The sequence below is a fragment of the Cibotium barometz genome, chromosome 52 (genome assembly GCF_041138505.1).
Source record: "Cibotium barometz isolate CiBa-2024 chromosome 52, ASM4113850v1, whole genome shotgun sequence".
Lineage (NCBI taxonomy): Eukaryota > Viridiplantae > Streptophyta > Polypodiopsida > Cyatheales > Cibotiaceae > Cibotium > Cibotium barometz.
Window position 1 is genome coordinate 11,976,887 of NC_141097.1, and position 144,179 is coordinate 12,121,065.

General features: G+C 44.0%; 3 protein-coding genes across 3 annotated transcripts; 1 reads left to right on the top strand and 2 right to left on the bottom strand.

Annotated features, from left to right (window-relative positions):
* Nucleotides 1-1,542: 1,542 nt before the first annotated feature.
* On the bottom strand, nt 1,543-69,488 carry LOC147608812 (uncharacterized). The gene is made up of 9 exons (XM_086788303.1): nt 67,238-69,488; nt 67,034-67,156; nt 65,450-65,498; nt 65,130-65,344; nt 64,966-65,034; nt 57,324-57,430; nt 5,990-6,083; nt 5,814-5,883; nt 1,543-3,042 (listed from the first exon to the last, which is right to left on the bottom strand). The coding sequence occupies exons 1-9, from the start codon at nt 68,330-68,332 to the stop codon at nt 2,012-2,014; spliced, it is 2,853 nt and encodes a 950-aa protein (XP_086644429.1). The 5' UTR covers nt 68,333-69,488; the 3' UTR covers nt 1,543-2,011.
* Nucleotides 48,927-49,990, bottom strand: LOC147608813 (uncharacterized). The gene is made up of 2 exons (XM_086788208.1): nt 49,890-49,990; nt 48,927-49,808 (listed from the first exon to the last, which is right to left on the bottom strand). The coding sequence occupies exon 2, from the start codon at nt 49,797-49,799 to the stop codon at nt 48,927-48,929; it is 873 nt and encodes a 290-aa protein (XP_086644334.1). The 5' UTR covers nt 49,800-49,808; nt 49,890-49,990.
* Nucleotides 69,489-86,069: 16,581 nt separating the features above from the next.
* On the top strand, nt 86,070-119,079 carry LOC147608814 (uncharacterized). Its single transcript, XM_086788569.1, has 3 exons — nt 86,070-86,262; nt 118,505-118,595; nt 118,738-119,079. Exons 1-3 carry the CDS (start codon nt 86,123-86,125, stop codon nt 118,834-118,836), a joined length of 330 nt encoding a protein of 109 aa, XP_086644695.1. The 5' UTR covers nt 86,070-86,122; the 3' UTR covers nt 118,837-119,079.
* The last annotated feature ends 25,100 nt before the right edge of the window (nt 119,080-144,179 follow it).

Genomic DNA, 144,179 nt, shown 5'->3' on the forward strand with positions numbered 1-144,179 from the left:
GCCGTGGTATCATATTTCATGTTGTTGTTTGATGATTTACATATGTTTGGTTTCACTGAGCCGAGAGGACAATGATCCTACAACAACACGAAAGCTCAAAGAGAACAAACACGCTATACATGGTGCTTTGGCATGTTTAAGAGTGGAGCATTAATGCTAGTTTAGTACTCGTCCTAAAAGCCTCCTAGATTTTTCTAGTGTATCTCATGAAGCTTTCTTATTGAGGCATCATACATAATAGAGAGCCAAGGGTTTATTTGTAATAGATAAGGGTCTAAAAAAATAATATTTATTGTCAAATTGAACATTTTCATGCCCCTCAAATGACTATATAAAATGATCAAGGTATCACTCATGAGCACACATCATTTTGTTCATTTATTGATTTTTTATTCAATAGAAATAAATTTTCCTTCACTTAAAGGTGACCTTACTAATTTCTTGCAAGGAACATAAGTAAAGAAAGCCTAAATGTGCTACTACTGTACATGAATCCTTTGTAAAGAAAGCCTCATGAGATATAAAAACCAACGTGTTATGACCTTTTTCCAAACCCCTTAAAAGGACACTCACTCACTTTTATATCAGCTCCAAACTAGTATTAAAGGTAGGCTTTGGATTGTTGTAACTGGTTTCTTTTTGTGGTTCTGTGAAATTAAACCTTCTCCTATGGTGGATCTAGCTATGCAATATAAGAAACATTTTCTTTTGCAAGAGAGAAACCTTTACCCTACCTTTGATGTGTTGAAACCCCACTCTCTCTCTCTCTCTCTCTCTCTCTCTCTCTCTCTCTCTCGTGTGGTCATATCTTGCTTCAGATTTTTTACTTTAGGAGTTGCTATTACTAAATCACTAAATCAATCCTTCTCTTCTAGGTGAGCTCAAATGGTGCATGGTGAATCCAGCTATGCAGTATAAGAAGCATTTTCTTTGGACCTTACCACTCCCTTGATCTTGATGTGTTGAACCTCCTCACTCCGTCCCCCTGTGCCTGTTTTTGTGTGTGGGGGTTTTCAAAATCGGTCCTCTTATAGGTGAGCCCACGTGATGGATCTATGTACACAATATAAGAAACTTTTTAATTTGTGCCCCATATGTTGCCCCCCCCTCCTCTCTTCCATCTATGTTGGGTGTGAACATCAATGTTTACTTGGGAGTTGGTATTATTGAGTCACTAAAAAATAAGATGCATGGTGATTGTCCAGCAATTTTAGTGAAAGGTTTTTCCACAAGACTAGGTGTTCTTTTCATGCTATTAAAACATGGGCTAGTACAATGGTCTTCTATGCTGTTTATATGGGACTTGCACCTCTATTTTAGGTAGCTTGGTTTCAATTTGGCCTTTTAAAAAATCCCTACCCAAGCACACTAAAACCTTTTGTGTAATTTTGTATTTTGAGTCGACAAGTTTCTGTAAATAAAACCTGAGTACATATTCTATGCACATCTCACAATAGCGCAACATAAAACCTTCAAAACCTTTATTATGAACATCTCTCTCTCTCTCTCCCTCTCTCTCTCTCTCACACACACACACACATGTTTATGCTCTTAATAAATTTTCTTTTAACCTGCTGTTTTCTTCTTTTCCCATAACCTTGGGAAAATATAGTTATGGTCCGATTCAGGCACTGTCTCAATGGGAAGGATAATACAATGTCTGCACTTGCCAAACTTCAATGCATCTCGGAATACCCTTTACATGAAGCTCTTGACGGGGGAAACAAAACTTCCCTACACTCAGGGAACCATGGAGAGTTGCACAAAGTACTTCCGGAGTGGTCTCCCTTTCTCCACAAGGGCCCTCCTCCCATTCTGAGGTTAGTAGAATATACTTCTTACAACAAACCTACATGGACGGTGGTCTAGCATATGAGCTGCACAACCTGCCACAGCCTTGCAACCCTGCTTGGCTTGTGATTTCAACAGACTTTTACTGTGTGGTACAAAAAGATTTTGAAGGGATCTCACCACAAGGTACTAGGCTTGTGAAAGTATAACCACTAAGATTTCAAGAAGACTTCCAACTGAAGGAAAGGCTGTTAAATCCCGTGTTGCCAAGACTACTCAGTATATCATTACTTCCAAAATCATGAAGAAAACTTTGGCTTGGATCTTGAATAGCAAGGCTTTGTTCCTCGGCGATCACAGATGAGCTGTGCATGGTTCCATTAGCTATCAAATTCTGTGTGTTATTCACTGATAGACTTGAGCCCAAACTCATCATGTTGTTTCCATTACCAGACACGAAGTTTTGATTCATCAAGCCATCACTAAAGCTGCTGCTTACCCCTCCTAGATTGCCACTATCACTATCACTTACAGCACTGCCAATCCCTGCACCTTCACCACCTACTAAAGCTTCACTTTCATTACCAGAACTTCCCAAGCCATTTGCGTTACGTACCAAGTTTCCTGCCCCAGAAACCATACCTCCATTCAAGCCTGCATTCATTTTGATGTTTGCCCCCCCTGCAAGTACTTGTTGCTGGGCACCACTTCTCAACTGAGATGGCATCATTAATTCTTGAAATTGATGTGCGTTACCTTGTGAAGGTTGGCCAGAGGACTGCTGTAACAAGTTCACAGTAGAGCTCAAAGAGTTTTGCTGAGCTGAATGAGAGAGTGTGCTGGCAGGTGATGGTTGGCCACCACCTGTCATTAATGGATGGCAGTTTTGCAAAGAACTGAAATAAGCACGTTGTGAAGAAGTTAAAGAGTTCGAAGCCAGGCCACTGGGAGAGGTATTAACATCAGCAGCCATTGAGCTAGAACCATTATTTTGAAGTGTATTCTGTAAAGAGGTTAGTGAGTTCTGATGAAGAAGTGTTGGAAAGGAGCCTAAATTGTTTGTATTGTGTGCCACACTGTTTATAGACCCAGTTAAGCTGCTGTTGTTTGCACTTGTTATTGTAGGGCCTGCTTGACCCATATTTTGCTCTGAAGGAAGAGCCTGAGGACCCACCTGCTCCTGCTGCCGCAATGCCTCACCAGAAACCCCCCCAAAGCTTGCAGTTCGGCGAGGAAAGTTTAGTAGACTAGCTGCAAGTGTCAAAATGTAAAGATAAAAGCATTAGTCTACTGAAAATCAATAAAATGAAAAAAAACACAGGACATTATTACAGGCAGAACCTCATGTAAGGCAACATGATACTGGTCAGCTAACACCAAACCAATTTGCGTGTTAAATTGAAGTATAAACCCAACTGCATCTTAATCAAATTATACAAATCCATTGTTGTTATTTAAAGGCTTTTGGCTCCTCTACTTCCATGGAGAACACTAGGTCCTAAGCAGGACCAAAAAACGAGCAACCCATCTTACGTTTAATCAAAGGTCATTCCTGCATTAGAAGAGACGAAAGAGCACCAGCAAAGAAACATATGATCATGCACAAACAAAATAATGGAATACCTCTTTGACTACACGTGTAACCTAGCTCTCCGTCAGCCTGCTAAAATATTCTTTTCTCCCCCACTTATAGTCAGTCCCTTATTTCATTCTTACCTATTTTCTTCACTATGGCCTCTTCTTCTCAGGATGGAAGTGCTGAGCCAAAGGCACAAAACAATCAGCAGCAACCCATTCAGAAGGCCCAATCACAAGCTCAGCTTCAAGCTTAGATCTCCTTCTCTGGCAGATTTGCTGACCTATATGGCACAAGCCTTCAATACTCTGCAACAGCAAGGCAGCAAATGTTCTCTAGTACCAAACTTTTAGGTAAGTCATCCTCTCATTTGACCTCAAATTGTTTCAAGCAAGAAGAACGATCACCAGCATGGGCTCTCAAATCCTTGAAATATCTCTGCTGGGGACAAAGCTTTCAACTGGCTTTCATCTGAGGATTCAGATGTAAGTGTTTTATAAGAATTGCTTGTTGAATTTTATAGTGTGTTTCCCACTTATTTGCTTTGTGGATTACATCCTTAATTGTTCACAAGCTAGAGCCCACAGCCCATTCTTGGGGTACAATCATTTTCTAGGATCCTTACCGAGTTCAGTGTGAAGAGAGAGGTTGTTGCATGTCCTGTGTTCGAGGGATTCCTTGGGACATAAATAGGTAGCCTAGAGGGCTTAACCAATGTTTGAGGTGGCCAAAGTGAAGAGGATTGGCATATAGGGGTGCCCAAAACCACTAAATGGCGGATTAAGGTGAAAGGCCCAAAGGGGCTTAAGCCTCAAGCGTGCCAAATGGCAAACATTGGGCAAGGGGGGATCAAGCTCAATATGTAATTACAGCTTCATTACTGTGTCATGTGCATCCCGCACTTGGATGCCACGTGGACATATCTGTACAAGCAAGTGCACGACCTGGAGTGGAAACTGGTCCCTTGGGACCCAGTCCGGGACGAGTCAGCGACGGTGCCACTCTTAAGCGTCCAAGGTCAGGTGTATAGTTCTTGGTCAAGTGTGCAAGTCCCACACATGAAGCAGTACCAGCCCGTACTGTGAGTCACCCTCAAGAATGATGACATGTCAGTGGATATCTTGCAAGGTTTTCAACAACCATCTAGGCACAGATTTGGCTCCTTGTATGGCTGTTTGCTCTTCCCTAACAACATCTTCAACCTCTTCCATAGAAGAGGGCTGATTTGTTGGTTGTTCCATATGTCAACATCTTGTTCAACGAGTGGCATGTTTTGAATATTTTTGAATAAGGGCTGGCTGAAATGAATCCCCACTAATGGCTATGGGTAAAAGCCCACCAAACATGTCTTGAGCCTGTACAAGCTGAGCATGGGCTGAACTGAATTTTCAGCAAATACCACCTCTCTGCTAACAAAAATCCGGCATGTCATTGGATTAATGGGGTAGTTGGGAACCAATCACATGAGAACCCTTGTACGCCTCTTGTTCAACCTGGAACACAGCTTACACTCACTCCACACAGGTCAATCCACCCTTCAAGGATTATCATTAACCAAAGAATTGTATTCCACCACATATCTAACAATACGAGCAAATACACCACAAGGAGGGGCCGCCTTAAATGGGGTGGTTGGGAACCAATCACATGTACTGTGTCGCTCTCTCCTCTCCCAGCTTTTCTCAATAAGGTTAATTGCACCAAAGCACAAAACGAAGCACAAATTAATCAAACGTCTTTCACTAATTCGCGCTTTTTCATTCGTAAGAATGAGGGAAGGCAAGACGCCAAGAAAAAGACGAAACCAAGGGAATGGAAATGAAGAATACAATTATGCAAAAGCAGCCTTCTAAGCACTAGTAATAGTAGCCGCGACGCTAACGGAAATGGGGAAAACACCACTAAAGGCCAAGAAAGCACCACGGTATTGAACGCTTGTAACACTAATCAAACAATTAATGCCTTTGGGCAACCCCATAAGCCTTTCTCTACACATCGACAACCTCATGCATTGGTTAAGCCCTCTAGACTCCCTATTTGCGCATCCGTCCCCAATGAAATCCCATCAATACAGGTAGGTAAACTTAGCAAGATAAGGATCAAAAAATTTGCAAGGGGCATATTGGACAGTGAATATCCTCTAAGCCTTCTCAATTATCACAAGGAATTAACTCATTGGGTACCGAGGTAAAAGCCTTAAAGTCTGGCAGTCCCATGCCTAGACCCTACTTGATACTTAATGAGAAGGGAACAGCAGTCTCAGAATCTGTTTGCCATGCCAGCACACGTCACCCAAGGTTTATCTTATTAAAGGGGCTAAAAGGTTGAGCATTCAGAGAAAATATCAAGCGAAGACACTCAGACTAGACATAGCACGCACATTGCATGGAAACATTCAACTTCACATAGTTGAAGAAAGAACGCATTTGAAGAAAGGGAAACTTACATATAGGCCCAATTCTGTTTTCTCTGCTGAAATCTATTAAGTCCTTCATACTATTTACAACCTCTGAGATCTGTTCATGCAAAAGGCGTCTTTCAGGCATGATTCCCACTGTTGAAATAAAACAATCTCTTTCAGTGCAGCCCATAGGAAAGGCAATCAGAATCCTATACACCTACCTGAAGACAGCGAACATATCTCTTTGTATAGCCAAGATCATTCACTGTCGGTGCCTCCAAGGTTCGAGTAAGCTGTCTGGCTGCTCCCACAAACCTAAACCAAAAAGAAAAGAGCGACACATTTACTACTATATTTCCTGAATCATGCCTTAACTTTTTGATAGCAAGCATCCACCCATTCTAACCACTCTTTGTATTCACATACAATGTTTTGTTTTTGTGATATGGATGACAAGATTGTTCAGTTTCCACCTATAATTAGAGAGAGATCATCAACTCAGTTCCTATGATGCCAGCCTATTCGTCATGTATCCTGTATCAAGAGGGATGCATTGACATTACATGAGCTGCTCAAGAGACTATATCCAGCACATAAGCCATGAATCAGAGAATACGATTGAGACAGCACCGGGCTGTTACATGCACATGTGGAAGCTTGAGTGGTAAGGTGTGCAGCAAGTCTTTCAGGCACTTTACTTTTCCTTTTGCTTTGCTTTTTGAAGAAAAGGGTATGATATAGAGATTGCATCAACACATTATTGGGTCCAATAACCCGCTGTCGGTCCCCCCACCTTTCGGTGTATTTGCTTTATTGCTGAAGTTGAGATGAATACAACGTAAAGGTCACCTTCTTTTTTGCTAAACTGAGTGCCGGGCTTAATTCCAGGCTAAACAGGAGGTGGGACTGCACACCCGAGCAGACTCTATGCACCAGCAGGCTGCCTTCTCAGCAAAAAAAGACCGGAAGATAGAAAGTGCAAGGCTGGAGAGCAAGAGACTGAGCAGGCTTATCCCCTGCTCCTTTGCACGTGGGACTGCACACCTAAGCAGATTTTATGCACCTGCAGGCTGCCTTCTAAGCGATGAAGAACCGGAAGATAGAAATGCAAGGCTGGACAGCAAGAAACTGAGCAGGCTGCCCTTACCTCCACGTTGCTTTTCCTGCTGTTTACCCTTACTCTCCTACCCGACCCAGAACCGGAAGATAGAAATGCAAGGCTAGACAGCAAGAAACTGAGCAGGCGCCGCTTTGCTTTCCCTATCCTTACTTCATCACACAGGGAGTTCATCCCTCGTCATGCTTTCTTCTCTTTGTGCCGCAGTTTGTGCCATGTGGGTTGTGTTTTCTCGGCATCGCTAAGCCACAAATGGTCCTTTCCCCTAAGGAGGACTCCATGACAGCTGCTAAGCCACACCTGGTCCTTTCCCCTCAGGACTCCATGACAGCCGCTCCATCATCCCCAACTGATGCAGCCCCTGGTGCTTATTATCTGATGTGGACTTTCAGCTCTTCACCTCCTCCGTCATTGAGTTGGAGGCCTATGTGGGTTAGGGTTAGCAGTGAGCACAGGTACAAGCCTAAGCTATGGTAGACTACTATTGCAGAGTTTGACCAGGGTCGAGGACTTCAGAGAAGTGGTGCCCGGCCATGCAGAGCAGCAGTATGTCATGAAGCAGACAACAGCAGTGGCAATCTTGGACAAGTATTGGCAGGCCACAAATGCGAGTGGTGATGATGGCGCACAGGTGGCAGGCTACTGCAGCAGATCGATGGCGGGCTGTAGATGCTGCACAGAGGGCAGCTTAGGCCAATGCAAAGGCAAGGCGGTCGGGGCAACAGGTACAGAGCAGAGCAAGGACAGTTAATAGACCCAGGAGCTAGAAGGCAATGAGCGGCTTTGATGCCAACGGCTGCTATTCAGGCAGCAGCACAGGCGGATATGGGCCAACAGAGTCGTGTGGAGACGGGACAGACAGCGGAGAAGGCAAACCAAGTACTAGCACCGCCAGTGGGACGGAGCGCTGCAGGCGAGAAGGGCTCGGCTACACCGATGATACCAAGCCGAAGCACAGCCAGTCTCAGGCGTGGGTCACAACCTGAGCCTGTCTAGAAGAGTGCATCCACTACCATCCGGGCTGCAGCAAACTATGCTTGGATAATCTAGTGTGGGACTGATGGTTTATTGCGGATCATACGGGAGAACATCATGACCTGGGGCCTCTCAACTTGTTGCCAATCCTCATCAGATAAATCAGGCCCCAAAAAGGCAGCTCCATACATCAAGGCTGGTGTGACAAGGGTGTCAAAAAGCCAACCCTTTGTCTTGGGCTCCTGGAAATGTGTCTAGAAGCATTGCCACTCAAGTAAGCTCAAGGCTGCATATCCCATGTCACTTTGGCATGTGCAGCAGGAAGCATGGTGAAGTGTGGACCATTGAAAGCGATGCCAAGGTAGACACAGAATGAGAATCTCCATAGGATCCCCTCTCTATCTAGATGTGAAGGGGCGAAAGTATTGAAGACCAATACCTTGGTTTTAACAATAAGGTCCCGCTGAGTACAAAAATCCTGTAAGGCATCCAAATCCCCTCCACTGAATCTGAAAGGAGGACGATATCATATGCATAAAGTAGTAGGGAGATCAAGATGCCTGCCAGTGTGGGACCAGCCCCGCCTAATCTGTCAATGAAGCTCGACAATCTTATCAATGCAGAGGCCAAAGAGTGGATAATAGCCGGCAGCCTTGTTTCACCCCAATAGTGCTGGAAATCTCTTGCGATGTGCCTCTTGGGGCTCTCACTCGTCTGACGACAAACTCATAGAGGGCGATGGTGCTCCAAACCATGTCAAATGGGACTCCTATCTCCTATAGACACTGTAGGAGTGCGGGCTCAAGGTATAGTATCAAAAGATTTGCAGAAATCCACGAAGCAACAGTAGATCCTCTGATGTCGGGTAAGCATTTCATTCCTCATTCCCGATCATGAGCGCGATTGAGCTCCCCCCGGCCTGCTGCTCTCCTACACCCCACTCCCCCCCCCTCTTCTGCTCTTCGGGCCTGCCGCCCTTCCCTGCCCGCCTCCCCTCTCCCCTTCGCGTTTCCTGAGCCTCCCGCCCGTCTTCCCTCTCCTTCGCCTCCCTTGCCTGCCCCGCCTGCTCCTCCCTCTCCTTTCAGCACAGCCAGTTTTTTCTTCGGGGTTTTACTCTCATTTCAGCAAGTTTTGGCCTATTCTGGTCTTCACCCTCACCATGGCAGACGCTCCGTCATCCCCGACCGAGGCTGCCATTGCTTGCATTTCCTTTTCCGAAGAGAATCTTCAGGTTCTCGCCATGATTGTTGCCACATTAGAGGCCTCCACCCTGGCTTGCAAAATTGTTGGTAGCCGCCCTACGCACGGACAGCTCAGAGATCTATTATAGGCAAGCCTCATTGGTGAGCCTGCAAAGATCACAGATATTCACCCTCTAGGGCATGGATACTACCAAGTGGAGTTCAACTTGCCAATGGCGTCAGACCGAGTCATGCAGCTGAGCCCCCTTGCATTGCGTAACCGTTTTGAGCATTTATCTCAGCACCTTCCCATTGGCGACCGGCCCCACCAATTTGGCGGCTGATCCCTCATCTAGAACCCCCCCCCCGGGCGGCCCTCAGTGCCCTGTGAGGCTAGGAGACCTCTCCAAGCCCCCGGCGAGCCCCTCCCAACAGCCTACCTCTCCGATGGATCTCTCACAACGGCATCCCTCTCCAACCTCTCCGCCTCCTCCCCCTCCTCCTCCATCCTCAACACCGACTCTGCCCCATCCTCCTCATCCAAGCCTTCCCCGCCCCCCACCCCCCCCCCCCAAAATCTGCCTCTCCAGAGCACTCTTGTCGGCCCCCTAGCAGCCCCTAACCCAGAGCAGAGGCAACCGGCGAGTTTCGTCCACCACTTGATTCACCGTTTCTCTGAGCTGGTTGAGATGACCATTGCCGCCTCCCCGGTGACAGCCTCCCACCAGAATCCCCAAAAGGTGTCCCCCAGGATCTTGGGGCAGCCTATGGATTATAGTTTCTGTTGGGGTAAAGGCATAATGCCCACCCTTATAGTGTGTACAAGCCCATAAGTTATAGTACATAGTACACTTAGTACTTTTAATGTACTAAGTGCACACTGTGTACTAGTGCAATATACATGTGTGATAGGGGAGTCACACACTCAATGCTATTGAGTTGACTTATCCCCACAACTCTCTCTCTCTCTCTCTCTCTCTCTCTCTCTCTCTCTCTCTCCCTTGTTTCTCTGTGTATGTCTCCCACACATGAACTCTAACCCTAACTCCCATTCAACTGGTATCACAGCCATAGCCAGTCGCACTTATTGAAGGCGTTGCTATTCATCTCTGCGGTGATACACACACACAGGTTTTCGGGTTTTCTATGCTCGAATAGGGTTTCCTGCATTGATGGCTTTTACGGGCAGCCAGTCTTTGCATTTGGGAATCCAGCAACAGCAGCTGCCCTCAGATCTCCCATTGGTGCGGTGAGCGTGGAGGAGGCCTGCGCGAAGTGATGAAGTGGCATTGAGGCGTTGGTCCAAAAAGCCTAGCGCTACTAGACTCTTGGCAGGCGAGCGAAGAAGTCAGGTGTGGTGCGTGTACCAGCGAAGCCCAGGCTGCCTAGCGCAGGTAGCCAACAGCCAGGCGAAGGCACACAACGCGTGTAGCGCAAGCCACTGAAGGAGGCGGCGAAGGCTGCAACGCCTACGTGGTGGTGGTCCGCGTAAGTAGGCGAAGGCGACACGCCTACGTGGTGATGGTCAGGCCCAGCCACAAGGCGTCAACAGGCGGGCGGCGCTCAGCTCCACGTCACCTCCTGCTTGGTGTCGAACTCAATGAATCCGCCAATACCCTGCGCATTTAGCTCCGGGTCGTCTGTGAACTCCACAGACTCCATTGAGACTGTCGTCCAGGCCGCTGAACCACTCCAGAAACTCCTCGCAGTCGCAATTGGGAGGCAAGTTCCATAGCTTGAGCTCCTGACGCAGCATTTTGGTCGGCTCCTCAGCTATTGCCTACCTGCACAACAGCAACATCAACAAGAAGCCCCCCCCTTTCTGCAACAGCATCAACACAAAGAAATTCAGCCTGCAGATCAGAGAAATCCAAAAAATTAAGAGGTATTTGCCTTCAATTTTGGGAATTTCTTATCAATTCAATCAATTGAGCAGGTACAGGTGACGAATTGCTCAATTTTTGAGCAAAATTGGCAGAATTGGGTGACATTGGTCACAATCAGGATCAATTTGCAAGAAATTGGATGTCAAAATTTGGGGCTTTTGATGTAATTGTGCAATTAAGCATTCATACATGCTGTATGATGTGAGAAATCGCACATTCGGGCAAAATTGCAGCAAATTGCAGTGCAAATCAAGGGGCTTTTGTGCCGATTAAGTTGATTTGCATGCAGGCACACACAGTTGATGCTTTGGGCAATGTGTTGATGCCTGACAAGCACTCAATGTGTCTGTAAATCAAGGGGCTTTCATGTATTGGATGTATATGTGGCCAGGGGGAAGCATCGCAAAGACTCTGGATGCCTTCATGTGCGTCAATGTACCATGTATGATCAGCAATTGATCTTAAATCAAGGGGCTTTTCAAGATTTTATGCTTGTTGAGCTTGGCAAAGCAGCAGGCAAGACTTTTATGCCTTGAATCCTCAGAAATCAGCTTGTAGTCAAGGGGCTTTTGCCCAATTTCTGTTCGGAACTGTTGTATGCAGTGTTCGAGACTGTAAAAGTCTGATTTTCACTCATTTGGACAGCCAGGAGAGCATTTATTGCTACTGTACCTGCTGGTACAGATTTGGCACAGCTTTGTGCAAGTTTTGGCTGTACACTGATTTGAGTGAGGAAAAGGTTCAATTTCAGCTGTTGTACTTGCCGGTACAGGTTTGGTACATCACAGGTGAGCACTTGGTACTGTTGTACAGTACTTTGGAAGGGGAACAGAGCACATTTAAGGTGCTGTCCTAAATCTGCAGCAACCAGATTTTGGTGATTTCATCACATACAGTGGGAGAAAAGTTGCATTCTTGCTTCCGCAGTGGGAGATAAAGTTTGGGAGAACAACTGTGAGCACTTTGTGTGCTTTTGGTGCAGTGTTTGCACATTTTGCAGGGAGTCAAGCATTGACAGGTTGCATATTGCTATGGCAACCACAGGTGAGAGCTCTTCATTGCTTCACATCAAGAAGCTTGAAGGCTCACATAACTATGATATTTGGCAAACCCAGTGCTATAATGTGTTGCTCCAAAAGAAGCAGCACAAGCCTATCAAAGAAAGGGGTGTAATGCCCGCTTCTCTTACTGCTGAAGAGTGGGAAGATATGGATGAGCTGGCAAGATCTACTATCATGTTGTCTGTGTCAGACTCTTTACTTTTCAGCATTCGTGAAGAGAAGACAACTTGGGGAATGTGGCAGAGATTGCAAGACTTGTATGCCCAGCAAAGTGCCTCAAGCAAAGTGTATTGGTTGAAGAAACTCATAGGTCTTCAGATGAAGGAAGGGGCGTCTATGACAAACCATCTAAATGAGTTTAATGGTATTGTCAGCCAAGTTATTAATCAAAAGTTGGCAATGGACGATGAGTTCAAAGCCACTTTTCTCTTATGCACTTTGCCAGAGAGTTGGGACACATTCAGGACAGCCACTAGCAATTCAAATGCTATGTTGTCATATGCAGATGTTGAGGGTGCTCTTCTTCAAGAAGAGATGAACAGGAAAAACAACTCTGTTGGAAAGTCCAATGCAATGAATGCACGTGGGAGATCCAAGCAAAGGGGAAAAAGCCAAGAACGGGAAGGAGCAAGTCTCGCTCCAAAAAGGACTTGGAATGCCATTATTGTGGCAAGAAGGGACACATCAAAAAACAATGCTACAAATGGAAAAATGATCAAAAGGAAAAGGGAAAAGGCAAAGACAAAGACAAAGATGAAGCCAAAGATGTAAAGCCAAAGGGCAAAAGTGGAGTCAAGATTGAAGAAATCAATGTGTCACATGCAAGTGACAATGAGGCTGAGGTCCTATTCACGTCTTCACTTGATGCCCATTCACTTCTTACAGGAGATGGTCATGGTATGCACTCATGGATCATTGATTCAGGTGCCTCCTTTCATGTCACAGGTTGCAGAGACTTGTTTGTCAGGTATACTGCTGGCAATGAAGGAGTAGTTTATTTGGGTGATAACCATGCATGCAAGATTCTTGGCAGAGGTGATGTGAGGCTTGTGTTTTCACATGGCTCACAGCTTATGCTCCATGATGTCAGGCATGTGCCTAAGATCAAGAAGAACCTGCTTTCTACTAGACAGCTTGATGATGCTGATTATGTTACCACATTTGGTGGTGGAAAGTGGAAGATTAGTAAGGGCTCACTGGTTGTTGCCAAAGGCGAGCTTCAAAGAGCCATAGTTGGGGGACCCATCGACATTCTATTCCTCCAAGTGCATATCACCTTTCTGAGGGACACACCCGCTGATGCGGGAAGATTCTTCTAGGCAAGAGTCACACTTTTTGGTCTCCATCCTTTGGTCCCTCAGGGACGCAGGGAGGTGTGTGTTTCTGTCAATGAGCAACTTTTGTCCGCAATGACAGGCTCAGGTTTCATAGTCCCACGACATGCACAGTGGATTACCATATTGATTGGAGAGGAAAGAGTTGGCTTCCATGCTCCGAACACCACTACAGGTAGAGCCCTCTTTTGGAGCACAGTCCGGCAGGCCCTCCCCCAAGTTGACTTTTGGTGCTTGGACAGTGACTTCAACATGATAGAGGCGGCAGAGGACAAACTTGGAGGTGGCACGGCCACAGTGTCAGGAGCAGAGTATCCTGCCTGGGAGGAGATGATTCTGGTACTCGAGGGTCAAGACCCTTGGCATCTTCCAGAGTTTGGGCGTAGCCCTAGGAGCCTTAGCTTCTCGAGATTGGATAGAAGGAGCACCGGCTCCAACCTCTCTATACTAGATAGGTTTTATGTTGATGAGTGGGCTTGCAGCCGTGGAGGCATGATCGGCATCTTGGCAGGCACTACTTTTTTCAGATCATGCCCCAATTATTTTGTCCTTAGAGGACCCCTAGAGGCATGACAGGCATGCGAGTTCTAGGATTCCGGACAGCCTCATTCAGGACCCCGAGATATGCAGCAGGATAGATCAGATATGGGTACTCGACTTTATCTCAGGCTGTGCTGCATACACATTGGATGTGGGCCTAGGGGAGATCAGCAATTTCTTGCAGGACGCAGCCCAAAGCCGTTTGGAGGGATTTCTAGGACCAGGAGAGGAGTCTAGCCTCTTTACAGCGGCTTCTGAAGAGATCCCCCGATAGCCAGTGGATCGAGAATCAGATTGCTGCCACCCGCACAAAGATTAGATCCATTGAGGAGAGGAGGGTGATGTACAGGTATCATGCCAAAGCTTCATTCTGGACTCAGGCCAGTGACAAAGTCGCACGGGATTTCTTTGAGATAGCCGGCCCCCACAAGAGGAGAGACGGCATTCGCAAGTTGCATGGCCAGGATGGAGTTATTGTTTCATATCCCCCCATGTGCGAGCCATCGCCACGGACTTTTTCCGATCTCTTCTCACTGGTGCCCCATTATCTCCACGGGTGGTAGGACACGCGGGAGAGGGTCTAACGGCACACAAGGGAGGTGGTTCCCCCTTCTCTTCGGTCCTTCTTAGTGACACCATTCACTGCTGATTGAGGAGTTGGCGGAGGCATTGACAGCACTTCCCAAGGGCACATGCCAAGGGGCAGACGGACTTCCAGTCTCTTTCTTTCTTCGTCATTGGGACCTAATGGAAGGTGGCCTTCGAGCTACCTTCAATGAGATTATGATCATAGGTGCCATGCCACAGAGGCTCTCAGAGGGCTTGATTCACTTGATTCCCAAGGAGGGTGGTGATAGATTGGAGATACATCATACGGCAGTGGAGACCCATCACTCTTCTAGGGACCACCTATAAGATCTTGGCCAAGGCGGCAGTGGAGACCCATCACTCTTCTAGGGACCACCTACAATATCTTGGCCAAGGCCATCAACAGGAGACTTCAACCTTTTATCCCATTCTTGATCCATGACACTCAGACTGGCTTTGTTCAGGATTGGAGCATTCTAGACGACATCTTTACCTTCTAGGAGGCGACAGCCTCGGCGAGGATGCGACAACAAGACCTCATCGTGCTACTCCTGGATTTTGAGAAAGCCTATGATAGGGTGGATTGGAGGTTTTTAGAGGGCACGGTGAGCCAGATGGGATTCCCCGTGGAGTGGATTCGTGGGGTTTCAAGACTTTACTCAGCCTCGCATAGCCAGGTCCTCATTCAGGGAGCCCACGACAACAGATTTCCCCTTTCCCGCTCGGTTCGACAGGACTATCCTTTGGCACATTACCTCATCCTATTCATGGCCGAGGCCATGAGCAGTTTTCTCTCTACCCAGGAGACCGGGCTCCAGGGATTGCATCTCCCCCTCCGCACACACAAGGAGCTGCTTGATTCAAAGTTTGCAGATGACACAACAGCCTTCCTTATTTACAGGAGATGTGGGGAATCTCCAGAGATTTGCAGAGACGATCGAGGTTTTTTGCTGCACACCAGGAGCACGGGTCCACTCGCACAAGTCGTGTGGTTTTTGGGTAGGCTCCGCACCCGCCCCGACTTGGCGCCCAGTAAGGCTTTCAGTGGATCCCACAGGGCACTCCAGTTCACTATCTCGGATGCCAGGTTGGCATTGATAACTCTCCGGAGCGGCAGCTCGCCCCTCTTCTTCTGAGTATTCGGAAGAAGCTTTTATACTGGAGTTCTACAAGACTCTCCCTTGTAGGTAGAGTGGTGGTGGCGAATCAGGTTCTTCTTGCCACCATGTGGTATACCACTTCGTGCTGGGCCTTCTCTTGAGCATGTATTGGTCAGATTCAGAGATTGATTCGGAACTTCTTATGGGCCAGCAATGACGGGAGGCCAAGGTGGCATGGAGAGTGATTATTCAGCCACGTCGCAGAGGGGGGCTAAGCCTCATTGACCCTGCTATTCAGAGCCGAGCCCTTTTGGGCAAACTAATCGTTAGAGGAGTCCTACCTGGTGGTGAGTGAGCCTTGGAATGACTTCCTCTTGGCCCGGATTTCAGCCCGCACCCCAAGCCTAAGGAGCCCTTGACTGCCGCAGAGCCTCAGATGGATCTTCACAGAGATGCTCGCCCGTGCCTTTAGTCCAGGACAAATTTGCAGCCAGCCTACCTCGAGCTTGGGATCACCTTAGGCCAACTCTCAAGCAGATAGCTCCGACAGCCTCCGAGGAGCAGCTTTGGCAGCCACTGATCTGGAACCTCCTAAATCATTTACGCAGTGGCCACATGTTGGGGGCCCGACCGCACGTTTCATGGGGTGCATTGAGCATAGGACCAGCCAGGTCCCTTGGAGATTGGATTGCACACAGGCAGTTACCCCCGGAGGTGCAGGAGAGAGGCCTGACAGGAGTCCGGGGCAGAGACCGGCTCAGTATCGACATCGGCTGACTCGGCTATCCCTCAGGAGTGGTTGACTCCGATCCCAAACCCGACTCCCCCAGTCTGGTTAGGTGTGTTCACGAGACATGATATTCTCGTGGCTGTCCACGGTGCAGACGAGGATAGTAGCCTGCTCACCTTCTCTATTGGAGCACATGGCAGACTAGAGCGATCCAAACTCAGTCGCATGGGTCGAGGGACGGGAACGGGGAAGGGGAAGGGTTTGGGGAACGCCTCGAGGCAAGGAACAGGCACAGGGGGGTGGGACGGGGACGGGACATGTCTGTGGGCATTCACCTCTTCCTACCAAGACCAACCTGAACCCTTGCCCCCAACACGGACTACTGGTGCTCGCGAGGAAGTGGCCATTGAAGGCTGATGGCAACTTAGATGGAGCTTTGGCACGCTCAAGGAACGGGGACAGGGGGGTGGGACAGGCACAGGACATGTCTGTGGGCATTCACCTCTTCCTACCAAGACCAACCTGAACCCTTGCCCCCAGCACGGACTACTGGTGCTCGCGAGGAAGTGGCCATTGAAGGCTGATGGCAGCTTAGATGGAGCTTTGGAATGCTCAAGCCTCAAGAACTTGTGCAATGTGCACTGTGCACAATCCAGAGGAGAGATGGAAGAGAAAAACTGTGCACAACAAAGATGGAGGAGAGCAAAGATCACTCAGCAAACTTCGCACAAAAGCCTTTAGATAGGCTTTTTTTTAAACATTAAAACTTAAAAACCTAAAACCGAAGAGGCAAAGCCTTCCAAAAATTTCTTCACGTCCCCAAACACCCCCCCGTCCCACAAATTTAAGACGTCCCTTGATAGGGGACGGCCGTTCCCTTGTGAGGGACGGCACATGGGACGTCCCCCCTACAGAGGGACGCATCCCCGTGTGAAAGGGAGGCCGAGACGGCGTTCCCCCGTCCCTATGGCCCGGGACGAGCGTCCCCTATTACTATGTCTAGGCTTCCCTTAGAGGATTTCAGTGGCTGCACCTTGCAGAGGGTGAGGGTGATTGGTTTGCAGGCACAGGAGTGGCACATAGACCCATCACCAGCCAAGGTGGCCAAGGTGAGATTCTAGCGACTGAGGATATGTAAGTGTCGACCTCCACGCGTCTACCTTGGGACCCGGGCGAGTGGACTTGGCATGACGCCGCTGATCGGGAAGAGTCTCTAGATGCCCCCTTCTTTGCATACACAGCGCGGCTAGGCCGCAGGATCCAAATGCCTGAGCTTGATGGCACCCCGACGATAGCAGCTCATTGGCAATCACAGGGACTCTGACAACGCTTTGAGACAGTTTTCGGCCTAGAAAGATCACCCTCTTTCTTTGGCTGATGGCACACAGGAGCTTGGCGATCGGCACTTGGCTGGCAATAGGAGGTCAGCCAGCAACTTGCCCGCAGAGCGGTCACTCTCAGGAGTCCCAGCCACACTGTCTTTGGGAATGCCCAAAGGCTCAGCAGATTTGGCGGCGGATTGTCCGCATCTTCACTATGGACAGGGCCACAACCCAGATCATTACATGGGACACTATCGCTTGGGCCATGGAGGCTAAGGTGGTCAGGGCTTATGAGGAGGATGGGGGAGGGTAGCCCTTCAACTCTCTCACCACCGTGTTGTGGCAGTACCAGTCACAGCTCCGCCTACATTCCACTGGCGACCAGGCTCTTGCTAGAGGTGGGAGATATCAGGAGTGTTTGGCTTGACATCATTCATACCCTCCCCAGTCAGTGGAGTAAGTTACAAGGAGGTTATAACCGCATGTGGAAGCGGCGGGAGGCTTTCACAAATCAAGTTGGAGACCCCACTTGGCATTACAAGCCAGCTGTGTAGTCGTTCTCTCTCTCTCTCACTCTCACAATGAGATAGCCTCCTCCTCATAGAGCGGCCAGCGGAGGAGAAGTGTTTTCTTCCCCTTATGATCATTTGATTCCCGCCCTTACATGAGGCGAGTTTGTATTTAGCCCTACGGGGTTGTATCTGTTAGCAGTCATCTCCTATCTGTACACTATACCACAGCCTCTGTTGTGTGTGTGCCTGCCCGTTTTTAGTGTTTCCCCATTTTTTTCTCTCCATGTATTTTCCCTTTTTTTCCCTGAGGTGTGAAGGGCAGTCGGCTATCTTCTGATGCTAGCCAACTGCTGTTGTGCTACCCTACCTATCCAGGTGTCCTAGCCAACTTCAGGCACCTGGCCGACTAGCTTATTTGCTGGTCGTGGGCTGCCCCTTGGCTGGTCGTGAGCATGGGCTGCTGTCGGCCTGTTTTAGGCTGGCCAACCAACAGCCTGGGGCCATATAAAATGGCCCCTTGCCCCCCACACTTCTCACTTGTGATTCCAAGATTTTCTTTGGTGTATATAGCAGAGTTACACAGCTTCTCTCTCTCTGTCTTTCATCTGCATTTTTCTCTCTACAGCAGTTGTCTTCATTTCCGTTGTGCGTTGTGCATTCTGACATGGTATCAGAGCCCCAGGTGGCTTGAAGCTTGGAGACAGTGGGACGTCGAGGGTTCGCTGATTTGAGGTGCTGATTGGAGATTGTTTGGGCTGTACGGGACTTGGAGATCGGGTAGAAGGCAGCCATCACCGTTGGACAGCCACCTTGCATATTATTTGTAGCCTCTTCTTCTTCTTTTTTCCCACCCACCCTCCCTTCACAAGACCTTGTGAACCCTTGAGATGGCAAACTTGCTTGAGATGGCTGAGAAGCACATGAAAATCCCAACACTCCCCATGTTCCCGGTGGACTGATAGTTGGACGAAAACAACTACGGCATATGGAAGGTAATGATGGAGTCCGTTTTGGAGTCTCATGCCTTGGCTGATTACATTGTTGTTGGGGTTCCACGCCCGAAGTTGGAAGGCAGGGAGTTAACCTCTATATAGAAGGAACGGGAGGCTCAGGCACAGTTATGGGATCGTGTCAATGCCCGCGTCCGTTCTTTCATCTTCCTAAATTACACACCGCAAGTGATCAATCACATAAAGTATATGATGCTAGCCAGAGGGATTTGGCAGCATTTGGCCTCTTTGTACAACAGGGTATCACCCATGAAGAGGATCTCCTTGGAAGCTCAGATGCGGGTGATGAATCCTGCAAAGTCGTCAACGATGCAGGAGCACATCAACAAGTTGCAGGCTCTTCAACAAAAGGTTCTCCAAGTAGGGAAAGAGATATCTTCAGAGGATATGGCCATCATGTTGTTGTCCCATTTGCCCTCTCAGTACTCAACATTTTACTCCTCTTTGATCACCAGTGGCAAGCTCGACACCATCACGTGGGAGGAGCTTGTGCCAATGGTATTGGACCAGGAAGAGCGATTTACGAACCCTTCACAGGGTGGAGATTCTGAGGCCTCGACTGGCCAGCGGTCAAAAGGCCATAACAACAACAACAAGGGCAAAGGGAAGTCTTCATCAGAGAAGTCTTCTGAGAAGAAGCTCGATTCAGACCGTGAGAAACTGAAGGCCGAGCGTACCTGTAACGATTGTGGCGAGAAAGGCCACTATTGGAGGAAGTGTCCCAAGCAGAATAACGGAAAGAGTGTTGATTCTTCAGCTTCCACTGCAAAGACTCTAGCCTTTGTGCACTTGGAGATTTTGGACACAGATGCTTCATCTTCTTCGAGCGAGGAGGCAATTGGCTTCACCGCCAAGGATACTCGGGAGTGGATTCTTGATAGTGGTGCTTCCAAGCCCATGACTCCTTCCCATGATTTCTTACAGGATTTTAAACGGCAGTCAGGTCACATTTTCATTGGCGACAATTCCACCATACCGATTCACAGTGAGGGCCGGATGGAGATCATTCCCGATGGCAGAGGGTGGAAGCATTCCTCTCGTGTTCTTTACGTCCCTACAGTTAGTTTTCATCTATTGTCACTGCATGAGGTTTGCAAGACTGGCTTCCGGGTGGAGTTTGAGGCGCATTCAATTGCTCTACGGGAGTCGGGACAGAGAGATAGGCCAGGTTGTTTGGAAAGACGAAGTGGAGAACGGTATATACAAACTCTCAGCACTCTCCTCTCTTCCAGGCTCTCAAATTGGTGACTTGTGGCACTTTGGGTTTGACCACTTGAATGTGGATGCGCTGTGGCGAGCTTTCCAAGACCAAATGGTGGTTGGCTTGCCAGATGTTGGCAACAGGCAAGGACGCTGTAGTTCTTGCATTCGTGGTAAGCAGCACAAGGAATCTTTTCCGAAGCAGGCTTCCAGGCGGGCTTCGAAACCTTTGGAGTTGGTACACACTGACTTGTGTGGACCTATGCAGATGCCATCCTTGGGAGGCTCTTTGTATTTTATGCTACTTGTTGATGATTGTAGCAGACTCACTTGGGTTTATTTTCTTTCCCAGAAGGACCAAGCTTTTGCTCAGTTCAAGGAGTGGCATGTGATGGTGGAGAAAGAGTCTAGCTTGCAAATCAAGCAGGAGCTGGCCAATACAGGTTCACCTTCAGAGCATGGAGCAGTTAAGCGTAAGAATAGGACTGTGGTGGAGATGGCGAGGACGATGTTGGAGCATCGTGATATGCGTCGTCCACTTTGGGGAGAGGCTGTGACTACGGCTGTCTATATCCTTGACCGTTCTCCAATGACTTCAGTACCGAACATGACTCCCTTTGAGGCGTATTTTGGCAAGAAACCAAATCTCCCATTTCCGTGTGTTTGGGAGTGATGCATATGTTCACATTCCAAAGAAGTAGAGGAGGAATCTTGACTCAAAGTCCCAAAAGCTTGTTTTTGTGGGATATAACTCTCTTTCCAAAGGATACAGGTTGTATGATCTGGAGCGGAACGAGGTTGTGTCACAGCAGAGATGAGATTTTTGATGAGCATGTTCCAACCTCCACTGTTGATAAGCCACCACTTCTTGGAGACCCAGACAAGTTTGATGAGGATTCCCAGTCGATTGTTCCAGCTGGACAACCTCAGTCAGTTGAGGAGGTTCAGCCCGCGGCTAGAGATGAGCCCCCGCAGCAGTAGGAAGCTCCGCGTTCTATTCATCCCTAGTTTCTACTCATACTTGGTGTCCCTTTTGGATCCTTTTCATGGCCCTTGATTGTGGGCTGGCCACCCCTTTTTTGTATATTTTTCTAGGATTTTTCCCATGTCGGGTGCCTTTTTCCCAATCGGCCAGCATCACCATGTCCAGTCCAGGTGCTCTTGTCCAGTCAACCAGCCCCTCTTACCTATAAATAGGTGGGCTGGCCTCTCACTTTTCTCATAGTCTAGTCTTTCCTTTTGCTCCCTCACTTATGAGACTCATCCTGTCTCTGTTTTGGACTGTATCATTTCAGTATATTCAACATAATTGCTCCATCTCTCTCTCTCTCTCTCTCTCTCTCTCTCTCTCTCTCTCTCTCTCTCTCTCTCTCTAGATTATATGCATCTATTCTTGAGCAGGAGTTGAGTAGATGGGCAGAGAGAGAGGGCATACGTGCATCAGGGCACGCAGGGTTCAGGAGAGGTTTCTCCACTCTTGACCATATCTTGACACTCAAAGCTATTATTGAGGAGGGCAGATTATATGGCAGGAGGATTTATTGTTGCTTTGTGGATTTCCGCAAAGCTTTTGACACAGTACCGAGAGCCAGACTGATGCGCAGACTACAGGAGATGGGAGTGCCCACAGAGCTGATTTGGGGAATCATGGCTTTATACAGGACAGTTGTGGGGCAAGTACGTACTACCCAGGGTATATCTGAGATGGTTCACTCCACTATTGGGGTGAAACAGGGCTGCCCCCTTTCCCCCACCTTATTTGGGATGTATGCGGATGAGGTTTCGGACTATGCAGAGCGGGAGGGTGACAGAGGAGCACAGCTAGCAGAGACATGGATTCCGCTGTTATTGTATGCTGATGATATGGTGCTGATCTCAGATTCTCCAGAGGGGATGCAGCGTCATTTAGATGCATTGCACATGTTTGCAGAGGACAGTGGATTGTCTGTTAACCTTGGTAAAACCAAGGTGATGGTGTTTAACACCACAGCACAGTGGGTTAGGAGGTCAATGCCCACCTTTACATATGGTCAGGAGACAGTGGAGTATACAGATGCATATACTTACCTTGGTGTGGTTTTTAGTGGCCCACTATTTTCCTTGAGGAGAGCAGCGGAGACCAGATTGACCAGAGCTTATGCAGCATTGGGGAGATTAGAGAGGATGTGTTCACAGGTTCAGTTTCAGGAACCTCGAACAAAGCTCTGGCTCTTTGACACTTTGGTCACTTCAGCCATGCTGTATGGAGTGGAGATATGGGGACCCTCAATGGATCACCACAGCCGAGCTGGTAGCACTGATGGATGGAGACGTACGGAGAGAGGTCCTTGGTTTCTATGATTTCCCGAATGATTAGGGCCAAGGCCTCTGTACCACATGATATTATCCGTGCAGAGATGGCTGCCCCCCCATTGGTAGTAGAGGCACTCACTCGATCAGTCTCCTTTATACATAGCACTTGGGCTCTCCCTAGAGACAGATATGCTCGCTTAGCCCTGGAGTCTTCACGACAGTTGGCATCACAGGGAGACGGATCATGTTGGTATGCACAGATGACAGCTTGGTTCCAACTGCATGGCTTTAGTATGGACAGGCTACCTCCAGTTCAGTACTCCCTGGATGCACCCTCCCTCTCTCTCACACGGGCATAGATTACCAGACTTATCAGGCAGGACTTGACTCAGCTGGACACTAGGAGGACATGGATACAGCCGACACACGAGCTTGGTACGAAGATGGCTTTCTATAGAGATCATCTTCTCCAGCTCACGGAGGATGGGTTTGTGATTAGACCCAACTACATAGATACTCATCTTTCTCATGGGGTATGGTGTGCTATTGGTCAGATGCGCACATCCTCACACCAGCTAGAGATTGAGACTGGCAGATTCAGAGGAGTACCAGCTGAGGCCAGGATTTGTCAGCTGTGCCAGATGGAGCCAGAGACAGAGTTACATTACATATGTCACTGTCCAGTATATTATGAGATACGAGGCCGTTTTCACTGCCTGTTCAGAGAGGGCTTTGGACCACTTTCTAGAGTCATGAGATACCAGGATCAGAGATGCCTCGGATTGTACTTGCTGGAGCTGCGTAGACATAGAGAGGGTCTCCTGAGAGGGAGGGGATCAGAGAGGGAGAGACACCTACAGAGGCAGATTACAGACTTCTTTCGACCAGAGATTGAGCAGTCAGGTCAGCAGGCATTGCAGCTAGCCCCAGAGTACAGCCGCACCAGAGGTACACTGATTGATCGGGCTATAGAGCTGGGGCAGTCCAGGCGCCCCAAGATGAGAGGCCCATCTCGACACCGACGGAGACTACAACAGAGGATCAGGACCATACTAGCACGGCGTGGGAGACGTCCAGTCAGAGTACTCACCACGGAGGACATTGAGGATATCCGCCATCGACCGATGAGAGACATCTTTGGATAGTGATGTGTATGATGCTTACCTTTGTTGCTGGAGTTTTCCTCCCAGATGTTATCCATTAGGAGCTCCTAGTACCGTACTTTTCCTCATAGTTGTTTCAGTTTCAGTTAGTTGTTTAGTTGTTTTTAGCTTTCCTTACACAGACATTGTATCAAATCCACCAATTGTTGTAACCTTTTTGGTCTCATAGGTCATTTTGGCCTTTTGAAGACGTTACTATATCATTTCATTTCATTTTTTCATCTCTCTCTCTCTCTCTCTCTCTCTCTCTCTCTCTCTCTCTCTCAACACACTCTAGTGCTTGTTTGCTTCCACTCTGTGCACTCGTTCATGGTATCATCGCTCCCGGTTCAGCGATTCTCTCTGCTGTGCCCTATCTACAGCCCCTTCACCTCTGCATTTTTCTCAGATTTGCAGCCCTCTGGATGCTGCGTTTTCTGGACAGTTGCTGCTGATTGCTTTACCTTCACTTTGGCTTCATCGCTTACAGCCTGAAGGTATTTTTTTATCAGTGTTTTTCTCTACTTGGAGTCTGGAACCAGTCGGCCTGTATTTTCAGGACTGCAGCCCCTCTTTGGCTGTGTTTTCCTCTCCAGTGGACATTCCCTTTTGCAGAGGGGGTCTTGTGGTGGTCCTGGCCTTGGTGGCAACCTTGGTACCTGTGGTGGACACTTCTTCCGAGATTGTGCATATTTCTGAGATGGCTGCCCCGACTACACTTCATATGTTCTCTAAGTCTGCAAAGTTGGATGGTTCCAACTACACTTTGTGGAAGGTGAAGGTGAAATCAGCCTTGCGTGGCATTTATCTCTGGGATTGGCTTGTTACACTTGCCAATGCCACCCCTCTCACCCTTGCTTCTAGCGGTGTGACTTAGGCACAGATTGATATTAGGCAGGTGAATGATCGTCATGTTTTCTCCTTTCTAATGTTGAATTGTCAAGATTCTATTCTCTCTAATGTGCGTACAACAGATGTTGCACATGAAGTTTGGAAGGCATTTGCAAATCTCTACGAGATTAAGTCTCTAGGTCGGATTTTGGCGTTGGAAAAGCAGCTTATGAACTTGTCAGTTTCTGCCTTTCCATCTTTATTTGCTTTCATCTCGAAGATGAAAGATCTCCGGGACGAGCTTGCTGTTTGTGGCAAGGATATCTCTACAGAGGATATGGCTATTCGGCTTCTCTCCAAGCTTCCAGAGAGATTTGATGCTTATTTTCAGTCTCTTGTTTCTTCTCCTCGTCCTATTCCAGTTACTTGGGAGGAAGTTCTCCCCTCCATTATGCAGATTGAGTCTCGCTTTGAGGAGCAGACTGGCACCTCTAGTGGTTCTAATGGAGCTTTGGCTGCACGAGATAAAGGGAAGAATCGACGGAAGAAAGGGAAAGGGGGTTCTGACGAGAACTCCAAGGATAACGACAAGGATAAAGACAAAGACAAAAGCAGATCTTCTAAAAACAAGGACATTGAGTGCCATTATTGTGGCAAGAAGGGTCATAAATCGCCCCAATGTCACAAGAAGAAGTGGGATGAAGAAGCAAAGAACTCTTCCTCTACAGCGGTGTCTTAGACCAAGAAGGATGATGGTATTCTTCTATTAGCAAGTACTCGTCGTGTACTTGCTCTTGTGACTTCTCAATCGCGGTCGTGGATTGTGGATAACAGTGCTATTGCTCGCATGACACCCCATCGAGATAGGTTCGAGGACTTCACTGCCAGGTCAGGCGAGATCAATTTGGGTGATTCTTCTTCCGTGCCAGTGCATGGACATGGCACCATCCCCATCTTCCCCTCTTCCGAGGACAAGAGGTACTTCTCTGACGTTTTGTACATTTCAGATTTGGCATTTAACCTTTTGTCAGTGAGTGCTCTTACAGCTCACGGTACGGAGGTGATCTTCTCTCATTATGAGATTACCATTCGTGATAAGAAGACTGGTAGCATCTTGGCTTAGGGAGTCCAAGATAGTGGTCTGTACAAGTTGACCGCTTTGCTTTCTTCTGGTTCTTCTTCTACTCTTTGACATGCTCGGTTTGGCCATTTGAGCTTCTACAGCGAGCTTCGAAGGATGGGTTGGTTGAGGGTTTAACGACCATCAAGGCTCCATCTTATGTTTGTTCCTCTTGTTTACAAGGGAAGCAACACCGAGCCGCCTTTCCGAAGGAGGCGACACATAGATCTTCGACATCACTTGCTCTTGTTCATGTAGACTTATGCAGTCCTATGAGTACCGCGTCTTTGAGTAACGCGTTGTACATGCTCGTGATGGTGGATGACTTCTCCAGATATACTTGGTCTTCTTTCTGAAGTCCAAGGATGAGGCTTTTCAGCACTTTTGTGATTGGAAAGAAGAGTTGAGGTGGAAAAAGAGACCAATTCCTCGGTCGAGGCTCTCAAGACCAACAGAAAGGGTGAGTTTACATCCCAGGAGTTTCAGCAATATTGCAAGGCTCATGGCATTTGGAGACAGCTTACTACAGCATATACTCCATCACAAAATGGAGTTGCAAAGAGGAAGAATAGGACCATTATGGAGCTGGCCCATGCTATGCTTGAGCATTCTTCATTACCTCGACGTTTCTGGGCTAAGGCGGCTTCTACTGCTATCTACATTCAGAACAGGTCTCCTACTGCTGCTCTTTGAAGGGAGCTAAAGAAGCTCAGCTGAAACAGTAAGGGTTTCATGTGGGAGACACACACAGAGAAGAAGGGAGAGAGAGAGAGAGAGAGAGACATGTGGGGATAAGTCAACTCACAAAGTATGAGTGTGTGACTCCCCTATCACACATGTATATTTGCTCTAGTACACATAGTGCACTTAGTACATTAAAAGTACTAAGTGTACTATGTACTATAAAACTTATAGACTTGTACACACTATAAGGGTGGGCATAATGCCTTTACCCCAACAACCTCCCACTTAAAGACAAAGTGCCCTCAAATGAAGGAAAAGAAAAAATCAGCATGTACATGATAATATACAAGGCCATATCAAGGCTGAAACTGGCCTCATCCAATGCCCATCAAGTGTCTGCAATGAGCAAACCGCTCTGGAGGCAAACTCTTTGTCAACAGATCAGCTGGGTTGTCATCCGTATGAATCTTGACAAGCTGAATCAGCTTGTTCTCTATCACCTCTCTGATGAAGTGATACTTCACATCCACATGCTTCGTCTTTGCATGAAAGACAGGGTTCTTTGCCAACTGGATGGCACTCTGACTGTCACAATGCAACAATGGAATATCCCCTGTATAACCCAAATCAACTACTAAACGAGATAGCCATAATGCCTCCTTGCAAGCCTCTGTGGCTGCAATATAATCGGCCTCTGTAGTAGATAAGGCAGTGCACTTCTGCATCCTCGATATCCATGACACAGCACCTCCTGTGAATGTAAACGCATAACCGGTAGTAGACTTCCGGTTATCTGGATGACCGGCATAATCCGAATCCGTGTAACCATGCACTAATGCATCCTGTTTGCCAAAGCAGATGCACATATCCTGTGTGCCCTTCACGTATCTCATGACACCTTTCACTGCTTCCCAATGCTTCTTGCCAGGGTTGGCCATGTATCTAGTAACCACTCCCACTGCAAATGCAATGTCCGGCCTGGTAGCAACCATGGCATACATGAGACTGCCACAAGCTGAAGCATACGGAATCTTGGCCATATCAGCCCAGTCACTATCCGACTGTGGGCTGTCCATAGCACTGAGTTTCACATGGCAAAGTAGTACTAGTCTTCTTCCCCCTTTCCATATTGAACCTCTGCAAAACTTTGACAATGTATTCCTTCTGAGACAAATACAACACATGCTGATTTCTGTCCCGAAGTATCCGCATACCCAAAATGTGATTTGCATCACCCAAATCCTTCATATCAAAGGTCTGATGCAGCCTCTTCTTCAAGGCATCCATCTCTTTACGAGATTTCCCGGCAATCAACATATCATCAACATACAAGCTGAGGATCAATACACTGCCATCCAAAGCTTTTTTGGTGTATAAGCAATAATCTATGTCACTCCTCCTCAAATCCTGGGATTTCATGAATGTATCAAATTTATGATACCATTCCCTTGGTGCCTGTTTGAGCCCATAAAGACTCTTTTTCACCTTGCATACAAGCTTCTCCTTTCCGTTTACTGCATAACCCTCTGGCTGTTGCATATATATCTCCTCAAGGAGATCACCGTGAAGAAAAGCAGTCTTCACATCCATCTGAATCAAATCCAAATCATGATGAGCAACCAAAGCTAATACAGCTCTAACTGTGGTCATTTTGACCACTGGAGAGAAGATCTCATCAAAGTCCACACCATATTCCTGCTTGAAGCCCTTAGCCACTAACCTGGCTTTGTATCTTGGCTTTGCATCAGGTGCAACTTTGAGCCTGTAAACCCACTTGCATGGCAAAACCTTCTTGCCTGTAGGCAAATGCACCAACTTCCATGTTCCATTTTTGTGCAGAGAATCCATCTCTGACTTCATAGCACGCTCCCAAAGAGCCTTGTCTGCCCTCTGTAAAGCCTCCTTATAACAAGAGGGCTCCCCACAGTTAGTGAGCATCAAGTAGTCAACCCCTGGAACAAACCTGTCAGGGGGTCTGGAGAGTCTTGTGGACCTCCGTACCCAATGATCATCATTTGCAGGTTGCTGTCCAGCCTGCATATCACCTATTGGTGGCTCCTGTTCCATGCCATAAGGTTGAAAGATCATGCCCGGTATCTCCTCTAACTATGGGATATCCATAGGGATATCTTCTGCCATCTCTGGCTGTCCATTTGGACCATTTTCAGCACCATTTAAGGGCTGGTTTTGTTGCTGTAATGGCTGATTTACAGCCCTTGGTTGTTGTCCATGATGTCCATCATCATCAAAGATGACTCTGCCAGGCTCCTGTTGCCTTGCAGGCTCCTTATACATGCATGTTTCATAAAAAATGACATCATTGCTGCGTATAATCTTTATATTCATTGTATCCCAAAGTCTATACCCCATTTCACCTGTCACCATATCCTAGGAATATGCATTTGTGAGACTTAGGATCAAGTTTGGTGCGTATTTCCCTATGTATGTGCACGTATGCAACGCAACCAAACACTCTCGAGTGCTTGTAGGACGGAGGCTTCCCTGTCCATACTTCCTCTGGCACTTTCCCACCAAACCTCGTGTTAGGTGACCTGTTTATAAGATGAACGACGGTCATAACAGCTTCAGCCCAAAAACCATGAGGTAACGCAGCATGTGACAACATAGAACGGACCTTCTCCTGAATGGTCCTGTTCATCCTCTCTGCTGTCCCGTTTTGTGGAGGATCATAAGGAGCAGTGAGCTCCCTCTTGATGCCTTTAGCATCACAAAAGTCCTGAAACTGTTTGGACATATACTCTCCACCATTGTCGGACCGCAAAGCCTTCAGTGTTTTGCCAGTTTGATTCTCAACATAAGCAACAAACTTCTCAAACACTGAGAATGTATCACTCTTCAAACGAAGAGGATAAACCCACACCTTGCGTGTGGCATCATCAATAAAAGACACAAAATATTTTGCCCCTCCCAAAGAAAGCTGAGGCATCTCACATACATCTGTATGCACAAGCTCTAACTGAGCATCTTTCTGTCCAAGAGCTTTCTTGTGGGGGCACTGGAGTGCCTGCCAAATATACAATGCTCACAAAACTGAAAACTTGAGAACTTTAGAGAAGGCAAGTAACTAAAACAAGACAATTGCTCCATTCCTTTGACACTCATGTGTCCCAACCGGCTATGCCACATAGAGATTTCCGGCAGCCCGGTTGCATTTACATTAGCATGGTGACAAACACCAGCGTGCATGAAGTAAAGAGTGTCCACCTTAGTGCCTCTGGCAACAACCAGTGAGCCCTTACTAATCTTCCACTTTCCACCACCAAATGTGGTAACATAATCAGCATCATCAAGCTGTCCAGTAGAAAGGAGGTTCTTCTTGATCTCCGGCACATGCCTGACATTATGGAGCATAAGCTGTGAGCCATCTGAAAACACAAGCCTCACATCACCTCTGCCAAGAATCTGGCATGCATGGTTGTCACCCAAATAAACTACTCCTTCATTGCCCCAGCAGTATACCTGACAAACAAGTCTCTGCAACCTGTGACATGAAAGGAGGCACCTGAATCAATGATCCATGAGTGCATACCATAACCATCTCCTGCATGGAGTGAATGGGCATCAAGTGAAGACATGAATAGGACTTCATCCTCACTGTCACCTGCATGTGACACATTGACTTCTTCAATCTTGACTCCACTTTTGCCCTTTGGCTTTGCATTTCTTGCTTCATCTTTGTCTTTGTCTTTTCCTTTGCCCTTTTCCTTTTGAACATTCTTCCATTTGTAGCATTGCTTTTTGAAATGTCCCTTCTTGCCACAATAATGGCATTCCAAGTCCTTTTTGGAGCGGGACTTGCTCCTTCCCCGTTCTTGGCTTTTACCCCTTTGCTGGGATCTCCCACGTGCATTCATTGCATTCGACTTTCCAACAGAGTTGTTCTTCCTGTTCATCTCCTCTTGAAGGAGAGCACCCTCCACATCTGCATATGACAGCATAGCATTTGAATTGCTAGTGGCTGTCCTGAATGTGTCCCAATTCTCTGGCAAAGTGCATAAGAGAAAGGTGGCTTTGAACTCATCGTCCATTGCCAACTTTTGATTGATGACCTCGCTGACAACACCATTAAACTCATTTAGATGGGCTGTCATAGACGCCCCTTCCTTCATTTGAAGACCTACGTGTTTCTTCAACCAATACACTTTGCTTGAGGCACTTTGCTGGGCATACAAGTCCTGCAATCTTTGCCACATTCCCCAAGCTGTCTTCTCTTCACGTATGCTGAAAAGTAAAGAGTCTGACACAGACAACATGATGGTGGATCTTGCCAGCTCATCCATATCTTCCCATTCTTCAGCAGTAAGAGAAGCGGGCATTACACCCCTTTCTTTGATGGGCTTGTGCTGCTTCTTCTGAAGCAACACATTATAGCACTGGGTTTGCCAAATGTCATAATTATGTGAGCCTTCAAGCTTTTTGATGTGAAGCAATGAAGAGCTCTCACCTGTGGTTGCCATAGCAATATGCAACATTTGACACAGTCAATGCCTGACTCCCTACAAGATGTGCAAACACTGCACCAAAAAAAAAACACAAAGTGCTCACAGTTGTTCTCCCAAAGTCTATCTCCCACTGCGGAAGCACGAATGCAACTCTCCTCCCACTGAATGTGATAAAATCACCAAAATCTGGTTGCTGTAGATTTATGACAGCACCTTAGATGTGCTCTGTTCCCCTTCCAAAATATTGTACAACAGTACTAAGTGCTCACCAATGATGTACCAAATCTGTACCGACAAGTACAGTGATGGGAGAAACAGAAATTAGGGTTAGGTCATGTGGGAGACATACACAGAGAGAACAACAAGGGACAGAGAGAGACAGAGAGTTGTGGGGATAAGTCAACTCATCATGTGAGTGTGTGACTCCCCTATCACACATGTATATTGCACTAGTACACATAGTGCACTTAGTACATTAAAAGTACTAAGTGTACTATGTACTATAACTTATGGGCTTGTACACACTATAAGGGTGGGCATAACGCCTTTACCCCAACAACCTCCCACTTAAAGGCAAAGTGCCCTTAAGTAAAGGAAAAGAAAAAATCAGCATGTACATGATAATATACAAGGCCATATCAAGGCTGAAACTGGCCTCATCCAATGCCCATCAAGTGTCTGCAATGAGCAAACCGCTCCGGAGGCAAACTCTTTGTCAACAGATCAGCCGGGTTGTCATCCGTATGAATCTTAACAAGCTGAATTTGCTTGTTCTCTATCACCTCTCTGATGAAGTGATACTTCACATCCACATGCTTCGTCTTTGCATGAAAGACAGGGTTCTTTGCCAACTGGATGGCACTCTGACTGTCACAATGCAACAATGGAATATCCCCTGTATAGCCCAAATCAACCACTAACCGAGATAGCCATAATGCCTCCTTGCAAGCCTCTGTGGCTGCAATATACTCGGCCTCTGTAGTAGATAAGGCTGTGCACTTCTGCATCCTGGATATCCATGACACAGCACCTCCTGTGAATGTAAATACATAACCGGTAGTAGACTTCCGGTTATCTGGATGACCGGCATAATCCGAATCCGTGTAACCATGCACTAATGCATCCTGTTTGCCAAAGCAAATGCACATATCCTGTGTGCCCTTCAGGTATCTCATGACACCTTTCACTGCTTCCCAATGCTTCTTGCCAGGGTTGGCCATGTATCTAGAAACCACTCCCACTGCAAATGCAATGTCCGGCCTAGTAGCAACCATGGCATACATGAGACTGCCACAAGCTGAAGCATACGGAATCTTGGCCATATCAGCCCTGTCACTATCCGACTGTGGGCTGTCCATAGCACTGAGTTTCACATATGGAGGCAAAGGAGTACTAGTCTTCTTCCCCCCGTCCATATTGAACCTCTGCAAAACTTTGCCAATGTATTCCTTCTGAGACAAATACAACACATGCTGATTTCTGTCCCGAAGCATCCGCATACCCAAAATGTGATTTGCATCACCCAAATCCTTCATATCAAAGGTTTCATGCAGCCTCTGCTTCAAGGTATCCATCTCCTTACGAGATTTCCCGGCAATCAACATATCATCAACATACAAGATGAGGATCAATAGACTGCCATCCAAAGCTTTCTTGGTGTACAAGCAGTGATCTATGTCACTTCTCCTGAATTTCTGTGATTTCATGAATGTATCAAATTTATGATACCATTCTCTTGGTGCCTGTTTGAGCCCATAAAGACTCTTTTTCAGCTTGCATACAAGCTTCTCCTTTCCACTCACTGCATAACCCTCTGGCTGCTGCATATATATCTCCTCATGGAGATCACCGTGAAGAAAAGCAGTCTTCACATCCATCTGAATCAAGTCCAGATCATCATGCGCAACCAAAGCCAACACAGCTCTAAGTGTGGTCATTTTGACCACTGGAGAGAAGATCTCCTCAAAGTCCACACCATATTCTTGCTTGAAGCCCTTAGCCACTAACCGGGCTTTGTATCTTGGCTTTGCATCTGGTGCAACTTTGAGCCTGTAAACCCATTTGCATGGCAAAACCTTCTTGCCTGCAGGCAAAGGCACCAACTTCCAAGTTCCATTTTTATGCAGAGAATCCATCTCTGACTTCATGGCACGCTCCCATAGAGCTTTGTCTGCCCTCTGTAAAGCCTCCTTGTAACATGAGGGCTCCCCACAGTCAGTGAGCATCAAGTAGTCAACCCCTGGAACAAACCTGTCAGGGGCTCTGGAGGGTCTTGTGGACCTCCGTACCCAATGACCATCATTTGCAAGTTGCTGTCCAGCCTGCATATCACCCATTGGTGGCTCCTGTTCCATGCCATAAGGCTGAAAAATCATGCCCGGTATCTCCTCCAACTGTGGTATATCCATAGGGATATCTTCTGCCATCTCTGGCTGTCCATTTGGACATTTTTCAGCACCATTTAAGGGCTGGTTTTCCTGCTGTAATGGCTGATTTACAGCCCTTTGTTGTTGTCCATGATGTCCATCATCATCAAAGATGACTCTGCCAGGCTCCTGTTGCCTTGCAGGCTCCTTATACATGCATGTTTCATCAAAAATGACATCATTGCTGCGTATGATCTTTCTATTCATGGGATCCCAAAGTCTATACCCCATTTCACACCTGTCACCATATCCTAGTAATATGCATTTGTGAGACTTAGGATCAAGTTTGGTGCGCATTTCCCTGCGTATGTGCACGTACGCAACGCAACCAAACACTCTCAAGTGCTTGTATGACGGAGGCTTCCCTGTCCATACTTCTTCTGGCACTTTCCCACCAAGCCTCGTGTTAGGTGACCTATTTATAAGGTGAACGGCTGTCATAACAGCTTCAGCCCAAAAACCATGAGGTAATGCAGCATGTGACAACATAGAACGGACCTTCTCCTGAATGGTCCTGTTCATCCTCTCTGCTGTCCCGTTTTGTGGAGGATCATAAGGAGTAGAGAGCTCCCTCTTGATGCCTTTAGCATCACAAAAGTCCTGAAACTGTTTGGACATATACTCTCCACCATTGTCGGAACGCAAAGCCTTCAGTGTTTTGCCAGTTTGATTCTCAACAAGAGCAACAAACTTCTGAAACACTGAGAATGTATCACTCTTCAAACGAAGAGGATAAACCCACACCTTGCGTGTGGCATCATCAATAAAAGACACAAAATATTTTGCCCCTCCCAAAGAAAGCTGAGGCATCTCACATACATCAGTATGCACAAGCTCTAACTGAGCATCTTTCTGTCCAAGAGCTTTCTTGTGGGGGCACTATAGTTGCCTACCATATATACAATGCTCACAAAACTGAAAACTTGAAAACTTTAGAGAAGGCAAGTAACCCAAACGAGACAATTGCTCCATTCCCTTGACACTCATGTGTCCCAACCGGCTATGCCACATAGAAATTTCAGGCAGCTCGGTTGCATTTACATTAGCATGGTGACAAACACCTGCATGCATGAAGTAAAGAGTGTCCACCTTAGAGCCTCTGGCAACAACCAGTGAGCCCTTACTAATTTTCCACTTTCCACTACCAAATGTGGTAACATAATCAGCATCATCAAGCTGTCCAGTAGAAAGCAAATTCTTCTTGATCTCAGGCACATGCCTGACATCATGGAGCATAAGCTGTGAGCCATCTGAAAACACAAGCCTCACATCACCTCTGCCAAGTATCTTGCATGCATGGTTATCACCCAAATAAACCACTCCTTCATTGCCAGCAGTATACCTGACAAACAAGTCTCTGCAACCTGTGACATGAAAGGAGGCACCTGAATCAATGATCCATGAGTGCATACCACCTGTAAGAAGTGAATGGGCATCAAGTAAGAAGTAAATAGGACCTCATCCTCGCTACCACCTGCATGTGACACATTGATTTCTTCAATCTTGACTCCACTTTTGCCCTTTGGCTTTACATCTTTGGCTTCATCCTTCTCTTTGTCTTTGCCTTTTCCCTTTTCCTTTTAATGTGTCCCTTCTTGCCACAATAATGGCATTCCAAATCCTTTTTGGAGCGAGACTTGCTCCTTCCCCTTTCTTGGCTTTTCCCCCTTTGCTGGGATCTCCCACGTGCATTCATTGCATTGGACTTTCCAACAGAGTTGTTTTTCATGTTCATCTCTTCTTGAAGAAGAGCACCCTCAACATCTGCATATGACAGCATAGCATTCGAATTGCTCGTGGCTGTCCTGAATGTGTCCCAACTCTCTGGCAAAGTGCATAACAAAAAAGTGGCTTTGAACTCATCGTCCATTGCCAACTTTTGATTGATGACCTGGCTGACAATACCATTAAACTCATTTAGATGGGCTGTCATAGAAGCCCCTTCCTTCATCTGAAGACCTATGAGTTTCTTCAACCAATACACTTTGCTTGAGGCACTTTGTTGGGCATACAAGTCCTGCAATCTCTGCCACATTCCCCAAGCTGTCTTCTCTTCACGAATGCTGAAAAGTAATGAGTCTGACACAGACAACATGATAGTAGATCTTGCCAGCTCATCCATATCTTCCCACTCTTCAGCAGTAAGAGAAGCGGGCATTACACCCCTTTCTTTGATAGGCTTGTGCTGCTTTTTCTGAAGCAACACATTGTAGCACTTGGTTTGCCAAATATCATAGTTATGGGAGCCTTCAAGCTTCTTGATGTGAAGCAATGAAGAGCTCTCACCTGTGGTTGCCATAGCAAAATGCAACCTTTAATGCCTGACTCCCTACAAATGTGCAAACACTGCACCCAAGATGTGCAAACACTGCACCCAAAGCACACAAAGTGCTCACAAATGTTCTCCCAAGCTTTATCTCCCACTGCGGAAGCAAGAATGCAACTTTTCTCCCACTTTATGTGATGAAAACACCAAAATCTGGTTGCTGCAGATTTTGGACAGCACCTTAAATGTGCTCTTTTGCCCTTCCAAAGTACTGTACAGCAGTACCAAGTGCTCACCAATGATGTACCAAACCTGTACCGACAATTTCAGCAGTTGAAATTGAACCTTTTGGTCACTCAAAACAGTGTACAGCCATGCCAAAACATGCACAAAGTTGTGCCAAATCTGTACCAGCAGGTACAATAGCAATAAATGCTCTCCTGGCTGTCCAAATGAGTAAAAATCAGACTTTTACAGTCCCGAACACTGCATAAAACAGTCCCGAACAGAAATTGGGCAAAAGCCCCTTGACTGCAAGCTGATTTCTGAGGATTCAAGGCATAAATGTCTTGCCTGCTGCTTTGCCAAGCTTAACAAGCATAAAATCTTGAAAAGCCCCTTGATTTAAGATCAATTGCTGATCATACATGGTACATTGATGCACATGAAGGCATCCAGAGTGTTCACGATGCTTCCCCCTGGCCACATATACATCAAATACATAAAAGCCCCTTGATTTACAAGCACATTGAGTGCTTGTAAGGCATCAGCACATTATCCACAGCATCAAATGCGATTGCCTGCATGCAAATCAACCAAATCGGCACAAAAGCCCCTTGATTTGCACTGCAATTTGCTGCAATTTTGCCCAAATGTGCAATTTTTCACATCATACAGCATGTATGAGTGCTTAATTGCACAATTACATCAAAAGCCCCAAATTTCGACATCCAATTTCCTGCAAATTGATCCTGATTTGACCAATTTCCTGCAAATTTATCCTGATTGTGACCAATGTCACCCAATTTTGCCAATTTTGCTCAAAATTGAGCAATTCGACACCTGTATTTGCTCAATTGTTGATTGTACTTGCTCAATTGCAAATTCCCAAAAAAAATTTGAGGAAAATACCTTGTAATTTTTTGATTTTTTCTCTGATTTGCAGGCGGGTTTTTGTTGTTGCAGGAAAAGAGGGGTTGATGCTTATGCAATTGCTGCTGCAATTGTGATGTTGATTGCAGGTGCTCTGATTCTGTTGCTGCTGCAAAAGGGTGAGCTTCTTGAGGCAGCTTCACAATACGGCGCTCTCCACTGCTCTTCGCCCACCTCTCGACCAGTTGAATGCGATAGTTGAAATCGCCTTCGCCTAGCGCCAGTTCGTCTAGGTGGCCAGCTTTTTTGCACGCCTCACCACGCCTCACCGCTACTTGCTTGCAGTCGACGGCTCGGGTGGCGCACCAGGAAGGGGGCGAACCTTCAACAAAAGCCCCTTGACGCACTCTTCACAGCCACGCGTCAGTGCTTGCAGCCTTACACTTTTTCGCTCCGTCGGATCCAACGCTCATACGCGTTTTCGCCAGCCGAATCGCCTAGCTGCCGCCGACTCACTTGTTGACGTCGCCTTGCCTCTATTCGGCTGTTGTATTACGCCTTTGCTCACGCCAGCGCCAGTGATTACGATTAGCGACCCTGATGCAAGCTGCTGTTGACTGCGCTTCGCTCGCGTGTGCCTGCTTCGCTTAGTAGCGTTTGAACGCTTTATGTGGCCAGGCACCTTGGTGCAAGCCTACGTGAGTTGCAGACAGTTGTGTGGGAGAGAGAAGAGCTACGCTTTCTGGTGATGGGTTGGCCCCCAATTGCTTGTCCAGCACAGGAATAGAGAGGCACTTTGGCAGGACTCAGGAGCTTACCTCTTAGCTCTGATACCAGTTGCTGGGAGAAACAGAAATTACGGTTAGGTCATGTGGGAGACATACACAGAGAGAACAACAAGGGAGAGAGAGAGAGAGAGTTGTGGGGATAAGTCAACTCATCATGTGAGTGTGTGACTCCCCTATCACACATGTATATTGCACTAGTACACATAGTGCACTTAGTACATTAAAAGTACTAAGTGTACTATGTACTATAACTTATGGGCTTGTACACACTATAAGGGTGGGCATAACGCCTTTACCCCAACATACAGCAGCTGAAAATGAGCCTTTCCCTCACTCAAATCAATGTACAGCCATGCCAAAACTTGTACAAAGTTGTACCAAATCTGTACCAGCAAGTACAATAGCAATAAATGCTCTCCTGGCTGTCCAAATGAGTGAAAATCAGACCTTGACAGTCCCCACCACTGCATACAACAGTCCCGGACAGAAATTGGGCAAAAGCCCCTTGACTGCAAGTGGATTTCTGAGGGTTCAAGGCATAAAAGTCTTCCCTGCTGCTTTGCCAAGCTCAACAAGCACAAAATCTTGAAAAGCCCCTTGATTCAAGATCAATTTCTGATCATGAATGGTACATTAATGCACATGAAAGGCATCCAGAGTCTTCACAATGCTTCCCCCTGGCCACATATACATCCAATACATAAAAGCCCCTTGATTTAATGGCACATTGAGTGCTTGACAGGCATCAACACATTGCCCAAAGTATCAAATGCCAGTGCCTGCATGCAAATCAACCCAATTGGCACAAAAGCCCTTTGATTTGCACTCCAATTCCCTGCAATTTAGCCCCGAATGTGAGATTGCTCACATCATACAGCATGTATGAATGCCCAATGGCACAATTACATCAAAACACCCAATTTCTTGCCAATTGACCCGGAATGTGACCAATGTCACCCAATGTTGCCAATTGTGCTCAAATCTGAGCCATTAGGACCTGTACTTGCTCAATTGATGATAATGGACATGCAAATCCCAAAAAATTGAAGCAAATACCTCGTACAAATTTAGTAGGCGGGATTTGCTGACGGGCTGATGCAAGCTGCACTCCAGAGTCTAGGTGCTGCTAGTTGTTGACATGGCGGGAGCAGGGTTGAAGGGCAGCAAACGGCGGGCTCCTCAGGCGAGCTGCAGAAAGACTGTGCAGATGGAGGGCTCCTCAGGCGGGAGTATGGTTGAAGGGCAGCCACTGTGCAGACGGCAGTTCCTCAGGCGGGAGCTCCTCACGCGTGCAGCAGAAGACTGAGCGGACTAGGTCAGCAACAAGGGTTCGGGCACAAAGCGGGGATGGCACGCATGCCGACGACGAGCGAAGTTGGAGTCAGACCGACAGGCGACGGGCAAGCGTGGAGTGGTGTGCCATGGTTCGAAGCAGGAGCAGCGCCCGGAGCTGTTGCGCCTTTCTCATTCGGAACCCAGTTGGGTACCCAGCTGTTGCTGATGGGGTGGGTGGAGAGCAAGCGATGGGTGGATTTCTTTGATCCGGGCAGCCAGGCCGTGGACTGGGCGACGCCCTGGTCACGCACTGCTGAGAATTTCAGTAAATCCACAAACCACCGCTGTGTAATCCCCAATTACATGCTCCAAACTGAAAAGCTCCAATTTTTATGCACTGCAATTACTTCAATGTGCGGTCAATTGCCCAATTTTCACAAAAGCCCCAAATTTCTGCACCTAGAAGAGGCTTAATTTGCTGATTTTGAACTTAATTTGAAAAACCCCCAAATTCCAACCAAAGTAGCATGTTCAATTTTTGGCAATTCTACATCAAATTGAGAAGTCTACATATGGTGCTTCCTGCAATTTTCCATGCAAAGGGGGAATTTTGCCAAATCCCCAAAATTCTCTGAACCTGCACCAGAATGTCTGCAACAAATTTATTATTATTATTATTATTTTGGAATAAAAATACCTACAAATGACCCGCTTGAGATGACCAGAAGGAGGGATTGCTGGTTGCAGGGTTACTGTTGCAGCAGGAGGAGGGACTGTTGGTGTGGAGGTGGCGAAACCATGAAGTTGCGGGAGGGCAGAACATGGCGGAAGATGTTTGGAGGCGACGGCGGGGGCTTGTGGAGGCTCAGTTGTGGGTGGCAGGATCCATAGGGCGGAGCTAGCGGCGACGTTGGGCTTGACGGAAACGCGTCGGCTACGTGGACGTGGACGGAGCTCGGATGACGACGGGAACGCAAGACCCCAAAAATTGATTTTTTGGGCGGGTGCCACATAAGCCACAAAGGTGGCTTAGCCCCGCCAGTCGTCGCCTTCTGTGGTGACAGCACCACCTGGCGGTTGGGCGGAGGCGGAGCCCTGCGTACTAGCGTCGCCGCTCCAGGAGGTGGAAAGGGGCAAAAGGTTGGCTAGAGGCGAAGGAACATAGAGCCGGAGAGTGGGGCGATAGATGGAACTGCGGTGACAGAAGGACGACGAAACTGCAGTGGCAGAACGATCGACTGACGGAACTCTGCAGTGATGGAAACCTGGAGGTCGAAGGAAGCTGTGCGCCGGAAACTGAACCTCTAGAGGGTTGCAGCCGAGCTCTGATACCAATTATTGGGGGACTCATAAACTCACACACACAGCAATGCTTCTTGCAGATTAGGGTTAGATGCAGGGAGAAGAAGCTCACATAGAGAGAGAGAGAGAGAAAGAGAGAGAGAGAGAGAGAGAGGTGATCGCAAAATGCAAGTCAACCCTTGCATGTGAGTCACATCCATATAATATAGAAGTACAAAAGCTATATGGATAGAGCGTCCTTTCACACTTGATATCCAAGGGGAAAAACCACATAGGAAAAAGTGCCCTTGGTTAAGCTCTGTTCACACGTAGCACTACCATAAGTGAGCATCTATGCCTATAGAGCCTTGTCCACAGAAGTGGGATGAGAAGGACCATGCATGGTAAGAGCATAGTTAACAAACATGTGGCCCTCATGAATTTGTTTCCTTGAAACTCTGGAAGATCATCTGAGAGAACCACGCGGAGGAGCAGAAGGAAGCTCACGTAACCCAGAATCACGAACTGTCTGAAAATACCATCCACGCACAGATTTGCTCGAACTTACTGGAGGAGCAGAGTCATCATCATCTAACTAAGAATCAGCTGGAGATGTAACAGAACCAAAGGGAGGAGGAGGAGGAGGAGGAGGAGGCGAGAAAGGAGGCGGAGGAAGTAGAAGCTTACCACCCCCCTCTGAAGATGTAGGAGTCTCGTCGAACACCACATCACGGCTCACAACAACTTTGCCGGCTTGCTGATCATATAGACGATATGCCTTGGACACAGTGCTATATCTGAGAAAAGTCACGTGCTGAGACTTTGAGTCCAACTTGGAGCGATTCTCCTTAGGCACATGTACATACCCCGAACAACCAAATATCCGAAAATGAACAACAGAGGGCTTCTCACCATGGAAAGCCTCATATGGAGTTTTATCTGGAAGAGTGTTGGGGTAAAGGCATTATGCCCACCCTTATAGTGTGTACAAGCCCATAAGTTTTATACTACATAGTACACTTAGTACTTTTAATGTACTAAGTGTACTATGTGTACTAGAGCAAATATACATGTGTGATAGGGGAGTCACACACTCATACTTTGTGAGTTGACTTATCCCCACACGTCTCTCTCTCTCTCTCTCTCCCTTCTTCTCTGTGTGTGTCTCCCACATGAAACCCTAACTGTTTCAGCTGAGCTTCTTTAGCTCCCTTCAACTGGTATCAGAGCTTGGAGTAGTCAGGCATATACTGGCCATTCTTCACCTCTCTAGCCAAGCCGAGGGGGTCGAAGAACTTGCCACTGGGGTAGCCTTGGAGGCCAGTCACATATGTATATATATATACCTAGATGAATCCAAGAACATGCCCATATTCACCTTTTACGAATGTGCATGTTATATACTCACGGTAGTCAACCCACAAGACTATATGACCATCAACTCCATTATGTTTAGTATAGACTAGATACTACGACATCCCCACTACCATCATCAGTGCCCAATAGTGGGTGTAGAACTCTGTATCAAGATATGCTCTCACACACGCACTCCAGAGTCCACACACACACACATAAGAGCATATATTCACACAAAGCCCTTCGTACTAATTTTTGTCAAACCTTCGGAGATGCAGGGCAGACTCGGCCATAATGAAGCCTAGCACTAAGGAAAGTAGCAAATAGAAAGAATTAGTACAGCAAACAAGCAGTTGATAGGGCAAATGCACCGCTAAAGATAGAAAGAATAAGCACAATATCAACTCGCCGCAACTCGCACAAAAACTTCACAATGTGAAATCTGCATGTCCGCTAATACCGCTGAATTATATACTAGATGAATCCAAGAACATGCCCATATTCACCTTTTAGGAACGTGCATATTATATACTCATGGTAGTCAACCCACAAGACTATGCATGTTATATACTCATCGTAGTCAACCCACAAGACTATATAACCATCAACTCCATTATGCACAGTATGGACTAGATACTACGACATCCCCACTAGCGTCATCAGTGCCCAATAGTGGGTGTAGAACTCTGTATCAAGATATGCTCTCACACACGCACTCCACACACACACACACATCAGAGCATATATTCACTCATATGTATACACATTGTGTGTAATTGGACAATTTGGTGCTGGTCTATACTTAATTCAAGTTGCAGCCAAAATTTTGCACAGGACATTTGGTTGCCTGGCAGTGCACATTGGTGCTTGGTTTGCCTGCAGGTGTATTTTGTGGACATGGCTCAAAATGCTACAGATGGATTTGGTGTGCTCACCCAAGAGGACAAGTTGGATGGATCAAACTACTCCCTTTGGAGTTTCATGATCCGTAATTTGCTAGTAGCCAAAGGGCCTTGGAGCATCGTGTGTGGTGACGGCACACGCCCACTTACCATACAACCAGCAATGCCTCAAAGAGGAGGTGCTCAAAGAGCTCCTGAGGTAGAACCTGCTCCCACACAAGAGCAGAAGAGATGGGACTCTAGGGATGTACAGGCCATGTCGTTGATAGCACTTTCAATGAAAAGGTCTATTATTCCACACATTCGGTCTTGCAAGACATCGAAGCTTGCATGGGACACATTGGAAGCAATGTATCAGGTACGCAACGAGGCAGGGTTGTCTACTTGAAGAGGCAACTAGATCTGCTTTCTATGGATGAGGGTGACTCCATGTCAGATCATCTCACCAAAGTGAAAGATTTGCAGGAACAATTGCTCAACATTGACAAGGTTATCCCAGACAGACAGCTGGTCACCAATACTCTTCATTCTTTACCACCTTCCTACTGGGGCTTTCACACCTCTCAACCTCTCTATGAGAGGAGGTGGTAATCCCGTCACTTTTGAAGAGCTGGTGGGTTTACTCTTACAGGAAGAGTAAACAAGAGAAAATCTATCTAGCAACCGTGGTGGAGACAAGGCATTTACAGCCAAGGATAAGGGTAAAGCAAAGAGCTTTAAGCATGGGGGACAATAGTCTAGTAAGGCTGGTCATGGACAGCTCTCTTCTGGTGGTGAAAAGTCTGACAAAGGGGATGCAAACAAGCCTAAAAAGAAGGGCAAATGTCACAAGCCTGGCCACTACATCAATGAACGTAAAAAGCGGATTGCAAAAGAGAAAAAGAAAGATGCAGGCAATACAGTAGCAGACTCTTTTGATGACAAAAAAGAGCAATCGAGTAATGTAATTCAGGAAGAGTACATTTTTTAGTCACATGCACTAGTGAGACACCAAGTGCTTCAGACAATGATATGTCTTGCATTACATCTGACAAACAAGATATATCATGGTATTTTGATAGTGGTGCTTCGAGCCGCATCACTTCATGCAAAGCTGTATTTCAACACTTGGTTTATGCTTCAAACGGCCGCATTGTATCATGTGCAGATCATACCACATATCCAGTAAAGGGAATTGGCAATGTCATACTTGTTGCAGCCAATGGTGTCAATATATGTATGACAAATGTGTTGTATGTTCCAGGGATAAAGAAAAATCTGCTCTCCGTCTCAGCCATAAACGACCAAGGTTTAAAGGTTGAATTTGAAGATGGGAAGTGTTTGGTAAAAGACCCATCATCAAAGGGTTATGAAATAGTCACTTCTAGAACACGATACAAAGGCTTGTATAAGCTGGACAGCTTTGACAAGCGTACTTATGATGCAAATACAGTGACTGCCCACACTCCTCCTATGCATGATGCAGAGCTATGGCATGCTCGTTTTGGGCATGTAAATTTTTGGAGTTTGATGCTTTTGCAAAAGCATCATATGGTTGATAATATGCCGCCTCTTGAGTCTCCAACAAGACATGTATGTGAGGGGTGTATTTTGGGAAAGATGCATCAAAAACCATTCCCCAAGAATGGAGCTGTTAGAGCTGAAAGTAAATTATAGCTCATACACAATGATGTATGTGGTCCAATGCGGACACCATCCATAGGGGGGCATCTTTATTTCGTCACATTCATTGATGACTACTCCAGGTTTGCTTGGGTTTACCCCTTGAAAGCGAAAGCATAGGTGTTTACATGTTTCCGACACTTTGTAGCAATGGCTGAAAATATGTATGGATGTAAAGTCCAAACACTCCGCTCAGATAGAGGTGGAGAATACATGTCAAATGCATTCAAGGATTATATGCTTCAAAAGGGCATCAAACACCAATGTATTGTGCCTTATACACCACAGCAAAATGGTGTAGCTGAGAGGAAAAACAGATCTCTCATGGAGATAGCAACATGCATGGTGAAAGCACAAAAGTTGCCTCACAATTTTTGGATGGAAGCTATAATGTATGCAACTCACGTGTTGAACAGTGTCCAACAAAAGCTTTGAAAACCATAACACCATTTGAGGCTTGGTATAGCCGAAAGCCAAAAGTGGATTATATGTGTACATTTGGGTGTTTGGCATATGCACGTGCGAGAACAACTCCGAAGAAAGCTAGATGATAAAGCAACGAAATGCACTTTTGTGGGCTACAGCAATGAGAGCAAAGGATACCGTCTTTATATTCCAACAACACGCAAGATTTTTGTAAGTAAAGATGTGGTATTTGCTGAAAATTCAGTACAGCCCATGTACAGCTTGTATAAAAGTCATGATACAAGCATACAGGACATGTTTGATGGGCTATTACCCATTGCAATTAGGAAGGATTCAGATCAGCCAGCCCCTACACAAGCAAGTCCTCATGTAGAACATGTGGAACAACCAGCAATTCAGTCCCCTTCTATGGAAGAAGTTGAAGATCTTGTCAGGGAAGAGCAAACAGCCATAGACACAGCTAAGTCGGTGCCAAGATGGTTGCCGAAAACTTTGCAACATAGCAAACTTACAGCTCCACTGACAGGTAGAATCATGAAGAACAATACTTGGGATCTTGTGGACTTGCTAAAAGGCAAGAATGTCATTGAAACAAAGTGGGTGTACAAAGTCAAAAGGAAGTCCCTTTTTCTCAGTGGCTAAGGGCTACTCTCAAAAAAAGGGAATAGATTATGAGGAGACTTTTGCTCCTACTTCGAGAATGACTACAATGAATTTGATATGTAATTTGGGGCCTTTACACTACTATCTCGGCATTCAGTTTATGAATAGAGATGATGGCATTGTTATACAGCAAACTAAGTACATAAAAAGTTTGCTAAAAAGGTTTCACATGGATGAATGTAAGCCAATTTGTACTCTAGTAGAATCAGGTGTACAGCTTTCTATGCATGATATTGGAGAGCCTTTTGAGGCCGGCATTTACAGCCAAGCAGTGGGATGCCTCATTTACTTGTGTAACACGAGGCCTGACATATCTTTTGGGGTGTCTTTGTTGAGCAAATTCATGCACAGCCCAGGCACAAAGCATCGGCAAGCAGTCAAACGCATTTTTTGTTATCTTCAGGGTACCCTGGATCTTGGTTTGTTCTATCCCAGGGGGGCAGCTTGCAGCTTTATGCATACAGTGATTCAGATTGGGCTGGTGATTATGATACCAGGCAATCCACCAGTGGGAATTGTTTTTTTCTTGGCAGTTCATGCATATCTTGGTTGAGCAAAAAGCAACCCACTGTTGCCACATATACTTGCAAGGCTGAGTACAGGGCAGTCTTCACAGCTACACTAGATTGTGTATGGTTGAGGAGATTATTGGCTGATCTTCGTGAGTGTCAGCAGACACCCACCACCATTCTCACTGATAGCCAGAGTGCTATGGCCGTGGCATGAAATCCCGTATTTCATGTACGTACCAAGCACATTGAGATTCATTATCATACTGTCAGAGAGAGGCTACATGCAGGAGAGATCAGTTTATCTTACTACCCTACACAGGATAATGTTGCAGATCTGTTCACAAAGGCTTTACCTCGAGAAGTTTGAAGCTTTCCGCAAAGCTTTGGCCTTACTCTCATTCAGAGAGTGATCTGCTACCTTCTACAAGTTCACACTTTCACCACCGGGGGATTTGTAGGCATATGCTCCCTTATGGCTGCTCACTTATGGTAGTGCTACGTGTGAACAAGGCTTCACCAAGGGCACTTTTTCCCATGTGGTTTTTCCCATTGGATATCAAGTGTGAAAGGACACTCTATCCATATAACTTTTTTTTTTTTCCCGAGAAAAGATCCTTTCATTAGTTATATAAAAACGCCCGAAGGGCTACAAAAGATCTCTCCTGCTCCTAAGAGAGAGAAGAGCAGCGAATACATCATGGCAGCCCGGGAGACTCTCCCTAGGTGCTGCAAAATACAAGCATCAGTATAAAGAACTGAGCGGCTAAATCATACAATAGGGGGGGGGAAGAGCCAAACAGGTGGCCTGTAGTGCCAACGGGGGGATCCCGTGTGTAAGGTGTAGAACGGGCCACAGCGCCAAGTGGTGTGAAAGGCCTGGCGCCGTAAGATCGCCTCATCCGAGTCTCCCCGGATGCGGTCGTACTGTCCTCGCAGGGTGTGGATCAACTCCTGCCAAATCCCCCGAACAGTCTCTGCTGGTGGCTCCAATCTCCCCTCAAAGGCCATAAAGCACCGGGCCCTCCAGGTGAACCAGATGGTGAGGCTGCTGAGGAGCTCCCATCGTAAATCCCTCTCCTGTGTCCAGCTGGCGGACGAGAAATCCGGTGCCGGAACCAGGCGAGGCTGGCCCCTAATAAATCTGATGGCCTGACTGCCCTGCTCCATCTCATAGCCCATAGCAGGCCCTGACGAAGTCGACCAAGCAGCGGCACCCCACGTAAACATACCCTCTGGAGAGAGGGGGGCCAGAATACGCAGCATCCGCAGCCAAATCTGCTGTGCCTGAGGGCAGTCCCAAAGGCAATGTCTCTGTGTCTCCATAGGGTGGCCGCATCGGACGCAGGCCGCCGGAAGACCACTGTAAACAAGCCAAGTGCCAACTGCTGAGCCCCTGTGGGCGACCAGCCACTGAAAAGCCGAGATCCTGCGGGCCTGCCGGCTAGCCCAGAGCCGAGCCCAGAAATCCTCCAGGAACTCCTGTGAGAGTCCCTGCAATCGCCAATGCCCCGCTGCCGCTAGAGAAACCGTCCTCCTCGCCGTCAAGTGTGAAAGGACACTCTATCCATATAACTTTTGTACTTCTATATTATATGGATGTGACTCACATGCAAGGGTTGACTTGCATTTTGTGATCACCACACGTTTTGTGGCTAGCTCTCTCTCTCTCTCTCTCTTTTCTGTGTGAGCTTCTTCTCGTTGCATCTAACCCTAATCTACAAGAAGCATTGTTATGTGTGAGTGTGTGAGTCCCCCAACAGGCTCTTTCACATGAGCCTTGCCGTCGTGCTATGCAAGCAGAGCTGGATGCTATTGAATGGAATGGCACTTGGATTTTGGTGCATAGGCCACTACAGCGTAAGGTGTGCGCTGGATCTTTAAATCGAAGTTCCGAGCTGATGGCAGCTTGGACAAGCACAAGGTGAGGTTGGTTGCCAAGGGTTATGCTCAGCGCCCTAGAGTCGACTTCGATGAGACCACCGTTCCGACGGCCCAGATGACTACCATTCGCACCGTTCTTGCTCTTGCAGGACATCATAGATGGCTCGTATTCCAAATGGACGTCAAGTCGGCTTTTCTAAATGGAGAGCTTACACAGGAGGTTTATGTTAATCAACCGCCGGAATTTGTTGTTCCAGGCAAACAGGATCAGGTGTGCCGGCTAAAGAAAGCTTTATATGGTCTGAAGCAGGCTCCGCGAGCTTGGTACCAGCGGATTGATGAGTTCTTTCAGAAGCTTGGCCTGTGTCGTTCTCATGCAGATTCGAACCTTTATATCCTCCTTGAGAGGGGGTTAATTGTTATCATTGTGGTCTATGTTGATGACCTCATCTTTAGAGGTTCTTATTCTGTGAGGATCCGTTCAATCATGGAGGCTTTGGAGACAGAGTTTGAGATGACTAATCTTGGCCTTCTGCATTATTTTCTTGGCTTTGAGATTCGACAAATCCTGTAGGGCATTTCTTCTCTCAGCAGAAGTACACACGGGAGATACTTGACAAATTTCAAATGACTGGATACAAACCATTATCTTCTCCTATGGATACTAGTGAGAAGCTTTCTCTTCTTGATGCTTCTCCAGAGATTGATCAGGGACAGTATCGGGTACTCGTCGGTTGTTTGGTTTGGTTGACCTACTCCCGATTGGACACGTGTTTCACAGTTAGCTTATTGAGTTCTTTCTCATCCAAACCCCGTTAGTAGCATTGGCGGTGTGCTCTCAGAGTTCTTCGGTACTTGCGTGGCACTCTGGACCATAGTAGCAACACGTTTCAAAAAACGCGTTTCAAAAACGCGTTTGAAACGTTTTGGAAACGTTTCAAACCTTTCCCAGAAGTTTGAAACGCGTTTCAAACTTTCCCATCTTGGCATGTGAAAAATCAATACCATATATGATATTTATATGCCAGAACATATAGGATCATTGATAGCATTGATAAAATGATAATATGTTGAATATATGCATGCTTGTATGATGTATCAGGATTTAGTAATAAGTATGTACTATCATCTATGCATAATGGGCCTATGGCCCATGGGATAGCAAATGCCAAATATGCCAAGGCAGTCATCCATGTTCAAACTTCAAACTCAAAGTTTCAAACTTCAATCCTAGATAAAAACAATGCAAGAAAGAAATGAGCCATGGTGTATGCTGAATATGCACAAACTACAAAGTTCAAATGCCAAACTTTAACTTCAAAGGTTGCAGGCTGCAGCCTGCAGGTTTCAATCATGATTCATGAATCAACAATCATAGATAATACTAAATAGACAAATCACATGACAGAGTCTCAATGGTAAATGCTCATCATAAGTAAGCTCAAGGGTCAATAGTAAATAGTCAAACACAATCCGTGTCACATGTGACACACAGTACATAGTACAAAATAAAGTAGAAAATAGAATCAGGAGTCAGGACTCAGAAGTCATCCTCCTCAGACGGAGACGACGACTCCTCCTCATGGTCATCTCCATCCTCTGATGTCTCTGACTCTGTGCCGGCTGTCACCACCGTCCCTGGAACTGAAGCATCAATGGCACGCATAAACATTACGCCCTTGCAGGAGGACACCAAAATGTTATAAACATTCCTTTTCCGCATATCTGTCCAACCATCACATAATATGGTGCTTCCATATTTATGCCATGTTGCCTTCAAAGGCTCCATCTCAAGCTGTACAAGATCTTTCTCATCTCTCAAGTGCTTCTTGCGTAAGGAGTCATATTTGGGACCCTCCCACTCATACCCAATGTGGCTAATGGCTCTCATGGTCTTCTTCCATCTTGGAGTGCGCACAATGTGAAATGACAAAGCACACTGAATAAACAACCTTGTCAATTCACGGGTGGCCTCAACAACTGCTGCTTTCTGAAAACGAGCTTTAATGCTTGCACTCTTCAAAGAAGGCCTAATGGGCAAGGAAGACCTGTGGGCACAAGGAGCAGAGGTAGAACCTACAACCGTTTGACTCTGCATCTCTTGTTCATCACCCACTCTAGCTCTTTTGGTGACATCCTCCTCCTCTTCCTGCATGTCATCATGGCTGCTTCCAAATCCTTTCATGGCTTGCTCCCTCCTCCATTGTAGAAGAGAGGCTTTGATATCCTGGGACACTTTATCACAAGCACCAATGCCTTTGCCTTTTAGACCTGAAAAATGAGCCTTTATCCTGTTTGCAGATCCACCTGAGACCTTATCACAATACTTGCACTTCCATTTTTCAGTGCCTGAACCCCCATACTTGCCCATGGGAATGACATGAGTCCACATTGAATCTCTAGCACGAGGCATTTTGGAAGCCTGGAAGGATGTTGCCCAAATTTCAAGTTTTGAAATTGGTGCAAAAATCAAGCAAAAATATGAAAACAGACAAGTACCAACCTTGCTAGCACGGTGCACAGGTCCCGAGGGGGCGGGTGGCGGAGAAATCACACGAACGAAGGCAAGCGTGGGGAAGGACAGTCAACTTTCTCCTCTGTACTATACACGACGTGTTTTTTTTGCTCTCTGGAAAGCGACTGAATCGACTGATATGACCCGTCTTAAATAACATTAAAAAATAAAAAGCCAAGTTTGAAACGCGTTTCAAACTCCCAGACATTTGAAACGTTTCAAACGGGTCTGCTAAAGTTTGAAATGCGTTTCATAGCAACTATGCTCTGGACTTTGGCATCTTCTATGGCCAAGGATGCACTCTTCTATGGCAACCTACTGTGGCGCTTTCCTCTACAGAGGCGGAGTATCATGCGGTTTGTTATGCTGCATGTGAGGTGATTTGGTTGCGGAGATTATTGGAGGAGCTTGGTTGTTCTCCTACCGGACCTACTTTTCTTTGGTGTAACAAAAAGGGTTGCATCGCCATCGCCAAGAATCCTGTGTTTCATGCTCGTATGAAACATATTGAGATATAGTATCACTATGTTCGTGAACGGGTTCTTGCTGGACGTTTGCGTTTGGAGTATTGTCCTTCAGCGGAGAATGCAGCAGATTTGTTCACCAAGCTGGTTTCTCAGGCTTCCTTGGTTCCTCATCTTCGGCTTCTCAGAGTATGTTCAGCATCTGGTGCTGAGAGGAGGTGTTTGCACATTCATCCCCAGTTTCTGCTCATATTTGGTGTCCCTTTTGGTCCCTTTTCATGGCCCTTGATTGTAGACTGGCCACCTCTTTTTTGTATATTTTTCTAGGATTTTTTCCATGACGGGTGCCTTTTTCCCAGTCGGCCAGCATCACCATGTCCAGTCGGCCAGGAGCTCTTGTGTAGTCGGCCAGCCCCCCTTACCTATAAACAGGTGGGCTGGCCTCTCACTTTTCTCATAGTCTAGTCTTTCCTTTTGCTCCCTCACTTATGAGACTCATCCTCTCATTGGAGCAATACAAAACTGTACATGGAAATCTCATCATGGAAGACCAAGAACATGGAACATGAGAGAAGTATCAACCCTAATAGAAGGTATAACACTCTCAAAAATCTCAAGCATGGGGCTAATGAGTATGGCCAAGAGGTCTCCCTCACCTACCTCACATGGAAAGGTAGCTCGATGGCAATGGAGTATGTCTTGGAGCTGATGAGGGGATTGAGGGCGATGTCCGAGGGGCTGGGGACATCGGCATGCTGGAATGTGGAGGCCCAATCTGAGGTAGCTCTTCTTGGGCAAGGTGGATCCGGGGTAGCCTGAGGTGGGTATACACGATCCACTGTATGGGTGTCCTCCTCCTTGTGGATCCGGAAGAAGCTGGTGATGGTTGGTTGGCAACAAAGGAGGGATCAGGGTAGCAAGGGCCGAAGCTCTCTCAAGAAACTGTCCCTGTGTCTACGGAGCTTGAGTAGGAGTCCTTGGCAATGTTGGTCTAGGAAGTCAATGATCCTAAAGAGTGGGCCATATCCCTCATGGAACAGATAGTGAACCTCTTGCGGATCTCATAGTACCCTGGGCAGTGACATGTAATTCTCCTCTGTCTCAACCTCTGTGTGGCATAATCGACACATCCTCTCCTCCCTGTGTCTACGTACGAACTCCCCAACTCTAACACCTCTTCGTGTCTCCACTCTGAGGCAGAGGGATAAAAACTGTATCTGAGCAATCGCAATCCGCATGGCATGGGACATGTGAACACTCGAGTATCCAACTGCTCAATGAATCCATCCTCAATGAGCATGAGGAAGTGATCTCTATAGAATTGTATCTTCAATGGGAACTCCAAAGGTGTGATCCATGTACAATGGGTGTAGAGGTTGAGAATATATAACCGGATAATCTAGTTGATGTCGTCTTGAGAGAGCCGGAGAAAAGGGGAGTCCAAACTGTAGAATTGTATCTTCAATGGGAACTCCAAAGGTGTGATCCATGTACAATGGGTGTAGAGGTTGAGAATATATAACCGGATAATCTAGTTGATGTCGTCTTGAGAGAGCCGGAGAAAAGGGGAGTCCAAACTGTAGTGAAGGGGTGGGAGGCAGTCCATGCGGACACCATATCCTGAGAACCAAGCTCAAGTTGGGGCATACCATACTGTAGGGTGGCTCTCGAGTGCTAGCTGTCTCAAGGACTCCAAGGCAACCTCGGGTACCTGTAGGGATCCCTGTGACTGATGCGATGGAGGTATGTGACTGTCTAGAAGAGTGCATTCACTACCATCAGGGATACGGCAAGCTCTGCCTGGATATCTTGGTGTGGGACTGATGATTTGTTGCGGATCATACAGGAGAGCATCATGACCTAGGTCTCTCCACTCGCAGCCAATCCTCATCGAATAAATCTGGCCCCCAGAAGGCTACTACATACATCAAGGCTGGTGCAATGAGGGTGTCAAAAAGCCAACCCTTCGTACTCGGCTCCTGGAAATGTGCTTGGAAGCATTGCCTCTCAAGTAAGCTCAAGGAATCCCCTGTGTATGTGAAGCTCAATCTGGATGTGAAGGAGGAGAGAGAGAGAAAGAAAGATATATTAAGCGTCTAGTAAAGACCCAATGGGCCTATGAGACCAAAGTGATACAATAATGTCCATGGCTTATCTTATCATGGAGCGGAAAGTAAAATGGAAACAAATCAAAACTATCTCACTAGAGTGACACAAAACTGTCCATGGAAATCTCATCATGGAATACCAAGAACATGAAACATGAGAGTAGCATCAGTCCCCAATAGGCAATGGAGAGAGAGAGACAGAGAGACAGAGAGAGAGAGAGAGAGAGAAATGAAATGAAATGTTATATTAACGTCTTCAAAAGGCCAAAATGACCTATGAGACCAAAGTTACAACCATGTGACATCTGATACACTGTCTGGAAAAGAAAAGAAAGAACTGAAGGTAAGTATCTAGCCCTACAATACATTAGTAGGGAGCATCCGGAAGCAGCAACTAGGGAGAGTGGGAAGCTCCCATGGGTGTAAGGCTTGCGAGCAACCCTGAGACTATTATTTTGGAGTAGGTAGAGCATCTTGAGGAGCATATTGTTTGCGAATGCATATATGTGTCATGCATATGTTTGTCATATGTAGAATGATGCGTGGTTTTGTTTTTGGCTAACACAGGTTACGTGTTTCCACTTGGTTTTAGACTTTTGCTGGTTCTGAAGGAACAAGCAAGAGTTGTTTGTCACTCTGATGTGACAGTGTGGCTATTTTGTCCAAGATGATTGTTTCATCACCCAAATGCACTGGAGGGGCATTGCTTTTGTCATATGGGGAGTCTTTGCTCATAAGATGCCTTGCTGTGTTATTGAGTGCAATCGAGGACGCTTGCTATTTTTCAAGAGGGGGGTATGTTACGACCTTGTGTTTTTCTTTGGACAACCAGCAGGTGGGCACGGGCACGGGATGGACTGTGAACGGCATCAGTTTGGATATGAAAAGGAAACCCATATGCGTGGCCAGCCCAAGTGTGAAAGGGGACAAAAGGGATTTTGAGTTTATAAGGGTTTTAAACCTTTGATGATTTAAAATATCATTTTTATGGAAGTATGTGTTTTTATTACTTGCTTTTGGCTTTTTGGAGAAAAGCGAAATCGCATCTTTATTAAAGGTGCAGGGTGGCGGAGATTGGGGTGTGGGTCATCGTCAAGTGCCGTGTGGGTGGGCGCATCACCATAGCGATCACAGGCAACTCATAGATCTACAGCGCAGGACCTTACGCCATGCTGTACGTGCCTCGGGATCTTACGCTATGCTGCCACATGGCTGGACTGTGTGGCTACGCAGGTCTGCAGGAGTACGAGGGCTGGCTGCAGGAGTCGCATCCAGGCTGTCGCAGAAGCGCACGTGGGCTGCTGTTGGGTGCACCGGCGTTCGTGCTTTTGTGTGGCGCATCTGTTGGGCTGCGTGTGTGGAAGCAGCCAGGCAGGCGAACCTCTGCAGCGTGGAGCAGGCCTCTTATTGGTGGCGGCTGCGTGTGTGGAAGCAGCCAGGCGAGCGACTTTCAGCAGAGAACTATGGTGCAGGTTCTTACTGAAGTTTCTACAGAGAGTTTAGTCGAAGGACCAGGGGTGCTCTTCCAAGGCACCGGGGTCCATGAGCAAAGCTTGGTTGATGGCGTGTCCAAAGCTATGGCCGGTGCAGGAGATTAGAGATAGGCTCTCTCTCTCTCTCTCTCTCTCTCTCTCTCTCTCTCTCTTTTGGCAACCGTGCTTGGATGGTATATCTGTCATGGAAACAGGACATTGGTTTTTCGAGAGGAAACAAGACTTTGGTATCGAGGAAACAGGCCTATGGTTTATGGGATACACGTCTTTGGTTTATCAGATACAGGTCTTTGGTTTATCGGATACAGGTCTTTGGTTTCATGTGGAAAATATGTCTTTGGATTCATGTGAACAGGTTGTAGTTTTCTCGAGGTTACATGCAAGCTGTGACTATAGGGGAGGACATATGGTTTGGTACAGCCCTACTGCTGTTTGGGAAAGGGTTTGAGGGATCCATGGTAGCGATGGAGAAGACCTTTTCAAGCAGGGAGATGTTGTACAAGTGTGCCTTCTCTATGGAATGCTTTGCTATAATAACAAGAGTTCTCTTTTGGAAGTCTTGGGTGAAACTATAAGGGATCCTATTGATGGAGGATTCTACAAGTGGTACTTTGTGCTCAAATCTAATCAAGTAAAGAAATACCGCAAGGGGCGCCACTGCATTTTGGGGCCAATCGGTGTCCTTGTACTATTTGCAGGAGCACTCCCCCTGTTTGTTTCCTTTTCCAGGTCCCCATGGGTGATGAAGTATTTTGTGTGCGAGTGTTTGTTTCACCGCCCGTCAGATTTATGAAGGCCGGTTTCATCATATGCTGGCAGATGGGCCACATTGCCAGAGCATGTCCCTGATACCAAGCCATTTACCAGCAGGTCGCTGCAGCCCACGGCATGGCAGCCCCGCCTAATCGTCACCAACATTGCCCAGCTTCCCCAGCCGACCATGTCTGTCGGTAGGACTCCTGTGAGCGGCCTGGAGATCCCCCCCCCAACGGAGGTTGAGTCATGTCGTGCCCATGGCACAAGGTCCATGTAACACTCTTTGCAAGATATACAAGCTCAATTGGACACTAAGATGACCCATAGTCGGGTGTCTGAGAGAGCTAAGTCATGTGTCAAGGTTTTGTCCAAGTCATGGGCAAGTGTGTCTCGCCATGTGTGAAGACCATAAAGTCCTATGGTGACTAGCAATGTGCATTTTAGTGTGTCAAGGTTTTATCCAAGTCATGGGCAAGTGTGTCTCGCCATCTGTGAAGACCATAAAGTCCTATGGTGACTAGCAATGTGCATTTTAGGGGCCATGGGGTTGGCCAACTTTAGGCAATGGGAAGCCACACGTGCAAAAAGCCAGGTGCCCATTTAAAAGGAGGCTAGGGCTGTATGAAAAGAAGGTGCCCAAAAAGGGCACACCTTTTTATGCATCCTCTGGCTAACCCTAGTAGGCAACCTACCCCTATATAAAGGACCTAGGCCTCACCCATTGAAGCATCTGTTCCATAGCCATTGTGGGTGCTGAACCTCTCAGACAAGGGCAAGAAGGAGAGCTCAAATGCACCATACACAGGGTGGCCAGGTCAGAGGTGCAGCATCCTGTCCCAAATGCAAATCAAGGCGAGCTCCTGAAGCAAAACGCAAGGCTAAAGGGTGGTTTTCCTGGCAACTATCTGCAGGAGAAGCTATAACGCACCTTCAGGGCAGCCTGTAGCAGCCTTAAACACAGCCAGCAGGGCAGTCCTCTGAGGCAGCCAAGTGTAGATACATGGCTGAAGGTAAAATCCTAAGTTTCAGGCCAGTATTCAGGTCAGATTTCAGATCCGGTTTTTTACTCATTCATCTGTAAACAATAAAACAAATACACCTATAAGGTGGGGGGCCTTGAGAGGGTTATACTACGAGCTTGTGTACTTCTCTACTCTCTCAACCCTCCTTCTCTACTCTCTCAACCCTCATCTCAAATTTTCACCATTGTTTCATGCATCTTTTACTGTCATTGAACACTTCCGCATCATGTGCATGTGACATTCAAGCTCTTGTTGATGGCTACGCTGATTTGTGCTGATTTTGAGATGCATAATTGGCTGCTTATGTTGTTTGGCATGAAGGGTGGGCCTGGTTTCTATATATCCCGCAACATCTGCTCAATTTCTGGCTTTTTGCGCCCCTCAAAAGTGCCTAGAGCCACCAATTGGCCTCCTTTTAGAGTGCTGAATTAATTCATCCATTTAGCCCTTGTTTAGATTGGCACTTTAAAAAAGGCTGTGCAACTCTAGTAAAAGACTTGTCTGACTCCCCGCACTTGGCCTATTAAGTCACCTTGGACACTTGAGGTGGGTTACAAAACCGGGCTGGACTATGCACGGACACCTTGTAGTACAAGACTTTCCATGAGCAACTTACTGACCTACCTTGACCTTCTGTCATGGTGATTGGCGACTTGTCCCTGGACTCAGCACATCTCTAACCCAAAGATTAACCCTAAACTTGCACTTATAGCACAGTTGACCACCTTCCACCCAAGGGTAGTGGGAACACATGAAGCCGGCATAGCTCATGAAGTTTACAGAGAGGATGCTGGAGATTGGGCCCTGGGGATATACCTATCCTTGGTTTAACTGCACAGTGAAGCATTCCAGCTGATCTTTTCTATCTTTCTCTGCAGCTTTTGGCTTCAAATTTGCTCTACACCTCCAATGTGAGTTGCTGAGACACCTACTTGCCTATAAGCCTGCACTATTATGGGGTGGGGGGGGGGGAGGCATGTGGCGGCCTGTCTTGAGCAAGCACCACTAACAAAGTGCACGATAGTAGATACTAATGTGAGCCTATGCCACCTGGTGAGACAGTTCAGTACTAAATCATGACACCATACCTCCATGGGACCCAATCCTGCATCACCAGAGGCTTGTCTTGAGCAAGACAAACCATCACCTCTAACACAACGGTGTATCCACACCCTATAGTAGATACACATGTGAGCCTATGCCACCTCGTAACACAGTGTAGTAATAGATCATAGACACCATGCCTCCATGGGTCCCAATCCTCAGTCATCCCCAGCACCACTACCCTTCTTGGGTGGTCTAACCACTCCCACCTAGAGGCTAGGCTATGCACATGTCCCTAGGCAGGATATCTTAGGGTTATTGATCTACCCTTTTATAGTTTAGTTGATTTTTGCTGATGCAAACCATGTAATAAGCATTATACTAGATGCAATTTGAGGAGTTTTTAAGTAGTTGATCCACAAAAACTTTAAAAATCCCACACACTTGAAGAACTTTTCCAAGCCTACATAGCATTCCATGTTTTGCAGGTTATTTCTAGCTAGGTAATTCTCTGAGAATTGACTTGAAAACTTACAACTGACAGTTTGTTTGAAGATCCTGTGTAGGAAGACTGGATGCTCCATTCTGATTTTGACCAATTGAGTTCTGGTACTTTTGCGCGATAGCAGCTAACTGTGTAACCTGCAATAACAGAGCTACTAAAATGCCGACACTCAAGGGTCTAATGCCACAACCTACATATATAAATCAAAGAAACTAGAAGTGCTCTATTTTGTGACATGTGGCAATGAGAAGGGCGGGCCAAAATTTCATAGAGATGGGAGATGAAGGCCAAAGGGTCAAGGGAGGAGGTGAACAAAAGGTGAAGGGAGGGAAGGTCAAGGAAGGCCAAAGAAGACCAAGGGAATGCTGGGATAAAAGAGGTGAAAAGGCAGAAGGGCCGAGCGAGAAGGTGAAAGGCCAAGGGAGAGGAAGTCAAGGGCAAAGGTAGCATGAAAGGTTAAGAGAGGCTGTAGTGAAGGCCATGTTCCTTATGAAAATTGTTCACTTCACTTTCACAATCATAGTTTCAACTTTCAAGGTTGCATGGCTCTCTCTCCTCTTGAAGCTAAGGTTGCTAACAAAATCAACGGCCACCAAGTTTTCAAGTTGTGTAATTTACCTCCAAGGAGGAGGAGGAGGTCAAGGGCCAATGTAGCATGTGAAAGGCCAAGCGAGAGGAGGTGATATGCCATGTTCCCTATGAATACAATGATGATTGTTCGAAAGGTTGCAGGGCCTCTTGAATCCAAGATTGCAAGCAAAATAAGTTTTCAGCCTATGTAAGCACCATTTCTCTAGAGGAGAGAGTATTGAAAAAAAAAAAGAGGGGGGGAATTGTTGACAAGGTGCAAGCAGCTTACAGGGTGAAAGGATGCAAGGAGGAGACGCAAGCAAGAGCAAACAAAAAAAATGCATTTTACAAGTGGGAAGGACCAAGGGAGAAGGTGAATTATTAACAAAAAGTGGAAGGCTGACGGAGAGGAAGTCAAGGGCAAAGGTAGCATGAAAGGTTAAGAGAGGCGGTAGTGAAGGCCATGTTCCTTATGAAAACAATGGTAATTGTTCACTTTACTTTCACAATCATATTTTCAGGTTGCGTGACTCTCTCTCCTCTTGAAGCTAAGGTTGCTAACAAAATCAAGGGCCACCAAGTTGTGTAATTTACCTCCAAGGAGGAGGAGGAGGTCAATTGGCCGTGAAAGGCCGAGAGAGAGGAGGTGAAAGGCCATGTTCCTTATGAATACAATGATGATTGTTCGAAAGGCTGCATGGCCTCTTGAATCCAAGATTGCAAGCAAAATCAACAAGTTTTCAGCCTATGTAAGTACCATTTCTCTAGAGGAGAGAATATAGGAAAAAAAAGGGGGGGGGAGAGGGGAGTTGTTGACCAGGTGCAAGCAGCTTACAAGGTGAAAGAGTGCAAGGAGGTGACGAGCAAGAGCAAACAAAAAACATGCATTTTTAACCACAACCACCACCCCCTTAAACTGCCCCTGGCATTTTTAACCACAACCCCCATCCCCTTAAACTGCCCCTGGGATGCATATATATCCTGTGGTGTACAAGTAGTTGTTAGAATTAGTGCATCTCTGTGTATTTATGGGCTCTACCTACCCATTTTGGGGTATTTTATTCATTTTCTCCTATTATAGGAGTCGTGGAGCTGTCGGCCAGCTCCCACACTCCACTATAAAAGGAGGCCTCCCATTGTACACTTCATCATCCATTCCCTTGCACATTGTTCAACATCTTTTGCTAGCTATTGCCATTGTAAAGCCTATTGCTATTATAAAAGGTGATCTTGTCCACAAGCTCTCTCTACTCTCTCTCTTGTTCAGTTTATGCTTCCGCCTGTGCATTCTCCAATATGATATCACTCGCTTAGGTTCAGGCTGCTCCATCCTTCTGCAAACTGCTCGCGGTCTTCTACTTTGCTCTGCGTTTTGCTTCCATAGCTTCTCCAGCTGCAGATCAGTCTCGTACAGTGGCTTCGTTTCTGTACCTTGCTGCGTTTTCTGGTCCAGCCACCATCTGCTTGCTGTCGGCCAGCCCTCAAGGCTGCTTTTTGCTCCACAGAGGCAAGTTGTGAAGTGTTTTGGCTATGTTTTCTGCTTCAGCATCTGTTTGTGGTGAGTTTCTTGCATGTGTTGTTGCCAGACAAGTGGATCTGAATCTTCTTCTTCCTCCACGAGTCCCTACCCTTCCGATAGGAGGTTCCCGGTGGTTCTAGGACTGTTTTGTTGCTGTTGTCCAGCCTCTTTCTCTCTCAGATTTCAGAGGGGGCTGATTGGTTCTGGAGCCTCGCTTCATTGGAAAGCACTTGAGAGGAGTCTTGGAGAGCTGAGATTTGTGTTCTTTGTTGACCCAACTATGCCCATTGGAAGCTGCAAATGCGGATCTAGTTCATCCACAAGGGTTTGTGGGATATTGTTCAGGGCTGCAAGAAAAAGCCCGAGCGTCCTCAGAACTCTATGTTAGAAGTGATCTCCTGTCTATACGTATACACCACGGCCTTTGTTGTGGGTGTGCCCGCCCTTATTAGGTGTTTTCTCATTTTTCCCCTCTCTCCAATTTTTCCCCCATTTTTCCCATTTATCTTTGGCTTGGGTGGATGCCCAGGGTTGGCAACGTGTTGGCTGGTCGTGGAGGATCAGGGCCTATCGGCTGCCCTGCAGAGCAGACCGACTGCACTGTGGGGGCCATATAAAATGGCCCCACACCCCTTGCCAGTTTTGTATTATTCCCGGAATCTTCTTGTGTATATAGAGCAGAGTTACACGCCTCTACCTCTCTATCTCTTGTGCTGTTATTTTCTGCATTGCGTTTTGCTCTTGTGTTCCCAGATCTGGTCATCATCTCCGCTGCATATTTTGACATGGTATCAGAGCCTAGGCTCTAGGTAGTTCTTTGGATTTGTGTGAGCAAGAGGGGGGCTGTTGTGTTGCTGATTGGTGGACTGTTCGGGAAGAGGAGAAGCAAGAGGACGGCGGGCTGATTTGCTGGACAGCCACTTGCAAGTGTTAGTTCTTCTTTGTTCCAACCCACCCACCCTTTTCGGAGTACATCCCCGCAATGGCAGATCTGTTTGCGATGGCCGAGAGGCATGTGAAGATCCCGACACTTCCCACGTTCCCGGTGGACCGTCAGTTGGACAGGAACAACTACGGCATATGGAAGGTTATGATGGAATCTGTTCTGGAGTCTTATGACCTCGCTGATTTCGTCGTTGTTGGGGTTCCACGGCCGGAAGTAGAGGAAGGGGAGTTACCGTCGATCCGAAAGGACCGGGAGGCACAGGCACAGATGTGGGATCGTGTCAACAGCAGGGTCCGTTCGTTTATCTTTCTCAACTGCACACCGCAGGTAATCAATCATACGACACTGGCCAGAGGTATATGGCAGCATTTGGCTTCTCTTTATAACAAGGTATCGCCCATGGGAAGTCCAGATGCGGGTTATGAGCCCTGCAAAGTCGTTGACGATGCGGGAGCATATTAACAAGCTGCAAGCTCTTCAGCAGGAAGTTCTTCAGGCTGAGAAGGAGATATCGTCAGAGGACATGGCCATAACGTTGCTGTCACACTTGCCCTCTCAGTACTCAGCATTTTACTCGTCTTTGATTACCAGCGGCAGGCTCAGCACCATCACGTGGGAGGAGCTTGTGCCCATGGTCTTGGACTAGGAGGAACGATTCACAAACCCTCCTCAAGGTGGAGGTTCGGAGGCCTTAACTGGCCAACGGTCGAAATGCCGTAAGACAGGCAAAGGGAAGGCTTCGTCGGAGAAGTCTTCTGAGAAGAAGTTCGTTACTGACCGCGAGAAACTAAAGGCAGAGAGGACCTGTAATGATTGTGGCGAGAAAGGCCACTATTGGAGGCAGTGTCCCAAGCGGAAGACCGAGAAGGGTGAAGATTCCTCAGTAGCAATCATCAAGACTCCGGCTTTTGTGCACCTGGAGGTGATGGACACCGATGTTTCATTTTCTTCGGGCAAGGAGGAGATTGGACGATTCTCCGCAACGGATACTCGGGAGTGGATTCTAGACAGTGGTGCTTCCATGCACATGACTCCTTCCCGTTCTGATTTACAGGATCTCTGCAAGTATTCTCGTCACATTCTTACTGCAGATACATCCACTATCCCAGTTCACAGTGAGAGTAGGATGGAGATAGTTCTCGATGGCAGAGGGGGGAAGCATTCCTCCCATGTGTTGTATGTTCCGTCACTTGGTTTTCATCTGTTGTCAGTGCATCAGGTTTGCAAGACTCGCGAAACTCACGACGGGTGGAGTTTGATGAGCATTTTGTTGCTCTCCGGGACAAAGCAACAGGCCACGCGGTTTGGGAAGGCGGAGTGGAGAATGGAGTTTACATTGTACAAGCTTTCAGCACTCTCTCTCCCAGGTCCTCCAGTTTGTGATGAGTGGCAGTCTGGTAATGGCCACTTAAGTGTGGATACGCTGCAGGTGCAGGCTTTCCGGGACCAGATGGTGGATAGCTTGCCAATAGATGGCTGCAGTTGGCAGGAACTCTCCAAAACTGATGCTGGTAGTTCTTGTGTTCATCAGTCAGAGGAAACTGAACAGGTAACTTATGCTCTGATGTCTCGTAGTATTCAGGACAAAGAACCTCCTGTAGATGAGGATGTTCTTTCCACGGGGACCTTTCGGAAAGCCCTGCAGGTGGCAGTTGATTACTTGCAAAAGGAGGTGCATACTCCAGGCTTTGTGGTTCCGGATTCAAAGGGGGTGGTTGACAGGTTTCAGAAGGCCTTGCGTGGTCTTCATCAGGTTTCCAGGACTTGGCTTTGCACCGTAACAGGTGTTGATCCTTGTGAGCAGTGTGATGCCTCTTTGACTCAGAGAAGCAGAATGGTTCATTGATCTAGTTGACGGACACCAGATTGGACGGGAGCTTCCTGATGAGGCAGTTGAGCTCATGGTTGGTGGATGACTCTTTGGGAAGCAGGATTGCGTTTCCTGTGGGTTCTGCGGCATGCGAAGGATCATGGACTCTTTTACACAGGAGGGGGATTGATTGATGGAGTCCAACTCCACGGTTGGAGTGACTCAATTTGGGGAGGAGATCCGGACACGAGGAGATCTACTTCAAGCCCAGGAGCAATTTTACAGAGCAGTAAGAGGCAGTCATCTTTTGCCTTGTCGACGACCGAGGCAAAGTACCGGGCTGCTTGTGATGCTGCTTGTGAGGTGGTGAGGATGCAGAGGTTGCATTGCAGGATTGGGCTTCCACTGGAGGAACCCATGGTCATCCAGAGGCACTTTGTTCGTGAACAGATCGTTGCTGATGACATCTTGCTAGAGTTCTATTCGACGGAGGACAGTATGGTGGACCTCTTCACGAAGTCGCTATCTCAGGATTTGCTCAGGCGGCACTCCAGCTCCCTGTGGTTGGTTTCACACCCAGGAGCTGAGAGGGGGTGTTAGAAGTCATTACCTGTCTATACATATACACCAGGGCCTTTGTTGTGGGTGTGCCCGCCCTTATTAGGTGTTTTCTCATTTTTCCCCTCTCCATATTTTTCCCCCATTTTTCCCATTTATCTTTGGCTTGGGTGGATGCCCAGGGTTGGCAGGAGGGCCCATGAGCTGGCCGACTGATGGTACTGGTCCACGACTCCACATCTGTGCTGGCCGACTGCTGCTGACAGCTGACAGCTGGCAGACTGGCTGTGTCGGCTGGTCGTGGAGGATCAGGGCATGTTGGCTGCCCTACAGCAGGCCGACTGCACTGTGGGGGCCATATAAAATGTCCCCACATCCCTTGCCAGTTTTGTATTATTCCCAGGATCTTCTTGTGTATATAGAGCAGAGTTACACGCCTCTACCTCTCTATCTCTTGTGCTGTTATTTTCTACATTGCGTTTTGCTCTCGTGTTCCCAAATTTGGTCATCATCTCCACTGCGTATTTTGACACTCTAGGCGCTGGACTCAAGATCAAGAGGATGAATTCCTTGCGGAATTAAAAGACAGGGAGAATTGAGATTCAAAGGCACATTCAATGCTTGTGCGCACCATCACAAAGGAGGTCTCACAGGCCGTGTAAACTCTCACCAGTGCTCATCAGGTCTGGTCTAAATTGGACGATCTCTTTGCTCGAGATTCGTCAATGAGGGCAACTACCTTGCAAGGGCAACCCTACGGTTTGTTATTCCCTGCAGACAGTTCTATGCAGTCGTTGCTCATGAAGGCCAAGGTTATCCATGACCAGTTATTACTGACAATGGGTGCTGCTTTGTCTTGGCTGCACTTATCCTCACCAAGCTTCCCCCGAACTATGATGTGATTTCTCGATCTTTGGGGTGCCAGCTCACACCCACTCAGTTGGATTTTGATGATCTTAGCTCCCTACTCTTGGAGGAAGAGTCCGTCCTCGTTTCTCAGGGTAAGATAAAAGGTGTCTCTTAACAGTTCTGATCAGGCACTTACTTCAGTTCAAAAGAAAAGGTCAGAGTCGCTGCTTCTCTTGTGGGAAGAGAGGACATCTGTCCAAGGATTGTTTGTCCAAGAAGAAGGACAAGACCAAGGGCAAGTCTTCATCTCATAAAAAGGGCGAAGACTCGGCACACGACAGGGATACAAATTCTGCATTCTCCGACAGTAGTCTCTGAGAGCTTTTATATGGAGATCACACTTCTGCACGTAAGTTGTGAGCTATTCCACATCACAACCACATAGAATGCTTTTGCAGAATGGTCTCTATGCACACATCTATTGTAAATTTTGCCTATGTGAAATAATCTCAGTCATCCAATACACATGTTACCAATGCCTCAAGGTGGCTTGTTCCAGCGAAGTTTTTCCTTTTGATATTTCAACAAATGGATATAGAACTTTGCACCCACCCACTTAACAAGTTGGGGACTTATAACTAGTATGCAGTCCTTGAAAACTTCAGAAATACCCACCTCCACCTGAGGCATCTTCAAAAGCGTTTGCGTGGAGGCTAGGTCTGCACCGAGCACTTAACAAGCCAACTGCCTTATGTTATGTGCTCCTTAACTCCAAACCCAAAAGGATGGTTGACATACAGTACATCATGCTTTTTGCAAGGTATCTCCTATGCATGCTTCTCTTGTAGATTTTTGCTTATGCATTTGGTCTATCAACACGAATGCTATGTAATATCTATGCATTACAATGAATCCTATTTTAAAGGGAGCAGAAGAAACGGTAGAGCTGACAAGCCTGAGAACTAGGTGAATTGAGACACCATTGGGTGGCACCACAGTGGGCTGACCAGAAAAGTGGATGAGAATCCCAGAGGTTGCTGGTCTCAAAGAATCAAGTGGATAGCTGGTCGATAGAAACTGCCGCATGCTTCTCAACCAGAAAATATTTTTAGTGTATTGTTGTGAAAAGAAAAAAGCACAGCTAGCATGGTTCTGTTAGCAACCACTGCCCATGAAATCCAAAAAAAAAAAAAAGCTTGATCATCAGCATTTCCACCCACTAGAAGCAAACTTGAGCAATGCACAAGATTTCATTCTAGGGATGGTAAACAGAATGTTTAATAGAATGTCCTAATGTGGAATATATGTGTGTTTGAAGCAGGATGTTTGAAGCAGGATTGCATGGCATTAATGCCCCTTTGCGTACCCTTGCAGCAGCAACTTATAACATGGCCAAGTAGAATCGACAAGAAAAGTGAACCTGTGGAACCAGTAGCCTGCGTGGCAGAAGCTCCTCGTGACTGCGTGCACAGAATTCCCACAAGAGAATCTGCAGTTCAATGTAAGAGTTCCCACATATCCTTCATAGCCATCCAAAGGTTGATTTGCACAGTTGCATGTAAATAAGAAGTGATACACACTAACCTTGCGTTCTGGAGAGAAAATAATCCGAAGTTGGCCTTCCCGAACAACACGCAGCTGATCAAAGATGCTCTCCTGAATAGCCTTGCCATATTCCAGCACCATAAGACCTGAACTGAGGCAATATTCATTTGGCATATCCACAAACAGAAGCTCATCCAAAATTCCACTATCATATTTTATCTTGCAAAGCCGTGGGAGCACTTCCACAGTAGTCTCTGCAAACATAGAAAAGAACGAAGAACTAATATAACTTTGGAAAACCAAGAAATTACAAAAAATAAATCAAAACTAGTATCAGGATATTTGCTTCTGAAAATTACCAAAACCTCTGCCAGGCCTTGAACCACAAATTTCGCAGTGCCAAACATCCTGCAGCAAAAACCCACACATCCATATGTGATTTGATAGCTGGTCTCAGGCCCCTATGAATAGATATTGTATTATGAAGAACAAACAAATGTGTCTTCCCTGGAGTGTAGACATCATGCTTATCACCAAGTATCTTGTGCAGGTCATACAGCTAAAGTGATGGACACACAAGCATATTGTGCTGTAACTATACTCCGGGTACTACAGGGTACTACATGTGGAATAACTGTATACAAGATTGTGCCCAGAGCTGGTCTCATAACAAAGGGCTTAGGACTGCAGGTCATACACAGGCAGGCACCTTGGGCTGTAACTACAGCCAGGCTACTACATACTCAAATTTGTAAATACTGTGAAGTGTGTTGCATGCAGTGTAACAAGTCTGCAAGGTGGGGCACATAATGACTAGCAGATTACCGTTACTGGGAAAAATAGAGCGTGTAACCTGCAATTACTGGGCTCACTCCATAACTAATCGCTAATTGAGAGTGATTTGAACTTAGAATTTCCCGAAGGCTGCCTAAGGCCGAATAATAGCTTTGGCAGAGGATTTATAGATTGAACACTGTAACAAACATTTCTGAGAAGAAGTTGTGCACTATCATCATGGTGGAACCATTACAAGGATCAATTCCAATTTGTGTTCCAATGCATTTCCAATACACTTAAGCAAATGATTTGCAGGGTATACTTTCTTGGAGTGCTGGCCATTACACTCTTTTGAAATTCAGAGTCCTGCTACCAACCATACATGCTTCCCTCATATCATTGGCACTGGGCAGGTATTATCACATCCACACTTTTCTTTTGCGGACGGGGCAGACTATTGTTAATGCAGCCTTCATCGGAGAGGAGCTCCAATCACCATTGAGTACTCAACAGACCTGCCACATCCACACCTGCCTAGACATGGCTGTTTTTGCAATTGTTCTGGTTGTTTTAATTCCCAGAGATTGGTTTGGTCACCAACACAGGCAGCGAATGAGGATGCTGTGTACTCTGCCTATGATAAGGATGACATTCGGTTGCTACTGAGCACAGGCTGGTGCAGAAATCGCAAGGGGGAAGGGGGGAGACTAAAATCTCTCTAAAAAAGAGAGGACGATGTATGATCCCTTCTTTTGTTTTTGGATACACGTGACTCTCTTGTACATATGGGTTTGCATATTATGCGTTTCTTTGATTTCGGTTCCTGTTTTGATTTTGACATTTAGTCTATTCATACTATTTTTTGGCCTCATACACCCTTTGGGTCTTTCGTAGAAGTTCATGAATCTTCTTTTCTTGCTTTCTTAGAGGTTTGCATGTGTTATGTTAGATACATGTGTACATGAAAGTACCAGCACATGCACGTCTCCAATTATATGTATAGATACAGTTTGCGAGCATGTCCACTATCCCAGCTCTGTTCCAAATAAAGTACTGTAATCCTACTTACTTCAACAGTTCTTCAAACAAAAGCACATAAAGTCACACATGCTCCTGACATAGAAGATCTGATGGTTTGCTGTGTAGTTTAAAAATGCTACTAGAACCTGTGGGAAGACGCCAGTCGGTTGTCGTCCACTGTTTCCATACTGTGATACGCACCACCGTTTTTTAGCTCCGTGTGCAAAAAACTCCCGAACAAATCTCCGCCAGAAACGTATGTTATTATCCTGCAGAAACCCCATGTACATTCAGTCAACGTGCAGAACAATACATAGCATACCCTTACATCAAAGCTGTGTGAGCCATGCCTGGGGCCGCTGCCGTTGGTTGAACACGTATTGCATTAGCCTGCGGGCACAAATGCCTGGCTCGAAATATTGCTTGGGAGGTCCTGCAAGCTGCTGCCGAAGATGCTGCTGCAGTTGCTGCTGCTGCTGAAGCTGGGATCTGTGCTGATGCAACAGCCTTTGCTGCTGCAGGAGATTCATCTGAGCTTGGAATTGTTGTGACTGTTGTCTATGGAGCTGCAGAGCTTCTTGCCTTTGCAAATGAGATGTGAGCAGTGATTGCTGGACCATCGGGCTTGACAAGTCAACTTCTGATTTCACTTCCATTTTTGGAATAGAAAGCTGCTGATGCGATGGTTGCTCATACTGTCGTGAATCCAGCTTCATTGGTCCAACCCCTTGCAATGCTTGGGTCTGCTGATGCTGTAACTGCTGACGCATGGATGCATCAATCTGCTCCAGTTTAACAGATACCAGACCCTGCCCAGGCTGCTGCAGCTGCTGTCTTAAGGTTGAATCCATCTGCGGTTCCATCTTAACAGAAGCTAGAGCTTGCATGGGCTGCACTTGCTGCTGGCTCATTTGCTGGTGTTCCAGCTTTACAGAAGCCAAACCCTGCATTTGTTGCTGCGTTCCTATGCCAAAAACTTGCTGACTGCGTAGATGAGGTAATCCAATCTGCTGTCCTTGCTGTTGTTGCTCCATCTGCTGCTGACGCTGGACCAGTTGTTGTGACTCATGTGAGTATTGAGGGTTGGAAGCAGCTGTCTGCTGCTGCTGCTGCAACTGCTGAAGCTCCTGTTGGTCCAGCCTAGTTGCAGACCCATGGCGATTGAGAGAGTTTACAACCAGGCCTGTCATCCCACTCAAATTCAGATTGCTGGAGGAAAAGGAAAGTGGTGAAGCAGGAAACCCTATTGAACCCATTCCTGCAAAGGCAAGAGATTCTGCACCCACACTCAAGCTACGCTGCACTGTAGGGGATCCAGAGAGCCCTGAATTCGAACCAGGGGTATGGGAGCCAGGCCCATTTAGGCCAGAGTTTACACCACTGGTACCACCAGCAAGTCCTTGGTTGAATGCTGCATTTCCTCCACTGTTCAATTTGCCAAGCATGTTCAGATCTGCATTATAAGACGAGCGCGGCGAGTTAAGGCAAGGGAATCCAAGTCCAGAGGGTGAACCATGGCCTTGTGCAACTTGAAGGCTGCTTGAACGCAGAAGGGATGCAGGTGAGACATTCTGCCCTTGAGCACCTGCCACCGAAAGGGACGCCACGGACGACGTCCCCGTGCGGTGGCTTGAGTCCAAGTACTGCTCCAGTGCCAGCCCTTAACCTGCCCTTGTCCTAGGAATGTTTCAATGGAGCTCTGGCATTAAACCATCTTCAGTATGGACTGATATCTCCCCACCATCCAGCAAGGGCGGCAATGCCACACTGCAAGCCTCCTGTGACAAACCTTGATATTAAGAAGGCTTGGGATGGCCGGGGCTCTGCCATGGCTAGCATTTTTCTAAAAACAAAGGCATGCAGATCATGTGCAAAAACAGGTTACAGACGTACGGCCAGATGGAAGACAGCTGCTCTGATTTATCATTCAGCAACGGCAAATGTGTTGATGCGTTTGAACTTTTAACTTGCTTAATGATCCACCTAATCATGCATTAACTTGATTCCATCAAGCCATGACAGCCGGGTAAGCATCTGTGCTGAAAATCCCCTTTCGCAACCGGAATCTGCTAGTTCTTTCCGTTAATCGCACACCATTTTGTACACATTAGGCAGTCATAAGGTCGCATAACCTTCTCTATTTCTTTGTGCGTCCATCGCTAGGCTAATCCATCTATGTAATAATAAAACCTTCTCTGCAGAAGAGAAAAGCAGTATTTTCTGCCGAATCAAGGGTTTCAATGGGCATCAAACTCGCATGCATTTCCAAAGGGAAAAGAGTGAGATAGAGTGCAGAAATGGAGGTTGATTGGAGGGGGAAAAGGCGAGAGAGCTAAGGTTTCAGAAACAAAAAAGGTCTGCATACGGTTTGCTTTTGTCTTGGATGGTTATGGCAGGAACCTGCTGCTCAGATCAGAATTAGGGTTTCAGAAAAGGTGAAAGGCGTGCAGACAGAGGTGTTTCTCCTTCACTGGCTATGGCGGAACCTGCAGAGTTAGCAAACAAGCAAAAGACCAGCACAGACACGGAGAAGATGATGATGGCGATGACCGGCTCAACCGGTCAGAAAACGAGTGGACAAGCCCAAGCCTACACCAGTACCGCCCCTTGCGGCCCCTGAAATCCCGTTGACTGCCGGTATGGAACACGTGTCGATGTCGGGGTGAGTGAGGGCGATGGATTGATGCCACGTAAGCGGTTGGGCTGAACGGAACGGCTACGATTGATTGTGTGAAATGAGCCCTCTTCTCAGGGTGGAGCCCGCCATAAATAAGGACGGCGGCCGCTCGCTACCGGCCGGCCCCTACCGGAGCCGTCAGGTCGAGCCGAGCCGCCGCCGCTTTTGGAGCCTCGCAGGCCGGTTCGCATTTAACCGTTCACCGGTTTCCGGAGACGGATCATAGCCGGTCACCCCCCGCTTGGGATTCCAATTTCCCGGACACGAGTCCTCCATCATTCCGGCGCCTTAATCAACTTTTTAATCACGTGTTTAGACCGTATATTTTTTAATGGTCCTCCTTGCACACGTGATTTAGACATCTTATATTTTTTAATGTCCTTCTTGCACGTAAAGTAGCTTACAATTAGGGTGTTTACAGACTATTGGCCTGCCCACGAAAAAAGTTGAGAGCGGTGGTCAGCACCTTTTTGATAAACAATTGCTGGGCGACGATACCCTTTACAAACCGCGGGCATGCCCACGGAATAGGCATCCTGCAAAACTGAGACTGTGGGCAGGCTATACTGCCCAAAAACTGGAACGGTGGTTGTTGGGCTCCAGTCAACAAACACATCAGCGCGCCGAGGGTGCATGGGCATGGTCACAATCTATAAAGAAATGTCAAACAGGCAAGTGATTGTGGTGATCTAATTGGTTGGGCAAAACTTTTTCGTGGGCTTCCACCCAAGTGTGTAAACACCCTTATTCCTAACCCTTATTTTATGTAAATTTGGTTTTTTTACAAGGAACGCACTTCTTTTTCACCCCTTTGCTTTTCTCCTTTTCCCCCCTTTGCTTCTTCTTTTTTGGAGTGAGCGCGAGGGGTGGGCCAAAATCAGCCAAAATCAGACTTAGAGGAGAAAGGGTGCCACCTTAATTTTTTTCAAGCCAAAGACAAAGAGGTGGTACTTGAAAGAGAAGCAGCCAATCTATACTTTTGTTGCCATTGAGAATCCCTCGGGGACAAGGCCAATGGTGAAAATCTAGACAAGAGAGGAGGTTATGGAGAAGCAATCTCCTAAGCTAAATCAATTATTGTTAAGGGAAAACCCTCAACCATCATTTGTAACCAACCAATTTGGGATGATTGGTTGCCAACCAACTATTTTCATACGACACAATATGATAGGTGGACTATGAAGTAGATAAATATGGTGCATTTCTCTCTTTATGCTTTGGCATTCACCATCTATTGTTCAAATAGAACAGGTATAAAGGCTATCTCTATAACGACTCTTAGATCATTTCTAAAAAAGCACATGCCCTTCTCCGTCCCTTTAGGCCAGAGCCTTTCACAAATGATGTGCATGGAAAAAAGCAACTATCTTGGGGTGGTTGTTTGTTCTATGTAGGTGTCTACTGCTCTTGCACAAGGATTATTGGTAGAGAAACTGCACAAGTGGGGGGATGTGCCACTTGTTTAGCATGGCCTATTTTATTGTTGGAGGTCCCTAGTTTAATTCTATCTTGGTGTTTAATAAGCGTGCTCATTGTCGAATACTTTTTGGTGAAAGTTGTGACTTGTGAGTCATGACGGGTCTTCCCCTTCGATTTGACATGGTGTAAGGACAAATTAGGCTTGTCATGTGGGGGGTGGGATGCCCAGTTGTATATGGCTCATCAAGCCCAAAAACCTTGTCTAATCACATGGACAAGCCAATATGTGCAAGAACTCTATCAAGAATTATTAGCCCTAGCTCTTGGATTTAAACACTTCACTTCAAATTCACCACTAACACAATTTCCTCAATTGTTTTTATCTAGAGCTTCTTGAAAAACTTCTGTTTAGATGTTTAATTTAGGGTGACAAACTACCTTCGCCTTTCATAGGGCATACATTCAACATTTACTCGCCTTATTTTCTACAAAACAATCATTTTTTGCTACGCAGCAGACGTTAAAACCTTTCCCTTCGTGCATTGCTTATAGTTCGGACTATTGTATCTAACTTTTTTAAAACATAATTGTTAGACAAAAAGTTTGTTAATTTAGTAACGATTGTATGCAATATTTCGCTATAACAAAATTATTTTTATTACATTGTGTGTGGAATTTAAAACTTCTTGTTTTTTTTTCTCCATAGAAGATGGGTTGAAGATCTCAAGTTCCCTTATTTATCTTGCTAGTCTAACTTAGCTTGCCTTGGGTTGCAAACTAGTTTTGTGCTGCGCGAAAAAATATATATTTGTAGAATTTCTCCTATTTTTAAATGTCTTTATTGCTTCTCACATAGAAGGGAAGAGCCTTTCTCAATAGATACTTCTTTAAGACATCAAATCCCTGGTAAAAAATCATTGTAAAGTTAACGATCCAAAAGTCCTCATTTGAAAACAAGTGAGGATTCATCTTTATGGGAGAATACCTTGAATTTTTTGGAAACTATCATAAGAGGCATAAGAGAATGAGAAAAATAGATGAGGAGAGATATGTAACACTCACACGAGAGAGAGAGAGAGAGAGAGAGAGAGAGAGAGAGAGAGAGTGTTGAAATTTGTCATAAAAGTGAGCACCTACCTTTCTAGGTTTTTTATTTTAAAATACTCCTTTCAAAGTACTGTAGCCAAGGTTAGATATGCTCCCACCTCCTTCATTATGGTGCCAAGTGCACCCTTGCTCTCTGACTCTCCCTAGGTCCTCTCCCCACTTTTTGTATATGCTACCCTTTGAAATCCCATAGGTTTGTGACCATCTACTCCCTAGGATTCAAATTTTAGGTGAACACCCTATATTTTAAAGATGGGGCATTAACCTAGACATTTCCTACCTAACCTAGACATTTTCTTCGTACAGTCTCAATAAAAACCATTGGAGGCTACCTTTTGCTTAATGGATCTATGTTTCCCATGATAACATAAGGGATTTATTTGGTTTTAGTAATACTATTATTTCAATGTGCAAAAGGCACTTTGAGCTATAAAGATATTCCTTGCAAAGAGAGTCCAAAAACATGCTTTTATTAATAAATGGTTATGAGATGTTTGTGAAGTTGGTACTTTATTTATATAAGTATTCTCGATTGTCTTATTTTTATTTATTTATATAAGTTAAGGAGGACCACAATTGTTCTAGCTCTTAAGCACTAATAAGTAATACTTTTTTGGTGGAGAACATGAATGCCTCATGATTGATGGTGGAATATGTCTACTTTCTTACTTCTTTTTGAGAAAGAGAACTCTTTCATTTCGGTCTGTTATTGAGTGGAAATGCATCTCGTACTAAAAAAAGATGGAATGCTACATGTTCACACGTGTTCAATCCTGCCAAGTTGTGCCTTTTCTCCATGAAAGTATTTGAGCTCCTCTAAATGTCACTTCACAACATTGGCATCTTAGAAGGAAATTACATACACATTAAAATCCCTTTTTTCACTATAGTAGATTCACCTAGTATTGAGGCTTTTCCCAAAGGTAAGTACAAAGATAGTTACAAGTATGAAAACTTATGAGCTTTAATATAAGCCTCAATATAATCATTGGTACTAGATTCAGTATTTCTGTCATCAATACTTTTGAGGCTTATACCAAGTGTCCTAAGTGGATCATGGTTAGGTCAAAGCATCAATATAAGCATTGAAATTACAACGCTGTTATCGATGCTATAACTTGCATATTTTTTTAAAAAGGCCAAAATGGGAAATTTTTCTACCCTATTATTCTTTCCCGTTATACCCAATGCTTCCGTAATTAAATTCAAAAGAAGCATGTACAAACATTGAAGAAGAAGCATGTACGAACATTAAAAATAGAAGAAAACTTGAGAAGAAGATGGACATGTAACAATAAATGTAATTTCTATGTGCATTTCCAAAATAGTCAAAAAAAAAGTGCCAAATGAAAGCCCCCAATGGTCCAAACTCAAAGGACACGTAAAAAGACACCATTTAGTACTAAGTTTCTTTCCCAAAATCCATGCATCATTCTTTTCCTTCTTCTTACCCTTTTTTGGGCATGGTTAAATTGGTATATACACTACGTTTGTGACCTACATCTATGATACGAGCAATGGCACATGAAATGCCATTGCTCCACTAACTCATCATCCATAAAGTCGTCATTGCTTAATTCCCAATCTATATCGAGAAACATCATATGAATTATAAGCCATGTAATTTGCCACTGGCCTTTGTCATTCAATATTGTGGCCAATTGATAATATTTCGAGTTACAATCTTTTGCTCTCAAGTGTATCCAAAATTTCACCACAAAGAAGGAAGTAGAGGAAGAAAAAAGAAACTATAGTAAGCAAGCAAGGCATAGAACCGTGAGGGACATAATGCATGCATGTATAAGGTTAGTGTGCATGTTTGCGAAGGCCAAGCATGTATAAGGCTAATGAAAGCATGCAGATGTATGTGTAAGGCTAATGCAAGTATGCAAAGTCCTCATTGCTTAATTCCCAATCTATATCGGGAAACATCATATGAATTACAGGCCGTGTAATTTCCCACTGGCCTTTGCCATTCAATATTGTGGCCAATTGATAATATTTTGAGTTACACTCTTTTGTTCTCAAATGTATCCATGATTACACCACAAAGAAGGAAGTTGTAGAGGAAGAAAAAAGAAACTATAGTAAGCAAGCAAGGCATAGAACTATGAGGGACATGCTTTAGCTAATGCATGCATGTATAAGGTTAATGTGCATGCATGCATAAGGTTAATGTGCATGCTTTAGCTAATGCATGCATGTATAAGGTTAATGTGCATGCTTGCGAAGGCTAAGCATGTATAAGGCTGATGACAGCATGCAAATGCATGCTTGGCTATAACAAAATCACATGTTAATGAAATGCTCCAATCATGTGCATTCAAGCCCCTATATAAAGATGCACTATGCTTGCATACAACAAATTCATAATGGGGTTAGAAATGCTCCTATCACCTGCATTTAAGCTCCCATATAAAATTGCCCTTTATGCATTTGTGAGACATTTTGGGACCCCTAATGTATAAAATATCTTTTAAATTAAAGGATCTAATGTATGTAAACATTAATCCTTCCATATTTTAGACACCCCTCCTATATATGTACTCTAAAGGAGGCCTAAAAATGCACCACTTGTATATATTTCATGATTTAAAATATACTATCGGTAAACCCACGTGATATTATACATTTGTATAGTGTGATTGCCCCATAAAATATATGCATATATAAGGTCAATGCAAGCATGAATAAGGCCAGTAATAATGGGGCCTTATGCATAATTTGTAAGAATTTATGCCTCCATAATGCCAACGTATTTTGCATACAAAAGGGCAATGTAAGCATATACAAGGCCAATATTAATGTCCTTATGCCATGCGAAAAAACACTAAAACGCAAAAAATTAATGCATTGAGAAAGAAGGGAAAATTACACATGCATTAGTATGTAGTGTACCTATGCAAGTTACACTATTGTGATGAGTGGAAGTCTTTGACAACCTAGACCTCAAAACAATTGTAAGCGGGGAAGTCTTTGACAACCTACATCTCAACATAAAATCAAGAGAGCTAATAAGTATGCATTCATGAGAAAACAACATGAAGATAATAAGAATAGGAGGCTCATCCTAGTTTCATCCATGCAATTACAAGAGAGCTAATAAGTATCCATTCATAAGCATGGAGAAGAGAAGCTCATCCATGCATGCCTTAGGCGGCTCAGGCTTTAGACCTTATACATAGGGGCATGAATACATAAGGCAAGTTGCATTATACATTATTTGAGAATATGTTTATACACGAATAATGTCCATGTAATATATTTGCTTGTATTTTATATGCTAACACGTTATTCGACGATATGTATACACGCCCGAAAATGGTTTGACTGAGTATTTATGGCGATTTCCACTCCAAGAGCGTGTTGCAACAAGCTAGAATAGATTCCCTGTGAATGTAATTCATGCAAGTATTATGAGATTAAGCATTGTATAAGCAATATGCCACTTATGAGCCTTGGGCACCCAGTTGACCGTAGTTTAAGTGTATGTGAACACTTATGGCCTTGTATATAAGTCATTTTCTCTCATAATGCAACATACTCTCCTATTGTATAATTGAGTCTTGCTCTTGCTAATGCTCTCTCTAATCTTTTTTGATAATGTATGAAGGGAGAGGACCCTAATTCCAACGTGACGATGTGACCGCTCGTAGGAGACGGTGATAAAAATGGCTACCCAAGGAGGTGCGGAGCTCTTGAAGCAATGTACTCGAGCTTGGCCATTGGAAAGATCCCCACCACGAAGGTTGTAGATTGCTATGGTAATCTCTTGTGAATGTGTTTCTAAGAGAGGTTAAAGCAAGCAATAACATTTTTGGTACCGTGTCGAGGAATAATCCTTCGGCTTTCCTCATTGTTTTCTTTCTAAATCTACGTATAACCCATTGCCATACTCTCTAATAGTGGATTCCCACAACAAAAAAAGAGTTATTTTGGTGGAGATTTTGGTTGCTTTTTGTTATCTTTTTTTGTTTTGAAAAGAATGTGCTTTAGCTTAATTTGTTGTTTTTGTTGTGTTTAGATTGATTTAAATGGTTCATTTAGCATTCACATAGGTGAATTTAGGCTTAGAGTGCATCATTTGTGTTACATTAAGCATTAGGAAGTATTATAGTAAAAGTTTTGTTCTCTTTTGTAAATTTATTTATATAGACTTGTTGTATTTGAGTAGATTAGAGTGTTAGCATCTATTTTAGTTAGCTTAATCAACAAAGGAAATCCTAAAAAAACCATTTAAAACTCTTAATTTTTACTAATTTCACTTATTAGATGGGTTTTTTGAGTGAAGAGAAAGAGTGGGAAAAACCCCCCCAAAAAAATAAAGGTTTTAGTGGTTATTGGGTTAAGTGAGCTTAGAAAAAGAGATTAGGAATGCACATTGATGCATTAACGCACCAAATCAACAAACAAAACTCACAAAATTAAGGATTTTAATGCTCTTTTGCATAAGAGAAGAGCCTACTATTAGAAATTTAATTAATCTTTAATTATTTATTAATTGACACATTAGGCAATGCACATGCATTAGCAAATCAATGCTCAATCCAACAATATGCTCAATTGTGTGAATTAATTAGTTAGTAGTTAATTAGGGCGCATAATCATCTAAAAAGAAAAAAAAATAGTGAAAGAGTTAATCTTGGATTAACTTCTAATCACTTTTTTCCACAACTCATTATTGGCTAATGTGCATTTAATGTGAAGATGCCCTGTGAGAGTTAGTTGGGTGTCATTTATGACATGTGTAAGATGGTGTCATAAAGTATTGACTTTTGCCTCTCACTTGTCTTTTTGGGAAAAACCTCCCATACCCCTAATTTAAAATTCAAAACCACCCCTCTATATATAAACTAAAAATTAAATTTAAAAATCACGCCTGCATAATCACGGCCATGATCACACCTACAAAATCACGACCATGCGACTGCATAACCATGCCTAAAAAACCACGTTATTATTTTTTTAAATCATGAACGAGAAAATTTGATCATGTCGATCAAAAAATTCCAATCACGTCAGGAAAAATCATGTCAGAACGGAATCATGGGCCTAACGGAACCACACCGACATAATCACGTTGAAACAGAATCATGTTGAAATAGAATCATGCTGACAGAATCACATCACCAAAGAATCACGACCATAATCACACCAGTATAATCACTAAAAAAAACAAAGCATGATCACTGAGCATCATCATAGCCTGCATAATCACGTGTGAAAAAACTAAGTAGGGGGAAAAAAAAGAGAGTATAAAGAGTAGCCATGTTCACAGGCCTGTATCTCCCAAATCATGACGCTAGTAAATGTGTTCTAGTGGTTATCTCGAAGATTTTTTCGAGCTCTTTAAACTTTTCTTGACCAAGCCGATTTCCATCATTTTTCACTCTAACCAACCATCTAAAAAGTTGGCCTAAAAATAAGGTGAAAAAATGTGCTCAAAATAGTAAAATTAAGCTTATGGACCACTTTCAGACTACTATTTGAGCTACCAACACAAGAATCTCGATGAGATTAGGAGAGCAAAGTTGTTGTACTCTAAAAATACTACAACTCTCTCATAAAACTTGTTTGAGGTATATACATAAGAATTTCGATAGGATCAAGGGAGCAAAGTTGTTACCCCAAAAAATACTACAACTCTTTGATAGAACTTGTTGCCAAATTCTTTATGGAATACACTAAAAAAGGGGCTTTAAAAACAAAAACAAAAAGTTATTTTGACATTTCTAGAAAAACAAGCATGATTTGACAATGATGGAAAATAGGGTTGAGACCACCTCTACCATCTAAGAAACTACTAGTATGCACACTTTTTGGAAAATAATTTCATGAGGATGTTCACATAGAGATTCATGGGCCATGTCAGCTACTACCATTGGTTGATTCTTTTCTATGCTGAGATAGCTCGTTCTTTGTACAAGCTATTAGTTGTATTGGCTAATCATTTATCGCGCATATCTAATGGTAAAGCACCAATAGGAGTCAATGATGATTTACCGGATGCTACAATATTTAAGGTAGAGGCTATTCTCGATAGTGGAGTGAGAAAATCATTCTCTAGCTAATAAGGATGACATTCTTAGACGCTGCCCTCAGGAGGATGAATATCTTGTGATCATGGAACAAGCACACCATGTGGTAGCAAGTGGACATGTCCTATTGTTCTTATAGCAAAATTGGAGGTCTTGGAAGATGTTGTTCCCATTTTGGATTGTGTAATTAAAGGTTGATTGAAGAACATGTAGGCCTAGATGGGTCATGATGTAAAGTGGTGTTGCAGACGAGGGGAGGTGCATGATGAAGTCGAAGGCACTAGGCACTAGGGTTGTGGTCATTAAGGATACGAAGGCAGGCTAGAGAGTGAGGTGGCATGTGACAATTGGGATGCACTGGCGTATGATGTGAGCATGGGGCAGTCGCCCATCCTTTGCATGCTTGTATGCAAGGCACTGGGCATGATCGTGTAGAGGATGTGGGCACGTCGGTGTGGGGAAAAGGGAGATAGGGGCATGGGCAAGCCCACTCCCCCCACGTGGGACGGGGATGGGCGGGGTGTTAGTGTGCTCCCCCCCCCATGGGTGCATGGGCACCCATGGGCCTAGCCCCCCTTCTCTATAGGCATGTTAGGCGTGGGGGGGATATGCGATGATTGTGGTCTAGCCACGTTTTTCCTTTTCTTTTTTTAATAAGAAAAAATATGTAAATGGGATTTAAAAAATGGATTAAATGGAAAAAAGAAAATTAGGGGAGTATCATATTATATACATACGTACATACATATATAAAATATATATGTGTATGTGTGTGTGTGTGTGTGTGTGTGTGTGTGTGTGTGTGTGTGTGTGTGTGTGTGTGTGTGTATATATATATATATATATATATATATATATATATATATATATATATATATATATATATATATATATATACATATACATAGAGAGAGAGAGAGAGAGAGAGAGAGAGAGAGAGAGAGAGAGAGAGAGAGAGAGAATAACTTTCAGGGGGAGAGGGGTATTTGAGAAGGGGGGTGGAGGATTAAAAGGAGAAGAGGGGTAAGGGGGTGTGTAAAATTGAAGAAAAACAAGGAAGAGGGTGTGAAAAAAGTAAAACGGCAGGTGAGGGGGGGGAGCAGAGGGTATTTTAATGGATTTGAAGCGGTGCCTGTGTGACTCTGTGTGTGGCGGGTGTGCATGTGCGCAAGGTTGTTTTCTAAGTGTGCACATGCGCAAGTAAGTGTTTTTTGTGATTGTACAAATGTAGGTGTGTGCACGTAGTACGAGTGTCTTATGTTTGCATGGATAGAGGGGGTTTGTGGACATGCATGTGGGTGCATTTTATGACTATGCACAGTGAGTGTGTTTTTGAGTGTGGGTGCATGTGTACGACATTTGTGTGTGTGTGTGTGTGTGTGTGTGCATGCATTGAGAGCGCAAGTGTGAGTGTTATGTGCACGTGTGGGCGTTTTTGGTTTTTTTATTTTGGTTTTTTAATTTAAGTTTTCAATATGATTGAGTATATGTGTCTATATATGTAGCAAGGTCAAATGGTCGTTGCATGGAGTTGATTATTATTTGGTCCGTTCACATGTTGAAAGCAGGACAAGGGTGTGTGAATTATCCCATATGCCTTTGGGATTGTAAAAGGGGCCATGCTGCCACGTATAAAAGGGGAGTCCCCTATCATTTGATCAATCATCATCATTTCCCTTGTTTATTCTTATACGGACACTCTAGTCATCTACATGTAGACTAGTCTTTGGCGATCCTACTAGGGGGGTCGAGCTTCCATTGCTACCCCTCCCCAGATTCTGAGTTTGCTTTGTGTCCATTTTCTTGGTTCTATTTACTATGTGTTTCTTGATCTATTTTGTGCAACTATTGGGGCCATGCTCTCGCCTTCCTACCACTTGCCCTCGCACCTGCTTGTAACCTCCCATCTACATGTGCCTTTCACTCCCTACTCATCCTTTACTATACCACTTTGCCTCTTTGCTCATATGCTCTTATTTTGAACTAGATTCTTTAGCTAATGCACTTGTCCGCCTGTTGCTCTACACCTCTATTGCCTCACTTCCCACTACTCGCACGTTCGAACCTATTCTCGCCCCTTCACACCTACTCTATGGCACCTTCATGGGGTCTTCTTTCCATCGATAATTACCGCCTGTAGTGCGGCATCCTGCTTGCTCATTTTGCAACTTGTTCTTCCCACACATAGCACCCATCCATACATATTGGTATGCTAAGTTCCCACCCTCTATAGTTTGGGGGTTTGGCATGGCTTGCTTATGTGGCACCTAGCTCAAAATTTCATACAATCTTGACACCCTCTTCTTGCCTACCTGCTCATCACCCTCTTCTTGATTATTGCCTACCTGCTTATCACCTCCATGTCACCGTGCTCTACACCCCTTATCACCCTCACTTTGCACGTATCAACCTCTATTGCCCTATTGCCTCCTTCACCTCCTACCCACCCCGATTGCACATTAACAAACAAGGATCCCAATTCTTACAAGATGTTGATTCCAGGGAGTGGGGACGAGCACCACTCAGCCAAAGTGTTAGTGCCAGCTTTGGAATCTATGGTGTAGGGACATGGGATGATGATGGGTCGTTGAGTTTCTAGTTAATGACCTCTCTCACTGGATCCCACTGTTTACATGGCATGAGGATAACATCACTGACACTCCTGTTTTGGACTTCATTGAAACCCCTCTTTGTACATGGGCATGATGCTTTAAGTTTCAAATTGTGTGCATTTACATTTTGACATTTCTAAGTAGCTACTAGAGTGAGAAGAGGAGCTCAAGGATGCCACTTGGACATAGACAATGTTGAAGAAGAAAGTGTGGTGGGTTGAAGAGGAGGATGAACAAGCCTACCCCATTTCTTGGATTTTCAGAAGAGTAGAGGAAGAAGAGTCTTCAAAGTTTTTGCATGATCGTATTGGCTGCTTAGTGTTTTTTGGACGACACCACCTCCTCTTGGGTGTTTTTCCTTGTCTACAATTATACAGCTTTTCATTTTACAAGCATACGTATTAATTCCAAAGTTAAGCATTGTTGGATGAGAAGGTTTTAGGAGGCACTGAGTGTGTGGTGTAGTAGGTTAGGAGTTAAGGGGGCAAAGGGTCAGACATGCCCCCTTGGTGAATTAGGTAGAAGATGTCTTGGTAACATGAGTACTCAAGTCTGACTCCACCCTTCTGATGCGTATATGATTGATAATGGTTACATTTTTAATTGAGTTTGAATACCAAGGTGGACATACACGTGTGGGAGTTATGAATTTGTTTCCAGTTTCTCCACTGGGACAATGAAGTCTTATCACCCAGGATATATGTAGCAGGGTTAATTGGCCGTTGCATGGAGTTGGCATTTGGATTATTATTTGGTTCATTCACATGTGAAAGTAGGACAAGGGTGTGTGAGTTATCCCATATGCCTTTGGAATTGTAAAAGGGGCCATGGTGCCATGAAATGTATAAAAGGGGATTCCCCTCTCATTTGAATCAATCAATATCATTTTGTTTATTCTTGTATGAGCACTCTATTAATCTACAATATACTTGATAGGCTGTGCCATATATATATAATGGGGGTTTGCGATTTATGCCTTACCTTGTAAACTCACTATGGGAAGACATAGAATCACTTGCCCATCCACGATCAAATATTGGATGTCACCATTGTCGCCTTTGCTAGTGTGATTGATTAAGTTTTTGCCTTCTAGCTCAAGCTAGTGAGTTACTGATGTGGCATGGCACATTGCCAGATTGTGGTGCTCCCTTTGAGCCTTGGGGTTGCTTGAATAGGCCATGGAAGTGTATGCACAGTTGTGGGACCGTAGGTTGGTGTACCACCTAACCTCATATTTGACATTATGTAGACCTATACAAGGCTCCTATACCTTAACTCGGATAGGGAGGAGCAATAGGTAAGTGGCTATGTACATAATGACGACTTAGCTTGCATGACTATCAAGTTTCAACAAAAATGGAAATATGAGGTGTCAATATTATAATGAAAAAAGCCATTACAAGAAAGATTCCCAATACCACATGTGTGGGAGATGTAATAAGCAAGGGCATAGGCAAAGATACTCGATCTGTTTTGAAAACACCAAATGTGTATGCAACTATTACCAATACCATTTCCAATGAGCTTAGAAAGCTTGATAGTAAAGAAGGGACTAAAAGCTTTCTCCAAGTTCTTGAAGGAAGCAAGGCACTAGCATATGTAGTATGACAGAATAACAAGGGGAACCATGGGTCATATTCAAGCATCATTAGAATAGAAGAGTTGCAAAACAATGTGGAAAGACTCTTGACAATAACAAAAAAGATAGCAAAAAGATGTGCCAGCATGGAGTCAATTGAGGGATCCAATGCCAAATAATGCTACTTTGAACAAGAAGATGAAGATGACGGTGAAAATGGTTCCGCATCGACAAAAAGATAAGAAAAGTAAAGCATTTGGAGAAAAACAATCAAAAGCAAGCATCCATGAACCCACAAGGAGGGCGTGAACATCAAAAGCAAGCCAAGCCCTTAAAAGTTTTAAATCCACTCTAATAGGTTCAAAGTGTTGTTTCAAACTAACATAACCAAGAAATAAACTAGGAGGAAGAGAATGAGAATGCGATAGGAGTTGAGGTGACACAAGAGGAGTTTTTGTCAAAGGAATTGTTAATGGAATTATGTAAATCCAATGAACAACGGAGATGGAGGATCAAATTCACAAAAAACAAGACCAAGATGGTCTGACCAATGCCTCAAAAGAAAGTATGGATGTAGCCGTCTTGTAACCCGAACAACCAGTTAGATGATGCTTTCAACTGAACAACTTGAACATCCAGGAGGATCAGCCAAGTAACTCGAACAACTAGTTAGATGACGTTTTCATGTTGAGAAAGTGTGAAGATTCCCATGATTAGGATGATACTTTGTAATTCAGCTTGGATCCAATTGATGATGGAAGCAAGTACACTACAAGTGTGGATGTGCAGTTGGCATGGAACAGTCGGGCACCAAGGATGAACAAGTTCATAGGATGGCTTTTGATCCCCAACCATTGCATCACAGGATGTCAATGCCAAAGATGCATGTCTAATGGAAAATCAGAAATTGTGTGTCTTCTCAACAACGTTTGCACGTAAGTCCATAGATCAATTCCTCAAGAAATATCCAATTACAGCCTTTCTACCTCCATAGATCCAAACTCGAATATGTAATATATACTCATACAAATGCAACACTATAATCATGGGGTCAGCCAGATTTGATGGAGCCACTGCAATTGTTGGATGAGTCCGATTTGCCTCAAGAAGGCTCAACCAAATCTGCTCAAGATGTTGCAATGTAGAGGACGCTCTGTGATGAACTTTTCCATGGAAGTGCAAATACATCAGACCTCTTAGACCCAAGAGGTATCATACCTGAAATGCTAGGGGCTGCCTTAACAAAATCATAGATCATGGAATCCGCCAAAATTCACACAAACATAAAAAATGCAGAGCATGCTATAGAGAATAATGACATATACTCCAAGGTGCATGTGAGTTGAATCATATCATCCAATTGTGCATGATGGTGATCGGCCAATAGGGGCCACCAACTACCTAAAACTTGATGCAACCAAGCTAACAAGGACAATCTCCCTACACAATAGAGATCACACCTCAGGATGGCTATTCAGATCTAACAACTGATCAAGAAATTCTCAGTCTATTCTTGCACAAGTCCCGTTCATGGTTGGAGATTTATTTTGATGGCTTAAGCTCGTCCTCTCACGAACAGATGCACTTAACGTCCACCTAGTCCACTTTGGCCTGCAAATTGCATGATTGTCAAGATTTTAATTCCCCTATGTAAAATTTCCATATGGTTTGAAATGGTATGCCTTATACTTACTAGGAACCACAGTTTGGCAAATGTACCCTCACAACCATTCTTGGGGGAGGATATGCGATAGCATAGGAAAGCACCCATAGACGTGACCACAACCACCTAGGAATAATCCGTCGCCACTTAAGATGCTCATTTAAGAACCTATGAGGTTATGCTCATCATGGGATGTAATATGGCATAAGAAATTATGATGTGGCACATCGGAGTAGGTCGTTAAAACAGCATGACTCGCCACCTTAGGATTCGACTATAAAGCCTCCTTGTCTGCCAGTGAATGATGATGTATTACGAACTAGAGACATTAATTGGATGGATGGATGGTAAATATGTATTGTAAACTAGAGACTAATAGAATACAATACCCTTGCTCTTACATGTATGTGTTTTGCAATGATAGTCTCTTATTATGTGTTTCATTTAGTTCTTTGGCACCTTGTCTAAATGTCTAATTAAAACCTGCCTCTATGTGTGTGCTAACCCACCATTGTGTGTTGATGGCTACTGGCTACCACCAACACCTTGAGCTTATAACATTTGAGGGGGATCCAACATGGCTTAGGCCATGGGTAAACTTATGTTGCTTGGGGTTCTTGCTTGGCTAATTTTTGCTCGTGGGTAGGCATTTGGCCAAATGGTGGTTGCCAAGTCTTTTCTTTGGCAAGCAAGAGGGTAGGGAAAAGAAGAAGAGCTCACAAGTATTCCGTTGTGCAAGGAAATGAATGTGTATTGCTCAATGTAAAAAATAACTAGCTTTCACACAAGGCCACTTAAAAATAGTATCGATCCACTACTTATAGTCAAGTACGTACATGAAGTTAGTGACTTCCCTATTTAGCAAGCTCATGGTAAGGCTGATGTATAAAGTTCAGCACGTCATCTTATAAGAATTGGGCATCTGTTGCATGAAGGTAAGATGCAAAGCGCCTTATGGTAGGTCACGCAGATGAAACCATGTTAACCTGCGAAATGGTTACTCTCTCAGGGTGTGTCTGTGTGTCTATGTGTAGAAGATGATGTCATGCCTTATAAGATTCTCGACAGAACAATCCTCTGGATTTGGCCATAAAGTGCCATTGTAATTCTATGTGGCTATTTGTAAAGCTGAAGTGGTCTCACAAACTCTATCCATTACATGCATGTAAGATGTAAAGAATTGGGATAGTGCATGGTAATAACCTCATGGTAAGGCTGCTTTATAAAGTTCAATGTGCCGTCTTACAAGAATTGGGCATCTGTTACATGCAGGTAAGTTGTAAAGAATTGGGCATCTATTAAATGTAGGTAAGATGCAAAGCGCCTTACGGTATGTCAAGCGGATGAAACCATGTTAACCTACAAAGTGGTTTACACTCTCAGGGCTTTGGTGTGTCTTTGTGTCTATGTGTAGAAGATGATGTCATGCCTTGTAAAGTTCTTGATGGAACAATCCTCTAGATCCGACCATAAAGTGCCATTGTAGTTCAAGATGGCTATTTGTAAAGCTGAAGTGGTCTCACACAAGCTCTATGCCTCTATTTGGGGTAGTGTATGGTAATAACCACACGACCATCATGGTAGACCACCCATTTCCTGGCCTTTCAAGTCTCTATAATCTGACCCATCTTGACTGATGCCCTCAAGGACTAGTGGTGCCATTCCTATTTTGTCTTCCCATTGACGTGACCTCCATCTTGCCCAAGGCACTCTAAGTTGTTTGATTTGTTGACTATAAATTAAATGTGAAGATCTTACGGTGAATAAAACTTAGCCATTTGATTGACATGATAACATTTCCCTATGTAAAGGAGAGAGAGAGACTCAAAAGAAAAACTACTAAAAAAAAAAACAAGAGCAATAAAGACTAGATAAAAGGGGGAGAGACTTCATGAGAAAAGTCTAAGGCCCATTACACACCTCCATACCCTGCCTCCCATGTTGATGTGGTGGGGTATCCACCGCCCATAATTCATGGGCAGGCAATCTCCCCCGCCCATACATGGGCGGTGGGGTATGTGTAACGGGCCTGCATTAAAGAACAAGAAAATTACTAAAAATATTAAGATAAAAAGAAGGGAGAGTTGTGTTTTTTTTACCCCCATTTCTGTGTGCGTTAAACTTTGGTAGTGTGGCGAAGATGAAGGTGAAGTCGTCTGTAAAACGTCTATGCCAGTTCTGTCAGGTAGTGATACGGCGCGGCCGCCTCCAGATCATCTGCTCGGCCAACCCCAAGCACAAGCAGCGCCAAGGCTTCATCTCCACCTCTGCACCCTGCACGTAAGAACCCAGTTTTCTTTTAATCCAATCTCAAAGCATAATATCACTCACATTAATAGTAACCCTGGAGACTCTTTCTCTCTCTCTCTCTCTCTCTCTCTCTCACACACACACACACTTTTTTTTTTAGTGGAATCATAAGTATATTAGATTTACAAGATGACTATCCAAAGTAGATAGTCCCAAAGTACATCAATTGAAGATGTCAATATAAGACATATATACATCATGATCTATTTGGTCAACCTGCATGCAATCGAAGAAAGATTGATGCAGGGAATACCGAAAAAAAGAAAAAGAAGAAAAAACCGCGTCATCGAAAACTGCATGGTTGCGAACTTTCCATAGTGTCCATAAAGCCCAGTAGCGCACCCATGAGAAGAAAAGAGAGAACTCTGGTCTGGGAAAATGAAGACCAAATAGCCTGAAAAACTTTCCAAATATCATATTTGGAAATCTAGCCCGCAGAAGCTGGATGAGAGGAAGAAAAAACTAATGAGAAGAAGGACAGCTCCAAAAAATATGAATGACTGTCTCCCTGGAAGCAAGTGGATGAGGTTATATGTCTGCGTGCCAGAAACTGTCCTGAGGGAATAACAGCTAAAAGAACGTGCCATAAAAAGAGCTGTTGTCGAAGAGGAAGCTTCGACTGCCAAAGAGATTATATGGCAAGTGGATGAGGTTATATGTCTGCGTGCCAGAAACTGTCCTGAGGGAATAACAGCTAAAAGAACGTGCCATAAAAAGAGCTGTTGTCGAAGAGGAAGCTTCGACTGCCAAAGAGATCGCAATCGTGAGGACAGCCCTTAATTTTGCCAGTAATGTAACCAAGAATAAAATCCCAATGAGTAGGTTGCCAATGGCCAAAAGCCGAAGTCGTCAGATGAAGTAACAAATGACGGATCATCGCTGTCCAAGGCTGAGTGCCTTCCAGAAATTGAAGCATCAGTTTACCTCTGTGGGCAAGAATATGCACCTGTAAATTAAGGATATTTAAGCCTCCATGCATTTTAGGGGTGTACAAACGATTTGCCGAAAGCAAACGTACACTCTTTTTCCCCTGCTTCGACCTCCAGAATATCTCAAAGATGGTGGACATAAATAATTTCAGCTCCCCCTTAGAAAACTTGATGAGAGGAAGGTAGAACTGAATATAGGCAACCAAGATGGATTGGAGAATCCGTAAACGAACATGCAATGGCCATGTTGCAAGTTTCCAGTATTCCAACTTTTTCTTGAGCTTTGCCAAGACTCAATCTGTTTGTTGACGGCGAGTGACTGACCATCCCAAAGGATATCCCAAATGCCGAATCAAATGAGTGGAGTGAACTATTTCTCCTGGCCATAGCAAATTATGCTACTGTTTTGAATGCAGAGGCAACAATTTAGATTTCTGAAAATTGATTTCTAGGCCAGCCGCAAGGGCAAACAAAGAAAGAGCCTGCATCAAAGTAGAGAGATCCTGACGTGTGTTGCGAGGAAGAAAAAAAGAATCGTCAGCATATGCCTGAGCAACCATTCTGAATGTCCAATCCATGAAGACTGCCAGTATCAACCAAATGGTCTATATAAAGGAGCATGGGATGCGTCGCTATAGCATACAAAAGAGCACTTAAAGAGCATCCTTGCCTAACTGAACGATGCAAAGTCCATGATTCTGAGAGATCTCCTGACAATATACAAGCCGCTTGGCTATCAGCATAAAGCCAGTAAATGATATTCTGCATTTTTTCTCCAAATCCCAGAGTACGCATGGTTTCTTGAATGAAACCCCATTTAATAGTATCAAAAGCCTTAGCAATATCCACTTGCAATAATAAGACATCCTGCTGGGTGTATTTGGCATATTCAATGCCAATATAAGCATTTGCAATGTTATCTGTAATGTGCCTGCGAGGAATAAATCCATACTGTGCAGAATGGAGTCCATCATTCAAGCAACCCTTAATGCGATTGACAACCATTTTACTGATAATCTTGTATATCACCGGCATAAGGGTAATTGGTCTCCAATCTGCCAAAGACTGACATAAGTGTTTTTTAGGCAACAGCTTCACTAATCCTTTTTTCCAGGAAGCTGGCATTTGCCTTGTCTCCCAGGCAATGTTTACCATACGCAGCAAAGGTAATTTGAGGGTGTCCCAATATGCAAGAAAAAATTCAACTGTAAGGCCATCCCATCCTGGAGCTTTCCATTGGCCACAAGACCTGATTGCATCAGACAGTTCTTGTTTAGAGAATTTTGTTTCTAGTTGTTGCGTCTGAGTAGCAGAAAGGATGGGGGATACATGCTGTAATAACCGATGACGTGCATCACACACTTCCATGGCGTGAAAATCGTCTTCACCAAATTGAGAGGAGAAATGGGTAACACAAGTCGCAACCAATTGTGCTCGGGTGGAGGTCCACGTGTCATCTGAAATTAAAGTACGACATATAGATGCAGCTTGTTTCCTGGAATGTAAACTCTTGAAATTTTTTTTGGAAGAGCAGCCTTTGTCCAAAAGCACCTGTTGTCGTGCCCGTATCTCCCATTTGACAAGCTTTCGGTGATCATTTACCTGAATACAGTGACGAGCTTGACATAAAGAAGTGGCTTCAGCCAAAGTCAGGGAGCGAAGATGACTAAGCTCGATTAACGATTGGCATGTTTGCTTAGCATAAGCAACAGTCTGTCTCCAACCTTCCAGATACTGTTTACCATAATCACGGATGACTGATTGCATGCGAGCAATAAAAGCTGTCCATGCATAATCTGCCATATCTGTCCTCTAGCCTGAGAGGATTGCAAGAATCTAGGATAATCAAGGCCCTAAATAAAAACTATGTTGTATAGAGGAAGCAGATGATGGCAGTGCTTTGTAGTTTGGTGGTATTTTTAGTTCCCCGGTGTTGGGATTTGCTTCCTAAACATAGTGAGCTACATATGACTAGGCTTTTCATTTCAGTTTTTCTTTCCATGCTGCGGACACGGACTTGTTGCATACAGATTTGTCTCATAGGCCAATCTGGCCTTCCATAGACATTAATATATCTTTTCTCTCTTTCTCTCTCTCTCCCCCACACCCGAGATGTAGCAAAAAAACCCATAGAATATGAACCAATAACATCCATCTCCATCTCTCTCTCTCTCTCTCTCTCTCTCTCTGACATCCTCTGTTCGAATCTCACTTCTCGACGGTTAGATTCTTTTTCACCACCCATCATATTCTGATGTGCATGTACATCCGCATCCACACACATGCAAGCAAGAGTGCATGTAAATGTGTGTGTGTGTGTGTGTGTGTGAGAGAGAGAGAGAGAGAGAGCTACATTCATATTAGAAGAGACTGGCATTTTGCCTTTTTCTTGAGGCATAACAGGAGTCTTTAGACTTTTGTTTTTAACCTCTGAAGGACCAGGAGTGTCCTTATTTTGCATTGGGATGGGCAAGGCATCAGGCGGCATCTTATGGAGGACCAGAGGACATTGAGATGCCATATGTCCAAACTTTTTGCACTCAAAGCATGCGCCTGCAAAAAGACCCCATTTGAGTCTGAAAAAAACACTCCCCATGGAAACGTTATTTATGGTAACAGCATAAGATTCCGGAGCGGGCTGATCCGTGTCCCATAAAATACAGAATCGATTTGAGTTGCCATTTGGTCTAGGAGGGCATACAACCTTTCCTAGAGATGCTGCAATTTTAGGTAACAAGGAGGCCAAACATTGGGGGAAGTCCACCACTTCTACCCAAACAGGACAGCGATGCTTAATCAAAGCCTGATAGTCTCTGGTGGGGGACCATGGCAATACATGAACCATCTGTTGTCCATAGAAGAGAGGGGAGTGCTCTAACAGCGTTTGCTTATGGTGCTCATCCACCATTGTCACATGCACTCTGCACTTGGTGCATGGTGACAAGATGGCTCATCATCAGAAGTGCAACAGTTGTACAGTTTTAGAACCCAATAGGATGATAATTGTCGTACGCCGTGACCCCATTGTACATCCTCAGTCCAGGATAAGTCAGGCACGAGCTACGTAGGTCATTCCTCAACCTTAGTGGGTCAGTCAGTCAGTCAAGTCCCTTAACCCACTTGGAGAGAATCATTCATGCATGTAGAGTCAGTAGAAGCCTTAGGGTTTGCATCAAAAAGCACTCTGCATCCTGCATAATATGCATTCATATGCTTGTGCATCATTTAGAACATCCCCAAAGCCTTAGGGAATTTACTGGGATTTATCTGGTATTTTTTCCATATTTATTAGTATTTATTTATCATTATTTGCATTATTGGGCATTTATAAATATAAGCTTTATTAAATGACCAACCTCCAGTTAGTATAAATAGGCTTGCCTAGAGCCTCTTTTCCTCATTCAGTCTTCATTGTGCTAAGAGCTCTCCTCTCTCTTGCTTTCAGCCCAAGACTAATCCAGCCCTAGTGCCCATAAGCTTTCTTCTCCAGCCCCTTGAGAACCATAGCTTCATCCAGCCCTAGGTGCCTGCCTTCAGCATCATTCAGCCCTGAATTCAGCACTCAGTTCAGGCCCTGATTCAGTCCACAGTTCATCTTCAGTTCAACGCCAGTTTGCAGCCTGTATACACCTGCGTTTTCTGATCCAGCAGCAGCAGTGCTGCGTTTCTGTCCCAGCCATACAGCAGCAGCTCCTGCAGTCCCAGATTCACATGCGTTTCAGTCCACAGCATCCTCCTCAGACCTGCGTTTCTGTCCACAGCAGATTCCAGCCCTGAAGCAACAGTCTACAGCAGTTTCCAGCCCTGAAACAGTTGTCTGCATCAGTGTTCAGCATTCTGTGCATCATCCACACATTCAGCAGTCATCTGGAGAAGGTAACACAGCATTCATATGTGTTTTCAGCATTCTAACAGTGTGTAGAACAGTCCACCTTCTTCTTCTTTGAGCCTCAGGTGTGCAGCCCTTCCTCATGCCCTTGGGAGGAGTGCATAGGCTCGAGATCAAGTCATTGAGGTGTTTCTACAGCAGTGTACAGATCAGCCGCTCTCCGATCCTCCGAGATCTTGCGTTTGGCTTATCTACAGTCCAAAGTCATTCTCTCTAAAGTAATAAAGCAAATACTATCTCGTTATCGGGATAGGGGGCCCTTCAGTGGGTAATTCGGGACCCAATCTGGTGTACAGTTCTCATATCTCTCTCTCTCATCTCTTTAAAGTTTGAAGTAAATGAAATGGATTGCTAAACTCACAAAACTCAGGATACAGAAGACGGTGTGAGCATATTGTGTGACAGGATCAACCAATACAAAGACTTCCGCTGCATATCACATTGGTATCAGATTCAGATAGTCCACACACACCGTATCCTAGCGTGGGGGCATCCTCGGATGGTTAGATTGCGTTCCGGCACGACCACCGACTTCAGCATCATGTCTACAAGAGAGAGTACTCATCAGCCGGAAGACGTCTCCCCCGAAGGAGACCTTGTTCTTCCGCCTACAGCAGACACCATAGCTCTTCTTAGAGCTCAGAACCAGCTACTCATGGAGCATCTCCAACTCTTGGAGGCAGCAGCAGCACGTCCTTCTATACCTCCAGCAGCACCCGACTACATCTCCCTGTTCTTTCAAATGGAACAACAAAGGAGAGAGGACGAGGCCCGAAGGAGAAGAGAAAAAGAAGAAAGACGGGACTATGAGGAAGCCCAACACAGGATCGACGAAGACCGGCGTCAGGCTGAACTCGCCGCTCGGGAACACCAACGTGAGCTTGATCGAGAACGTATGTTACTCGAACACCAACGGGAAAAGGAGGCCATACACTTGAGGTATCAGCAGCTCTCCTCAGTCTCCCCAGTCATAGGTGTCACCAGCCAGCATCCCGCAGCAGCATCAACCACCATCATTCGCAGTCAACCGAATTTCAGCAAGTATGATGGTAAGTGTGATCATTCTTCAGTTAATCAATTTATTCATCAGTTTAATGCTCATTTTCCATTAGCTAAGATCACAGACCCACAAGACAAAGTCCACTTAGCGGCTCCCCATCTCACTGGTGAGGCAGTCACTTGGTGGCAGCATTGGTCTAGTATTCATACAGACCAGGCCACAGGTGTCACAGCCTTTGACTGGGACATCTTTGTCCATGACCTGAAGACCAGATTTCTCCCGCCCCAGTACATGACCGGTCTGAAAGACGAGTTCTATGGACTCAGACAGAACGGTTCCCCAGTGCTTCAGTTTTCCGGTAAGGTTATTACTTTAGCACAGCAGTTAGGGTTATCGGAGCAGGCCAAGATGGAGCAATTCATTCGTGGATTGGACTCCAACATTCGGTTCACAGTTCGTAACTTTGAACCAAGTACATATGACCGGGCTCTGACTCTCGCTCGGAATGAAGAAATGAAGCTCAACGGGGGCAAGCCCAGGCAGACATCTCAGTCCAGTACCAAACCCCAGCAGCAACAATCAGCTGCACAGACAGGGAAAGGTAACGCATCTTCTAAAGATGCTAAGAAGGACAGCAGTAATAGCTCTAGTTCAGGGGGTAAGAAGGAAAAAGAACCTAAGAAAACCCCTGATGAAAAGGCTAAAGCAGGCATTACTGGAGGTTATCTTCCTCTAGAGGAGCAAAAGAAGTACCAGTCAGAAAATAGATGTTTTTTCTGTCACATTATAGGGCATGGTAAGAAGGATTGCCACAAATGGCAAGCGGCACAAGCTGCCAAAGCCCCTTCTGCCACAGTTGCCACAGCCTCCCCAGCTCCTCCAGCCCCGCCTACTACCTCAAATGCTATTCAACTTTTACCTTCCATGCATCCTATGCCATGCGTGGTATTTGATGCTAAGCAGGAGGGTGAGAGCGATGCTGCTCAGAAGAGCCTTATCCGAGCTTATGGCTCTGCCCAGGGCCGACAGTTTGTAGTCCTTTTCGATATGGGTAGTTCTGAAGATGCCATCTCTCCCCAGTTGGCTAATAAATTGAACTGCACATTAGTCCCATATCATCTGGATGTGGACGGGTTTACACCTGGTCTTCGCACCCACATTTCCGAGAAGGCACAGCAGTTTGCCTTTGAAGTTCAGAAGGCCTCATTTCAACGAGATTTCATCGTCTCACCTTTGTTAGGGTGTGACATGATCTTAGGAATTCAGTGGTTCCGTCAGTATGAGCCTATTCCCAATTGGGGGCAGGACACTTTTACTATTTGTAAAGGTTTTCCTGAGCCTGTCATGATTCGTGGGGATAGAAGCATTCTTGGCATCCCATTGATTTCACATCTCCACGCCAGACGAGCTATCCGCAAGGGAGCAGAAGGAGCACTCCTTTATGTTCGTGCTCAAACAGCCCCTCCCTCATTAGTAGCATCCCTTACATCTTCAGTCCCTCAGTTAGCAGACCTCCTATCCAGACACCAGGACATTATGCTTAGGGACGATCTCCCACCCAGTCTCCCACCCTCTCGCCTTGAGGACCATCACATTGATTTGGTCCCTGGATCAGACCCTCCTAGCAGGTTTCCCTATCGTCTTTCCAAGACTTTAGAGGGCGAGTTGGAAAAGCAGTTATCTGAGCTTCTCCGAGCCGGATTCATTCGGCCTTCTTCCTCCCCATTTGCTGCACCTATCCTATTTGTCCAAAAGAAGGACAAGTCTGCACGCCTTTGTGTAGACTACAGGGCATTAAACAAACTCACTATCAAGAATAAGTTCGACCTCAAGAGTGGTTACCATCAGGTCCGCATTTTTGAAGCTGACATTCCAAAAACAGCTTTCAGGACAGAGCGTGGTCACTACGAGTTCGTAGTCATGCCTTTTGGGCTTACAAATGCACCCGCAACGTTCAATAAGATGATGTCTAGGATTTTCGCAGTCCATATTGGGAAGTGTGTTTTCATATTCCTTGATGACATACTAGTCTTCTCAGCCACTGCGGAGCAGCCTGAGAAAGATGTGGAGAAAGTCTTGCAACTTTTGCGAGATAATCAGCTCTACATAAATGCCAAAAAGTCTATCTTTGGTGTTAAGGAAGTTCAGTATTTGGGCTATATCATCGGTTCCGATGGGATTAGACTGGACCCATCAAAGGTTCAGGAGATCTTAGATTGGAACATTCCTAAGACCGCCCAAGAAATCCGTTCATTCGTAGGTCTTTGTCAGGCCTATAGTACCCATGTGCATCAGTTTTCCAACCTTGCAGCACCTCTTACCGACTTGCTCAAGGGGGTGAAGACTCGCAAGCAGAAAGTCTCAGTTACAGGTAAGGCACTTGATGCATTCCGTGCACTCCAGAAAGCTGCCTCAGAAGCACCTGTATTAAAGTTAGCATCATGGGACGAACCTTTCGGGGTCATCACCGATGCCAGCAATGTAGCCATAGGTGCAGTCCTCCAGTAGGACAATAGACCCGTGGCATATTACAGCAGAAAGTTGGATGTCGCCGAAAAGAATTATTCGGTATATGACAAAGAGCTTTTGGGTGTGATCACAGCGCTCAAACATTGGAAGCCTTTTCTTTATGGACAGGCTTTCACAGTGAAAACAGACCACCAAGCACTTAAGTGGCTTCAGACTATGCCAAGTGCCCAGTGGAGTGATCAACAGGCCAGGTGGAGTCAAATCTTCCAACAGTTTGGAGGTATGATTGAATACATCCCTGGTAAGCATAACCCAGTAGCAGATGCTCTCAGTCGAAAGTCCAGCATCCAGGCAGTCCAAGAAGCTACCATTCTCGAAATCACGGGGAAGGACTTGGATAGTATGAAAGACCAATATGTCGACTCCCCTGAGTTTGGTACTCAGTATAGTTTGGCCCTCACTTCTGAGCCTGGCCACTATTCAGTACAGAACGGTTGGTTGTTCTACAAGAACCGTCTCTGTGTTACTCGAGAAAAGCGTTCCGCTCTTCTCCACGATGCCCATGACTCCTTAGTTGGAGGACATAGGGGTATCAACAGTACCCTCGAGAAATTAGAACGGTCCTTTTATTGGCCAAAGATGAGGCGTGATGTCTATGCACATGTACAAGCCTGTAAGATTTGTCAAAAAGTCAAGGTTCCCCATACAAAGAAGGCAGGTTTACTTCAACCTTTGCCTATCCCCGACGGACCTTTCATCGACATATCTATGGACTTTGTAGGGCCTCTACCAGCATCCACTGGATCCCGTAACACTCAGTGTTTTACCATTGTGGATCGCTTTAGTAAGTTCTGCATGCTCATCCCATGCAAGCATACGGCCACAGCCGAGGACGTAGCCCGTCTGTTTCTCAAGCATTGGTATCCAATTTGTGGTTTGCCTAGCATCATAACATCAGATAGAGATTCCAAGTTTACCTCGCATTTCTGGAGGGCATTATTTGAAAACTTTGGAACTAAGTTGCAGTTGTCTAGTGCATTCCATCCCCAGACAGATGGCCAGACAGAAATTTATAACCAGATGGCCTTTGATGTCCTCAAGTCATATTGTCATGACCAGCAGTCCAAATGGGAGCACTATCTTCCGTTGGTCCAAGCTATCTTGAACGACACGCATTCATCTAGTGTCGGACGGACTCCATATGAAGCAGCCTTTGGGTCGCCGTTTTTCTTCTCTTTTGACGAGAATGGTGTCTCCATCTTTAGAGGCTAATAAAACCACGGAAGCATTTTCCGAGATCAGTTAAGGACCGCTTGACCAAAGCTCAGGAAGCATATAGCAGACAGGCAAATAAGTCTAGACGAGATGTCCACTTCAAGGAAGGGGATTGGGTCTATTTGCGTATCATGAAGCAGAGATTGAAACAAGTGGGCAAACGTTGTCCCAAGCTTTCATTCCGTAGTTTTGGCCCTTTTCCAATAGTTAAGAAGATAAGTGATGTCTCAATGAAGTTAAAGTTGCCTGCCAGTTGGACAATGCATGATGTTTTCCATGTTTCTTGGCTAAAACCATATGTTGGTCCAGAAGTGTTTGATGTTTCAGATGAACAACAGCCAGACGTGGTAGACGAGGCAGAAGTTATTGAGCCTGAGCAGATTCTTCTTCATCGATGGAAGCATGGTTCCAGTCGACGGATTCGTCAGTTCTATACGAAGTTCCAACCCACGAAGCCGTATGGCTCGACGAGGAGTTCTTCCAGGAGTACCCCCAGTTATTGGCGGACTACTTGGAAGCCATGAACCTGCCGCCAAGCTAATCAGGAGGGAATGTCACATGCACTCTGCACTTGGTGCATGGTGACAAGATGGCTCATCATCAGAAGTGCAACAGTTGTACAGTTTTAGAACCCAATAGGATGATAATTGTCGTACGCCGTGACCCCATTGTACATCCTCAGTCCAGGATAAGTCAGGCACGAGCTACGTAGGTCATTCCTCAGCCTTAGTGGGTCAGTCAGTCAGTCAAGTCCCTTAACCCACTTGGAGAGAATCATTCATGCATGTAGAGTCAGTAGAAGCCTTAGGGTTTGCATCAAAAAGCACTCTGCATCCTGCATAATATGCATTCATATGCTTGTGCATCATTTAGAACATCCCCAAAGCCTTAGGGAATTTACTGGGATTTATCTGGTATTTTTCCCATATTTATTAGTATTTATTTATCATTATTTGCATTATTGGGCATTTATAAATATAAGCTTTATTAAATGACCAACCTCCAGTTAGTATAAATAGGCTTGCCTAGAGCCTCTTTTCCTCATTCAGTCTTCATTGTGCTAAGAGCTCTCCTCTCTCTTGCTTTCAGCCCAAGACTAATCCAGCCCTAGTGCCCATAAGCTTTCTTCTCCAGCCCCTTGAGAACCATAGCTTCATCCAGCCCTAGGTGCCTGCCTTCAGCATCATTCAGCCCTGAATTCAGCACTCAGTTCAGGCCCTGATTCAGTCCACAGTTCATCTTCAGTTCAACGCCAGTTTGCAGCCTGTATACACCTGCGTTTTCTGATCCAGCAGCAGCAGTGCTGCGTTTCTGTCCCAGCCATACAGCAGCAGCTCCTGCAGTCCCAGATTCACATGCGTTTCAGTCCACAGCATCCTCCTCAGACCTGCGTTTCTGTCCACAGCAGATTCCAGCCCTGAAGCAACAGTCTACAGCAGTTTCCAGCCCTGAAACAGTTGTCTGCATCAGTGTTCAGCATTCTGTGCATCATCCACACATTCAGCAGTCATCTGGAGAAGGTAACACAGCATTCATATGTGTTTTCAGCATTCTAACAGTGTGTAGAACAGTCCACCTTCTTCTTCTTTGAGCCTCAGGTGTGCAGCCCTTCCTCATGCCCTTGGGAGCAGTGCATAGGCTCGAGATCAAGTCATTGAGGTGTTTCTACAGCAGTGTACAGATCAGCCGCTCTCCGATCCTCCGAGATCTTGCGTTTGGCTTATCTACAGTCCAAAGTCATTCTCTCTAAAGTAATAAAGCAAATACTATCTCGTTATCGGGATAGGGGGCCCTTCAGTGGGTAATTCGGGACCCAATCTGGTGTACAGTTCTCATATCTCTCTCTCTCATCTCTTTAAAGTTTGAAGTAAATGAAATGGATTGCTAAACTCACAAAACTCAAGATACAGAAGACGGTGTGAGCATATTGTGTGACAGGATCAACCAATACAAAGACTTCCGCTGCATATCACAACCATAATGACCTCAAAGAAACCTCTTGCCACATAGTGGACTTTGCGAACAAAACAACCACCCAATGTCCATGTCAACCAATTCCCGACATCAGCAGCAACAGGCATCCTGCCTGGAAAAAAAATAATCACAGCATGCTTTGCATATTCTCGAATGGGATCTATGATTTCATCCACATCCACTGCAAGTCCCACCATAGGAACAGGATCTTTCCAATTCTTGCGTGTATCCTGAAATCCTTCATGCATTACCTCATAGATCAGCCTAGCCTCGGGCGTTTCATGCACAGGGTCATCCTGACCTACAGCGTGCTTTTGTTTTTTGTGAGCATAATATTTTGTAGGAGAAGCCATGATGAGATAATAGGCACTAGGTAAAGTCGGTGCAGAAAGGCGATATCAGGACAGCTGGACAGAGAATCGAGGGCGCTGCAGAGGCACCAGCGAACAGTCGCCCACGAGCAGGGACGGGCACTCCAGAAGCAGAATCCGGCAACCAAAATGCAGAACTGGGCGATTGGGATAATGGCGAGGCAGTCTGCTGAGCAATTTCGGCGACGAATTGAAGCTGCGAGGGAACCAGGAAAAGAAAAGACACTTCAAGAAACATCTCAGCCACCGCGCAGGACAATTATCCCCAGGTGTCCTTTCCCTTCTAGAACTTGGAATGGAGCCTCCTCTAGTGGGCATACCCCAGAAGAAAATTCTGGAATTGGCATCACCTGGGCTACTGTAACTGCAGGTCGTACTTTGTTTCCCGAAGAAGAGGCTGCTAGCTTGCTAGCCACCCGTCTCATAGATATTCCTCTTGATCGGGGTGCAGACCCTGTGGAGGAAATGCAAGCTTGAGCTACTTTTTTGTTCATACTGTACATACACTATAAATATGATGTCATATATCACAGTTTTGACTCTCAATGTATAGGGTTTGTGTGACCCTAAAAAGTGGAAGATGGTTTGGGCATATTTGAAGCGTATGCAGCCAGATATCGTTGCTCTTCAGGAACACAATCAACATCACTACGCTGGACAGCAAGGCCATTATGCTGGTTATGATATTTTTTATGCAGGCCACCATGCCTTTTCGGGTGTACTTTTTCTTGTGAAACATCATTTACAGCCAGCCATGGCATTTAATGACCTCCAAGGCAGATGGATGGTTATGCAGTGCTTTATTCAGGGTGAAATCTTTGAATTTGCATCAATATATGCACTCTAGCATGCTATAGATGTACAATCATGATAAGTGGTATACTACTAATTCCACCCATTGGAGATGGTGGGGTGTAGTACATCATACATGGGGCATGGGGTGATGAGGACTCTCACATCTGTTGTGTCATGGTGTAGCCTCTGGACTCTCTCCTCCATGGCTCTGTGGTATCATGCCTGGATCTGGGCAGACTGGGCCTGATGGAGTAGTGGTGGTCTGCATCCGGTTGATCGTGGTCTCCTAGTAGCTCTGATCTCCGAGGCTCTATGTAGTGTGAGCCCTTGTCGAGAGGTAGATGATACAGGGAAGAGGGGGATGTGGCTCGTTGATAGGGCTGAAGAAGCTAGTGATCTGTGGTTGGGATCTTTGGCTCTACACCTGTAGAAGCCTCTCTCTATGTCGGTGTAGCTCAAGGAGGAAAAGGCGTAGGCATCTCTGATCGGGGATACCCCATCACCCGGCTAAACCCTCTTTGAACAAGCAGTGCTATCTCCCTCTGATCTCATAATATACAGGGCATCTGCATATGTAATGCTCCTTTGACTCTACCTCTCTGCGGCATAATCTGCAATAAATCCAGAATAATCCCCTTTTTAGGGGTGGACAAAATGCCATTTTCACACATCCCCTCTCAGGCCAAAAAGGGGACCATGAGAGAAGATGAAGGATACCAGGGTCCCACATTGACACACTGGTAGAAGGAATGTATCCCCCTCTAGAAGCAAAGTCTGATAAAGTCAGAGAGGGAGATCATGATGGCAAAGGTAGTGAAGGTGAGTTGATGTAGATGGGTTGATCGTCTCCCAAAGAAGAATCAACTTTTGGTGAGGAAAATTGGTCCTTGGGAAATGTGGGTAGACGATCCATGCTGTGTGCTCTCGAGGTCTTCAACCCCTTTGATCATGATAGCTCTCATACCATGTGAGGGCAAAAGGATGAAAGGACTAGATTTACGAGAGATCAAAGCAAAACAACACAGCATGAAATGGGTGAGTGAGTGTATATATGATAGTGAGTGAAAACATGTACAAAAGGCCCTCTGATGTGAGGAGACTCTGAGTAGAAGATCAGTGCAGAAGCAAAGATGATGTCGGAGCTTAAACACGGTCGATGACGAAGGCTCGCGTCGATGTGAGGCAAAGGCACTCTGAGAGGTGGTAGGCTTGCGTCGGTGGATGCAGAGGCACTTTGAGGTGGTAGTGGGCAGCGGAAAGTGAAGTGATGCAGGCTCTGGTGATAAGGGTGCTGCGGTACCTAAAGGGTGATGAAGAGTAGAGAGGGTTGCCGTCCCGAGTGGTATTGATGGTGAAGATAAGCAGAGAGGGCTGCCATCCCAATGATGTGAGATGGTGAGTAGAGAGGGCTGCTGTCCCGAGGTGAACTGTAGAAGAAAAATGCTGATGTAGTACTATAGCAGAGAGTGGGCTGCTGTCCCAAGATATGTACTGATGATAAAACGATGATGTGCTATACTGTAGTAGAGAGTGGGCTGCTGTCCCAAGGTGTGAGCTGATGTAAAATGGTGGTGTGCTCTATGTAGCAGAGAGGGCTGCTGTCCCATGAGCTGATGCAAAACGCTGGTGTGCTCTATGTAGCAGAGAGGGCTGCTGCCCAAAAGCTGATATAAAATGCTGGTGTGCTGGAGCAGAGAGCCTGTCATGTGCACAGTGTGTATCTACCGTGTGCTATACGGATGCAAGACTAGTTTCGAGGCTTGGGGAAGCTTGGAACTAGGCAGGCTGATTGACGAGCTGAGTTAGGGATATACTAACGGGCGGGCACCCAAGTATGGACGGGCGGGCGCCCAAGTGTGGACGCCCGATGACCGGCCAAGAGCCTATAAAAGGGTGGCCAAGGTTAGTTATTGTATTATAGAGAGTCTCGCGAGTTTGTGAGAGCTCTATGGTCTTGGAGCCTGGATCTAGTGCAGACGTGCACCTGCTTTACGCAGCCGAGGCCGGCAGCAGTCTCGAGGCCCGCGAGGGCAGCTTCGTGGCGGTATGGGACGTCGCGAGGAGGAGATTGGTCGGTACGTCAACCTAGTTAGCTCAGCTCGTGGCTCGGTGGGGACAGCCAAGACTGTGGGCTTGCCCACGGCTGTCATGGTTGGGAGGTGAGTCAGGCCTGCACCCCCTTGCTTGTTTGTTTGTTCGTTTGTTTGCAGGATTCGAGTTTCGAACCAAGATCGATCACGAGGGAAGATCCGTGGGGATTTGACAGTGGTATCAGAGCATACCTCGTGAACGAGCAAGTCGGTAGGTAGAGAAGAAGAGGTCGAAGAACGGTATGTGTTAAAAAGCTTGCTGTTTTTTCTGTGCATACTGCAGTTTTCAGATTTTGTATGTGTTTTTTCTTCATCAAAGAACCCCATGTTAATGGGAGATGGTAGTGTAAGTAGGGTTGATTGCTTTGCAAACGAAGAGGCATGTTTTGTTGTGCAGTCGCATAAACTGCAATGAGAGAAACAGAATGTAACATGCGTTGCGGAAGCGTGTTCATGATTAACGCTAAGCAAAGAAGATAACGCTAATCCTATGTTTAGCAAAGACACAAAAGAGAAGGAGAGAGAGACCTAATCTACTATATATTGCCAAAACATGCTATATATACAATGATCTTGCTGATTCACAGCTTCATGATGCATACCAAAGATCCTTGCAACCCTCTACTTGCAATCGAACAAGAGAAGCTCCTGTTGATCCACCACTGTGTCCTTGCTGCCTTGCAGACTCTGACAAATGGATCCTCTTGATCTTTGAATGATGATTCTAATGAATGCCTAATGATCCTATTTATAGGAAAAAGGAATGAATTCGTAATCAAGTCGGTTTTGCCTATTTTCCCCACAAAACATTGTCCAAACAGTCATATTCTGTGTCCAAACTATGCCCAAAAGGTGTCCCAACCATTGGGCTATGTCTTGGGCACTTCTGGGAGCTTGTAGGGCTGCAAAATCTGCTCTAAATCTGCCCCTAAATCTACCCATATATTTGCTTATGAGAATATACATGTCTATGAGCATTGGCATGAACGGATGCACATGACATCCCCTTTTGCTAAGCTTGGAGCACTGGGGTAATCCATACACCTTTGCTCCGATTCCGTTTTGGTCCAATTGAAGATTGCACTTCATATCCATCGGCTCAATCCCCAAGTTCTCTAACTTGGTCTTCAAGTTCTCTGGCTTGGTCTTTAGATCTTCTGAAAACTCCTCTGAAATTGTCGAGATGACCTCATCCTTCTCCAAATAGGATTTGGAGAGATCCACCTCCTTGGGAACTATTGGGTTGACCTCATCCTCCTCCAAATAGGATATGGAAAGATCCACTTGCGCGAGCTCTGGTTCTGGTTTTGGTTTGGCTTCTGGCTCTAGCTTTGGCTTTGGTTCTGGTTCTGGCATGTGCATCCCAGGTAATGGCACCTCGGAAACACCTCTTTCTGTGATCACGTCTCCCGAGAACTCTCGTCTTAGAAGCTCTCTTTTCGTTGGGTAAACGCTCTCGGTCATGGGCTGCTTTACAACCCTAGGTGATTCCTTCTTGGCCTTTGTTGATGCTGCCATGAATTTTGTCCATGTCTCCTTGAGTTGTGTCCATCTTTGCTCGTATAGAAGTGGGTCTTGACGCATCTCTTCTTGAAGCTTTTCTATGAGTTGTTGCCTAAACCTGGCCCCAACGATGATTTGTTCATACTGAGCATAGCGTTCTTGTTCCCTTTTGTATCGTTCATCTTCCCGTCCTCGACGACTCTGCAAAGTCGTGAGAAAGTCATCGTCCATTGCCTCTGAACTCATGATATTATTTTGCTGTTTTTCCTGTTGTAATCAGCCCAAAAACCCTAACTTTAGAGTTCTACATGCTTTCTAAACTCCCTAGGATCATGCTAGGCTGAAAACTAGACTTTCTAGCACTATACTATGCTGAAAATGAGCAAAAAGTTGATGCAAAAATGCAAATTTAACGCAAAAACGCAAACCCTAATCTTGCTCGTAAACCCTAAAACGCAAACCCTAATTTCAGAAACCCTAATTCAGCATGCACCAAATATAAACTAAGAACTGTCCTAGGATGACCTAAGCTCTGATACCAATGTAACATGCGTTGCGGAAGCGTGTTCATGATTAACGCTAAGCAAAGAAGATAACGCTAATCCTATGTTTAGCAAAGACACAAAAGAGAAGGAGAGAGAGACCTAATCTACTATATATTGCCAAAACATGCTATATATACAATGATCTTGCTGATTCACAGCTTCATGATGCATACCAAAGATCCTTGCAACCCTCTACTTGCAATCGAACAAGAGAAGCTCCTGTTGATCCACCACTGTGTCCTTGCTGCCTTGCAGACTCTGACAAATGGATCCTCTTGATCTTTGAATGATGATTCTAATGAATGCCTAATGATCCTATTTATAGGAAAAAGGAATGAATTCGTAATCAAGTCGGTTTTGCCTATTTTCCCCACAAAACATTGTCCAAACAGTCATATTCTGTGTCCAAACTATGCCCAAAAGGTGTCCCAACCATTGGGCTATGTCTTGGGCACTTCTGGGAGCTTGTAGGGCTGCAAAATCTGCTCTAAATCTGCCCCTAAATCTACCCATATATTTGCTTATGAGAATATACATGTCTATGAGCATTGGCATGAACGGATACACATGACACAGAAAAAAAAAAGAGGAAGAAAAAGCATGATGCTCTTCGTTGCTTTTTGGCGCATGAGAGAGAGAGAGAGAAGTGCTTGATTGCTGATGAAAGGTTGGCGAGTGGCCGAGTACTGTTGACGTGTGTGTCGTGTGTGTCATAGGCGTGGGGGCTGCTCACAGCTACAGGGGGCCAGGCCTGCTAGGCATGCGGCCAGGCTTGCTAGGCATGCGGCCAGGCCTGCGTAGCCAGCCCAAGCCGGCGCACAGGCCACGCAAGACGAGCGCCCAGGCCACATGGCCCTGTGACCAGGCGTAGGCGCAGCCTACGTGTGCGCACAAGTGTTGGTTGGAACGCAGGCGGGTACACATGTGTGGCGGCGCAAGCGTAAACCTGACGGCAGCTTCAATCGACGGCAGCAAGCACACAGTCGGGTTATTCCAGGAGGGAAGCGAAAAAAAAAAAACAAAACAGGAAAGCACTCGTTTTAGGCTTTCGTTTTTTTTATTTTTTAAAGGTTTAACAACTCCTCCAAGGTTTCTAAGGTTTCTAAGGTGTTTTATTTTTTTTAAGAAAAGAGAATATATATATATATATATATATATATATATATATATATATATATATATATAAAAACACAAAAGCTAAAGCAAAAGCTAAGCCTAGCTTTTGAAGATTTTTTGGCTTTTGGGAAACCTTTATAAACCTCCTGAAGTGGGCTTCTTGCCACACATCTCTCAAGTTCTCAAGTTTTCAAGCTCTCAAGCTCTCGAGTTCGCTCGCACTTTCATTGTGCAAAGATCGAATTTTCTCTCCACGTACCCTCTTCACGATGTCGACCCAAGAATCAGAGTTGGAGCCCCTTGTGGAACGCGAAGGCTTGCCGGCTACGGAAGGTACCGATGCCGATCTTTTTGACGATTTTGTGTCAAAATCAGATTTCCAAGAGTTCAAAGTAGCTCTCAAAGCTTCTTCGACGGAACGTCAGGCACAAATCGCAGCCCAGATGCAGGCTTTGCAGAGCTCCATCGCTCTCTTGACCACTACCCTCTCTACTTTCTCGGGTATGGATACCTTGGCTTCAGCTTTAGGCCCCAACATTACTCTGGAACCGTTCGGGGGCGAGCAAAAGCAGCGCACCAAGGAGATCGTGGACACTTGGCTACACAAGTGGCAAGTTCACTTTCAGTTTCATCCATATGATGATGGAAAGAAGATCCAGTTAGCAGCAGGTTTCCTGTCCGGCAAAGCTTTGCTTTGGTGGAAGGAACTTAACCCTAAGCCAACGACTTGGGCGCAATTTGAAGACGTTTTCAAGAAAGAATTCCTCAAGAAAGAGGATGATTACGATGTTGTTGCCCGGTTTTCAGCTTTGACCATGACCTCGCAGCACCTCACTTATGAGGTCTACCTCCAGAAGTTTCGTGACTTGCAGATGAAAGCTACAAAGATGGATCCCACTACTCTTTTGGGGTTTTTCGTAGCTGGTTTACCAGACTCGTACCGATTACAGGTTAAAAATAACAAATGTAAAACATTGGACGAGGCCATTCATTCAGCTCGTATCTATGATGATACGATGGTCTCTTCCAAGTCGAAACCCGTTATCGAGCAGGGGAACAAGCATAAAAGAAAGTTCTCCGCACCTATGGCTAACACGACTGAAGGCAAGTCTTCGGACCAACCTTCGAAGAATACAAATTCGACACCAGCGAAGAAGAAACGACTCCTTAGGGCTTTGAAGCTCAAGAAGGAAGGACGTTTTATGTGCGAAGAAAAAGGACACATGCGTAATGAGTGCCCGAAGCAAAAGGGTACCAAGTCAAACGCAGGACCCAAGCCAAAGGCAGCTAACCAGTTGTCTTTGACAGGTAAGTCAATTACTGTACTTTCTCGCCCTAGTACTTGTTCTGATTGTCTGTTCAATTCTAAGGTATTTGGCTTGCATGATCTTCTCCGAGTTTATGGAGAAGTGAATGGCCATAAGATTCACATTCTTTTAGACCCTGGCAGTTCGCATAATTTTGTTAACTACAAACTTGTGCAGAAATTGAGTGTTGATACGACACTCAGCGACCATACCTATGAGGTACGCCTACCTGCGGGCAGACAAGTTTGGGATCGCAAGGTGGAGATGCTTCCAATCCAGATTCAGGACTACAAAGATACTCTGGAATGCTATGTTATGCATCTGGAAAATGTAGACTTGTTATTAGGGATTGAGTGGTTTAAGACTCTTGACGTCCAGATAGATTGGTCTAGTCATATTTTTTCTTTTCAGCATAGGGACACCAAGTATAGTATTTCAGGTGATTGTATTCATCCCTCTCAGGGACCTCTTGTAAATACAATTGATTTTGGAAATATAATGGATTCTTCTTTGTATACCGCTTTCCATTGTATAAATTCCACTTTCTTCTTTTCTCATCCCTTCCATGGATGTGAATGAATTAAGTGTGTTTGAAAGCAAAGAATTACAGAAGATACTTGATTCGTTTCAAGATGTATTTCCTAAGGAACTGTCATCGGATTTACCACCTGAACGGGCAATAGATCATCGTATTGACTTGATCCATGGTGCTCATCCTGTCAGTATTCCACCTTATAGGATGAGCCAAGCTGAGGAAGATGAGTTGGCTAAACAACTCGAAGATTATTTGAGGATGGGTCAGATCCGTCCAAGTAAATCACCTTGGGGTGCACCTGTGTTGCTTAGGAGAAAGAAGGACAATGCTTGGAGAATGTGTATAGATTACAAGAGATTGAACAAGCTGACCATTAAGAACCGTTATCCTCTCCCTAGATCAGATGACCTGATTGACCGGTTAGCAGGAGCGAAATATTTCACGAAGATAGATTTACGTACTGGCTATCACCAGACACGTATTCATGAAAGGCATGTCGAAAGAACCGCCTTTCGGACTAGGTATGGCCATTACGAGTTTCTCGTATTACCTTTTGGGTTAACCAATGCTCCAGCCACTTTCCAGCAAATGATGAACGATCTTTTTCGTGAACATTTGGGAAAATTTGTGGTGGTGTTCCTGGATGATATTTTGATTTATAGTCGTACTCTTGAGGATCATGTCAGACACCTCACGATTGTCTTATTATTTTAAGACAGAATCGACTATATGCTAAATTGAGTAAATGTGAGTTCTTTATGACCGACATCATTTACTTGGGACACAAGATCACTAGAGATGGATTGAGCATTGACAATGACCGAGTTCAGAAGGTTTTTGGACTGGCCTATACCACGAACAGTGAAACAACTTCGTTCTTTTCGCGGTTTTGTTGTTTTTTCGAGGAAGGAAAGCTCGTTGGGCAGAGTTAATGCAAGATTTTGATTTTGAGATCCGTTATCGGAAAGGGTCCATGAATAATATTGCAGATGCGCTTAGTCGGATTAGAGAGGTGAATACTTTGTCGTTCACCGAGATTTCTACTGACTTATTTCAGTCATTGAGAGGGCTTTGCAGGACTGATAGTTATTTTGGTCCATTTTGGCAAAAGATCCAGGACGGGAGCTCATTGATTGACCAAGACTCGGTGACTGAGCAGTCTACTATTCAGGCTGCAGGAGGCCAGTGGCTGATTCGGAATGGTTTACTGTTCCGTAATGACAAAATTTGTGTGCCACAGATCCCGGACATTAGGTCCAAGCTTCTGAGGGAGTGTCACGACGCTCCTTCTGGTAGACACCCTGGGGTACACAGGATGCTATCATTAGTGAAACACACTTTTTATTGGCCGAAGATGAAAGGGTATGTAGAAGATTATGTTCTCAAGTGTCAGATTTGTCAGGCAAATAAAGCTGAACGCTTTAGACAGGCTGGGTTGTTGCATCCTTTGCAAATCCCAGGTAATAAATGGGAAAGTATTTCCATGGATTTTATTACCGGATTGCCAAGAACACATCAAGGCCACGATTCTATTTGGGTTGTGGTAGATCGCTTGACAAAAATGGCTAGATTTTTACCGACCCGGAAGACTATCACAGCTACACAATTAGCTCGACAGTTTATCGAGCAATTGTTTAGACTGTACGGGTTACCGCAGGACATAGTCAGTGATAGGGACTCTAAGTTTACGAGTGATTTTTGGAAACTTGTTTTTGAGAAGTTGGAAACAACTTTGAATTTGAGTTCCTCAGATCATCCTCAATCTGATGGCCAGACTGAAAGAGTGAATCAGATTTTGGAGGATATGCTTCGAGCATATGTATCCAAAAGATAGAGTTCATGGGAGGATTATCTTCCTATGTTAGAATTTGCATATAACAGTACTAAGCATACGAGTACAGGGTTTAGTCCTTTCATGCTTATGTATGGTTTTCAACCTAGATCACCTGTTACAGTAGGATTCTCAGGACTTCAGCATGATGCAGCACGTAATTTTTTGCAAGATATGCAGGAAATGTTACAAGTTGCAAAGGAATCTATTAGAAGTGCTCAAGACCGAGACAGGTTTTATTCTAATAGACATCGTTCACCTAGAGAGTTCTCTGAAGGAACGATAGTGTATTTGCGAATTCTGAAAGATTCCGAGACTTTACGGACAGGTAGATTTCCGAAATTATCCCTTAGATACCGTGGACCATTTCGTGTTACACGACGGATTGGTTCAGTTGCATATGAATTGGATTTGCCTTCTCATGTGAAAGTTCATCCTGTATTTCATGTCAGTAGACTTAAGGAAGTACTGGGTGGAGCAGATCAGTTAGTTACTTCTCAAGAAATTATAGATGTCCAGGATATGACAATTCTTCCGCACGAACCTGAAAAGATTCTTGGATTTCGTGAACGAAGATTGCGTCATACGCTTATCACGGAATACAAGATCAAGTGGAAGGATCGTGTTGAGGAGGACGCTACATGGGAGACATTGACTACTCTTTAGAGAGATTACCCTGGCTTTTTAGTGAGCTCAGGAGTGAGCTCTTAGAGGAAGGGGAGTATGTCATGTGCACAGTGTGTATCTACCGTGTGCTATACGCATGCAAGACTAGTTTCGAGGCTTGGGGAAGCTTGGAACTAGGCAGGCTGATTGACGAGCTGAGTTAGGGATATACTAACGGGCGGGCACCCAAGTATGGATGGGCGGGCGGGCAAGTGTGGACGCCCGATGACCGGCCAAGAGTCTATAAAAGGGTGGCCAAGGTTAGTTATTGTATTATAGAGAGTCTCGCGAGTTTGTGAGAGCTCTATGGTCTTGGAGCCTGGATCTATTGCAGACGTGCACCTGCTTTACGCAGCCGAGGCCGGCAGCAGCAGTCTCGAGGCCCGCGAGGGCAGCTTCATGGCGGTATGGGACGTCGCGAGGAGGAGATTGGTCGGTACGTCAACCTAGTTAGCTCAGCTCGTGGCTCGGTGGGGACAGCCAAGACTGTGGGCTTGCCCACGGCTGTCATGGTTGGGAGGTGAGTCAGGCCTGCACCCCCTTGCTTGTTTGTTTGTTCGTTTGTTTGCAGGATTCGAGTTTCAAACCAAGATCGATCACGAGGGAAGATCTGTGGGGATTTGACAGAGCCGATGATGATGAAGCATGGTGTAGGCCCCGGCAGCAGCAGCAGCAGCAGATGTGGTACCTGATGTGGTCTATGAAGTGCTACAGGTGCTGAATGGTCAAGCTATGCTATATATAGTAAGGGGGCTGCTGGTCAGCCCAATAAAGGGACTGTCGGCCAGCAGCAAGACCTGAAAAACCATGAATAAAACCTAATAAATCCAGAATAAAACTGAATAAATCCAGGATGAATCATAATCCCCTTTTTAGGGCTGGACAAAATGCCATTTTCACACAGTTGGGCAGAGTGTGTGCAGCAGTCGGGTACTGTGCAGGTGTGCCACATGGCAGTCCAGCAGTGAGCGCAATAGTCGGATAATGTGCACAACGGTCGAGCAATGTGTGCATTAGTTGGGAGTAGTTTGGGTAGGTGTGCCATGTGGCAGTCGAGCAGTGAGCGCAACGGTCGGATAGTTTGCACAACAGTCGAGAAATGTGCGCATCGGTCCGGAGTAGTTTGGGTAGGCGTGCCATGTGGCAGTCAGTCGGGTTCATCTGGTCATGAGCTGTCCTAAGAGAGGGGGGGGGGTGGGGATGCCTCATTGGGGGATGAAAACAAAAGGGCCAGCTCCCTCACAGGCAGGAAAGAAGCACGGGGCGTCGGGGAGTGGTGGTGTGAACAACACCAGCTAGGTACATGCCTAGGTTAAAAGGTTGAGGGCTGTACTTGAGGACCTCTCAGCTGGCAAGGTTTTTGGAGCTGGTCAAGACAAGTAGTAGTAGCAATGCGTCTTGACGAAGAGATGCTCCAGGTGGGAGAGAATGCTTTCCTCCAAGTAAGACCACTTGGCACTGGCCGGACTCCGGGTGAATGCAGGATGATTGTCCTTGCAATGTAGTTACTTGAATTTCCCCTGTTGTGTTGCAAAACTGATGACAAAGAAGATGAAGAGGTGGGCCACTAGCGCCTCCACAATTGGCTGCTGGCATCTGCGAGGTGAAGGTCACCACCAAACTAGGCTGATGGCGCGGTCCCAAAATAGTGGTACCCATCAACAAATTGTCCCATTCCCTATTGGCGGTCACAGTGAGTGGGAAGGAGAAGACGGTGGTCCCAACATCGTGCTCGGTGGTTCCGGAGCAATGCACGATCACACAGACGCAAAGTGAGGCTACCACCTCGACGAAGCCACTCGTCTTGACAGGAAGGCACCTAAAGAATTCGCAATCCACCAGGTGTCCCATGGTCCGAGGGGAGTTATTGGGGGACTGCAGGGAGAGAGCTGGTATTTGGGAGGAGACAACCATTGTCTCCACAGGATCAGAGAATCGCTGAATCGATCGACAGGTATGGGTCTCACCGGGTCGGGAGCCATGGTCGGAGAGTCAAGTCAACAGTTATCTCTGTTGAGATATTTGCAAGAGCCTAGGGGGAGAAAAGGGAGGGGGGGGGGGGTACATCTGTGATATGCGACCTATGCGGAAGTATTCTTTCAATGGAGTAGAGAAGAGATTGCTGAAAGTTCTTTCTCAAATTTGCAGAAATGACAAAGGAGAGATAGAGATAGCACATAGCACACCCATTGGGTCCCAACCACCCTCTTAAGGGCCCCCACTTATTGCCAGGTGTATTTGCTTTTGTATTGCAAGATGCAAATGAGCACAAGATTGACTTACTGGCTGTCCACTAAACAGTAAACAGAGACACCTTGGGGACTGTTGTGGGCTGAATGGAACCTCTGTTTTGAGGCTGATTCAGGGCACCTTTAGGGCTGTGTTCTCTCTCTGTGTATACCCTGTTACTGCAGCTCTCTGGCCAGCCTGTATGTTGTGTTTTCTTGCTGCTGTAAGCCACTTGTGTGCTGTGCTTTTTGCTCCAGAGATGGCCTTCTTGATGAGCTGCATTTTAGGGCTACAGGCTGGCTGGACAGCCTTCTATGCTCTCCTTCAAATGGGGAAGATTTGGTTGATCTCTATGCTCCCCTTATGCAAGTTTTTCAAGGGTCGATTGCCTCTTCATGCTTGGCCTTGAGCTCACAGGTTGCAAGATGATTTATGCCCTTGGTGGCTGCTCTTATATAGGTATCAAGAGCTAGGGGTGCTCTCAAAAGATGTGCCCTGCAAGTCTCTTTACATAGGTGCCCTCCATCAGCCCAATAATTGGTCCACCTTTGCCCCTTTTCGGTCCCCACCAAGGGTGCCCATGGTTGGCCCATGGCCCCCCAAAGTGTAAGGCTATTGACCATATAAGTAGCTGCCTTTTGACACTTTGACATGACACATTTGCTTGGGACTTGGAAGAGGACTTGACACACACTTGAGCTTTCCCACGCACACGACCAAATGTCTACCAGTACAACATTATACAACTTGCAGAGGGTTACATAGACTTGTACCACAAGCACGTTGGACACTGACCCTAAATCTAAATAGTGTTTAGCAACTTGTCCCGTGGACCAGGACTCAGCGTGCTCTTCGCCAATCAAAAAAGGTGATTGACTACCCTAGAAGCTATAGTATGTCTACGTGGCACCCCAGGACAATTGTCACATGCATCCCGCACCTGGATGCCACGTGGCCATATCCGTATAGTAGGTGCAGGACCTAGAGTGGTAACTGGCCCCTTGTGAGCTCCAGTCGGTGATGAGTCAGCTAGTGATCCACTTTAGAGTCCATGGTCAGGTGTACAAGTCCCGTACATGGTCATTGTCAGGTGTGCATGTCCTGCACATGAATGTAGTGCATGTCTCGCACTCACATGTCACCCTGTGGAATGATGTAGAGGCGTACCGGGCTTTGCTTGGGACACTAGATTTAGGAACCTTTGTGCATGCATACATGTTGTATGTGGGCATGTAGGCAAAGGGTCAGCCCTATGGGTCCCATGCCCAAGCAACCAGCCCTTAGGGCATTGGTTGATTGACTCCACTATGTCCGAATAGGACTCCACTATCTTAAAGGACTGCTTGGGCTAAAATTTTTGGGGATTTCCTATGACAATATTTTTTTAAAGATTTTTTCGCCATATCCATGCCTATGCGACCTCCGGTCTCCTACGACCTCGCCATTGACCTACAACCATAGTTGTTTCTTGTACCGGTATGACGGTACGGTTTGTACGGCACGATACCGTACAGTATCGTACGGCACGAGTCCCCCCCCCCCCCCCCCTCCCCCCCTCCCCAAAAAATTTTTTCCTTGAAAAAAAAAAATCCAAATGCTAAAAAAAAATATAGAAACCCTGCTTTACGAAGATCCCAAATGCTCGCAATACTTCGCAACTTTCGTGTCCACTCAATATTCCATATGGGATTGTTGAGAGACCTAAAAAATCTGCCGAGGTAGACTGGTAGTGTACACTTGATTGGTAGGAATCTTGCTACATCACTTGGGGATCCCTGGTATAGGTAGGCTAGACAATTAGATTCTCAAGTTATGTACGAGGAAGAAGATTTGGACATGGCCATTTTGATCTAGAGAGGAGTCCCTAAACTTATCACCTTAGATGCACTCCTCGTATTTGTGCAAGCACGGTCCCTTAGTCATAAACGCTACACTGGGAGACCTTTGGTATTGCATTACCCATCCAGGTTCTTTTTTGGAGACAATCGGGAGATCCAACCGGGAGAGACACATATCCATGTTCTGGTTCCTCAAGCACTGTAGACTCCTCTCCTCCCAACCTTCCCTCACATTCAAGCTTGAAGCTCCATAGGTTGTAAGTGTAAAAACTAAAAACCGTATTTTATCGTACGGTATCCGAAAATTTCATATCATACCAAAAATTCCCGTACGGTATCGTATCGTACGGTATCGTATTTTCGTACCGTGACAACCATGCCTACAACAAGAAAACTTCATCGTTGGGTTCTTTTCGCTCTTTGTCTCTATACTATTTTGCATTTTAGTACACTTGCAGTAAGCTCTATTTTGACAGTGATCTACTTGCAGTCGCCAAATTGTAATCAGTGCTCCTTTGTGTTTGAGAGGATATTTGTAGGTCTTGTTGAAAATATTCACACTTTGGTAGTGGAAATGTGTTTGGGAGGTTAGGATTAAATAAAGTGCATAGAAACACACTCTTAGATGGTTGTTAGAGCACTTATTAGTGACACCTACTAGGACACCTAGCATCACATGTCAACTAAGGTTTACACTTGGCACGTGTGTGGTTACTTAGTAATATGGGCCTAAGGCCAAGCTTTGTAATAAAAGGGACATCAACTTTAATAAAAGTATGCTTGTTCATGATTGTGATTAATCCCCATTAATGCCTTTGTATAACTCGTAATCCTTTACTTAATTCTTCATTAATCTTGATTAAGTATTAATCTATTGTTAATCCTTGTGTAGTTGCTCGTAAGCTTTCTCTGTGTCTCTCTCTCTTGGGCATTAACTCTAACAATTGGTATCAGAGCTTGTGCCTGCGCATCTCTGCCATCCCATCTTGCTTGCTCCACAGTAGGAGGGGGTGTGGGATCTATTGTCATAGTGAATACAAACTCACTCTCAAATGTACCTATAGCACCCTGTGTGAAAATAACTTTTTGTCCAGTCCTAAAAAGGAATTTTTTTGGACATTTATTGGTTTTATTTAGTATTTTTTTGTCTTTTCTGTAGGCCGACAGCCTTTAGGCTGGCCGACCAGCAATCCCACATAGTATATATAGCTTTGCCTCATCATTCACCATAGTGTACCACTTCTTGACCATATCCGGTACCATCTACTGCTGCTTATGCTTCTACCGGGCTCTACACCACATTGCTTCATCATCATCGCTTGACAGGACAACACCTCAGTGTTTTATCATCTGGCCACATCTCCGGACAGCAGCCCACTCTTTGCTACAGGCCCACACCGTGGGACAGCAGCCCTCTTTGCTACATTCAGTACATCAGCGCTTACATCAGCACATCATCAGTGTTTACATCAGCATATCATCAACGCTTATATCAGCATGTTATCAACGTTTATATCAGTGCTTACATCAGCACATCATCAGCATTTCCATCAGGATATGTCATGTGCATGAATATGCCATGGACATTCTCAGAGATTCTCCAGCAGAGGTAACCAGAAAAAGACCATTAGAGCCAGGGTTATGGAGCATAGAGTGCAGATTGGCTAGAGGGGACTTGGAGAATACCAGGATGCTGTTGGCTGCATGAAAAGGGTACTGTCGGCTGCTTCCAGGAGGGGTCGGCTGTCTAGAAACCAAGGCGGCTGAAGGGGCATCAAGACATGGCAAGGCGGCTGCAAATAATAGCATGTTGGGATTTATTAGCCAGTCGGCTGGCCGACTGTTAGTCGGCCAGCACTTCTCTTTTCCCAAGGGCCTATAAATGGTACTCAAGGCTCATCATTCTTTTCATTCAATCCTCTAGGGATTGGGTCATTAGGAGTCCCATAGGGGGACATAATTTTGGGTGTTATCACCTTTTCTTCAAGGCAGCCTATGGCTGTAGACAAGTACCTTTTTGTACTATAGCAATATACTGAATTCCCAGCACATTTCTCTCTCTCTACTCTCTCTCTATATTTGCGTTTTGCATCAGATGGTTTTCCAGGAGTGTTTAGGGCTGAAAGAAGACTCCCCGAGCTTCCGCGTGTTACAGCATATCATCAGCATTTTACCACAGCTTGGACATCAGCTCTCTGTGCTACAATAGAGCATATCAATGTTTTATCTTCAGCTCATGGGATAGCAGCCCTCTCTGCCACATAGAGCACTTCAGCATTTTTCCTCAGCTCTTACCATGGGATAGTAGCCCACACTCTGCTACATCACACCATCGGGACGGCAGCCCACTCTCTGCTTATCTTCACCATCGACTCCTTCAGGTACACAACACCCTTGTCTCGAGAGCTTGCACCACTCGGGACGGCAACCCTCTTTGCTCTTCAGCACCCTTGTCACGAGAGCTTGCACCCTTCAGGTCTTGTGTCACAGAGCTTGCACCACTACACCACTCGGGACGGCAGCCCTCTCTGCTCTCCATCTACCACCTTAGGTACAACAGCACCCTTATCACCAGAGCGTGCATCACCTCACCTCGGAGTGCCTTTGCATCCACCAACGTGAGCCTTCGACACTGACCACCTCTCGGAGTTCTTTACCTCACATTGACGCGAGCCTTTGTCTCTTCAACCGTGCTTCAGCTGCGACATCATCTTTGCTTCTGCATTGGTCTTTCTACTCAGAGTCACCTCACATCAGAGGGCTCTTGTACATATGTTCACTCACCATTATATATAGACTCTCACATATTTCATGCTATGTTGTTTTGCTCTAATCTCTCGTACATCTGGTCCTTTTGTCCTTTTACCCTAGTCAAAAGTGCTTGTGTAAACAACACTCAAGAAGGTACATATTTGAGGCTTTTATCACTTTTTGATAATCTATCTTCATCAAAGCATTAATCCCGAATCTTTCATCATTTCTTGAAATTGAGGATACATACATGACATTAACATGTTGCTATAGCCTCTTATAGCATCATTTTCTAAAACCCCCAAATTTGGAAATCCTAATTTTTGGAAAACCTTGATTTATCTATAAAAGATTAGACACTAGCTCAAACTTTATAGGCTAAGATCCCCTTCTCATATCATGGCCTCTCATCTATTCATTGAAAAATTTGATGGGAATAATTTTCATAGCTAGCAGACTAAACTGAAATTTAGTCTCATGAGAGAGGGTTTATGGCCTTTCATTGAGAGGAAGGAAAAGATGCTTGAAGCAGAAGATGAAGCCCAGAGAGCTAGGAAGCTCCGGGATCAGAAAGCCTTTGGTCTCATAGTCCGACAACTTCATACACCATGTTGGTGATCCAACTTCCAAAGAGACCTATGAGATACTGGATAAGCTCTTTGGAGTACATGGAAAGAACTCTAAGGTCTCTTTGTAGATAGAGTTGGCTTGATGATGCAGTCACATAAGAACTTTGACGCTCGTGTGAACAAGATGAAATCCTTGATGAACCATATGACAACAGATCCCACTGCGGAGCAAGCAAGATGGGATGGCAGAGATGCACATGCACAAGCTTTAATACCAATTGTTAGAGTTAATGCCCAGGAGAGAGACATTGAGAGCTTACGAGCAGCTATACAAGAATTAATAGTAGATTAATACTTAATCAAGATTAATGAAGAATTAAGTAAGAAATTAGGAGTTGAACAAAGAGATTAATGGGAATCAATTAGAGTCATGAATAAATCATACTTTTATTAAAGTTGATCCCCCTTTTATTACAAAGCTTGGCCTTAGGCCCATATTGCTAAGTAACCATACTCGTGTCAAGTGTAAACCTTTGTTGACATGTGTAATGCTATGTGTCCTAGTAGGTGTCACTAATAAGTGCTTTAACTACCATCTAAGAGTGTGTTTCTATGCACTTTATTTAATCCTAACCTTCTAAACACATTTTCACTATCAAAGTGTGAATATTTCTAGCAAAGATCTACAAATATCCTCTCAAACACAAAGGAGCACTAATTGCAATTTGGTGATTGCAAGTAGCTCACTGCCAAAATAGAGCCTTCTGCAAGTGTACTAAAATGCAAAATAGTGCAGAGACAGCGTAAAGAACCTAATGGTGAAGTTTGCTTGTTGTAGATCAATGGCGAGATCATAGGAGACCGGAGGCGGCAGAGGCTCGGATATGGTGAAAAAACTCCCAAAAAATCTATCAAAGAAAATCCCAAAAATTTCCACAAGCATTGACATTGACTTGATAAGAACGGCTACGGTCACGTCTTCATCCACCTTGGCTTTAAGTGTAGCAAGCAATGGACATAGATTCACCCTCTTAAGGTACCTATAGCACCCTGCTGGCTTGTAGGTGAGGCAAGGCGTGCCTCAACCCCACAAACCACATTGCAAAGTCCCTTCGCAACTAATACATGCTTGATCACGTATGACCATATAGGGTAGTTGGTGCCATCCAACACTTATCTTCAAAGAAGAAGAGAGGAAGTTCAAGGATAAGGCAAAAGGAGGGGACAACTCCTTCACAAGGAACTTCAAAGGTATGAAATGATTCCTTTGTGGTAGGTACAATCATATAGAAAAAGATTGCTATTCAAAGAAGCTGTGCAAACATTGTGGGAAAAACAACCACAATGAAAAGTACTGGTATCATAAAAAAGAAGCTGGCAACATCATTGAGGAAGCAAGTTACTGCTATGATGAATGGGCCTTTTAGAGTCCGAAGTTTTGTTGTTTTCTATTGAGTTGTATGTTGTTTTCTGTTGTGAGTCTGTGACCTAATCTTGTGTGTACGCTACCCTTGGGACCCCATAACTAGCATGACAAACTAGGTGGCGAGCCTAAGATTTATCCTTGACATAGTATGAGGTAATCCCTTGAGGGGGGATTGTTGGAAATCAAGGTCTTACCTGGGTGTGAACCCACTCCTAGAGTGAGGAAGTATGTGTGTGTTTGTGTGTGTGAACCACCTCTTAGAGGGGTCACAATAATATCTAGATATTTGTGTTAGTTTGACATAAGCAGTGATGTCACAAAGCAACCTTTGTACTTATAAAAGGTACATGTACTTGAAACTTCATTGATTTAATCAAGCAAGCGTCACATCAATTTGAGTTGTGTACTTCACCTCTCTAGTATTGAACATGTCTTCTCTCTCTTTCTCTACTGTGTGCAATGCAACAGCCATAGCCATGTTCATCTTCCAACCGCCATAGCAGGGCTTAAACCTTACAATGACTGCCCAGTAGCTCATTGAAAGACCTACAAATATCCTCTCAGACCCGAACACAAAGGAGCACTGAATGCAATCTGGTCTTTGCAAGTAGCTTTTATACCAAGTGGTCGGCTAGGGTTTGCAGCAGCATCACACACCCCCACACAGAGTTCAGCAAGTACACAAGCATGAGAGAGAGAGAAGCTCACAATTCGATAGTGATAGCATTGGATAATGAAATGAGTGCCAAGTACAAAAGATAAGGACACCCTATAAGTGGATAAGAGGGTGTTCACAGAAAAAACCTCCTAAAGAGCTGGCTGGTCGTAAGTGTGCTCACACATCACTAACATATATATGGCTACTGCACAACGAAAACTCTTTTTAAAAAAAATGGGGTGGGGTGGGGGTGGTTGTGGAGCTCTCAGCCAACCGGTGGGGCTCCTCCAGCTCCGTGCGTTAAAACTTTTTTCCTTTTTTCTTTTGTAGGCATGGCTTATGTGTGGCTCACCTTGTTTTCAATCTCTTTGTTTTAAAAGAACTTTGGGATGAATTTATCATTATACTTACATCTTTCTTTGTACTCGTTTGAATCCCGAGGAAAGACTACAAACAAGTGTGTTAGTCACACAGGAGGACCAAGCCACCTTTCCTGGGCTACCAAACATTACAATGCATAAGAGAGACTATGCACCTGTAAGTCATCTTTTCTAAACTTGTCAAATTGTCCCATGTTTCCTCTTTTTTGCCTTTTTTTTGGGGGGGGGTTACTGTAGAGTAACGTGCACCTAGTGTAGGCATTAAATGGTGCAGTAATGCATTTTTGTGCTGGATGCAGGATATACTAAGAGGAATTGCCACAGTGCCGATTGTGCTCCTTCTCCATGTTCATAAATGCATTCAAGAACTAAGTGACTCCCCCCATTTCTATGTTTAAAGCAGTTACATGATCTAGGGACTAAGCAATTTTGTTAGAGATTACTATGTTAGGCTGGTTTATAGATAGTTTAGTTTTGCCTTCTATGAGGATGCTGCCTGATACCCCACTATATATCTGCATCTGTGCCAAAGCTGCTATGGGCAATCTCTAGAATTTTTCACAAACATTTACTGTTTTGTTAATCAGCTTGTTGGGATCTTTTAAAGTCACATTTATCAAAGTGCATGAGTGTTTAATATATCTAGTCTTTATTTAATTTTACAATGATTTGAAAGTTTTAATATTACAACTACTGAGAGCACATAACAAAGAGGTCTCATTGTAGTGTAAAATTAAATGAATTTTATAAAACAAATTACCAACAAGCAGATTCAACATCAGAGATCTAGAATGGCATTTAAGAGGTAGCAATTTACTCATAGTTCTAGGTGTAAGATAGCAATCTCAAGCTCTCGTGTCTGTTAAAGATATTGTTTGGATAAGCTTGTGCTTTCACAGATGACTAGTAAACTAGTTTATGTGCATCAAATAAAGTAATTTGAATAGCTTTTATTTATTATGAGATTTACTTTTTGTGAAGACAGATCGAGGCTAAGTAATATAAATGCAATGAATAAGCAAGATTTGTTTGCAATCTTTGATTGTCTGCTTTACATTGTAGAACAATAGTTCAAGAGATGCATTTATTTATGTCTTGTACACATGCATAAGAAGAGGCATGAATTTATCACGAAAGGTTTTTGGCATGCATTGTGCCTTAATGTTCTTTTTGGATATCCTTTTTTTTAGAGCTTCACTTTGAATATACAGGTCTTAATACATGGAACACAAGATCAACTACATGCATACCCATTTGAGGCTGTAGGTAGTCACATTGACAACCACTTGATGCCCACTCACTTCGAGGTGATAGTGTGTTTTGTTAAATATGAATAAGTGCTAGGTGGTTGTGTGTACTAGGAAAGCATCCAAAAGGCACTCTTGTACTTGACCAAACCCTAGGCATTCCCGCTCTTGTGCAAGTATCTTGGAGCCTTTTCTTGTTCACGCAAGTGTACATCTTGTTCCTAGTATACTTTGATGATCGCATCCTAAATTTTGACAAATCTTGGTGTCTTGTGTATACATTCTAGGCATCATTCAGTATTTTCTTACAAGCATATAGGGTGCATCAAGGTTTTGCTTTTAGGGGGGATTTCTTACACAGTCTACATTCTAGGCATCATTTAGTATCACAGTCTACATTCTAGGCATCATTTAGTATTTTCTTATAAGCATATAAGGTGCATCAAGGGTTTTCTTTTAGGGGGGCTTTCTTACATAGTCTACTTCGAGAAATCTAGCATTGTGAGAAGAGATGGCATAGAGAGGATGTGATATTTTTTGGGTATATTGCCACTAAGGATAGACTTGATGGCTCTAAATATTCTTTGCGGAGCTTTATGATGAAAAGCTTGTTGATAGCCAGGGGGTTATGAGAGATTGCCATTGGGGATGAACCTCAACCTTCCTTGGCAGCAGTATCCGCCACAACAGGTGGGGTCAGAATAGTTGCTCATCATGTGGTTGCTGGAATTCTAGAGGTCCTCGTCCTACTGAAGAATAACATAGGTGGAATTTTTGTGATGCCCAAGCGATGTCCATGATCGCTCTCTCAATCGAGTGATCACCATACCTTAATTTTGATCTTGCAGTTCTGTTAGAGCTGCTTGGGTGGTCCTCCAGACCATGTTTCAGTCTCGTCATGTACTTGATGTAGGAGGTGGGCAACTTGACCATGAACGAGGGTGATTCCATTGTAGATCTCTTTACTAAAGTAACAAACCTAAAATAACAATTGTTGATAACAGGAAATTATTCACCACAATCCTTAACTCCTTGAGTCTTATTAGAGCTTTTCATGCTTCTCCAAATCTTTTTATGAGAGGAGGAGGCAATCCTATATATCCTTGGAGGAGCTTGTTAGATTACTTCTTTATGAGGAGCAGACAAGGAAGAGCATATTCAGGGGTGAAGTAAGCAGAGGAGACCAAGCCTTCTGCTCTAGGAACAAAGGCAAAGTGGACTTGTCTCAGGATGACACCAAGAAGAAGAAAGGAAAGTGTCATTACTACCACAAGTCAAGGCACTACATCAAAGAGTGTCGAAAGAGACTTGCAAAGCAAAAAGTTGATGAAGACCCTACAAACTTTGCCACTTCTACCTTCGATGACAAAGAGCAACAGTTAGAAGAAAAAGCTAACCTAGTCAATGATGATTGGGCTTTCTAGCCACATTGTCATTACGGGGGAGATGTTAAATATTAATAGTGATTAATGTGAGAATAAACAAGTGCTAGGTGGTTGTGTAAACTAGCACTTTAGTGTGTGTAAGCTTAGGTTTAAGTATGCGGCTTTAGTGTGTGTGAATAGCCGCTAGTGTCTAGGTTCCTTTATGTCTAGGAACAACCTTTTAGAAGGATATTATGCAAGCAGTGATGTATGGCAAAGTGACACTTAATAGGGACAGTTGGCATCATGTACGGCATATGGCATACATCGTGTTAACATATGCTTCAACTTTGTAAAGGGGGGTCTCTCCTATAAAAAGGACCAATTATCATAATGAAAATATGCTTTCCATGACTCCTGTATTTTTCCTAATCCCCTTATGAATCCCTTTTAGTTGTGCTAACTCTTATAGTACTAGTTGCCTTCATATCTCTCACTCTCGTAGGCGGCTTCTCTCTGTGCGAAAGTGGATCAACATGTTTAATGAGGCAAGTGGATGCAAATAAATTATTCAAGTACATGCTAATTTTGTAGTGCATATTAAAAGATTGTAGATTGTGCCACTCGATATGAAACCTTGTATTTTAGGTTGCAAGGTTTGTTTTTTGGTAAGAGAGCATCACTCCAAGCACATGTCATCACTAAAAGGTTTTAGATTCATGCCACTAGACATGAAAGCTTTAACAAGTGAATTGGTATGCATCGTGTCAGCATTCTAGGTATGGGAAGCTTTGTGTGGTATTGTGCAAAGCTTATATTTGAGCACATTTCTTACCTTTTGGGTGTCATTGGCAATTTTGATGGCGTACCTTGTAAGGCATGCTGTGAAAAGTCGAGCTTTTTTTTGGGGGGGGGGGGGGGGGGAATGTGAGTGGGTATTGAAATACACTGCTGTTAAGGTTAAGGTAGATCCCAACCCACTATCTCCCTCTTGGGAGGCATGGGTGCTACTCTTAATCTATGTCCTAAAATAATTTTGACAATTGAAAAATTTAGGAGTCTTGATAAATAGGTGTTCTTGAAGGGAAATAGTGAGAAATCTAATTTTTTTGGATGGTGGAAAAAATGTTGATAACAAAGGAATGTTAAAAGAAATCTTTAAAAGATCATTGCAAGATCTAGGTCTTGCCTTCTAAGATGTAGACTCTATTCTCATGTATGCACTTAACCACAAATCTTTTTGAAATATTTTACTCATTGCAACTCTTCTCTTATACATTAAAATTTGTTGCAAAAAAAGGTCACATCTTTATATTTAAAACATAATTGGCTATGTGTAAGTACATTATACCAATATTTTCATGATAAAATTTACTTGAAATATAATTTAAAACATAATTGGCTATGTGTAAGTACATTATACCAATATTTTCATGATAAAATTTACTTGAAAATCGATTTATATATTAAGTACTCTAATACTAAATCTTTAATTGTTTTAAAAATCAATTTGTATTAATAATTCTAAATTGCTTTAGCCAAGGTCTCAAAAATAGGTTCATATGCATGTCATGATTGTGTGATGTTAAACATCAAAAATGTAATGTAGAAGGTGAAGTAAACTATCATTAGATGAGATTCGGTCATCATCGTTCTTGACAAGTCTCCTTTTAACTTTTAGATGAGATTCGGTCATCATCGTTCTTGACAAGTCTCCTTTTAACTTTTAGATATGAAAAAAGAAATAAGTGTATTAAAGATATAGAAATGTATATAATGTTTAATCCATTAGTTTACAACCATATCAAAATTTCTCATGAGGTGGAGCAAGAAAGAGAAGACTTGGTTTATGTACTCCATTGGTGATGATCCCAACTCTCCCTAAAATCTTGAAAATTTGATATTGATAGTGTCTCTAATATCTATTATAGTTGTTTAAATATATAGTGGCATGCACAATTTTGTAGAAGATGAAAATCTTGCAAAAGGTGACTTTGTAAAGAAATCATTTCAGGTATCTTAGCATAATTATTATTGGCTTCATGAGTGGAGCCCTATTTACCAAATATTGTTGTTATTTGCTAGTTTCAAGTGGAGTAAAATCTGATCGCTCTAAGTTTGTTTCACATGAACTATTAAAAAAGTTTCAAAAATTTTGACTTTCAAATCTTTTTAATGAGGGTAAATCTTTTTGAAATATTTTACTAATTGTAACTCTTCTCTTATACATTTAAATTTATTACAACAAAGAATGGTCACATCTTTATATTTAAAATAATAATTGGTTAATGTGTAAGTACATTTTCATGATAAATTTACCTTTTCACATCTTTATATTAAAAATATGAGTAAGTACGTTATACCAATATGTTCATGATAAAATTTAACTTTTCACGTCTTGAAGACATGCTCAAGGTAAGATCTTCAATTGTTTTGAAAACCGATTTGTATTGAGTACTCTATACTAAATCTTTATTTGTTTTTAAAATTAATTTTTTAAATTAAGAATGCTAAATAGCTTTAGCCAAAGTCTCACAAAAATAGGTTCATATGCATGTCATGATTGTGTGATGTTCAACACTGAAAATGTAATGTAGAAGATGAAGTAAACTATCATTAGATGAGATTCTGCATTCTTGACACATCATAGGCTCAAGTCTCCTTTTAATTTTTAGATATGAAAAAAGCAAAAAATGTATTAAAGATATAGAAATGTATATAGTGTTCACTCCATTAGTTTAAAACCATATCAAAATTTCTCATGAGGTGGAGCAAAAAAGAGAAGACTTGGTTTGTGTACTCCATTGGTGGTGATCCCAAGGCTCCCTAAAATCTTAAAAATTTGTTATTGATAGTTTCTCCAATATCTATTATAGTAGTTTAAATATATAGTGGCATGCACAATTTTGTAGAAGATGAAAATGTTGCTAAAGGTGACTTTGTAAAGAAATCATTTCAGGTATCTTACCGTATAGATATGCCCCCATGCCTGGCAGTGACACTCAAAAGCCAACTCTGTCCTCACACCAGGTGTGTTAGGAGCGCACCCATATCCGTCGAGATACGTCAAGGTCTCGGATAGATTGTCTTCATACTGACAAGACTCACAACTCAAATGACATCCGCCAGACATCACATTAGCTTGTGTGGTACCTTCACAAGCTCCATAGCAAATAGTATTTCAACAAATAGTACGATCAATGCAATAATCTTGGTCCAAGCCTTCATGGTCCTTTGAACAACTAGTCAGCTTTTTGAGCTTTATTCTTCCCTTAAGCATAAGGTTTGTAAGGGGAATTTGTTCTAGCTCACTATTCTTTTATAACCAAGGTAACTAGCATTTTTTATTTCAACACTAGACATCTAAGGGGCTAGAACTCCTTAATCCCATCTAAAATCTTTCTAGAGATATTTTTGTCTTTTCACTAAATTTTTGAAATTAGCTAAGCTTTCAAGTCACTTTTCTAACCTTATACTAGGTCCTTCTTTATCCTTTAAAAAGTCCATCCTAATCTTTGAATAGAAACCCTACTTAATCATCCACATCGCCTAACAACTTACATTTCTTGAGGCGATTTCTATGCCGGGTTCATAGGGTATTCTAGTACTCTTACTCTAAGACTCTTTTAGAATTTTAGTCGAGTCTCTATTTTCTTTCCAAGGGACTTAATTTTGATTTTAACTTGAATCTTTATTAGCCATTATTCAATCATTCCCTGATTTTCTCTCTCTAAAATTTCACTCTTTCTATCTTACCTTATCTATCTCTAGGTTTCACTATCTCTTCGAGTTTTTCCTTTGCTCTATTATTTCCTAATACTATCCCCTCATTTCATTAACCTATCTTAATCCAGTTTCTATAGAGATAGATTCGACTAGAAGAAACCATTCTCTCTCTATAAATGACTAGGCTTTTATTGAATTTAGGGATGTTTCCAAATGGTTCCATTTCTATAAATGTTTTTAAGACTTTAATGTGCTTATCCCATTATTTTATTTATTCTTCTAAGGATTAGTCATGGTTGAACCTCATCTTTCTAGGCTTTCTTCTAAAAGTTTCTAGTAAGTCTAAGGCTAGATTTAGAATCTCTTATAAGATGAAATTTGTGCTTCAAAAATAAGGTAAAAGACTTCAAAAAAAGTCTTGTTGGAATGGAAATAACAACCATCTTATGTGCATTTCCTATGGTGCACAATTTGATATAACAACCCCACACACGTTCACTGCAACAAATAATTATAGAAAGCATGCAAGATAAGAAGAATTTATATGAAAAGGTTTAGTCAAAGGCTTATCCTATGGGTGAATGTTTAAAGGCTAAAATAAGGTTGATCTACTTTAAATTGACCTATCTAAAGGCTTCCAAGTGTAGATTCCTGAGGTAATAAAGACAATCTTTATTTAATATAGGTTGAAGCTTGTAAATGGGGAGAAGTAGATGCTGCAGTGTGTGATGAAGACCCTCTAAGGCCTTCAAAAAAGGGAGAAGTAGATACTACAGTTTGTGATGGAGACCCTCCATGCCTCCGTCTAGCCTTGTTTTTAGTGCCCATACACTCCCAATCATGACATAGATGGCCTATATAGCTAGTCTAGATGGTACTAGATGATGTAAGGATTGTTAATCTCATTTTGGATTAACAAAGATGCTCCTCCATTTGAGAACATTAATAAGTGTTATGTGAAGGCACTATAAACATTGTACATTATGAGACATTGGCCACCCAAGGCCTTAGTTTTAGTAAGTTTTCACGCCCAGGTGTGGCCAAATGTATAAAAGGCAATTTCTCACAATGAAAGAACACAATCTCCCTTTGTGCTGCTATGAGAACTCTTGTGCTTTGTCGAGAGAGAGAGAGAGAGAGAGAGAGAGAGAGAGAGAGAGAGAGAGTGCTTTAGTACATGTGCCTCTTTCATTCATGCATGTGTGTGAGAGAGTGGGAGGTCGATTGCCTTGCATTCTTGGTGCGAGTGACTCCACGGGGTGACAGCATGAAGGTGGAGTTTAAAGGAGTGGAGCTTCCAAAGCGAGCTTGGGGAGCCTCAAGGACATGAGATCGAAGCATTGGTAAGTACCCAACGATTGTTGTGTCTATTGCTTCTCCCGGTTGCGCGGTTGTGTAGAGTTTTCTCTTGGGAGGTGCGGTAGCCCATAATATTTTTGGCGTTGTTTTGCTGGGGAAACACCTTTGTTTCTTTCACCCTCTTAGAGCTTCAGCTCCCACTATGCAAGATTCACCATTGCCTTTGCATTTGGAAGGTGCAATGTGAAGGAACTGTGTAGATAAGGTTTGAGTGGTAGAGAAAATATTACAGAAAATCGTGTGTTGGAAGTGTGGGGGGTGAGTACTTGGGAGAACCTAGAGGAAAGCTACACTCAGTTTTACATTCAAATTTTTTTGTTTTTTGTCAACCAATCTTGCTAATATGAGCTAGTAAGGGTGACACTTTGTTTTTCTATTTTTTTTCAAAAATTCACAAAAATTACAAAAATAAGGAGCCATTGGTTGTGTTCATGACTTGCATTGCATTCCTAATCCTTAGCGATCATTTGGATAGAGAAATTATACTCCAAAATATCATTCTGGATGCGGTAGCTAAACACGTGAGTGTAGAAAACAGTTCACGGCGTGGACATTTCCCAGTACTTCACGGCGTGAAATATTTTTTGCAGTTAGCGTCGGGAATTTTTGGATTACCTTACTAAAATTAGGTTGTCTTATCTTGACACATATGATATAACGAAACCAAAAAATCTTATCACGTGAAATAGCAGTGAACTATTTCACGAGACGTAAACCACATCCTGTTTCATGGTGTGAACCATTTTCTACTTCACGATGTGAATCATTGCCTGCTACTTCATGGGTTAACCCTTCACGCCTTAACACGTCACGTGTTAGCAGTTCACGAGTTAAGCTCTCACGGACTGCTAGTTCACGAATTAAGGGGTTGTCATACCAGCGGTAAGAGTAGAACCCTAATTACACCATTGGAGTTTATCCGACTCAAATTGAAGTAATTCTAGAGTTGAAATTTGAAACGTGAAACATCAGTTGCCTTAGCGTGAAAAATAGTTCACGATGTGAATAACATTCTATTTCATGGCGTGAACTGTTACCTGCTACTTCTTCACGACATGAACCATTCTCTGCAGTTTCATGGATATCTACTATTTCATGACCAGGAAAGATAGGTTGACAAAAAAACAGGTGAAAAGGTTGGAGTAGTGATTTCACCTATCAAAACATATTCTCATGCACTTGAGGTCTGGTAAACTTATTGGAGACGATCTTACCCTCAACGAGAGTGTATCATATCACCTAGGTTCTTCCTATCAAAGGAGTGTTGGTTCAGGCCGCTCGATGAGCACTTAATTGAGTGTTTCAGCTTGGAGGAATCTGACCACCATGGAAACAAGTAGTGAGGAATCCATGGAAGAAGAACTACGATTCTCTGGCCTTGGAGAGGAAGAAAAACCATCTTCCCCTGCTAGATTCAACGAAATCTTTGATATGACCAGGGGATTTTTTGGTCTCCAACATGGCACAGAAGATGAAGTGCAATCTACGAGCATGGCCCCTCAACCAGAACAAGACACAGTCTAAGACTAGAATTACCAACCCAATCTTCTAGCTCCAGGCATACTAACAGAGTGAGGATCAGTGGGGAGACGACCCCCAGGGTTAGAAGAGATAAGGAAAATGCCACCATAACTAGTCAAGTCTTTTTCTGCACATTGGAGGAAATAGAAACATACTTGAAGGGGTTGAGGCACATCAACAATTACGGCTATTGAGCTTAAGAAAAGAAGAGCTCGATACTCGAAGAACAAGGGTGGAACAACGGGCAATGGAGGAAATGAATCCATTTCGACCACATGGAAAGAACCAAAAACATCTAGAAATGCCACTGATAGCATGTGGATGGGGATAACAGACGGAGTGATACCAACTTTGGAACCCATCAATGAGGAACCAAGGGATGACAAAAGCCTTGAGACACAAGAAGAGGAGGACAACCTACCAAGGGCACCTACATAGGTGGTGAGGATCGTCTTTTATAAAAGCGAAAATATACAAGAAATAATCAATGATCCCACGTTCTTGCAGAGCTTGGAACTCATGATCGAACAAAGACGGGCTGAGGCTGCTAACAATGAGCCCGGCAATGACGAATTACCCGAACCCAACCATAGACCCGAACTAAATAGAACAACCTATCCAAGAAGACGACGTGGTCTAGGTAGGGGGAGTAGCTCCTCGAAGGCCAATTGTAGATCTTGATGCAGATCTAAACACAGTCACAAGGGTGGATCTGCTAAACATGGCCATGAAAATGGGCCGAGGAATGGTTAGGGAACTAGGCACTGCCCTAGAATCTAGAGCATCCCATATGAAGCCACATATTATTTCAGAGCTTGTGCAAAAATTCTCAGGAGATGGGGACCCGATCCAACATGTAGAAATCTTTAAGTCTACTTGTTGTGAGATGTGGGTGAGTGAGTAATGTAGCCATGATCCATGATTTTTCACTGACCCTAGAAGGGAAGGCTCACCAATGGTATCAAACCTTAAAGCTAGAGGATAAAGTCAACTTCACTAGACTTAAGAATGTGTTTATACCAAGCTTTGCTCGAAGTGGTGACAGATGGAGTCCTATGGCTCAGCTCCACAATATCAAGCAAAAGGAAAATGAGTCCATGAGAAATTATGTTTCTCGGCTCAAACACTTGAATTTAAGATGCAAGTTGAGGGAAAGGCTAACTAATGATCAGTTACTGCCTTGCTTTCTGAAGAGGAGTCCGAGATCATAAGATGCATGATTATCTAGTGTTAGCCCGCTAGTGTTAGCCCGACTGGCTACTCTAGATACATGCTGTAAGCTGGCAATCGAATACGAGGAAAATATGCTTGAGTTGCCTCAACCAGAAGATGCCAATGTGACTTTGGTAGATGACAACATTACGAGTCTCAAGTCACCAGGACACAGGAGCCAAGAGAAAGCAAGTTTGAAATATGACGGTGGAAGAGCTCAGTAATGCCATACTGGAGAAATTAAAAGTTAGGGATGGGAGAGAAGCATCAGGGAATGCTCATCTCTACCCCCGAAGAGAGTTGATTTGGTGCTCTATTTGTAGACAAAATCACACAAGCACTGAATGCCCTTACTTAAGACTAAGGCAATTACTTTATTGTGGTCACAATCAGAGATTGGGAAACCACGACAATACCATGTGCAGATATCAGAGGGTTCAACCCTTAGCACAACTACGAGCACCCAACGCCTTAGAAGATGGCAAAATCAGAAGAAGTATATCGCTTGATGAAATGCCCTATCACAAGTAAACCCACGGATGCCTAGTGCCTAAGATCTCTCGAGGTCACTAGGGTGCACGAGGAGTTTTCTAAGAACTGGGGTGAAGAGTTGAGTAAGATAACCCTGGAAGGAAACAAGAGGAGAAGGTTATACCTCAAGAGTCGAAAGTGCCTAAACTGACGAAGGGGACGTAGAAAATGAAACAAGGCTCTAGCTGAAAGCTGAGCGCGAAGCTAAGAAGGCAATGGCTTAGAAAAAAGATGAGGAGGATAACAGGCCAGAACTACTCTCAGTGTGTGCTGGACCATTTTAAAATATACACCATTGACGAACGCAAAGTGGTCCAATTGACGTCTAAAAGAGTAAAGGAAGATGGCTAATCATCATCTTAAGATGGTCCAATTGACGTCTAAAAGAGTAAAGGAAGATGGCTAATCATCATCTTAAGATGGTCCAATTGAAGTTAAGGAGGTTGATCTTGTAGAGCCAGGGGAGGAGGATCCCAAACCTGTCTATATTGCTAAGGAGTGATTGCTCTCATTGCTCTCCTCAAGAACTCATTGCTCTCCTCAAAGAATTCAAGGATTGCTTTTCTTGGAAATACACTGAAATGAAGGGTGTACCACCTAAGGTGGTTCAACACACCATTCCAATCATGGACGGCGGATCAAGACCATCTAGGCAAAAGCCATACCAGATGAATCCAAAATATGCAGCGATTGTAAAGGAGAAAATTGATAAACTCATCGTTGTGGATTTCATCTATGAGATTGAGCACACAGATTGGCTCTCACCAATCGTGATTGTGCCAAAAGAGAATGGGAAATTGAGAGTCTGTGTCGATCTCAAAAAGATCAATGCAGCCGCCAAGAAAGACCACTACCCACTACCATATACTGAACATGTATTGGACTGGGTAGTAGGTGAAGAAGCTTACAACTTCTTAGATTGGTTTTCAGGCTATAATCAGGTGTCCATAGCATGAGAAGACCAGCACAAAATGGCTTTCAATACGATGTGGGGAACATATGCTTATAAGGTTATGCCTTTTGGACTCACCAATGCCCCAGCAACCTTCCAAATGGCCTTTAAGGACTGCTTGCAAAAGTGGCTAGAGGTATTCATTGATGATCTGTGTGCACACTCACGCTGGATTGAACTTTTGGCTTACTTGAGAAGGGTGTTTGAGCGATGTCGATTGTATCGTATAGCCTTAAACCCTTTGCAGAATTCTGGGTCAAGCACGGTGTAATCTTAGGGCACATTGTGTCTAAAAATGGTATTTCCACGAATGGGAGCAAGGTAAAATTGATCTTAGAATTACCCCCACCAACCAATTACAAAGGTGTATAGAGGTTTATGGGCCACGTTGGGTATTATCGACCCTTCATCATATTCTATGCTGAAATCACTAAACCATTGTATAGACTACTCATTGTCTTTGAATGGACTAAGTAATTCCAAGAAGCATATGATAAGTTGAAGAAAGCGCACTGGCAAGTAAGACCACCCAATTGGGACCTTGTATTCCATGTGCACATTAATGCATTGAATTTTGCGATAGGATGTGTATTGGCACAACCTGGGGAATTCAAATTGGATTACCCAGTTTGCTTTGCAAGTTGTCAACTAAATGATGCAGAGAGAAACTCCACCACTACGGAGCATGAAGGGTTGGCCATGGTTTATGCTGTAAAGAAATACCGACATTACTTACTAGCTAACAAATTTGTATTCTTTGTGGACCATCAGGCCCTATTATACTTAGTGAATAAGCCTTGCACCACGGGAAGAATCACACGCTGGTTACTTCTACTCTTAGAATTCGACTTTACGATGACGGTAAGAAAAGGGACATATGAAAAGATGCAGGGGAGAAGAGAGCTTGAGCTCTTGCAAGCACACACACACACTCACAAAACTCTAAAAGAGAACACACAAGGTGAGAGGCTGAAAATCTTCTTCTTCTTCACACAACACTCAACACACCATATACAAAGATAAGAGTACACACTTATGAAAAGGTACTCAACCAAATACATACTAGGGTTCTCTATAGTGTGAACCCAACTAAATGAGCTAGCGCTATAACTATGCTAATCTTTAGAATGGCTGTCACACACAGCCTGTCATCCCACTGGCCGCATATCACCCATGATCTCACCAACCATGCCAGTGGTGTAAGTGTGGGGCCTATCCCCCAGGCGGGTCATCATAGTGCCCATTGATGAGCTCGATATCTCAACACTCCCCCTCGAGCTCAACTCCATCTCATGTACACCAAGCGAAGCCGTGAATCTGCGGAGCTTCTCTGTACCCAATGCTTTGGTGAAGATGTCAGCGACCTGATCCTGTGTGTTGACATAAACAAGGTCAACGTCTCCTGCCAAAACCTTCTCCCTGACAAAATGGTAGTGGACTTTTATATGCTTTGTGCAAGCATGAAAAACTGGGTTCCTAGCCAACTGTATACTGCTAATGTTGTCACAGAAAATGATAACTTGTCTATCGCACTGATAGACCCAAATTTGCAAGTAGCTTTCTCAACCAAGCTACCTCACATGCTGCCATAGCACCACCTCTGTACTCGGTCTCTGTACTAGATAGAGCAACCGTAGGCTGCTTCTTGCTGCTCCAAGTCACAGCAACACTCCCCAAAGAAAACATGAAGCCACTAGTAGATCTTCTATCTGAGATACTACAAGCCCAATCAGCACCTGTGTACCCATGTACACATATCTCTATCCTAGTTTCATAAAATAGTCCACAATGCAAAGTAGACCTCACATACCTCAGTATGCGTCTCGATGCATCCAAATGCAGCTTTCGAGGAACCTGCATAAACTGACTCACCAACCCAACAACATAGCTCAAATCTGGCCTGGTGATCATCATGTAGATCAAGCTTCCTACTATGCGCCTATACATAGTAGGATCCTCCAACATAGCTCAAATCTGGCCTGGTGATCGTCATGTAGATCAAGCTTCCTACTATGCGCCTATACATAGTAGGATCCTCCAAAATCTCTCCTGAATCTGTACTCAACTTGCCATTCTGATCCAATGGCACTGAGATAGGCTTATAGCCTGTCATACCATACTTGGACAACATGTCCAAGCCATACTGTCCAATACCATGTGGTGACCTAATCACCTCAATGCCCAAGAAATATCTGAGCTTCCCCAGATCCTTCATCTCAAACTTCTGTCTAAGCAAGATCTTTACATAAAAGATCTCTACATCATGGTCCCCGGTAATGATCAGGTCATCTACATAGATGACAACAAGCACAACCCCTCTATCACTGTGTCTCACATACAACGAGAAATCTGCATTGGCTACATGAAAGCCAATAGTGACAAGATATTTAGAAATCTTGTCAGACCATGCTCTTGGTGCTTGTTTTAAGCCATACAAGGCTTTCTTCAACCTGCAAACATGCTCGAGGTGACTCACATCCTCATAACCAGGTGGGTGCAACATATACACCTCTTCCTGCAAATCCCCATGCAAGAATGCATTCTTTACATCCATCTGATGTAAAGACCATTGCTTTGACGCAGCCACTGCTATCACAACTCTCACTGTTGCCATCTTGGCAACTGGGTTGAAAGTTTCTTCATAATCAATGCCATATGTCTGCACATATCCTTTAGCTACCAATCTAGCCTTGTACCTGCTTATGCTTCCATCACTGTTATGTTTTACTTTGTACACCCACTTGCATCCAATGGCTTTCTTGCCTTCAGGCAATTGCACTAAATCCCAAGTCTCATTTCCATATAGTGCATCCATCTCCTTATCCATAGCTCTCTCCCAACACACATTTCTAACAGTCTCATCAATGCATGTGGGCTCTACAACCTGTACAACTTTTGCCATGTATGCCACATAACCATCATAGGTAAACCTCTGCACAAGATTCTTCACTCTCCCAGATCTTCGCAGCTTTGTATTCATGGCTTCCATAGCCTTCTTTACACCAGGTGTTCTCATAGCTGGTATCCCCAGCTCCTCTCATCAAGGCTCATCTCTGAGCCACTAGACTCTCCATCAACATGAGAATGCCCTGCAGAAATGTCAGGCATACTAAGGGGCTCAACCACTTTTTCTTTGCCTTTATGTGATGTACTAATCACATTTGTAGGACTGGTATTATGATGCAACCTGCCGCTCCATGCTCTATCAACTGAACCACTAGATAAGGACTCTCCTGGTCCACTCAAAGACTGTGATTGCTGACTTGCATTCTGTGCAACCACATTTCCACTCACATCAGCCCCAATAGCTTCTTTTTCAGTAGCATACCAGGTGCTCATCTCATCAAAAACAACATCCCTGCTTACCCTCAACTCACGTGTAGCAGGGTTATAACACCTGTATCCCTTTTGCTCAAGGGAATACCCAATAAACACACATTTTTCAGCTTTTGGATCCAGCTTAGTTCTCAGCTCATCTGGCACATGCACATATGCAATGCATCCAAAGACTTTCAAATGAGACATATCAGGTTTTCTGCCAATAAACCTCTCCTCTGGAGTTACATCATGTATGGCAGTTGGAGTCCTGTTCATGATGTAGAAACAGCCTCAGCCCAATAGCTATGCGGCATATTCTTCTCTCCCATCAATGCTCGCGCAATCTCAGCAATGTGCCTGTTTTTCTGCTCAGCAACTCCATTTTGCTGCAGAGTGTATCTGCATGTAAACTGTCTCCGAATACCATTCCTCTTCAAAAATTCAGAGAACTCATTGGAGAAGTACTCTCCCCCTCCATCTGACCTTAGACACTTTACATATTTCCCTGTTTGCTTTTTAACCATAACTTTGAAATTCTGAAAATGAGTGAACACCTCACCCTTCTCCTTCATGAAGTATACCCACACTTTTCTTGTGTGGTCATCAATAAATGTCATATAATACCTGCAGCCTCCCATAGACATGGTCTTTGTAGGACCCCATACATATGAATGCACTACATCTAGTGCATTTCTGCTCACATTTCTGTCACGGGGAAATACCTGCTTTGTTTGCTTTCCAAATTGGCATGCTTCACATATTTTCTGCATACCTTCAACTTTAAACTTTGGCAGCCCTGTCACAATTCCTTTAGTCTGCATAGACTTCATTCTCTGCTGCACATTCACATGTCCAATTCTTTTATGCCAAATGTCTGTGTTTGTAACCATTTGCAAACATCGCAGCACTCACTTCAGGCATGTTTACATTCAATGTAAACATTCTGCCCACTATGTTGCCTTTTGCAACCAACCTGCACTTGTCTTTAAAGTCTTCAACATAACAACCATCAGGGTTAAACTGAACCTGCAAACTGTGCTCAATCATCTGGCCAACTGAAACTAGATTCTTTGTTATATTCAGAACATGAAGTACATCTACAAGGTACTTCACTTTGCCATCCTGCATAGAAAATGGCACATCTCCAACATGGGCAATTGGATGAGTAGTGTCATCCCCTGTTTCCACAAAACCTAGTCTTTCAAGGTTTTTCATCTCCTTGAACCACTCCCCATGACTTGTCATGTGGTTCGAAGCACCTGAATCAACATACCATACATCATCTTTATGTGCTGCTTCAACATTTTCAGACATGGCATTAACCACATGCTGCATAACAAACAACCTTTCATTATCCTCATTGTTTCTGCTCGAGGATGCATAGTTGTTTTGCTGTAATTTTCCATTTTGCATGTCAGCCTACTTCTTATAACAATATGCCTGCACATGTCCACGCTTACCACAATAAAAGCATCCATGTTTTCCATTATACTGCCTTTGCCAATTTCCACGACCTCTTTGACTCCCACTGCCTTTGAATTGGCCTCTTCCACCTGCGTGTTATTGTTGTTGTTATGAATTTTGGGACTGTTGTTGTTGCTGCTCTGCTGGTGGCCATAATTCTGATTACCTGTTCGGCCACCTCCTTGACCGCGTCCACGGCCTCCTCTACCTCGTCCTCTTCCTGGAACTTGTGTAGAAGGCCTGTTGCTCTGAACTGTTTTTGTTTTGTGAAGACTGTTGGTCTTCACCCAAGCTCTTCTCTTCTATAATCAACATAGACACCAAATCTGTGAAATTGGGAATGTTTTCCCGAGTCTGAATAGACATCTTGAACGCCTTGTACGCCTTGTATTGTGGCCCGAGACCACATAGATAGACTTCCACCTTGTCATCATCATCTACTAAAACGCCAATAGATGCAAGGGATTCCACAATACCCTTGATCTTCAATGCATAGTCATTCATAGACATACTCTTTTTCTCCACAGTATGAAGTTCATTCTTCAACTGTATCTTTCGTGCCTTGGTATTTGTTTCATAGAATTTCACCAAGGTGTCCCACGCCTCCTTGGGGGACTTGGCATCCTGAATGTGCCCAATCATGGTGTCCTGTATATTGATAGAGAGCCAATACATAACTTTTCTGGCTTCTTGGTTCTAATCCTTGAACTCTTTCACATCTGCAGCAGTCGGATTGATCTCTGGTATCATCGATGCCTCTTCATGCTCACCTTCTATGTAGTCCCAATAACCCTTTCCCATCAGGAAATTCATCAACCTGAACCTCCAAGCATGGAAGTTGTTCTTATCAAGCTTCTCAACAACAATCTGGTTTATGCCATCATTTGACATCTTTCCAGACACACAAATTTACCAAAAACAGCACTTTGGTTTGTCCTGCACAAACTGTTGTATTTTCTGCAGACAGCGGTACTGTAGTACACTCAAATGTCACAACCAGTGACCTCAATGTGCATACATACACCCAATGGCAAACTGTTGACCTCCTTGTAGCACACACAATGTCTGCACAACCAATCTGTCTTCTTGCAGTTCTTAAAACAGAGTTCTGTGCTGCAGAGAATCGATGACTTAACTGCAGTGCTCGAAATCGCCTGCTTTCTGAAAAACGGAGGTCGTAACACGCCCGAAACGCGTTTTTGGCTCGAAAAATCCTATAAGATAGTATAGTTGTCCTATAGCTTTACTCCCGCGAAGAAAGCTCCTCAATCTCAGAGATCGTTTGCCGGTGTCTCCCGTAGAGCTCCCGACAAGGGTGTGGTCACCAACACAAATAGGGAAGAGTAGATGAACCTCTTACCCTCGTACCGCTTCCTGTGCTTGTCTTGCTTGCAGCTCAGCCCTTAGCATGAACCAGGCTCTGATACCATGAAAAGATGCAGGGGAGGAGAGCTTGAGCTCTTGCAAGTACACACACACTCACAAAACCCTAAAAGAGAACACACAAGGTGAGAGGCTGAAAATCTTCTTCTTCTTCACACAACACTCAACACACCATGTACAAAGATAAGAGTACACTTATGAAAAGGTACTCAACCAAATACATACTAGGGTTCTCTATAGTGTGAACCCAACTATAGCTATGCCAGTCTCTAGAATGGCTGTCACACAGCCTGTCATCCCACTCGCTGCATATCACCCATGATCTCACCAACCATGCCAGTGGTGTAAGTGTGGGGCCTATCCCCCAGGCGGGTCATCAGTGTCCACCGCCTCACTAGATGAGCTCAATATCTCAACAACATAGCATGTGTTGGCCGACCATCTATCTAGAATTCTAAATGGAGAATCCGTTAACTGGCGTTGATGATGACCTCCCAGATGCTCGTCTGTTCCAAATTGGCATGGTGCCTGTGTGGAGTAAGGAGATTTCAGACTATCCAGCTCATGTTTTTCCACAAGATTGACCTTTGAACAAGGATAAAATGCATTGACTTATTAAGCTGGACGCACCTTATCAATTGATTGCTGGAGAATTATATAAGCTTGGCAAGGATGATATCCTAAGAAGATGTGTGCGAGAAGATAAATTTGTCATGATATTAGAAGAAGCACACTCAGGAATAGCTGGAGGACATTTTGATGGAGAAGCTATAGCTCGCAAAGTGCTTCGAGCAAGACTTTTGTGGCCTACGTTATTCGGGGATGCCATAGAGTTTGTGAAAAGATATGAGGAATGTCAGAGATTTGCTATTCCACAACAAAAGACGGGATGCTACTCACCCATGTAATTGTAAGACAACCCTTTGAGAAATGAGGGATTGATTTTGTTGGATCCATTAGTCCAGCAACACATTCGTTCACAAGCCCAATATGTGATCATTACCACATATTATTTCACGAAGTGGGTAGAGGCAAGAGCCTCTAAATGAGTCGATTCTTGAACCATAACCAAGTTCTTATGTATGAACATATCATTTCTAGATTTGGCTACCCAGTTGATCGGGGTTCACATTTCATTAATGAGGTGATTGAACACTTACTTACAGGATTCGTTGTAGTACATCACAAATCATCACTTTGTTGGACCAGTGGGTCCAACAAAGTGATGATTTGTGATGTACTACAAGGAATCCTGTATCAATCACCTCATTAATGAAATGGGAACCCCGGTCATTGACTAATTCAATTAGGTAGCCAAATCTAGAAATGATATGTTCATATAAGAACTTGGTTGTGGTTCAAGTCATAATTTGATCTCATATGAACATGGGTAGCTCTAGACAAACCTCACCTCAAGGCCTCTAATGCACATGTTCATAGTGTGCAGCCAAACTGAAGCTAGAAAATTCTAGAACTTAGTTGGACTCAGTTAGTGGCCTCCCTCACCTATAAATAGACCCTCATTCTTTTGTATTCTCATCTGTGAACTAGACCATGCCAATATTACATTAGAATAAGCATATTTTCTATTATCCTCTAAAAATCCTCTACAATTTGGAGAGATTGAAGCTTCTCTCTCTCTTCAACCTTCCTTGGAGCTTTCCTCAACATACTAACCAATTGATTGGTTGGGGGCCTCTCCTAAGAATAGAGAATCAAGCAAAACAAGAGGTAAGGTGTGACTTTATAATTTTTTCTTAATCTTCTAAATGTTTTTCACTTCTCAACTCCTCTCAGACTTAAGAAGTATTCAATTGAATGGTTTCTCAATGCAAATGAAGCTCTCTAATGAATTTAAATGATTAATCACATAAAGTTTACATCTATGCTTAATTTAGCATGTTTTTTTATGTATATCTCTCTCTCCCCCAAAGAATGGTCATTCCTATGACCAATTCTATATTCAAATGATGCTTCTCATGGAGCAATTTCTAATTCTAAAATCAAACTCTATGCTAGTCCAAGCTAGAGGCCAAAGAGATGGCTTTTTTATGCTTTAATGTTACATAAATTATGGTTAACTTAGGAATTAAGTCCATAAATTGGATATTGGTCCAAATGATAGTTACTCTATCATAATCCTATTACTAAGTCTTATTCTTTTAGAAAATATTAAAAATTATCAGTAATAGCAGCAGAGCTATGGCAAAATTTTTAAAAATTAACACAAATCATTTTCATGCATAATGTGAAAAAAGGACTTCCTCAAAAATTTTACCATAGCTTCGCTGTTATTACTGATAATTTTTAATATTTTCTAAAAGAATAGGACTTAGTAATAGGATTATGATAAAGTAACTATCATTTGGACCAATATCCATTTTATGGACTTAATTCCTAAGTTTACCATAATTTATGTAACATTAAAGTATAAAAAAGCCATCTCTTTGGCCTCTAGCTTGACTATTATAGAGTTTGATTTTTTAGAATTAGGAATTTCTCCATGAGAAGCATCATTTGAATATAGAATTGGTCATAGGAATGACCATTATTTGGGGGAGAGAGAGAGATATATATATAAAATCCTAAATCAAGCATAAATATAAACTTTAAGTGATTAATCATTAAAATTCATTAGAGAGCTTCATTTGCATTGAAAAACCATTCAATTGAATACTTCTCAAGCTTGAGAGGGGTTGAGAAGTGGAAAACATAGAAAAAACCATAAAGTCACACCTTACCTCTTGTTTTGCTTGATTCTCTATTCTTAGGAGAGGCCCCCAACCAATCAATTGGTTAGTATGTTGAGGAAACCTTCAAGGAAGGTTGAAGAGAGAGAGAAGCTTCAATCTCTCCAAATTGTAGAGGATTTTTAGAGGATAACAGAAAATATGCTTATTCTAATGTAATATTGGCATGGTCTAGTTCACAGATGAGAATATAAAAGAATGAGGGTCTATTTATAGGTGAGGGAGGCCACTAACAGAGTCCAACTAAGTTCTAGAATTTTCCAGCTTCAATTTGGTTGAATTTGTACAAGATTTGGACCAACTTGGCTCCCTTTTTGATTTGGTTTGATCCAGGAGAGAGGAGAGACAAAAATATCTTAATATTTTTGAGTTCAAAACTCATTCACATGTGTGAAATAGGAGCCTCCTTGAAGGCTCCCCCTTTTCTTACCAAGGTGTCAAAATTGTATGATTACTCCAAAATTGTATGATTACTTCAAAATATCTCATTTTTTAGTAATATTTCATAATTTTTAACTAATAAATCTTGTACTCAGTCAACTCTTCATCTTATGTGGGCATTTACGCATTTTTGGGTATTTTCTTTTATTCATTGGATTTTTCTCATCCCAACACTTGGATTAATCTTATTTGTCTCCATAGGAACCTTAATTAAACCATAATGCAAAATTTTTAAAAAATCTTGACCCTTAGGCTAAGGTCTTTTAAATCATTTTTAATTGATTCCTAATGCACCTTGGAAATTTTATTTTGATTTTTTATTTCAAGGAAATATATTTTTGATATTTGTAGAATTTATATATTAAAAATATCTCAATATTGACTTACCAGTCTCTATAATTTTTTATCTCACTAGGCAAAAACAAGGAAAAATAATATTTTCTTGTATTCAAAAATAGGGAATGATTACAGGGGGATTGAAGTAAAGCTTATTCATTATTCGGGAGGATGAGGAGGAATCTTACATCTTCTCCCACTTGAAAAACGTGAGATGTCCTCTTCTCTCGCGAAGTGGGGGTAATCTTTTGCCAACTCTTCTTCTTTCTCTCCCAGGTGGCGTCTTCTAGAGGAAAGAACTTCCACTTTACTAAAAATTCTTTAAGGACTCTACTCCTGAGAATCTTCTCCTGAACGTCAAGGATTTCCTCAAGTTGGGGTACCATCTGGCCTTGAGTCCCGAGAAATCAATTGTTCATCATCAAGCACGTGACTCGGGCTGGGTATATATTTCTTAAGAAAATTGACATGGAATACATTATGTACCTTGAGATGGGGAGGCAGAAGAAGTTTATAGGCTAGATCGCCCACTTTATTTATAACATCTTTAATTGTAAATAAAATATCTATTACTTTAGTATTCCAAATTTTCTCTTTCTCCATTTGAATACATGGATCTCCATTATCATGGAAATTTCTCTTTTATCATAAAAATAAAATTACTAAAAATTTCTCTTTTTCTCTAATTAACTATTTATGCATAAATATTAAAAATTAATTTTCCATGGATATAATGAGAATTACTCATAGCATGACTAATCCTAGAATATGGTAGGAAGTTCTCTTTTCACATTATGCCTGAAAATTATTTATGTGTTAATTTTTAAAAATTTTACCATAGCTCCGTTGCTATTAATGATAATTTTTAATATTTTCTAAAAGAATTAGACTTAGTAATAGGATTGTGATAGAGTAACTATCATTTGGACCAATATCCAATTTATTAAAGCATAAAAAAGCCATCTCTTTGGCCTCTAGCTTGGACTAGCATAGAGTTTGATTTTAGAATTAGGAATTGCTCCATGAGAAGCATCATTTGAATATAGAATTGGTCATAGGAATGACCATTCTTTGGGAAAGAGAGAGATATACATTAAAAAACATGCTAAATTAAGCATATATTAAAACTTTAAGTGATTAATCATTAAAATTCATTAAAGAGCTTCATTTGCATTGAAAAACCATTCAATTGAATACTTCTCAAGCTTGAGAGGGGTTGAGAAGTGAAAAACATTTAGAAGATTAAGAAAAAACCATAAAGTCACACCTTACCTCTTGTTTTGCTTGATTCTCTATTCTTAGGAGAGGTCCCCCAACCAATCAATTGGTTAATATGTTGAGGAAAGCTCCAAGGAAGGTTGAAGACAGAGATAAGCTTCAATCTCTCCAAATTGTAGAGGATTTTTAGAGAATAATAGAAAATATGCTTATTCCAATGTAATATTGACATGGTCTAGTTCACAGATGAGAATACAAAAAAATGAGGGTCTATTTATAGGTGAGGGAGGCCACTAACTGAGTCCAACTAAGTTCTAGAATTTTCCAGCTTCAATTTGGCTGAATTTGGATAAGATTTGGACCAGCTTGGCTCCCTTTTAGATTTGGTTTGATCCAGGAGAGAGGAGAGACAAAAATATCTTAATATTTTTGAGTTTAAAACTCATTCACATGTGTGAAATAGGAGCCTCCTTGAAGGCTCCTATTTCACTCATTCACATGTGTGAAATAGGAGCCTCCTTGAAGGCTTCCCCTTTCCTTTCCAAGGTGTTAAAATTGTATGATTACTCCAAAATATCTCATTTTTTAGTAATAATTCATAATTTTTAACTAATAAATCTTGTACTCAGTCAACTCTTTATCTTATGTGGGCATTTACTCATTTTTGGGTATTTTCTTTTATTCATTGGATTTATCTCATCCCAACACTTGGATTAATCTTATTGGTCTTCATATAGGAACCTTAATTGGACCATAATCCAAAAATTTCAGAAAATCTTTACCCTTAGGCTAAGGTCTTTTAAATCATTTTTAATTGATTCCTAATGCACCTTGGAAAATTTATTTTGATTTTTTGTTTCACAAAAATATATCTTTGATATTTATAGAATTTATATATCTAAAAATATCTCAATATTGAATTACCACTCTCTAGAATTTTTCATCTCACTAGGCAAAAATAAGAAAAAATAATATTTTCTTGTATTCAAAAATAGGGAATGATTACAGGGGGATTGAAGTAAAGCTTATTCATTATTCAAGCTCAGGAGGAATCTTATATCCTCTCCCACTTGAAAAACGCGAGATGTCCTCATCTCGGGAAGTGGGGGTAATCTTTTGCCAACTCTTCTTCTTTCTCCCAGGTGGTGTCTTTTAGAGGGAAGAACTTCCACTTTACTAAAAATTCTCTGAGGACTCTGCTCCTCCTAAGAATCTTCTCCCGAACGTCAAGGATTTTCTCAAGTTGGGGTACCATCTGGCCCTTGAGTCGGAGAAATCAATTGTTCATCATCAAGCACGTGACTCGGACTGGGTACATACTTCTTAAGCAAACTGACATGGAATACATTATGTACCTTGAGATGGGGAAGTAGAAGAAGTTTATAGGCTAGATTGCCCACTTTCTTTATAACATCTTTAATTTTAAATAAAATATCTATTATTTTAGTATTCCAAATTTTCTCTTTCTTCATTGGAATACATGGATCTCCATTATCATGGGAATTTCTCTTTTATCATAAAAATGAAATTACTAAAAATTTCTCTTTTTCTCTAATTAACTATTTATGCATAAACATTAAAAATAGTCTTATTCTTTTAGAAAATATTAAAAATTATCAGTAATAGTAGCGGAGCTATTGCAAAATTTTTAAAAATCAACACATAAATAATTTTTATGCATAATGTGAAAAGAGGACTTCCTACCATATTCTAGGATTAGTCATCCTATGTTAAATGAGTAATTCTCATTATATCCATGGAGAATCAATTTTTAATGTTTATGCATAAATAATTAATTAGAGAAAAAGAAGAATTTTTAGTAACTTTATTTTTATGATAAATAAGAAATTCCCATGATAATGGAGATCCATGTATTCCAATGGAGAAAGAGAAAATTTGGAATACTAAAATAATAGATATTTTATTTAAAATTAAAGATGCTATAAAGAAAGTGGGCGATCTAGCCTATAAACTTCTGCCTCCCCATCTCAAGGTACATACTATATTCCATGTCAGTTTGCTTATTAAGAAATATGTACCCAGCCCGAGTCACGTACTTGATGAGGATAAACAATTGATTTCTCCGACTCAAGGGCCAGATGGTACCCCAACTTGAGGAAATCCTTGACGTTTGGGAGAAGATTCTCAGGGGGAGCAGAGTCCTCAGAGAATTTTTAGTAAAGTGGAAGTTCTTCCCTTTAGAACACGCCACCTGGGAGGAAGAAGAAGAGTTGGCGAAAGATAACCCCCACTTCACGAGATGAGAACATCTCGCGTTTTTCAAGTGGGAGAGGATGTAAGATTCCTCCTCAGCCTGAATAATCAATAAGCTTTACTTCAATCCCCCTGTAATCATTTCCTATTTTGGAATACCAAAAAATATTATTTTTCCTTGTTTTTGCCTAGTGAGATGAAAAATTATAGAGAGTGGTAATTCAATATTGAGATATTATTGGATATGTATATTCTACAAATATAAAAAATATATTTCCCTGAAATAGAAAATCAAAATAAATTTTCCAAGGTGCATTAGGAATCAATTAAAAATGATTTAAAAGACCTTAGCCTAAGGGTAAAGATTTTCTGAAATTTTTGGATTATGGTCCAATTAAGGTTCCTATATGAAGACCAATAAGATTAATCCAAGTGTTGGGATGAGATAAATCCAATGAATAAAAGAAAATACCCAAAAATGAGTAAATGCCCACATAAGATGAAGAGTTGACTGAGTACAAGATTTATTAGTTAAAAATTATGAAATATTACTAAAAAAATGAGATATTTTGGAGTAGTCATATAATTTTGACACCTTGGTAAGGAAAGGGGGAGCCTTCAAGGAGGCTCCTATTTCACACATGTGAATGAGTTTTAAACTCAAAAATATTAAGATATTTTTGTCTCTCCTCTCTCCTAGACCAA

Coding starts and splice junctions, on each gene's coding strand:
- LOC147608813 (XM_086788208.1), bottom strand. CDS start 49,799: ATGCCTCGTGCTAGAGATTCAATGTGGACTCATGTCATTCCCATGGGC.
- LOC147608812 (XM_086788303.1), bottom strand. CDS start 68,332: ATGCTTGGCAAATTGAACAGTGGAGGAAATGCAGCATTCAACCAAGGA. Junction 65,499..67,033: donor CGACTGGCGTCTTCCCACAG/GTTCTAGTAGCA, acceptor TTTTTGCTGCAG/GATGTTTGGCACTGCGAAAT. Junction 65,345..65,449: donor AAGGCCTGGCAGAGGTTTTG/GTAATTTTCAGA, acceptor CTATGTTTGCAG/AGACTACTGTGGAAGTGCTC.
- LOC147608814 (XM_086788569.1), top strand. CDS start 86,123: ATGAAGGTGAAGTCGTCTGTAAAACGTCTATGCCAGTTCTGTCAGGTA. Junction 86,263..118,504: donor TCCACCTCTGCACCCTGCAC/GTAAGAACCCAG, acceptor TCCCGAGGAAAG/ACTACAAACAAGTGTGTTAG. Junction 118,596..118,737: donor ATAAGAGAGACTATGCACCT/GTAAGTCATCTT, acceptor TGCTGGATGCAG/GATATACTAAGAGGAATTGC.